This window comes from Lathamus discolor, chromosome 2 (genome assembly GCF_037157495.1).
Source record: "Lathamus discolor isolate bLatDis1 chromosome 2, bLatDis1.hap1, whole genome shotgun sequence".
NCBI lineage: Eukaryota > Metazoa > Chordata > Aves > Psittaciformes > Psittacidae > Lathamus > Lathamus discolor.
The window spans coordinates 76,282,234-76,404,129 of record NC_088885.1 but is presented as its reverse complement, the minus strand read 5'-3'; the positions used below and the strand labels follow the sequence as shown (position 1 = coordinate 76,404,129).

The 121,896-nt window shown below is 40.0% G+C and overlaps 1 protein-coding gene and 1 long non-coding RNA gene across 10 annotated transcripts; both read left to right on the top strand.

Moving 5' to 3' along the window:
• The first annotated feature begins 266 nt into the window (after nucleotides 1-266).
• On the top strand, nucleotides 267-85,990 carry MC4R (melanocortin 4 receptor). 9 transcript variants are annotated; one of them, XM_065667547.1, is made up of 5 exons: nucleotides 267-689; nucleotides 39,391-39,481; nucleotides 76,631-76,749; nucleotides 83,191-83,238; nucleotides 84,466-85,990. In XM_065667547.1, exons 3-5 carry the CDS (start codon nucleotides 76,681-76,683, stop codon nucleotides 85,543-85,545), a joined length of 1,197 nt encoding a protein of 398 aa, XP_065523619.1. In that variant the 5' UTR covers nucleotides 267-689; nucleotides 39,391-39,481; nucleotides 76,631-76,680; the 3' UTR covers nucleotides 85,546-85,990. The 9 variants fall into 9 exon arrangements, 7 of the variants coding, with proteins under 7 accessions (XP_065523619.1, XP_065523618.1, XP_065523615.1 ...); XM_065667546.1 differs by lacking the exon at nucleotides 267-689 and adding an exon at nucleotides 36,683-36,866; XM_065667543.1 differs by lacking the exons at nucleotides 267-689; nucleotides 39,391-39,481 and adding exons at nucleotides 57,402-57,456; nucleotides 61,152-61,192.
• A 27,052-nt stretch (nucleotides 85,991-113,042) lies between these two features.
• LOC136009268 (uncharacterized) lies at nucleotides 113,043-118,504 on the top strand. The gene is made up of 3 exons (XR_010610450.1): nucleotides 113,043-113,086; nucleotides 115,846-115,961; nucleotides 116,969-118,504. It is a non-coding gene; the product is annotated as an uncharacterized LOC136009268 (long non-coding RNA).
• Nucleotides 118,505-121,896: the final 3,392 nt, after the last annotated feature.

The window sequence follows — 121,896 nt, the reverse complement described above, 5'->3', positions numbered from 1 at the left end:
TTACCCGAAAGGGAGTGATTGCTGCTTGGCGTTGGGCTGAGTATCAGTTGGCTAGCGGTGAGTATTGTGTATCGGTTGTGTTTATTGTTTTCTTTTCCTTTTCCCATTTTAGTTTTATATTCTCTCCCCTTGTTATTTCTCTTATCATTATTATTAGTAATAGTAATTTTGTATTATACTTTACTTATTGGACTGTTCTTATCTCAGCCAGTGGGGTTTACATTATTTTGATTCTCCTCCCCATCCTGCCTGGAAGGGAGGTGTATGTGAGTGGTGAGTGAATGGCTGTGTGGTTCTGAGTTACTTGCTGGGCTTAAACCACGGCACCCAGGACCATGTCTAGCCAGCTTTTGAATGTCACCAAGTATGGGGACTCCACCACCCCTGGCAACCTGAGCCAGTGCTTGGTCATCCTCACAACAGAAAAAGTGTTTCCTGATGTTCAGAGGGATCCCCCTGTATTTCAGTATGTAGACATTGCCTCTTGTCCTGTCAAAAACTCCTCTCTGGGGGCTTGGAAGGAGTGCACATAGACTGATACACTGTGTAAAACAACTTGGTCTTTTTTCTTAAAAGGACCTAATATTTATCTGGTGAAAAGCCTGATTCCATGATGTCACCTGCTAAAGGCTCTTCCTAATACTAGACTTTAATGGACTACGCAATGCTTTGTTCAGGGAACATCCCAGGTGAGTCCCCTGTCTTACTCTGCTGACTGATGTCCAGGAGGTGCTCCTAAGTTGTGTATGGAAATGCCAATAATATGGCAGGGGTGGGGTTAATATCTATTTCAAAGCAGACACCTGTACGGATTTGCAAAGGTATATCGCTCTGTCAAGTCTTTACTTACTAGGTTTTATAATCTAGACTTCTTAATTGGGTTTGGAATTTCTTTCATTTCTTGAATATTAAGACTCTTTGCTTTAGACTGATTATTCCTCCTGTTTTCTTACATTGCTCAAGTTTCCTTCTGGATGTGAATGGCAGCATAAAGCATTCAAAGGAGATTATTCTGAGTGAAACTTCAAAATGCTTTTCAATGCATTTTCTCATATAATGTAAACCAGAGATATTTAAAGATCTCAGGAGAAGCCTATTTAGAGAAATTTTATCTTATACTAACCCATCCTGGTCCATCCTGTACTTTGAGAGAAAGAAAAGCCCATAAAAACAGACAAGGAAACTCACCAGGAAAGACGGTAGCACTCATTTTTTTTTTAAATATATGTAAGTACTTGTTCAGACTTCGCTCAGCTGAAATTCCTCAAGAATGGAAAGAACTGTCATGATGTAAAAACATTTTTGCTGGGAAACATCTCTCATGGTGCCTACTTTTTGAGGCAGTTGTCTCCTCATGAGGTAATGGCTTCAGATATGATTTTAGTATTCCAGGTTAAACTACTCCTGCTATCTTCATTCACTTCTCAAGAGGTTGTGATCTTAGTTCTTAAGAAAATTGAATATGCTAGAATAATAGCAGCAAATTGCATTCACATAGGAATGTGAAGAGTGTAGTATCTTGAGACTGCATATAGGAAGTGAATTGCTCTTTAACATTAATTTCATTTTCACTGTTGTTTTGAAATCCATCTGTACTGAATCTCTCCTGTGGAGACAGGTTGAATGAAACTGGCATTTCAGAATACTACATTTATTGTACCATCTTGTTCTCTTCCCTGAAATAAATCATTCTTCAGGATGAAGATTAATCTGCCTTTAATGCTCACTGGTTCTTACTCACTTTCAAGTAAAAGGAATTTAAAACTTTCTTTGCATTCTGATACAAAACAGAAAAGATACAAAAATGCCAGTGTAATCTTTAAACCTTAGAGAGTAGGATTAGACTTTCACAAGAGAAACAGAAATGCAGGCCGGTATTCCTTGTTTGAAGGGACACGGCATCCAGTGAGAGGTTATAGCGATTAAATGTCTGAATGAAAATAAATATTTCTTCAGAAATAGATACAGAAGGGAATGACGTTTTGAAATGTGCTCTATAGAAATAAAGAGGAGTGTACTGCAGAGAAAAAAGGAAAATGCGCTATTGTCCTTTTCCACCCTTTCTTTCCTTTTTTGTAAAAGCTGGTAGTGTATATAAATTGCCAAGCTACTGAAATTAGATTCAACTGTTAACTTTAATTTTTTCCAAGGCATAAATCGACATGGCTCCTGTCCTGGACAAAATAGCTTCATGGATTCTGCTTTCTCTCTATATGGTTATGCATGCAATCTCAAAATGTGGTATGCTTTCTGAGATTTGTGGCAAAATAATGAATAGGAGCACTTCTATCTGAATCAGAATTTACTGCCACATGGATAGAAGTTGATTCTAGGCACAGTGTGACTATCTTCAGATGAAAAGCAGTTAAACATGCTGGATCTGGGAGCTATTTCCCAGGCTAGATACAGCTCGTCATTCTTGAGTGTTAAATCCTCAGGGTAGCCTTGATCTGGATCCTTGCACCTCAAGTGAGGTTGGGAATTTCTGATCTGGGGCTTCTTGTTTCATGAAACTGGAATTCTCGAGAATCAGTTGCACACAAGTAAAACTTCTCTAAGAACACTAAAAATGAAACTAAAGAGGGTGAAAACAAGATCTTCTGTAGTTGATTCAGTCTTTCCATGCCTGAGGAAAGCTGTTAAACAGATTTCCTGCTCAGGCTCAGATCTGCCTGCCTCCCACCTCTCCGGAGGGTTATGATAACTGGCTGCAGTTATCTTTGGTGAACAGGGTTTTCTTCATTACTTTCTGCTTAAGAAGTTTTTCTTCAAAATATATGTCCCCTGTTGCATATCCGTGAAACATCTGTGATAAACATTATCTTGGTTTAAAAACTGAGCAGTAGTGGTTGCTTTTGAAGATAACATTGTGTACATATATATGGAATCTGAACATTTCTGTGAACTCCCTGTTCTTAGTGCAAATATCTTCCTGCCTCAAATCTGTAGAGTTTCCATCTTCACTATGTCTTCTTGATTAAAGTATTAGTGTCTCTTCTTTCATAATTAGGAGAAATGATGGAGTGTGGAAAACTCTGTCTCTACAAACTCAGCCTCTGAACTTGGCTGTGTGGATTTCTAGCATACAGTTAGATACAGCATCACATCACTTCATCTAATTTTATCCTACAACAAGAAGCTACTTCCGCTTTGTAGTGGTTCATCTGAGCTGAAACTCCATGCATTGTACCTTTCTGTTTAAAAGCTTATTTGCAAATTATCATCTCCCTGCTCCTACTTCTAGGAATTTCTTTTTCCTGAGTAACTTAAGGAATTTATTTTTTTCCTGCCATCTCTAATGCTCTCCTTAGAGTGAAGCATATGGTTTGGCAGAATAAAAAAGATTCTGTACTTCAAGCTGCAGCTCAACCTGTGGTTCTTTTCCCCAAGTATATATATTTTTTTACATGTGGACTCTGTGCATGCTTAGATGTCCTTAAGAATGTAAAAAATCAACCCAAACAGTAACATGTGTACCAACTGCAGTATGCATAACTGGAAATAGTAAGCAATGGATAAAAGTGGTGAATTATAAAATTGCTTATATGAAAGTGAAAATGTAACCTCGGTTATCTGTAACCATTACTGTCACTATTGCAGCATAATCATTGTTTTGGTTACTGCACAGAACTTAAATTTCAAATGCAGACAGTATAATGCAGACTGTACATACGCTGAATTTGTGAATTTAATACTTGTCATTAAAAGTGTCCTGTAATTGGGCTCATTTAAGCAATTACTAAGTCGAAATGGATTGTTCGTTCTCTCTTAGGTATAATGATCAATTAATAGTTCTGTTAACATTCATGTTGGAGAACAAGACAGGACTCAAAAGTTAGTTGACTGTTTAGTAGCCTGCTGCATTTGAAAATCTGACATGATCTTTCCTTTACACTTAACGAGCTAGACCTTTTTAAATTGGAAAAATATTTGTTATAGTGCTCCAGCTGTTAACATTATAAACGCCTAGGGACTCCTCTTGTTTAATTTGTTATGCTGTCATTTAAACTTTGCCACAATTAATTTTAAATTGTAACATGAATCAAGGGAAAAATTGATCACCGTTTACAGAAGATTCTTCAAAGACTGAACAAAGCCATGCTGCAAGCCCTGACAAAGCTGCAAGACGAACATTAAGAAGAGGCATTGTTTATGGTGGGTGACAGGCCTCATGTCAGAGACAAACACCAGTTTAGAAAAAGTTATTTATGCTCTACAGAATCCATCTGAGTAGGGGTCTTCTTGCAATAGAGAACATACCTTTGGGATGCTGCATTTTTTATTAGGTCGGAGGGGGCAAGGAAAAAAAAAGTCAATGTATTTTGGTTATAATTCTAAAATGTGTCCTTGCTTCTGTTGCTCTCATGAAATAAAAATATCTGCAAAGTTTCTTTCTTCATTATCTTAACTAGGCAAATGATCAGTCAGGGTTTAAAGCTGAGGGTAGCTAAAATATATGTGAAACAGTGTTGGGAGGAACTGATTGTTACCACTTAATTTCCCCTTCTTTCCATACATTGAGAAATGATGTACAAGCACACCTCAAAGGTTCTATTGCTTAGGAGATGCACCTACGATTGAAAGTTATTTCACATTTTTGGCTCTGCATAAAAAATAGTGGTATAACTAGAGAAATTATCAAAGTTGTCAAAACTCATGTTAATCTCAATTTAAAAATAGAGTATTGTGAATTCTGCTTCATAACTAGAAACTACAGACCAGAATTTCTCAGTATGATCAGGGGATTTTCTTGATCACAAAGAGCATGAAAAATGAATGGTTTTGTCTAAATATTAATGATGTCGTTCAATTCATATGCTTACAGCAGTTGAGAAAACATCTAAATCTTCAAGGTTATGTATCTTGGTTTATGCATACATGTGCTTTTAAGGGAAAGAAAAGCATCCATCATGATGTACATTAAGGAGTGTTTAGTTTCTTAAGTAGAACTCCCAAGACAATTAAGTCCAAGATTGCTACATGAATGTTGATCCTATAACTGAGATATCATAGATCAAGGACTGTCATTGGTTCCAAGATTGTCACAGCCAAGGAACAAAAGTAGTCTTCCATGCTTCTTGTGATGGAGAAAATAGCAGGTTAGTCTACTGCCAGAACAAGTCGAGGCTTCAAAGACAAGCAGGTGATACTACTTCTTTACTACTACTGTGGCAGTGTGACTGTGCTTATTGGCTGCTACAGTTGGAATATAAGGGAACTCCAGGACTGGAGAGAGGGAAAGGGACTGTATTTTCAAGTGTTGGGTAATAAGGGTCCAAGTATGTCAGCCTTACAAATTCCCTTCCCACAGGTCCTTGAGAGAGGCTGGGGACAGGACTGATTGCCTGTGGGTAGGTCAGGGAGGCTGCAAGATACATAAACTGGAGGTACTGAGGGAGAGAAGTCAAGAGTATGAAAACTACAGAAGGGAGCATTGGAGTAAAACATGCTCTTTTGTTCAAAGGAAGTCTGCTGGCAGCTGTGTGTGCAAGGCCAGCACAGAGGTGAAGTTACATAATGTTTTGCTTTAAAGTTGTGCAGTTGCAGAATTAGCATTGTTAGTTGCTTTGGAGGGAGTAGAACTCCAGCCTCCACGTCTGCCTGAAGGTGATTTAATCAAGCGGCACTTCAAATCTCCAGGCAGAAGTGACTCCATTACATGGCCAATGCATTCCCTTGAAATGTACAGGTCATCTTCCATTTGTCATGCAGTACTGTCGCCTGATTTATAGAACCACATATACCCATCAGAAACAAAATTAGCAATAATCCTCAAAGGCAGCTGAGTACCAGCATGAATCTTTTTTTTCTAGAAGACGGCTGCATAGGTTCAAGAGCCTCTTTTAGAAAATAATAAATTTATTGAGCTACTCATTCATAATAGAATCTAATTTTTCGCTCATTGTCCTAGAGAGAAAGAGTGCTGTTGTCTTTACTGGGTCGGATGTCACAAGCATAGAGCAAGAGATTATCATCTACATCGGTACAATTGTTTCATTCAGAAGTAAGAATTTACGTTCTAGTATTTCAGTGTGAAGAGACTGAGAAAGGTCATGTCATTGATTTATTTATTTTTTTTAATGGAGAAGTAATAACTGTAGGTCAATATGTTTGGATAATGGATGCGCTGAGTCTTACTGAAAGAAACTCCTTGGGAATAAAAATCTGAGGCTTACTGAGTTGATGAATCTGCAACCTATTTATTATTCCTGCAGGAGAATGTAGGCTTCCAGCAGCTGCATTGAATGTTCTGTTATGCAGTGATTTGTCAGTGCTGTGACAAGTACTTAGTTGTTTAGGATTATCGAATGCAATACATATTTCATCATTGTATGCAATATACACCAGAAAAGAAAATTGTATTATTACAATGCATAGAGCATGTCCAATTTCAGACAAAATAAATTATTCTGAGCATACTTGCTTCCAGTTGTGATGTATTTTTACAGCTACCTCTGGGAATATACCACTATGTGTCACTAAGAAAAAAGAGAAGAAACTTCAGTTTTAACCAAATTCTCACATTTCAAACTAGCTGTTAACAAGAACAGAGGGAAGGCTTGTGATACATTGTTGAACTGGAAAAAAAAAAAACAACAAAAAAAACCACAACCAAAAAACTCATCTTGCCAAGATTCCTTAAATAAATAATAAATTGTAAATATTTTCTGACATATACTTCTTGGTATAAAATCAAAGAAAACTGCAGCACAGGTAGAAGCCAAAGCTATGAACAGATGCAAACACAGCAGAAATCACAACTGATATCTAAAGTGCAAATTGCCAGCTATAATATTTAGATATGTTAGAGCTTTTTTATAGTCATATGGTATTTGGAGCTGATAGTATCCCTCATTGGTCTCTAAGAATCTGAAATGAAAACAATTGTGCTGCAAGTCCTGTGGCAGTACTGTAAATTCTGCAGATGACATGTTAACAAGAAGATATAACCAGAAGAAATTATTATGATTTTCAAGATGTCATAATGGAGTTTAAAATTCATTGTCTTAAATGGAGATATATCAAGCTTGAAAAGGTAAAAGTGTTTTTGACTGAGAGCTTAACAACTCAGTTACCTAATAGTTTAGAATAGTTAGGGTTGGAAAGGACCTTAGGATCATCTAGTTCCAACCCCCAAATATATATATATTTATATAAATATATATGTGTTTAGTGTTTTCGATATTAAAAGATTGTTGCAGCCTTTTCTAAATGGTTGGCTCTGGACAGCAAGACACAAAAGCTCACCCCAAAAGATCAGTTCCCCAGGTATCTCAAATTTACTGAGACTGTGGATCTTAATTATTGTAATGAGCCTTCTAACTTTCTGCCTGAACTTCTGAGATATGTAGCAGTCTGTCAAATAAATAAACAAATTCTACAATTTGACTTATGTTGTCACCGTGACATTCAAAAGCACTAGGAATTTCTAGAACCTCATGGAACAGAGAAAAATCCTGTGCTAATATCTGATTGACAAAGACTTCCGTCTAATGATCTTTCTGCCTGAGCTGAAACTCCCTCCCTGGAGAGCAAGAGTATGACGGTGTCATACATTTAACACGGAAAGGTCCTTTATCCTGTCCTTTGCATTCACCAGTTTCTGAGCAGAAGTGATAGAAATGAAGCCATACCTGGCTGTTTTATTCTCTCTCACCAAGACCTTCAGAATAAAACCTGTAAGACCAATTATCAACATTTTAAAAGTAAATCTAACTGTTACCATCTTTGATAAGTAATCCTCTTAAAGTGTAGCTGTTAATGCCATACTTTCAGTTTCAGGGTCAAAGCCTGATTGCAGTGGAGTTTTGCGGTGAGGGCAGAGGTTATATTTGGGCACTACAAGGGGTAACCTATTTCTCATACATCCTGACAACCTTCACAAGTAGTATCAATTCCACTTTTGTGTAGGACTGTGAAAGAAGTACACTACTAGAAGACAGTAGTGTTGCTTGTGTTCGTAGTTCTGCACTTTTTGAAAGACAAGGATTTTTCCTGTATGAGGAAGAATCACAAACTTCTGATAAATCAAGGCTTAAAAGCCTATGCTCTTGCACCCTCATGACTAGACTTCTCTCAAACTGATATCTGAGGAAAAGCACCATGATATGATTAAACTATCTGAGGCAAGAATTGCTGTAAAAGGCAGCCTTTGGCAAGTCATCAAAGCTGTTCCTCTGCTTTCTTTGCATTTCTAAGGATATAGCTGTAATGATGAGGAATGGAGATTCTGGAGGCTCACTTTCCCTCTGCATATTTCCCTTGAAGGTCTGAAAGCTGGAAGTAAAATACTCTCTCTTAACATCTCACTCTTCATCAGTTCCACTAATGAACAGACTGTCTACTTCGCAAATAATGGCTACTTAAGAATCAATTGATTGTGCTTCATAGTGAAGCATTGTGCTACTGCAAATTCTACCAGCCAGAAGACTTTTAGCAGCTCTAATCTGCAAATCTAGATATCTTTGTGGGTCTTTCTTGACAGTTGAGCATTTTAGTGAATGGTAACAAGCTCTTAAGTAGTGTTTAAATGTCACACCTCTGTGCAGGAAGATAGAAGCCCAATGAGGCTGATTATAGATCTGTCAGTTTACCATAAGAAATGCCTTCTATTAAGATTTGCCTTTGTTCTTAAGACCCAGCTCAGATATAGATTTCAAACCACAAATTAACATGAGTTCAAATTTGTCTGAATCAGTTTGCTGACACATTTGAATATACCTTTTGTACACCTGTAAGAACCTATTTTCTTGGGTTTAGTAGAATTAAAATGAAGTTGTTTCTTTCTGTGTACAGATTTGCCTTTACAATTGTATGTTGAGCAGATTTTATAAAGCTCCTCTAATATTACTTTGCTGACAAAAGATGGATGCATAATGATCCTAATAAATCAGTAAATGCTTCACGGTTAATGTCCTGTGACTGTGAACCCCCCACATCTCCAGTTCAAAAAGAGTTTGTTAATGAATACAGGAAGCTTAACCCATACTGAGAAGACAATGCAGACTGTTACATTAGTGACCTAACATACCTAACATCAATTAAAGGAACTGTTAGTGTTAATTCTGATGAAAATATATTTTTGACTGTTGAAGGATATGATAACAAGGAAAGTGATGAACCCTCTAGATTAATATTAAACACCACTTTAGTTAGATGTTCAAGTGGTGACAATAATGAAGAAGATAAGAGCCGGCAAAGAAGATGAACAATGGCGTGCAGTGCAAACTAGATTAAAATATATTGAAGATTTGTGGCTTTCATAAAATATTATTTCTCAAGGATAGAGGTTCTCAGTCACATGATAACAAGAGGACAAATGATTTTCAGGACTCTGCTATAGGCCTTGCAGGTGTCAATACTGTTGTGGGTCAACTGCAGCAAGTGACTAAGCGCTGCATCACTGCTTGCTCATTTCTCCCCTGATGGGAGAGGCGAGAGAATTAAGAGGGTAAACATGAGAAAACTCATGGGTTGAGATAAAAGCAATATAATAGGTAAAGCAAAAGCCACTCATGCAAGCAAAGCAAAACAAGGCATTCATTCTCTGCTTCCCATTGACAGGCAGGTGTTCACCCATCTGCAGAAAAGCAGGGCTCCACCATGCCTAACAGTTACTGAGGAAGACATGCCATCAGTTCAAACGTCCTCCCCTTCTTCTTCTCCCAGATTTATATTCTGAGCATGACATTTTATAGTATGGGATACCTGTTTAGCCAGTTGGGGTCAGCTGTCCCAGCTGTGTCCCCTCCAAAGCTCTTGCACATTCCCAGCCTACCCACTAGTAGGGTGGTGTGAGAAGGGTGGTGTGAGAAGCAGAAAAGGCCTTGGCTCTGTGTAAGCACTGCTCAGCAATAACTAAAACATCCCTTTGTTATCAGCACTGTTTTCAGCAAAAGTCAAAAACATAGCCTCATACTAGCTGCTATGAAGAAAATGAACTCTGCCCCAGCACAAACACCCACTGCATAAATACTTTCCCTGCGTTCCTGCACTGGATGTATATCTCTCAGATTAATCCAGGTAATCTGTGTCAAACCCCCACATATTAGTAAATGAGAAAGTTATGATGTTCCTTGTCATTATCAGCTCCTAGCTGTCTGCCTGCTCAGGCTCCAAAGGCATAGACGTACGGATCAGAAAAGTATTCTGTAGGAAACCTAGCTGTTTGATAGCTGAAACTGACTTGAACTAAAATCACTTCTCCAAGTCTCCAAATCATAACCCTTCGGCACTCTAAATTATGTAGTTATAGCCAACAGGTATAACATTTGGACTACTTTATAACTTAAAAAAATCTGTACATTTGCTCTGGCTTATCTATACATCTATGTCCCATGTAAACCTCAGCATTTGACAAGGTTGATCTAAATGATTAATCTCAGCCTATCATCTGGGTTTTTTTGTAGATCTAAAACTTACAGTGCATGTGAATAAATATAGCTTACAACTGTCTGACACAGCTAGTAATGGCAAGTAGTTGGGTTTGAGGTTTGGTTGTTGCTTTTTATTTTTTTAATTTTAAAAGACCTTCCCTTGTTCAAAGAAAACTTTGTATCAATTTTTCAGGAAAAAGAATTTTCATTATTATTCTTTCCTGTATGTTCTTTCTTGTAGAGCTTGATGACTGCTAGCTCAGGGGAGAGGAAAATACTTTCTACTAAAACTTCAAACACCACTCTGACTCCAAAGCTATGAGAATTTTCTTCAAATGTGTACAATATTTGGGCTAGCCAGATGTCTAATATTTTCAAAAGAATTTCCTAGCTATGGCTTGAACATGCTGAGCTGAGATAGGAAGTATCCCATCCCTCTCAGAATGGATAAGGAATGTATTTGGGAATTTTTCAAGCCTGTGAAGCAGATTTTGGCAAAAAAACAGTTTCTTTCACAATGAATAAACATTAAGCTGGATAATCACAGAGCAGTTCTGGAATACAGCTGTATCTGGGAAGGTATAAAACCAGAAAAGCTGTGTTGTGGGTGAAAGGAAATTATGTGCAGTAAAATGGATATAACTTTAAAATTTCGTGATCAAAGGTACAAAGTTGATATTGGTTCTCCAAGTTAGTGCTACATATTTACCTTGAATAGATGCTCTGGGTGAACTTCAGTAAATTTAGCTTAGGAATTAGTCTAAACAGAGAACTGGAAACCCGGACTGTAATTCACCTTTCAGTCTCTGCAGGAGGTGTGTTATCTCTTGGGTACATTACAATGACTTGATAGTAAACATGAAGTTTGTAGGAGCAAAGGCTGCCTTTAGTAACCGTGGATGGTATCAGCTTTATTAATGTTCATTTTCATTGCACTGCAGCATGGGTGATTCCAGCTACTTTCTTTCATTCTGGCAGTCAAAGTGTGACTGTTGCTGACAAACTGTGATGATGGTAACGAACTCTCATTGAGACCAGCATTTGCTGGAGTTCAGTTCCACAGGCTAAATCCTCTTGCCTTCATAATAGTTTGAATCTGTAAGCCTGCTCACATGGCAACATAGGTCAGTTCACAAAAACTAATTATTTCAGGTTCAGTAGCTCCAAGGTGTCAATTGTCATTCAGGGCTATGGATGATTTACTCCTTACCACATAGGTCAAAAGCAGGAGGGGAGATTAAAAGGAATCCTTCTGCAACAGAATTGATATGTTCTTCTGAAGTGTCGCCAAAAAGCTACAACTAAATCTATGAAATTTTAATCTTCCTGTGAGACTCCTGTACTTTGCATGTTCTTCCTGCACCAAGGACATCAATGGAGTTGTGACATCCTTCACACAAGTCACTTGCCCAGTGGCTGCTGAGACTCAGTCCAGGCTACCCAGATCTCTGATGGATTTTGTGGCAACAAGAAGGCCAACAAAGTTTGCAGCTGAAATGCCCGCATTTCCTAAACTGGCTAGCTTAAAATCATCTCAGCAAACAGAAATATAGCCTACTCTTGATAAAAATAATTTTTAAAAAAGGACTTTTTTATGTAGGTTTGTAGTGTGTGGTTTAGGTTTTGGGGTTTTGGTTCATTATTTTCTAACTGCTTATATTAACAGGCTAGTTTTGACAAGAATATGATCTCTGCGTTTTATGTCCATGGAGATCACAGTTGCACTGCTAGCCACAGCCTTAACTGTGAAAAGCTACTACACAGCTTTCTCAAGCCTGTTTTGTTTAAGTTTTCAGTTAAATGTAAATCTCTTCCTCCTTTGTCTCAGTCCCTCTGAGCAGCTGCCATTTCATACTCTAGCTCTATCTGGACTTAAGGCATGGTGTTGCGAATTAGACTACTCTCATTTCTTTTCCCTGTCTGAGCTATACCCTGGGGACTCTCACAGGCACTCACCCATTAGTGACCGAGAGCAGCATGGACATGGCCAAACTTCTCCAGGCGGGGAAGGGCCCTACAGGCTGCAGTGGGCTCTGCCTCCTCTCTATGGCAGGACCTAGGCTGTGGCTGCCAGACAGGAGCCAGCTGAAGAGTAGCCAGGAGAGGCTTTGGTGGGGGACTCACCTCAGGCTTGGGAGTTGCCTTGGCCACTGTCCTCCCTGACTGACCAGCCTGCCCGGGCACCTGCTGTGCCATCACCTCACCTGGATATTGCCAGCCCATGGTCCCCTGTGCCCCTCATGCAGTAAAGGCCAGCATGAGTGTTGTGTGAGTAAAAGGTGTTGAACTGCATCCTGCTGGAAAGGACTTTAAGGAGAAAGCAACTCTGCTTTTGACTGGTGAATGGAGTCTGGTAAATCTTTCTTAAGCAAATCAGCTGTTCTAGCTCACCATCTTTTCTCTTCTCTTGCCTGGGTAATACTCACAAAGTCCACAATACGCAACTCGTTATTCCACTGGGAATACACTCTGGCTGTGGTCAGCTGATGTTTTCCCACTTTCTGACAGCGGGAATGGGTGTGTTTTCTCCTCATATGTCAGAGAGAAACCATCCAGAATCAGGGGGAAAATGCCATCCTAACTTCTTTCCATGCCAGCTTAGGGGGTGTGAGGGACTTGTCTCCAGCACATCTGGGCTGCTGCTCTAGCGTCCGACATAAGAAGTACATGAGTTGCTTGATCTGGAAGAGGTATCTGACACATGATTTTATGACTGTGATTTAAAAATCAGGATGGGAGAACAGGTTCCTGTTGTTTTCTTATCAATGGCTTCAGTGATTGATTGACCATCATTTGTACATGTGAGTTGCCTTTTCAACTGAATTGCAGTCACTGAGCACATGTAAGTAGACAGCAAAAAAAAAAAAGAAAATTGTTTTTTCAACTACTGGCTGAAGAAGAACGGAAATAGTGTGGCTGATGCATGGTGACACAAGCTGAAAAAACAGTTTCCCTGCTGTGGAAGAAAAAGGCCAGTAATTACACTTCCTAAAGGAAGTGCTGTCAGACCACGTTACAGCTTTGCAACTCCTAAGGTTTCAGACTCAAATGTCCAGATACAATTGCCCTTTTGACTCTATGAGTCTGCATTTCAGAATACCCAAACTACTGGAGAGTAATTGTTCTGCTTTTGAACAGTATCACCCCTGAACTGGCTGCAAAGAAAAAAAGCCCACTAATAAAACATTTGCTGCTAGTATTTGGTATCATCAGTCACCTCAAATGAGAAAACAGGCAGAGGATAGCTATTAAACAGCTACTGTTTTGCAGAGCGATACTGAAAAATACTGATATGAAATTCTGTCTTTTTATAGTCCACTATGAGAAAAAAATGCCCTGTTGCCTTCCTCCTCAAAGTTTTGAGATTCTCTTAAAAGACTGATTTCTCAAGCCTAGTGATCAGAAAGTCAAGAATCATTTTCCATAGCAAACAAGTAGAAAACTGATTGACCACATCTCTGATGTTCCAGTAAGCATTCTTCGGAAAACCTTGTGGGTATTTTTTTGTCAAGTCGCCTAAAGGAATTTTGTAAAAGCTTGTTGAAGAGACAGATCTGTTGGAGGTGTTCCTTAAAGGAGTATTGCATACTGAAAGTTGACTTTATTAAATAGAATATAGATGCTTGGAATACCTCAGTCTGGCTGAACAAAACAAACCTCTGCAAAATGATTACAAGCATCCACTGTTATTTTTGTCATGTATAGAATCATCGAATTATAGAATCATAGAATAGTTTGTCGACACATTCCTTTTGCTCTTAAAACTGTAGACATAATTAAGAGAGCTGCACTAGCACAATGACATTGTGTATGAGAAAATCTAGAACTTACAACTCCTATTACTGATAAAGCTCCAAGCTTCTGCTAAGAGACTTTGCTGGTGAAATCTTTGTTAAATTGCATGCTTCTTTTCTTATTCCATCCACTTTGCTTATTACATCAAATTGTTCTGGAAACTACAGTGTATTCTCTTGGGCCTGAAATGTATTTTGGAGTGCTCCTGCTGGGAGAAAGGCTGAGAAGGAGAAAAGAAGGAAGCAAAAGGGGAGAAATTATTTATTTATTTTTTACTTACTGGAATTCATAACTTCACAAAGATTATTTTGCTGCCTTTTATTAAGCACTTTCATACAGCTGACACAGATTTAACTACAATAAATGGATATATCCTTTTTTTACATAAGCATACAATTTTAAGTGACCAAATAAATGGAGAGGCAGGGAGAAGGTTTAACCAAATCTGTAAAAATGAAAAGAGTATGTGTGTAATGCATTTTTGTTCATTTTTAAGTAGTTATCCTTTGATATGGTTATTACAGTTCTAAATTGTACTGGGAAATTCAATTACTTATACCTAAGAACATGAAAATCCATTAGTAATATAATGTACCAAGAGCCTAAAAACTGCTTTTCTGCTTAGCTGTTAAATATGGTTGAAATGAATTACCTTTCACAATTGTAATGCTCAATCTCAGATTACCCAAGAAAGCCATGTAAGGTCAACTGAAGTGAGGGGATGGGAGGAGAATAATTCTTTAAATAAATGGACTTCAACATTTACTTGTGTTCATGTTTGGAAGGCTGTCTTTGGAACCAAAATAGACAAGTGGTTTTCTCTTTCATACTTACATATTGAGAAGTGACAATACTTACATAACATCAAGTGCTTATAAGTTAAGAGTACCAGAAAAAAGAAGATTGTCCATTCTAATCCAATGGATCCTTATATACAGTTATTAAAATAAACTGGTCAAATCCTACTTTCAGTAGGACCACAGGCTTGTTGTGCACCTGTTTAGAATACAAAAAAGGGAGTTACAATAAAAAAGATCTGTCAGTTGCAGTTCACATTTGATGTTTATTTTGAAAACCATCTACAGTAAGGCAAGAAGGAAAAAAGTTTTTTGTTAAAGATACTGCTGAATATCTCTCTGGAGATCCTCATTCTGCTGCAGAGTTCCTATAAAGTGTTGGGAAATTTCCTCAAAAATGTTTTTTGTGAAAATTCCCTATATTCTACATGACTTAATTGATTTAACTACATTGATGCTAACCTGAGATTCTCCAGAATTAGAAAGCTTTTGAATAAACCAAAATCACATTTTACATAATGCAAGTGTTCATTTATGCTAGTGCTGGGAGTGTAGTCCTTTAGAAGGAAAGCAGTTGCAATCAATCATAGGCTCCACCTAGAAGGCCTGTAAAATAAATAAAATGTGCAAAAAACTGAACAGATTAGATTTTTCTAATTTGTTAGACTGACAGTTATAAAACATCTTTAATGATTTTAATAAGTATTATACTATCCAGTTATTTCTGGATGTTCTACATCAACACTGATGCGTGCTCAGAGACCTCGCACAATATTCTGTTTTCAATAGTAAAATCATACAGTTCACTTATTACCAAGGCTATTTAGCAAAGAACTTGTGGAAGTCCTCCCAATAAAAAAGAATTGCCTTGATGTGAGCAATAAGGTGTTGGTTGAAATTTTTTACAAATGCTGATACCAGAATATGCTTTAACATCTGATTGTGCACAGTCTTTCTTTTTTCAAGGCATTATCTACTTATTGTAACTCAACTGATGTCCCTCCACTACTATTAAATGTATGTGGTGCATTAACTGTAAAGTATGATTTAATCTAATTTCACTTTTTGTCTTTAACTTCATATTCATTCGAAAACTGTTTTTCTTAATACTAGTCTCTTTTGTACAGCAGTCTTTTTTAAAAATGCTACTTGAAACAGAAGATAATTAGAAATAGATCAGAAAGTAAAAGTAAGACTTGTATTATGCACTACTAGAATCTCAAATAAGATTCAGTGCAGAAAATTAGCAAATGGAAAGCTAAACTTCTGAGATTAACTTCACCCTTGCTGTAGCTAAGAATACGTTACCATGGAAGCATACCTGAGAGGGAAAACTCAGCTGCAGAGAGGGAATTAACTCCATCAATGTATCTGGAAATAACTTTTACAATTCTGACCTTCTTCTTACATAAAAATCTTTGCAAGACTGTAAATCCAGACCATTAACCATTTCGTGATTATCCCCCGTAGCAGGATAGTGGCAATAATCCACCAGCTGTCTACAGAGTTGATCTCCTTCTATATAATGGAGCCCAGGCACAGGCTCACATTTAGGCCAGATAAGAAAAAAATACTCTAGCAGAAAAGTGCAATGCCAAATAGCATAGAAAAAAGCAACATGAAATGCCAATATAGTTGGCCAAGTATTCAGAGCAGGGGCAGGTGAACAACGTATGTAGAGGAGAAGAAAAGGATGCTTTGCCATTTAATCCTCTCTGTGATTTCAGTCAGTTTTGATCTTGGAAGTATTTATTTCAGTATTGTCATAATGTTCTGGGAACCTAATACTTGAGTTAAATTAAATTTAAGCTGAAAGTGACCGGAGTATTACATAGTTAAATGTGCAGAAGTATGCTTGTCGTATTTTCTTAAAAACCGCAGTAAATGTTAGGCTTCTAGATGCATTGAGATAACTCCAGTCCCAGTTTAAAGAAACTTAAAAAATGATTAAAATACTACTTTGTAAAAATGTTGCTGAAAAGGGCAGTTTTGATTGGTGCTGGTGTATCACATTTCTCATGTGTTTAGAAATCTTACTCACATTTGCTTATCAAGGTGCAGAGTATCTACTTTAGCATTGCTACCTTAGCTGGTAGATCAGACCACTGCTTATCTGTTGACATATAATCCATTCTTCGAGCACTTACTCGTGGGGCTTGAATATTACCCTTACTTACTGGAAATTCTTACGCAGTGTTATCTAATACAGTCATGTTGTTAGGAGGATGCAATGGCAGTCCATTTTTTATTTACTCTTGTATTGGGTTTGCAGGGAAATGTTTTGGTGGTGGTGGGAGCTACAGTTGTGCTTTCTGTGAGAAGCTACTGGAAACTTCACCCATGTCCAATAAAGCCAGTGCCAGTCAGCTCCAAGATGGACTCACTGCTGGCCAAGGCCTATCCTATCGGCAATGGTGGTAGCTCCCCTGGTATAATGTATTTAAGAAGGTGAAAAAGGTACTGCACAGGAGCAATTGCAGGTGGGGAGAGGAGCCAGAATATGTGAGAGAAACTGCTCTGCAGACACAAGGTCAGTGAAGGAGGGGAGAAGCTGCTCCAGGCACCAGAGGAGAGATTCCTCTGCATTCCATGGTGCAGCCCATGGTGAGGCAGGCTGTGCCCTGCAGCCCACGGAGATCCACAGAGGAGCAGATATCCACCTGACACACACGGGGTCACAAGTCATTATATTAAAGGAGCTCAATTCTGTAGACAGCTGGTGGATTATTGCAACTATCCTGCTACGGGGGATAACCCATGCTGGAGCAGTCTGTTCCTGAAGGACTGTACCCCATGGATGGGATCCATGCTGAAGCAGTTCATGAAGAACTGCAGTCTGTGGGAAGGCTCAAGTTAGAGAAGTCCATGGAGGATTGTCTCCTATAGGAGGGATCCCACACTGGAGCAGGAGAAGAGTTTGAGGAGTCCTCCACTTGAGGAGGAAGGAGTGGCAGAGAAGATGTGTGATGAACTGACCACAACTCCCATTCCCTGTTCCCCTCTGCTGCTATGGGGGAGGAGGTAGAGAAAATCATGAGGGAAGTTGAGCCCAGGGAGAAGGGAGGGGTGGGGGAAGGTGTTTTAAGATTTGGGGGCATTTATCATTATCCTACTCCGATTTGATTGATCTTTTCTTTTTTTCCCAAGACAAATCTGTTTTGCCTGTGAAGGTAATAGATAACTATCTCAAAACGTGATCCTTTCTTTATGTTTTGTCTCCTGTATCCAGCTGAGGAGGGGAGGAATAGAGCAGCTTTAGTGTGTACCTGGTGTCCAGCCAGGAGCAACCCACCACAGCTGTGTCTATTAACCTATAGAATGAGTTGAACATGTTCTAATTTGGTTTACTGCTCCAGTGTTGATCTAGCTGCTTCAGTTCTCCTGTTTTGTCCAATTTCTGGCTGTTGGCTGAATTTCCTGTAACATCAGTGAGGTGAAGGTTGTACAGCAGGGCCGAAAGCTGAACAATTTATTGAAAAAGACTGAAGAGTAATACTTGATTTCCATCAAATAATCCAGAACATATGTTGTATTAGCCTGAGGAAATAGAGACAGAGGAAGAAGAAGATTTTCCCCAATAAATCCAGCCTATAAAAAGAGCACGTGTGGCTATTACTGTCCTGATTTCAGCTGGGATAGAGTTGATTTCCTTCCTAGTAGCTGGTGCAGTGCTGTGTTGTGGCTTTAGTCAGAGAACAATGCTGATAACACACAAATGTTTTTAGTTGTTGCTAAATAGCACTTACTCCAATCAAGGACTTTTCAGTCTCGTGCTCTGCCAGTGAGGAGGGGCACGGGAAGCTGTGAGGAAGCAGAGACAGGACACCTGACCCAAGCTAACGAAAGGGGTATTCCATATCACAGCACGTTGTGCCTAGTTTATAAACTCGGGGGGAGTTACCTGGAAGGCCCAGATCACTGCTCTGGTCAGGCTGGGTATCGGTCAGCAGGTGTTGAGCAATTGTATTGTGCATCATTTGTGGGTTTTGATTTTTTTTTTTTTTTTGGTTGAGAGGGATGTATTCTTTCTTGTGGGTTTTTTTTTCTTTTTTTCTCCTCCATTTCCAATTATTATTATTGCTGTTGCTGTTGTTATATTATTATTATATTTTACTTCCTTTTAATTATTAAACTCCTCTCATGTCAACCCATGGGATTTTACGTTTTTTCAATTCTTGTCCCCATTCCACAGGATGCAGCAAGCTGCTGCATTGTATTTTGTTGCTGGCTAGGCTTAAAACATGACAAGTACTTACACTACAGTGTGTTAGCTTGCCTGATGTGAAAACAAAAGAAAGCACAAATCTCTACAAAGAAGTATTTAATCACCCTAATATCTTCATCAAAAGGAACTGTGCGAGGCAGCCTGTTGGCAAAGACAAATCACGAGTCAAAATTTTAAAGAAGTGGAACAAGGAATTAAAAAAAGAAAAAAAGAAAAAGATAAATTTCTCTACCTTTCTATAAGAAACATGAAAGTAAATAGCTGACAAAGTGTTGAGATGTTTGTTAACACCATGAATATTTTTCAACCTTAATTCTCTCTGTTCCGCTGTTTCATTCCATGGACTCTAGAGTCTATCACTAAAGCTAAGCTGGGGGGGGTTTGTGGCTCATAGCATTATCTGCTCCCTAGGAGCTGAAACAAGCTTTCTAGCTGACTGATGGCTGATGCTGGCATAGATTATTCGCATCACAGATCATAAATAGTTGTATTGGATGTCATCTAGAGCAACCTCCTGCTCAAAGCCAGGAACATTGCTGACCTTGGATCAGCTGTGGTTGTTCCTAGCTAGGTCTTCAAAGCTTCCAACAAAGGAGATGCCACAGTGTCTCTGCACAACCTTTTCTTATGCTTCACTATTCTGTTAGTGAAGAAGTTTCTTCCAAACTGAACCTCTGAAGGAACAGTTTGTGACTGATGCTTCCTGTTGTACCATTTGTCACTACCAGGGGGCATTTGGCTCCATAGTCTTGGTACTGCTTTATAAGTAGCTAGCTGTACACATTCCTCAGTCTCCTCTCAACAAATTTAACCAGTTCAGATCACTCCACCTGTCCCTGCAGAGCACCTGCTCACAGCCTCTGTCCATCGTATTTGTTCTCTGTAAGACCTTTTCCCATTTCTCCACATGCCTTTCCAACTGGGAGGCACAGTACTAGGCTTGGTATCTCAGGACAGCCTCACTAGTGCTGAACAGAGTGGGAGTAACACCTTTCCTAAGTATGCTGGCCGTCTTCCTCCTAATGCAGCCCAGTATTTGGTTTGCCTTTTTGAATAGATTCAGAAAAAAATTGGGTATGGATAACAAGAAAAGAACTCTAAGCATCTGAGTGAGCAATAACTGGATGCCAGTTTGGGGACAAAAGATGGTTCTGGCAGGTGTTTTTGGCTAGGTGAAGGAAAAGTGGCATCTGTAATCAGAAGGTTACAGGGACAGGGAAGGCATGAAACAGAAGCGAAAAGACTGAGGAATTCACTAAGATAGGTTATTAGTGCTCTTTCAGTCAAAATTTGCAAAAAGCTGTTATTTAACTTCGAAGACTTCTGTTCGTATAATGAAAGTATGAACAACAGAAACTAGATTAGCCAAAGCATTCTTACATTGAAAAGTCAGTATGGGAGGTTCAGCTTTTTTATCTGAAGACAAATCACTGCAATAAATGACTTTAATATTATGCCCTTCTCTAAGGCCACCAACTGCTGGTAAGCTGTTTTTAGGTAGGCCTTAATTTTGATGCCTTCTACTTCTGAATTTTTTGTGTGAAGTTTATACAAATGATAGCAAATTCAACTTGTGATTGGGTAATGTAAATCTGTAAGAAGAGGGGTATGTCAAAGGCTAAGGTGGTGGTGCAGGAGCATGTGAAGTCATGGCTGTAGTCCTGGTGACATCTCTCCAGATAATCTGTTTCTCGTACCATGGAGTTTCAATATCTGTGTTGAAACATTTAAGATGTAAGACCACGCATCTGAGTCAGAAATCTGTGTTTTTTTCACTTAATACTGAGAGATCCAATTCTCACTGGTAATGACAGCTGAGAAATTACAGTTCTGATAAGGAAACTCTGTTTCTTGCAAGCTGAGGACTGTAAAGCAAGAGTTAGGCATAATGTGTTGCTTTAAGTATGTGGCAGGTTGACCCTGGCTGGACACCAGGTGCCCACCAAAGTTTTTCTATCCCTCCCTTCAGCTGAACAGGAGAGACAAAACATAAAGAGAGGCTCATGGGTTGAGATAAGGTCATAGCGAGATCACTTACCAATTTCTGTCATAGGCAAAGCAGACTCAGCTAAATTAATTTAATTTATTATCAATCAAATCAAAGTAGGATGATGAAATAAACCCAAATCTTAAAACACCTTTCCCACACCCCTCTCTTCTCCTTGGGCTCAACTTCACTCACAGTTTTCTCTGCTTCCTCCCCCACAGTGGCACAGGGGACAGGGAATGAGGCAGATCATCACATGTTGTTTCTGCCGCTCCTTCCTCCTGAGGCAAAGAACTCGTCACACTCTTGCCCTGCTCCAGTGTGGGGCCCCTCTTCAAGGTCTTCCATGAACTACTCCAACATGAGTCCTTCCCATGGGCTGTGTTTCTTCATGAACTGCTCCAGCATGGGTCACTTCCACAGGGTCACAAGTCCTCCCAGCAAACATGTCCTCTCCCTATGTGGCCTTAGGTCCTGCCAGGAGCCTGCTCCAGCATGGTCTTCCAATGGGATCACTTTTGGTGCATCCACCTGCTCCAGCCTGGGTTCTTACGTGGACTGCAGGGACACAGCTGCCTCACTATGGTCTGCACCCAGAGCTGCAGGAGAGTCTCTGCTCTGGCACGTGGAGCACCTTCTCCCCTCCTTCTTTACTGACTGAAGATGAAACGAGCAATGTAGAGACTAATAGCAGTCTGGAAACGGGGAGAAGGACAAATCTGAACCCTTGGGATGACTGCTTATTTATAGATCCTGTTTAGCATTATGCTTAAAGTTTGTTTCAGGCAGAAACCCACTCAGTGTGTTTCTGAGTAACCTGTGTCAGTGCGAGATACAGGTATTGGCAGGATGAGTGTGTTCTGTTTAACTGTACTGAAGGGTCAGGGGTTCTTGTAACAGACAGGTATGGAAGATTTTATCTGGTTTATTGTTCCCCACACCCCCATACTCTTTACAGATCCAAATTTATGGAACTAGTTATTCCATAGAAGAAAAATATTTCAATAAGCAGTCCTTGACACCATGAGTAGCCTGGTTTCACTGGGTGCTGGAACCAGGAAGGGAGGTGATAACACAAAAGCTTTTCCATTTTTGCTCTGTTGTTCCATTTTTGCCTGTTGTTTTTATACTAGTCTCTTAACCCACTTAAAGTCTCCTGAATATTAATCAAGCACTTTTGTTTGATGAATCAGTGTATTGAGCTGTTTGAGCTCGGTATACAGAACATGATTAATCTCTGTTCACATCTAGCCAAGAGCTGCAACTAACAATGAATGTGGCACTGAGCTTATTAATTCATGTTTACAATACGTGAACCAAATAGCCAGATTTGTCTAGCAAATCTCATACTTTGGAGCTAAAGAGTTATCGTATACTGACAGCAGCTAGCATCATTCAAGTAGAGGTGCTTTTATTTTGCCTCCTCTTATTGGGATGTTTTTTTCTTCTTTTGGTACTGTCTACATCTTCATCACAATGCAAAATGTATGCAAAATGCCATCCAAATAAACAAATGCCAGTTGAAAATTCGTGTATAGAGACTAAGACAAGATAATAAACAAACATTTTGAAAAAGGTTACCCAGTAGAAGTGAGATAACAGTAGACAAGGCAACAGCTTCATCCCCACTTGTGTATGGAAGAGCCATTGCTTCCAAGGAGAATGATGACGAAGGATTTGAGCGAAGCCACTGAGGTGGGATCAGAGGCTTAGGGAGCTCCTGCTCCTCTATGGGGCCAGTACAAAGCACCAAGAGATAGACAATTGAAAATGAAGTAAATTTGTTGACAACAGCCTTCTTGGTGGAACAGACTTTGTGATTTTTAATCTTTTTTTCTGTCTAGCATGTCTATATAGCATTGTATCCACTTTAGTGAGCCTGTGTCTTTGGGCTATTATATAAAGTATAACAGTGTGTTTGTCTGAGTCAGACTTTATGAAGTTCAATAGTTCTTTTTCAATAGAAGAACACCACAGAAGTGGATAGTAATGTATTACTGAAAATGACGCAAGAGCAAGGATAAAAATGAACGTATAGAAGTATAGAAGAACAGGAACAGCAAGCAAGTTTCATCTAAATGACACAGACTGAGGGCATGTTCTAATGAGTTGTAATTCAGCAGAGGCTTACTGCAAGTGAAACAGCACTCAGTCCTTTACAGTATCGTACTCTCTTCTATTCCAGAGAGTAATACTGTTCCAGGACAGGATCTCATCTTTAATTTCACAGAGATTATGGCCTGCTTGCAAGAGCATGGAAATACATGCCTGAGCATTGCTGAAAACCACACATTGTAACTAATACTGTAAATGTTGTATAGAGTCCAAATTGATTTTGGTACTTCCAGTTTTCAGGAGTTTGTGCTAACTGAATTGATTTGAAAAGGAAACTCCTTTTTACCCTGATAGAGCTTGTGGAGGAGGCACTGGGGATGAGGTTTGGGTAAAGAAGCAAAGCCTATTAAAGCTCATTAAAAAACCCAGACTTGATGAGGAACACACTGCTTCTGTGAGCTGATGAGAATTCACTGTGTGGGAAGAAGTCTGCAATAAAGCAGTAGATAACATGTTCTTAAACGACAGATCAAGAGTCTGTCTAGCGGAACAATCAGTAAAAATCGGCTATTAAGCTTTGAAACTCGTCTCCCTTGAAGAACAATTTTCCATACGCAAACATGCTCCTCTATATACCCTATCAAGGTAGAAGTTAAACCCTCACTCCCCACTATTACAGGGAACACTGTAAGTTTCTCATCTGGTTTCCTAATAGAGGGTTCAACCTGGGTGAGAATTTACTGGGGAGGAGCACACCTGGGCAAAGGAAATGGCTGTGCTGGGCTGCACAGTAGAACCCTTTTGCATTCTGCTTACTCATCAGAGTGCTCTAACAAAAAAAAGATGTTTCCCTTAGGCTGTATCTGCTTGGGAAGGAAGTCCAGGTTAGTTGAAGACTTAGGATTTGACCATGGCCAGTTCTTGTTGTAGCTATGCCAGCAGAAAGAACTGCTCTCTCTGCTACCTGGCAGCAGCCATTCCCCAAGCTTTGTTGCAGGTACATCATGCCCTGACTTTGCATTGCTGACCTCGACTTTGTCTTGCCCTCTTTATTTCCCACTCTGCCTTGAGAACTCTCTCATGGCTGCAGCTTTACCCAGCAATTGCTGGACTCTGACCAAGCCAGGGTGCCAGCTGGGGTATCAGCCCTCCTTAAGTTTGGCTTTCTGGTGGGTGGTGGAACTGCACCTCATGAAAGAGGAGAGAAGAAGGTATGGTCCTGCTGGCTCGTGAGCACCTGCTGCCCTACCTGGCCTGTGCCCAGTAGCTTGCACTGACCCCTGACACCTACCTGCTAATGCAGTTGTTTGTGTGAGCCTGTCTTAACACACCTAAGCAAAAACTGGCAGGATTGGATCAAATGGGAGGTCTCTGGTGATTTAGTTCTTTCTGACTTGGCTAATTTAGGGAAGTGATGAGCTCATCCTGTGGAGAGCAACTGTCCTTTCAGTGGGGAAACTGGTAGGTGGCTGGCGGCACACAGAGTTGAAGGTGTCTTCACTGGCATAGTCTTGACAGGAAGAGGATGTATCCATGCTCTTGTACCCAAACTGACAGAAAGTGTCTTCTCAACTTCTGCCTACCCAGAGAACCCAAAGCCAGCTGCTTGGCGTTGTTCCCCTGGTAGAGAAGTCCTTATAAGCATGTCCAGAGCTGGCCCACTGAGGGAGGGATTTCCATTCCTAATGCCCCAAAAGTGATCTACAAAAACTGGGTAACTGTGGCTTCATACTTACATTTGGGTATTAAGACAATGCTATTTGTTTGCTGTCACCTTACTATACCAAATAAGACTTGCTCTTCTGTCTTGCAGAACTGAAAGTAGGCTGTGTTTCCTGGTATTGTGAAAGAGCTTCAGAGGCTTTCAAACAGGAACGGACTGAGTGCTTATTCTCACTTGGAAGCAAGGAAACAAGATACGAAGTATGAGAATTGGGTTTATATTCCCAAAGGAGTGTGTGTGAATTGACTTCCTCTACCAACATCCTGCACCAAAGTTTGTGATGTGTCATTTACTGGCACACAGCAAAAATCACTGTTTTCATTTAAGCTTGTTTTCATAATAGAGTTGTAACAGCTGTTCAGTGTATATTCCAAAGGAAACGTGCTAAGAAAATTTTTTTTTTCAGGGGTGAGAATCCTGTGCTACTTTATTTTGAATATCTAATCAAAGTAGCCTGCTCCCACCTTATTCCAGTTTATTTTCTCTCAAACATTTTGCATTATTTCTCATTCTGTCACTGACTTTCCAGCCAAGTTTCAAAATAAAATTCAAGCAGAATGAAATATTTCTCCAGATAAGCAGCAGAATTGAAAACAAGTCTGCTTTGTTGCAAAAGTACTGCACTCCATCATAACATGTTGGAAAAGACCTCAAGGATCTTCTTGTCCAACCTTTCTTAACAAAGCATGCCCTAGATGTCCCAGCACCCTGTTCAGCCAGATCTGAAAAGTGTTCAATGTTGGGGAATCTCCCACTTCCCTGGGGAGGTTATTCCAATGGCTGATTGTTCTCATTGTGAAAAAGTTTCTTCTTGTGTCCAGTCAAGATCTCCCCACAAGTAACTTGCACCCATTACCCCTCATCTTTTCCATGTGACTCCTTGTAAAAAGGGAGTCTCTATCTTCTTCATAGCCACCCTTTAAATACTGGAACATGGTGATAAGGTCTCCCCTAAGCCTTCTTTTCTTGAAGCTGAACAAACCCAGTTCTTGCAGCCTTACCTTATAAGGCAGGCTTCAAGGTCCTTGGATCATCTTTGTAGAAATTCTTTCAACCATCTCCAGACTGTCCACATTGGTTTTGTATAGCAGGAACAAAAACTGAACACAGTATTCCTAATAAGCGCCAAGTAGTAGGATAGTGACATCTTTATCTCTGCTGGTGATGCTCTTTTTGATGTAACCCAACATCCTGTTGGCTTTCTTCACTGCAGCTGCACACTGTTCGCTCATACGGAGCTTGTTGTCCACCAGGACCCTCAGGTCCCTTTTCACAGAGCTGTTCCCCTGCCAGGTAGATCCCATTCTGTGCTTCACTCCTGGATTGGCTTTTCCCAGGTGCAAGACCTTTCTCTTGTCCTTGTAGAACTTCATCAGGTTCTTGTTAACTCACTCTTCTGATTTATACAGGTTATCCTGCAGGGTGGCTCTCCCCTCTGAAGTGTCCAGTTCTCCACTCAGTTTAGTATTGTCAGAGAACTTGGTCAGGGTACAATATGTTGCAGATCACTTATGAAGATACTAAAAGCATTAGGCACAATGTGGATCCCTGGGAGACCTCACTAGTGACAAGTCACCTGTTGGAGTTATTTACCATCACCTCTAAATGCGGCTTGTCAGCCAGTTCCCCAACCACCACACACACCCCACTTGTTTAGACCATAATGCACCAGTTTCTCTAGGAAGTGGCTGTGGCAAACCATATTGAAAGCCTTTGAGAAATCCAAGTGAACAATGTCCACCACTTGTCCCATCTACACTGAGAAACCTTGCAACAATGTCAGCCAGCTTTCTTAACACCCTCAGGTGGATAGTGTCAGGGCCCATCGATATGTAGGGGTCAAGCTCCTGTGGTAGTTTAGATATTCTTCAGTAAGGCAAGAATTCTGAAGGGAGTAAAGCAATTTCCATTACTAATTGTTTTCAACTGTCTGTGGAGCTGCACGAGGGTTTGCAGTTGTCCCATCACTAACGTATAAGTTAGCAGTAGAGCTACCTCTGTGGAGATGAAACGTAAGAAAGCTGTACTGAACAGAAATCAGTCAGGTTTGTGGAAAATATGCACACATATAGTTGGAAGTTTCTGCATTATTAACTCCTACTGTCTTTCATTCTCTGGTGTAACTAAATGCAAACAAATTATTTTTGTTAATAATCATCATGCTCTGTTTTCATCTGCTGTATACAAAAGAACACTACAAACATATCAACCTTCTTCAGCTTTTTCTAAAGTGTCCTTAACTCTTCAGGTAGTAGACAAGATTATTTTCTTTACACTCCAGTGAATGAGATATTGCTTTGTGATGGCTGGCCAATGTACAAGGGAATAAACCACATAACAGAGCTCCCCTTCAGCTCACAAGTGTAAATATTGAGTGCATTGCTATAGCAACAACCCAAAATGAAGAATTCACTAGTTCCTCCCACTGGCACCTCTTAAATTACTCGTTGTTTTGGAGGGGAAGGAGATGGATTTTGTTGTTCTTTTTCAGCACCAGGCTCAAAATAATTAGCCTCTTTGATATGATCCAAGATGGGCTTGGGCATGTGAGTATCACAGGACTTAAAATGCAGACACCTGCAGAAGCAGTTGACAGCCCAGTGGCTGCTGGGCCACCACCTAATCCCAGAGAAACCTAAGGCCTGTTAAAGCCTGTATTCTGTAAATGCACAAATAGATGAGGAAGCCCTGCAGAAAAGGATGTAGCTTCCCCATTAGCACTGCCCAGGGTAGTGATGCATCACAGGAGTTATTTATGCATAAATATGCAAACCCCCACCTAAAACAGCAGTCCTACTGGTTTTGTGAATGCCCCAGATACTTTTATACAGAAGTGTTATGGGAAGTTGACTACTGCTCCCTAGAAATTTCATTTGCCTGGCTCACTGGGAAAATTAAATGTTTGAGGTGGTTTGACCATACTCCTGAACACAGTTTTCTCAGTCTAGCATATTCCCTCAGTGTGATGTTTGAGATCTCCATCAAAATCAGATGTAATTGGAAAACACAAGTGCTTACTGATTAATTAGTCATGCCTTTTTCCTCACTTCTATCTCATATGCCCATCAGCAAGGTGTTTGTGAGAAGGCACCTTATGTGGAAAGTGGAAAGAAGAGGTGTGTGTCAGAATTGTTAATCTAGAAAGAAATGAAAAAGAATTAATATTAAAAGTCAGTACTTTTAATTGACTGACTTGTGTCATACTTCTGTATTTGTATAAGGAGCACAGATGCTAGGCTCTTGAACAAATCTTGACTTTGAAGATGACTTTGGTAGTTGAAGATGTTTCCCTCTTTCACCATCCATGACTTCCAGGTGAAATCTAAATTAATAGAGGTAATAGCTAGACCAGAAATTTTGTGTTTCCATCTGCATCAGAGATTTTTTAGATTCTAAGAAAAAGCTTTTTTAACATTACCTTGTTCAAACTTGGACATCAAGTTTTGAAAGAAATATATTCTTCCAATTTTAATTTAATGTAGAAGCACTGACACCAAAAGCATGATAGCAGCAGGAAAGCAGAAATCTGTGTTTGACTAAACCTTGGAGAGTAGCAGCCTGCTAAGTACAACTGCAAAGAGTTAAATGAACTGTTGCAAGCATATGTAGTGTCAGCAGTTGGTTTATAAGGAGGCTGTGGCAGCAGGAACAAGGTTTTCATTTTGAAAACATGAGGCTCCATACTTCAGGGGACACCAGGGCCAGACTCTATTTCCTCTTCTGTAGTTGCCTAATGTTTAGATCAAATGAGCTATGTGTTATATCTAAGCTTTCTGTATTTTCTCTTGCACTCCTCTGAAATAATAGCAGTTCTTGAGCTGGCAGAGACATTGGTGCTTTGACCTGTGTCAGGATTTTCCACCAGTATAGACATAAGAAATGCTATCAGCACATTCAGTGATGCTGTGATAATGAGGTGGCAACACAGCAGCTAAAGCAAGAGAACAGGAAGTGCTTCATTTGTTGAAATACATTTTGAGAATGGGAAAAGCGGTTTATTTGAGCAGTTCAAAATCTCTAAGACATACTGTTTCTGAGGTACAGCTGAAGGAAGGGACCTCATCTTGAAGTAGCAATTGGTGGAGTATAATTCATAGCAACCCAGTCATTAAGATGGTTCCTACTGAATTCAGTGAAAACCTCAGTCTTTAAATCCTGGTTTTACTTCACTCCTCACCTGGTGCAATTCATGAGGAAAGTTATATGTGAAATCTTGCAGTATGAGCAGCAAATCAAATGACCTTTAATTCATGATAAGATATCCCAAAATAAAACTATTAAACATATCCACATAAACAAAGCTGGAAGAGATACTCAGAAAAAGTATTGTTTTCTATGTAGAATGCTCTTCTCCTCTCACACCATAAATATTCTAAATTGTCTTCTTTCCCACTTCTCAGCTTCTTCACCAGATATGGGCTGGGTTTAATAATAGTTTACCCCTTCAATGAAGCTCCCGTCAGTGTCAGTTTAAAGCAAAAATGGAAACACTTCTTCTAGGATTAATGCGTTAGTGGCTTATTCACTTCAGAGATTAATTTTAATTGCTGAGATTACCAAGGCTTGTGAATACATGAGTGGGAAGATGGATGCTTCCTATTGTCCTCCTCTGCAAACTCACCATAGTTAAAAGAGCTGCCTTGCTTGCTCAGCCTTTAATCCATGATAGAAACAGTTCTGAAACGGATGTGTAGGCCCAACAGCTCCAATTCTGGAATGACTGACTTCTACTTTTTCTGATGTCCTTGGCTTATGCTATCCACCTGGCATTTACATGACTCCTCCTTTCTCCACTGAAATAGTGCAGTTTTATTCTAGATTAAGAACTGTTATGACACCCTGGTTGAGGAGAAAAAAAAAGCTATTTGTTTCAATATAGCATAAATGCTATATGTTTTTCTCTTACCCTAGGCTATCTCCTTGGGTAGCGAAGGGGAAGAAATTCTGGTTTTACTTGGCAGCTTCTGTAGAGTAAGTTTTGTTAGGTTATCACATAGGTCAAGATATTGTAAATTCAACTGTTTAGCTGCAGTGAGGCATAAGGGGAAAAAAATTGATATGCTGTTTATATAGAGAACTTCTCTTGTATTTGTAAGAGCTTTAGAACAAGGACAAACTGATTTTCAGTAGAGTAATTGTAGTAGGGGTAGATATTTTGAAGCTAGCTCTAGTCTTGTTAACATGAGTTAACAGCAAATCTTAACAGTATCTGCTATGCAAATCTGCCAACGACTCTGGAGCACACCTTGCTTCCTGGCTTGTGCAGAGCTCTGTGCCACCACTCTAATACACGAATTTGCTGCATAAAGTAACCACCCAAACTTGCTTGTATGTCTATTTTTGCTCTCAACAGCACCTTTTAACTGAGGTGAAGATGCACTCTAGCTGGGGGTGGGCAAAGTGTGTGAAATAGGGTGCCTTGGTATCTTCATCAGAGTTTTTTCTAACAACTGAATTCCACAAAACCACTTATTGTTTTACAGCCTTTGCAGGTTCATGACTGATGAAGGAATCTCAGTGCATTACAGAAGACTGGAAACAGTATGTCCTAGGTTCACTGTATATTCAAACTATGGTTACCCAGCTGAACCAATGTCAAGCCCATTTCTCTTTTGAGAGAAGAGGCTGATTTTGTTTCAAATTTGTTTGCTTTCTAAAGACTAACATGGATGCATAAATAAGGAATTGGTTTGACATTACTGGTTCACTTCTGAGGTGGGCTACCAGGGCTACAAAAATCACAAATTTATAAGGCTACTAACAGCTGTTGTATCTTTGCTGTGTGGCTAATATTGGTCATCTGCTTTTTCCAGTGGGTGGGGATTTCATTACAGAAACTGTTGCTTCCTCTTCTCTTTGCCAGACATTTTCTCTCGGTGACATTCTGTTTCTCAGTGGAAGCAAAGCAGTTTTTCCAAGTGAGCAAGCATTACAGGAAAAACTCTTGTTGGGCAGTTATTTTTCATTTTGAAGAATCTTTTCTTTATATAAAGCAACTGAAATCTTGATACATTCTGCTGGAATTGGCAGCGTTTGTCACAAACATTAAAACTCTTGTCTGTGCTCTTTTATCATGTCTCAATTACTGCAACACCACCTGATTCAGTGTCAAAACCATAACATCTTTACCAAAAAAAAAAAAAAAAAACACAAACCAAAACCAAAACCAAAACAGTCTTATTTCATGGATTTCTAACTAAAACTTTTGCAAAGTTATTTTTCGGGGCAGTTACTCAGCGCGCTTCCTTCGAGATGTCTGAAATAGTTTCTTCAGAACAATAGGCTATAATTTGACCCTGAACATCCATCATCTGGCTGAAACTATTTGAACTATCACATTCAATAGCTGAAAGCTCCTAAAGATACTGACAAGCTTTCCAAATTGTCTATTTTTCTTAATCTTCTGTTAGCATAGCAGAGTCTGGTGCATATGAAGGGGCTTTTTGGTATTGGTGATTCCATTAACCCTGTAATAATATACCAGGTTTTACTACTACAAGATAGCATTTTTGGCCAAACTTACTTGAATTTTCTTTCAAGTTGCTGTTTTAAATCTAAGCGTTTCAATTTTTGAGGTGTTTGATACTGCCTTTGCTGTTCTTTTAATTTGCTAATTTTAATATCAAGGACCCAGTGGATTGTTTTGTGAATGTTTTCCTTAGAATTAATGGGTTCTATCAAATTCCATCTCATAATGCTTTACTCACCCACAGGGGCTCAAAGACTGGAGTTTGACTATAAAAGAACTTTTCTTTGTATATATTCTTTCTTTGCACATTTCTTGCCCAAGGAAGTTGTGAATGCTCCATCCCTGGCAGTGTTCAAGGCCAGGCTGGACAGAGCCTTGGGTGTGACACAGTTTAGTGTGAGGTGTCCCTGCCCATGGCATAGGGGTTGGAACTTGGTGATCTTAAGTTACTTTCCAACCCTAACTATTCTATGATTCTACCTACATTTTGTAACATCTCCCTCCATGTACCATGAAAATACACTATTCAAAGTAAATAGGTGGACCTAGAACTGTATGAGGAAATGGAAGACTTATGAAGAAGAGACACGTAATACTGAATCTACTGTGCTTATCATTGGTTAATATTGATAAAGCACCAAGCTTTTGTAGATTGTTGTGCTGGAAGGAAAGCTGCAGAGAACCAAAGATTATGTTTGATTTAGCTGTAGAAGAAAAAGGTGATGTTTCACAGACACTGAAGGACAAGGTGTTAGTTAAAAGGGAAAACTAATTTATTGAGATCTTGGCCTAGGGTAACACTCCCAGGAGGAAATAAAATCTTCCAAATAGGGTTATAAGTTACTGCTCAGTATTGATGGGAACTCCGCTAGCAAGGTTTCTTGTAGAAAGAAGATAAGAAGGGGTGCCCTGAGGTACTGTTCTGCTCAATTTTGATAAACCAGGCAGCAGTAGCCATGTCTGACCAACCCAGCACATGCGTAATTCACCACTGTTGCCGTATCTTAACTAGTAAGTGCAAAACACCTCTAATATCATACCTGTATACAAAAGACTGTCCCATGTGACCGTTTCTGCAGGAACAGTTTCTGTTGATGATTTATAAATGTCTTATCTATGTAAAATTTGACTGACATTTCAACAGAGCCATGTAGGAGAGTCTTTGGGAAACTCCACCTGGGTTGTTAACACATTTAAACATACAAACTGGGCTAGGTGCAGCAGGAACTGCTAGGGAGAGCTTCTAGTACTAACTACCTGAAATTTTGAGCTCTGAGGTCCTGTAATGATCGAATACTTGATTGTGAAGGTTCAGTGACCTAGTTTGGAGACAGCTTATTGCCTCAAGTCAGCCCAGTATTGTATCTTTGCAGAGAAGTAGCTGGGGCATCACTAAACCACCCAGGGAATTAAGGGCTGAAGTATATTTGGCCTGCATACAGTCACAGCAACACTGCAGGTATAACTAAGGAGCCAACCACATTTTACTATCTGCTGCACACTTTTAAATTAAATTTCATAGTTTTTTAACACAATTTTTAAAACTGAAAAGCAAAGGATACATCTACTTTGTGATCCCATAAACATGGTTGAAACACACTAGGGTGAGCTGAGACACTATTAAATGTGATGCACCTGCTAGAGCTAATTACCCAGCTACTACCCTGAAGAAGTTTTGTAACCCCTTCTAACCTATGGGCTGTAATAACCAAACTGCTGCTGGAAGAGACAATTGCTGTTAAAGATCCTAGTGAGCATGATAGCAATTGCACAAAACTATTTTGTATGTTAATATTAGACTCTTAAATACCAGACTTTTCCAGAGACACAGCTAAATACTATGGACAGGCCCAGAGGGTCTCTAAGTCATTATATCTGGTCAAAATGTCAAATAAACAATGTTCTTGATTTGGAGGGGGGAGTGTGATAAAGGGAAGGGATCTTCTGTACCTCAGAGATAAAATGTCATTATTTAACCTTCGGAATTACAAGTTTTATGCTCAGAGCATCTCTTAAGTCATTTATTAAGAGAAATATGCTGAGGAGAGAGAAAGACATAAAATTTTTCTGTGTTTCAACTTAGGAGACAGGTAGGTGCTGTTAATAGACAGATTCAATACTCTGGAAAATAAGAAAATGTTAGTGGAGAAAGAACTAAACAACTGAAGAGTGACAAAAGAAGGAATTCAAGAAGTTGTAAATGAGTTACTAGGCCTTTTAACTTCAGGTCAGTGATTATAATCCAGGCTAGCTCTGTATTGATAAGAAAGTAATTACTCTTTGACACATCTGAGGGGTCTAGGGTGATATGAATTAAAGATCTGGGCCAAAACCTGATGAAAAGCTCTACGTGTTACAAAATCCAAATGCAATCAATTTAAACAAAAAGCTGAGAATATCTATTAGAATGTGCAATATTGATTTTATGGAGAGAAAATAACAAATCTGGTACATGTCCTGGGCCTGTCAGGAACCCAAGTGTTAATTCCTGTGACACAGACCCTTAACCAGAAGGACTTGGTTCAATACCTCCAAAAAGGTAACAGGGATGAGAAACAACTTCACAATCACCAATTTTGTTGAGTGAGTCATTTGCCAGATTAGAACGTCCCCCTCGACTTAGCACTTTTAATCACTACAACATTAACAGGGAGCCACAGAAGCATGACTGCTGAATATACCCTCTGCATGCCCCACTCCTTTTGGTTTTCTTCCTCTTAGTCTTCCAAGGTTTTCTTCCAACAGAAGCTCTCCTACCAAACTCTGATTAATAGCACAGAAACTGGAGGAGCTTTGTATATTCTTTGTGCTTTACTTAAAGATATTTCTTCTTCCCCCTGCTTTGATAGAAAAATTGAGAAAACTGATAGCAAGATAAGCCAGAGTTACAGAAATCAATGAGCTGTGAAATAATTGACTGTGTTTTACAACCAGTGATTTAGGCCAGTCAATAAATATTTAATGATATTTTTTTGGTCAAAATACTGTGGCAATGGAGAAGTAAGGAAAACTGATGCTTTTTATATTTGTTATATGCTGTATGATTATGTCTTTATATAAAGTGGAAAGAAATTTTCAAAACGTGTTTCTTTGTCATTTGTCAGGGTAGTAACAACACTTTGAAATATTGTACAAAATTATAAGAAGAATTTTAGGGCTGAATGCACTTGTTCTTAAGGTATGGAGCAGGTTTCTTCCTCTTTGTTAAAAAAGGAAGTATAGCTACCTTCCTAAATTTGAAGGTAAATTGCTATCCTAATTCTTCAATGTAAGTTTGGGTTGCAAGTTAAAGAGATATACTGTGATACAAGAGACAAACACATCTAAGGCAATCCACATTCTGCTCCTGAGTTTATATCGTATTCACTAATCTCATTATACTACAGCTAAAGTCCATTTGTATGTTTTGGCAGAGCAGGTACCTAAGAGCATTCTTTACATCATTTACAACAGTACCAGCAACCCAGCAAGGCTGAATCATGAACCACTGAAATCACTGAGCTGAAGAGTTGCTAAGCTGACTGAAATCACTGAACTAGAAAATCCAGCATCTTGCCTCTCAGAATCTTGTTGGAAAGGTGTTTTGCATTGTTTTGGTTTGTAGATCAATTGTAGAGGGTTTCTTTTGTTTTGGTTTGGTTTCTTTTAATAATTTCAAAATAAATATCTTTTCATGCGAACCATTGAATATGAAACTCTTGCAGTTCAGACCAATTTGAAGAGAGCTATTTCAGTCTTCAAAGGTACAGATACCAGTAAGTAATATGAATCCTAAAGATGTGCCATTAAATCTACGGTACTGATTACATTATGGTAAATATTGTTAGATGAGTGATTGACTAAGAGAAAAATGTAGCTACATAAACTGTAATTGGGGAGGAATCCATCTAATCCTTTGGTAGTTACATTATTGGGCTGTCTCATCTGAGGTGAAAGGAAACAGTTGTTTTCTTGAGCCTGCAGAATTTCGTAGTTTTACACTAAGAGAACTAAATTGGTAGGAAGTACTTGATCTTAGTTAATTGTCCTAAAAGGTACATTCTAGCTGAAAAAAAAAGAAAAAAAAAAAATTAAAAGTATTCCAGTAGGTGGAGAAGAAATGAGGAGGAATGAGGGAGAAAATGAAGGGGGAAATGATTTTTCAAGCACAGCTGCTAAGGAAGAATAGGAAAGCCTGAAAATGCTGACCTAATGAGTGGGACAGGAATAGAAGCCATGAAGATCTTCCCATCAACTCCACTGTCCAATGGGTATGTTTGGGCAATGAGTCCTTAAAAATTAGCTCCTTCCAATAAGGAACTGCCTTCTCCTTACTCTCAGAGCTACTATTTGTCTTTGCAAAAGATGGTGTCAGTTACAAACACACAAATATTTTACAATGAAAGATGGTATCCTAAGCTTCAGTCCCCTTAATTAAATACAATTGCCTAGAGCCCAAACTTAAGTTCTGTGAGAAGAGGAATATAACTGAAAATGCTTATTAGATAGATTAGATATAGATACAGGTATAGATAGATATAGATATGTAAACCCCTCATTAAAGTGCCTTATGTTGTGTATGAGTTCTCCAATGATACCATAGATGTTTCTACAGATGCTTTGCATTTTGTTCTCCTTGCAGATCCCCTCCTTTTCCACTCACAATAAATGCCTGGCATAATCTAGCACAAATAGATCTGGAGCTCTTCACACATTCACAGACCACAGTGGGATTCATAATGGGTCACCTGGTCCACTTTAAGACAAAAAGGAACACTTCAGCAATGTGCTTTTTCCAGAACTGGAAGCACAAAGTAGACACTGTGATTAACCAGCCACATATAGACCACCAGCAGCCAATGCAGAAGGAATCAAAAGAAATTACTATGCCATCAGAAATCATCATTTAGAAAGCCAAAAGAACTCCAACACGTTGCAGGAACTGGATAAATCAAAGGAAAACTGAACAGTAAACAGGGAGAAGAATAACAGGTCCTGGTCTATGAGACAAGCCAATACACTTACCTGACTCCCAAACACCCTGCTTATAGAGCAGAAGAAAATCCTGCAGGTCAACAACATCCTTCAGGTCACTGGACTCCTCCTAATTCATGAAAAGCTTTTCAGGAGTTGCAGCTGTGGAATAGGCCACTGGTTCTTCTTCCTCAAGCTAAATATTTTTTCTGAGATAGCTCAGTCCCCTGTGACAGAATCATCTCTCCTTCTTCAGTTCTGCATTCACCAGACCTGGTATATTTTTTAATGCTTGAGCTCAAGAGAAAGTAGTTTACTAGTTCCAGCTAGGCACAGAAAGAAAATACAGAGAGATCTGTATTTAAGTCTAATTTAAATGAAAGGTTTTGCTCAGCTGTTACAAGTTCAACATGAATATGTCTTTCCTCATGAAATTACCACAGGCTACTGTGTAAAGGATGCACCTTTAGTGGAAAATTATGGCAGGTGAGTAATTTGCTTCTGGTTACCTACTTACAGTATTTCGTAAAATGAATTAAAGTCTTCAGTAAACCAGCTAAGAACAATCTAGCTCTATCAAGACTAATAAAATTACTAGCTAGTTCTCATTTTCCTCTCCCCAGTTTACATTCTACTTTATAATTAATCAATTTCTTGCTTACTTGTATCTGTAATTTAGAAGTGGTGCACTAAACAGAGGAGGTAAGTAAAAGAATAATCATTTCTAATCTAGTCACAGCTGCATTCAAATTAAAGAACAATCATGGATATTAACTCCTCAAGAGACAGATAGGGAGCAATGATTATACTTGAAACTGTACAGTACTGTATTTACAATGAAAGCTCAGAAGCAGCTTAAAACAGGTACAAGATTCAATTTACATAATTTGATTTTTTTTTTTTTAAGGGGTAAGCTTTCTCTGGTACTTTAGTTTATTCTTTCACACTTTTCTTAGCCTAAACATAAAAAGATACTATGCATCATATTCTGAATGATATATACTGATCTGGTTTTAAATGATCACTCAATCCATTTTTTCCCCCAGAGGACAGGGAGAACAGAATCAGTAACTGGAATCTCCTAGGTAGTCCAGGAGATCTTTAAGGTTTCATGAGGGTTTTTTGCTATATCTGTTTTTAGGTGTATAGATGTCTACACAAAGACAAAGGATTCTGAAGAGAAATTAATATGAAAGGTTACTTTGAGCTATTTAAGAAAAAAAAAAAAACAAAAATGCAAAACAAGAAAAGAAACCTGAAGAATCAGATGCCAACTGATCATTTACTACTTGGCATTCTAATTTTCAGTGCTGATAGCTTCCACCAGCAAGCAAATAGGGAAGAGACATTGTATTTTTTATTCTCACATAGAATCACAGAATAGTTAGGGTTGGAAGGGACCTCAAGATCATCTAGTTCCAACCCCCCTGCCATGGGCAGGGACATCTCACACTAAACCATCCCACACAAGGCTTCATCCAACCTGGCCTTGAACACTGCCAGGGATGGAGCATTCGCAACCTCCCTGGGCAACCCATTCCAGTGCCACACCACTTACAAGAAGTAAAGAACTTCTTCCTTATATCCAGTCTAAACTTCCCCTCTTTAAGTTTAACCCATTACCCCTTGTCCTGTTGCTACAGTCCCTAATGAATAGTCCATCCCCAGCATCCCTATAGGCCCCCCTTCAGATACTAGAAAGTTGCTATGGGGTCTCCACTCAGCCTTATCTTCTCCAGGCTGAACAGCCCCAACTTTCTCAGCCTATCTTCATACGTTAGGTGCTCCAGTCCCCTGATCATCCTCGTGGCCCTCCTCTGGACTTGTTCCAACAGTTCCATGTCCTTTTTATGTTGAGGACACCAGAACTGCACACAATACTCCAAGTGAGGTCTCGCAAGAACAGAGTAGAGGGGCAGGATCACCTCCTTGGACCTGCTGGTCACACTCCTTTTGATGCAGCCCAGGATATGGTTGGCTTTCTGGGCTGCAAGCACACACTGAAGCCGGCTCATGTTCATTTTCTCATCGACCAGCACCCCCAAGTCCTTCTCCGCAGGGCTGCTCTGAATCTCTTCTTTGACCAATCTGTAGCTGTGCCTGGGATTGCTCCGACCCAGGTGTAGGACCTTGCACTTGTCATGGTTGAACTTCATAAGGTTGGCATCAGCCCACCTCACAAGCGTGTCAAGGTCGCTCTGGATGGCATTCCTTTCCCTCCCGTGTATCAACCAAACCACACAGCTTGGTGTCATCAGCAAACTTGCTGAGGGTGCACTCAATCCCACTGTCCATGTCACGGACAAAGATTTTGAACAGGATTCCTCCCAACACCAATCCCTGAGGGACGTCACTCGTTACTGGTCTCCATCAGAACACTGAGCCATTGACCACAAGTCTTTGCGTGTGGCGATCCAGTGAATCCTTTATCCACCAAGTGGTACATCTATCAAATTGATGTCTCTCCAATTTAGAGATATATGTCATATGGGACAGTGTCAAATGCTTTGCAAAAATCCAGGTAGATGACGTCAATTGCTCTACCTCTACCCATCAGTTCCGTAGCCCCATCATAGAAGGCCACCAAATTAGTCAGGCAGGATTCCCCCTTAGTGAAGCCATGCTGGCTGTCACCAAGCACCACCTTATTGTTTTTCATGTCCCTTAGCATGCCTTCCAGGAGAATCTGCTCGAAGATTTTGCCAGGCACAGAGGCAAGACTGACTGGTCTATAGTTCCCTGGGTCATCCATTTTCCCCTTCTTGAAAATGGGGGTTATATTTCCCTTTTTCCAGTTATCGGGAACTTCACCTGACTGCCATGATTTTTCAAATATGATGGACAGTGGCTTAGCAACTTAATTCGCCAGCTCCTTCAGGACCCACGGATGAATTTCATCAGGTCCCATGGACCTGTGTACATTCAGGTTTTTAAGATGATCTCGAACCAGATGCTCTCCTACAGTGTGCTTAAGGTCTTCATTCTCACAGTCCCTGCATCTGCCTTGCAGGACTTGGGTGGTCAGAGCATTTGCCAGTGAAGACTGAGGCAAAGAAGTCATTAAGAACAACAGCCTTCTCCAAATACATCCATTGTTAGAGGTACTCTATGTTTCATTTTATCTTCTATAAATGAACTAAGTTTATATTTAAAATGTATTCTCTGTTGTCCTGGGTTCAGCAGCAGCAGCCAATTTTCTCCTTAACAGCTGGTGCAGTGCTGTGGTTTTGACTTTCAGCCTGGGAACAGCGCTGATAACACCCATGTTTTTAGTTGCTACTTAGTAATGTTTAGTCTGACCAAAGATTTTCTGAGTCACATGCTTTGCCAGGGAGGAGGTGAAGCCAGGAGGAAGAAGAGACAGGACACCCAACCCAAACAAAACAAGGAGGTATTCCATACCACAGCGCGTCATGCCCTCTAAATAAGCTGGGGGCAGTTACACGGAAAGGCTAAAACGCTGCTCGGTCTGGCTGGGTATCAGTCAACGAGTGGTATGCGGTATTCTCTTACCTTGTTATTTCCCTTATCATTATTATTATTGGTGGTTGCTGTTCTTATCTCAACCCGTGGTAGTTACATTCCTTCGATACTCCTCCCCATTCCTCCGGGAGCGGAGGGAGGAAGGGGAGTGGTGTCAGTGAGCAGCTGTGTGGTCCTGGGTTGCTGCAGGGTTAAAAACACAAAAGGTGGGCATTCTTTCATCCTGGGTGCATTATTCATTATATGCTCTTGTTCAGAAGACCTCACCATAAGCAGCATAGTAGCAAATGTCAGTTGCTGTACTGATAAGGAATGATGAAAAAATCCTGTATGCTCTCTACATTTCTGTAAAGTTCATGCAGAGCAAATCAAAACCCGCGTCTTTCACCTATGGAATGGCCACACCCAAATACCTGTACGTGGTATAAACACATTTAAAGATGCAGTCTGAACATAGGGATTACTATCCAGACATACCCAGCAGCGGTGCCCAGGGTGTGGCCAAAATGGGCAGGGACATCCCCCTGGGCATCCTCGACAACAAGTATGGGGTGCCACTGGAGAGAGAAGGAAGTAGGGAGAAAAAAATTGGAAGAGAGCCACAATGATCACCAAGCCCAGCCGCTCGACCACTTTGGGGCTGGCCAAAAGTTAAAGTATGTTAGTAAGGATGTTGTCCAAATGCCTCTGAAACACTGATGGGCACAGGGCATTGGCCACCTCTCTGGGAAGCCTCTTCCAATGTTGGGCCACCCTCTAGGTAAAGAAATGCTTCCTAAGATCCACTCTAAACCTCCCCGGGCGCAGCTCTGAACCATTCCCCTTACACCCGATCCCTGGATGCCAGCGAGAAGAAATCAGCACCTCCCTCTCCCTTTCCCCTCCTTGAGAAGAGCTGTAAAGGGCAATGAGGTCACCTCTCAGCCTCCTTTCCTCCAAAGTAGACAAACCCAATGTCCTCAGCCGCTCCTCACAGCACAGGCCTTCCAGACTGCTCATCACCTTTGTTGCCCTCCTCTGGATGCATTTGAGGACCTTTATGTTCTTCTTGAACGGCGGTGATCCCTTCTTTTCCAGTTAATCGCATTCAGTCTATAAACCAGTTACAACCTTCGTGTATTGTATTTATAACTGTGATTCTGTTCTCTGAATGCTTCCTCTTTTGGCTGTCTCTTCTATGATGGGGCCAAGAACTGCACCCAGTACGCAAGGGGAGCCCGCACCAGCACTGATTCCAGCGGGAAAATCACCTCTTCTAAGTGGCAGGTCATGCTGGGTGTGATGCACCCCAGGATGTGGTTTGCCCTCTTGGCTGCAAAGGCGTATTGCTGGCTCACATTGAGGCCGCCGCCAAGCAGCACGCCCAGATCCCTTTCTGCGGGGATGCTCTCCAGCCCACCTCTCTCCCAATGTACACTTTTGTGGCTGGCATTCCTCCTTTCCACGTGCACAATTCAGCATCTGCTCTTGCTCAGCTTCATACCGTTGATGTTTGCCCAATACTCCAGTCTGCCTAGAGGCCTCTGCAAGACCTCTTATCCGCCAAGAGAGCCAACAGCACCTCTGAGCTTAACATCAGCAGCAAACTCGACAATGATGCATTCAAGTCCGGTATCCAGATCATTGATAAGAGGATTGAACAGACTGACTGCGGTGTAAACGCCTTTATTGACGCAGTCCGACCATAGGGATTAATATCCAGGGATACCCAGCAGCGGTGCCCGGTGTGTGGCCGCCATGGGCAGGGACATCCCTGTGGGCATCCTGGGCACAAGGTCTTCCTCCAGGCCAGCGTGCCAAAGGCCTCTCTCCAAGGCAGGCTGGGTGAAGGGGCAAGAGCCACAGCGGCAGCAGGAGTAGGGCTGCGCTGGGCAGGGCTGCGGGGGCCCCGTCACTCGCGCGTCATAGTGCCAGCACGCGCCAATGCAGCATCACAATGCCCCGGGGCAGTATAAAGGCCAGTGGCCTCCACCAGTGCTTTGGAGCTGCAGAGCCAGGCACTGGAAGGGTTCTTGTTCCCAGGGTGGATGAGGCCAGCGGCATTTTGCTGTTGTGGGAAGCCCCTGAGACGGCTCCCGGTGGAGGCAGAAAAGGCAGTTCCAGTGTCCCCTTGGAGGCGTAACCAGCCCGTGGACCAGGAGCAGGTCTTGCTGCCGTGCTCAGGGAGTAGCCGATCGCCAGCCCTGGGGTCAGGAAGGAATTTTCCCCCGGGGCAGATTGGCACCGGTCCCCGGGTTTTTTTGCCTTCCTCTGAGCACTCAGCATGACCACTTGCCAGGGCTCCTGTGCTCCTGGTGCTCTGCGTTATCGCCTGGTGCTCATGCACCACGAAGGTGGCCCTCGTGTCCTGCAGCTGGGGGGGGAAGGCTTTTTTGCCCCCAGGCTGGACTAGCAAGTGTCCCCGGGGTTTTTTGCCTCCTCCGCAGCCGAGCACAGCCCCTTCACGGGGCTCCTTTGGGTCATGGTGGCACAAAGGCAGCGGCTCGTGCTCCACGCAGCTGGCCCTCGTGCCCCGCATCCGGGGGGAGGCAGCCATAGGCACTCCCAGGGTGGCCCCTGCGTGGCCCCGGGACTCCCAGGCTGGCCCCAGCGTGGCCCCGGGACTTGCTGCTGTCCTCTGTAGCATTGAGCACCGCCCCCAGTCAGCTCTTCCCTGGCCCTTTCTCGCTGGGTTCTTCCACAGCTCTCACCCCACCACGGCACCGCTCCTGCCCCAGCTTTCCTCTCTCAGGCTGCGAGGGAGCCCTTTTGCCACAGAAACTGAAGGATGCGTCAGCCTGCTGCTGGCTACGTGTGTGCATCGCGTTAAAGCTTGTGAGCACCAGCTCGGACACATTTAGGGAGAGGAAATAGAATCTAAGCTAAACTAGACTAACATTAAATCAACTCAACTAAACTGAGATGAACCAAACAACTTGATTTATGAATAAATAAAATACTCTTTCCGCCTCTAACCTGATTTCTGTCTGCTTTGTGTCTCTGAAAGCGTTTCTGGTGTTAAAACCCCTCGGCATTTTAGATAAATAACGCTCACATCATCATACGACTTAACAAGAGTGCAGGGAATGGGACGGAATGGAATGAAATAGAATGGAATGCAACGGAACGGAATAGAACAGAACAGCTATGCTATGTGCTCCGTATAGTTCTGCACAACAAGCTCTGACGTAGGCCCGAGGGGATGTCTGCAGCGCAAGTCCCAAAGGGGGGCCAGTCCCAGGCATCGAGGCCTACGAACACCCTCTGGACCCTGACACAAGTAGACCTGCACTCCTCAGCTACTCTCCTTGCAACACGTATGGGGTGCCACTGGAGAGAGAGCACTGGGCCAGATGGCCTCCTGATGGAGCGTTGCTGTTCGCAGGCTCTTGTCTTTTGTCCTGTTTCTCCAAAAGAAACAACTCGGGCATTTTTAAACACCAGGATTTGGTGGAGGAGTGGGGGGAATCACAAGGACAGGAGCAGGTATTGCCTACGTAAACATGATTTGCAACCGTGTAGCTCAGGAGCACATCCTGCTTCAGGCTGAGGGCTTGATCTTTGAGCCTCCCTGGTTTCACTGACGTGGTCTTCTTTGTTAGCAGTCTTTTTTGTCCTTAGTAGCTGGTGCAGTGATGTGGTTTTCGCGTTAACCCCTGGAATAGCACTGATAACACCGATGTTTCCAGTTGTTGCTCAGTAATTTTTACTCTGACCAACGACTTTCTGAGTGTTATGCTCTGCCAGGGAGGAGTGTAAGCTGGGAGGAAGCAGAGACTGGACACCTTACCCAAACTAACCAAAGAGGTATTCCATACCATCAGCACATTATGACCTGTATATAAACCGAGGAAATTCCCCGTAAGGACTAGATCACTGCTCATGTCGCGATGGTTATCTGTCGGCGAGTGGTGAGCAGTTGTATTCTCTTCCCTTGTTATTTCCCTTATCATTATTATTATTATTGGTGGTAGCTGGAGTTGTTTGTGTTATACCTTTGTTACTGGACAGTTCGTAACTCAACCCTTGGGAGTTACATTCTTTCGATTCTCCTCCCCATCTCTCCCGGAGCACGTGGAGGAAGGGGTGAGGGGTGTGAAAGATAGGCTGTGTGATTCTGGGTTGCTAGCTGGGCTTAAACCACGACATCTGTGAAGTCTGATAGATTGTTCAATATATGGAGTTTATTTAATCAATTTTGTATCACTCCAATGATGCTTTCTTAGGTAACCTCTAACTGTCTTTATCTTACTCTCATTTTTCACATCACATTTCAGACTTTATGATGCATATTCTGATCTTGACATTTGGCCTACCAAAGGCATTAGTGATAACAGGAGTTGCATCAAGTTCTCGGAACTGCAAAAACACAGAGGAGCAATTTCTGCGAGGCTTTGTCCTGGGTTTAGCAGTAGCAGTCATTTTTCTCCTTCATATGAGCTGGTACAGTGCTGTGTTTTTGACTTTCAGCCTGGGAACAGTGCTGATAACATCGATGTTTTTAGTTGTTGCTCAGTAATGTTTAGTCTGACCAAGGACTTTCTGAGTCTCATGCTCTGCCAGGGAGGAGGGAAAGCCGGGAGGAAGCAGGGACAGGACACCTGACCCAAACTGACCAAAGAAGTATTCCATAGAACAGCACGTCATGCCCAGGATGTAACTGAGAGTTACCCGGAAGGGCTAGTAGAACTGCAGGGTTGGACGAGGTATTGGTCGGTGCTTGATCAGGCGGGGTGGGGTGAGTTATCGGTCGGCGGGTGGTGAGGTGTTGCATTTTCTTCCCTTGGTATTTCCTTTAGCATTATTATTATTGGTGGTAGCAGTGATTTGTGTTATACCTTAGTTACTAAACTGTTCTTATCTCAACCCGTGGGAGTTGCATTCTTTTCGATTCTCCTCTCCGTCCCTCCGGGAGTAGGGGGAGGGAAAGAGAGGGGACGAGTGAGAGAGAGACTGTGTGGCTGACAGAGTTTAAACCACAACAGGCTTGTTCACCTTGTAGTGCAATGGCATAAGTGCCATCAATGTTCTGCTAAGTGCAGTCACTAACAGCCTTTTTAAACATTTAGTCTTTCTCTCTGTGCTGGTGCTTTATATGTTCATAACATTAAGATTCACGTCTGAGCTTCTTCCACTAAAGATCTTTGAACCACCGCTTACTGGTGTTTTTGTAATAATTGCTTGCAATAATTGCTTCTCAATTCCCTTACAACTTTATTATTTCTTAACTACTGTTATTAATTCCCTTCCTATCACATTGCAAAGTCTGCCTTTATGAGTTTCAGTGATAGAGGAATGCTCTCAACTATTCCCTCACTCTCCAAAAATTGTCCCCATCACGTCTGAATCACTGTAACTTCCATCTTTTTCTTCCATTTTTAGTATTTCCTTTGGAGTACTGAAATCCCTATGAGAACTTGTCTAGTCCTCACTTTGTTTCTGAAATGTCATCCCACTAAACCCCCATGGCACTCTGACACTGAGATAAAAGTGTTAAAAGCCAAGAAGAGGATATTGACTGAAGTTGTCAGCAAGGATTCTCTTTGAAGCTCCCATTTAGTTTGGAATGGAAAGGCAGATGAGAGCAGTGTCTGTGGCTAGGATTTGGGAATTTAACTGTATGGAATAAAACTGACTTGCCAAGCTGTTTTATCTAAGATACTTCAAATATCCTGGAGGATGACTTTGTCCTCTATTGCATCTTTGGAATTCATGGTATTCAGTCCTATTTATTTCTAAATTCCAACAGTAGAAAGCTGCACAAGTGTTATATAATGTTTAAACAGAAACAACAAAATCATCATCTTCTTGTTGAGTAGTATCATCTTCTAGCATAGTTGCAGCTGCAAAGTACATCTGCTTAAGAGTGATTCAGTGTCTTCCATGTTCATATCTGTCTTACTGGACTGTCTCTCACCAGTAGGCTGTTTCTTAAGCTGGCTTCAATTTCTTTACAGATGAAATTGCAAAGCAATGCGCTTTAAAAGCATACAATAAATCCCAACCAGATAGCTCTTGAGAGACCTGTTTTAGTGCTTCTTATACTCATTAAGAGAAGGTTTCTGAACACTATAGTTTTAAAAATATGCCATCATGATGTTTTTCTTTCATGTCTTTCCTCTTAATGAGGAGCTACAACACCACTTTATTACTATAGAAATGGGAAAGCTTGATCATATGTATAATTATATTTATGCCACTAGGACTTAAGGCTTCTGCTAGCTGAAAGGTCATTATGACCATTCCTAGCTGTTGTGTCACAAACTTGCGTCAGCTCAGTTCACCAAATATAGAATATGTTGCTTCATAGTGCAAACAGGTCCTGAAAAGCACTAGGGCCTATGGATTCCCTGGAAGCATTATGTTTTGTTTGATTGTGCTCTAAATTGATTCTTAAAATATTGATGCTGGTCCCTATTTTGGCTTTCAGTTTTCTGTCTTGTTTCTTTGGCATGAATTTCTGTTTTGATTGCTGTACCTCGCTCCTAGTTTTAGATTTTGTACGTAGTCAAGGGGCAAATTACTATATTTTACAAATAATACTGTAAATCCTTCTATCTCTGAGTCAGTTTTGCTTGTTTACTTGTGCATGGACATGTAAAAACAGAATTATACCCACAGCCTACCAGTACACAATTTTCTTACATTATTATGAGCTAATGCTCATAGTACTGTGCTGAAAGCAGCATGCCTCAAGGCCAGACATTGGTATGCTTACCTTCACCAGTATCTGCTGTCCAAGCTGTCACCATACAGACAAGGATGCGTCAGCCTTTGTTCTTGGGAACAAGCTGATCCCTGATCTTCTAGAGTCGCCATCCTGTGCCCCCCCCAACTTGCTTGTTAGTTTTTATATCTTTTCATGTGGGTGTTTCACTTCTGAATCCTTGAGTTACTAACTTGTTACTAATTCAGCACACTCATTCCTGTACTCTGTGTTCTCTTTTCTCATCTTGGCTGATGTAGTAGGCTCTGGACTCCCACACTTACAAACTTGTAGGGGCACCCATAGCTCAACAATATTGTTGTTTTTTTTCATTAAGGCAGGATCAAGGTCACAAAATTGGATCTCACATTATGCATGTTTCAGCACAGGCTGCAATGTGAGATAACAACTAATTACATAACTATTTCCAGTGAAGAACGTAACAAAACATTAAAGAAGACCAGAAATGAGGATCAGGAGATGCTTGATTTCATGGATATTCAGCAGAACCAAGCATCATTTGTGGAAACGCATACTTTGTCCTAAAAATATAAATTAATTTCTTTACATTTTGGAGCAAAGCTACTTTTCTAAGAAGCAACTAATTTCTTCTTCAGTGTAGTAGTCAGTGGCTTTGAACAGTTTTATTCACCTGGCATCACTGCAGTACTACATGCTTTCTGTGATTTGTAGAAAAGCTAAAAATTAAAGCTATGAAGGCCATTAAAACTTTAAAGATGTCCAAATTTCCAATTATTGATTTTTCTTCACTGAAGCCTGTTGGACAAACACTAAGTCATATTCCTACTGTATTATTTCTGAGAATCAGTGCACAATGGTTTCTTATACAACTTTGATGCAACTTTGCTCTTGTTAGATGAATCTTCTTTAATGCACTGTAAAGGGTGAAAATCTAGAATTAGCAGTGCAACAAACATACATATGGCCTCCTAATGCAATTCTTAATAAAGTGCCAGGTTAACAATGGGTTAAAGAAACTGAAGTCACTGTTGGAAGGAATTTTCTGCGTATTGAAACAATAAACTCAACACTTTCTCCCAAATTGAAGGCAATTTTCACAAATTCAGGGGCCTTTTATTGTTTCGAGTATGGTAAAAATATGTGATAAAAGTGAGAAGACAGCTGAGTAAATGGGGAATGTTTCCAAGTCTCAGTACGCTTTTAAATCAAATAAATTAGCAAAAAAGCCAATGTAGTAACATATAATCAAATACTTTTTTTTTCTAGACAGGTTGTCACAGAAACATTGTTGCAAAACACTGAATAATACACAGCAGAAAGTACATTTATGTAAGAATGCATTAATGGTTTTCTATAAAACACCTAAGCAAGAAAGTATATTATGTGCTGCTGTGCCCAAGCTAATATAACTTGAGTAGTGTTCAGAGACACTGTGTTATTATAGGTATAACTTTATATTTATATCTATATAGATATGAACATTATAAATTTGCATATAAACAGCTGTAATTGCTGAATGTGTAATGTGTCAAAATCTACATCTTGATTTCTATTAGGCTGCATATATAAACAATGTGGTCTTGTTTTTACTTTTGTGGAGGTAGATGGCAAAGTTACCAGTAATTCTAAGGATAATTATCAATTTTTCACTGTTCACTGGTTAGGGTAGTGCTTAATAGCACAGAACTTAGGACTTTTAAAACTAATCAATAGAAGAACCCCATGAGTGGGCAGCTGAGTTCCTGATGCCTGTGAAAAGCATTTTCAATTAATTCCCATCTTGTTAAATACTAAGAATTTTTGGAATTATATGTTGAATGCTCTTCCCATGCGTTAAGTAAGTCATCTTTACAGCCCTACCTATAAGAAAAATCCTTGAACATTCATGAGTGCCAGAAAACAAGAAATAGGTTCTCCTATTAAACCATTGTGGTACCGAAACTCATGATTTAACTTTCTCCTGTTGTTCCAAACAGACAGTGTAACTTCACTGGGATGATAAAATGGAATTTAAGTTTAGAACTGCTTGTTTGAATTTTTTCTTTTAAATCATATGCAAGTTCCTTCCTATAAGACTCACCATGGTCAAAGAGCATTCACATATACCACTACACCAACTATCCTCATGTTATTTCATGTTCTTGAATCTGTTGTGTGCTTTTGTTCTTAGACAAGAGTTTCTGCTCAGCCTACTTTGGAGTGTGCTTATTTCACCTTATTTAGAAAGAAAATTTGTAGAAAGTAAGTGTTCATAATTTTTCATATTGGAGCTGCTCAAATAATGCAACAAGAGATAATGGATCATTTACCTAGTACAGATATTTTCATTTGTTTATTTGCAATGCATTATTTGACTGGTTCTTTATTGTAGTTCTTCTTGAATATTCTATTCATTGATTATTTACCTGAGCTCAAGCACTTTAATAAGGAATGAGATTTCTATATTTTTTTTGGGGGGAATACAACTCTCTTTCTGTCATTACAAACAAGACCAAATTATACTTGATGCACAATTTTTTCAAGGAACAGGAATTAAAGTTAATATACTTTGAATCTTCTATGCAATACAGGTCCTATTTTCCATCAAAGAAGAGGCAACTTACTGATAAGAAAGCATGTCACTTGAAATATAGCATGTTTTCCAGTGCAAGAAGATTTCTTGTCTTCTTTTCAGAAGTACAGTCTTCAAAACAGTAAAAACACATACACACAGAGGTAAGATCACCTCTTCCAAAAAATCACTCTTGATGTTTGAAATATGGTTCTAATGAACTTTTCACTGAATCATATAAAATATGGGGTTGGAAGCAAGAAAGAGAGAATGGTCTCATACAATTGAAAGAATAAGAAGAGCACGTTTATCAATTATTTTAGCAAAATGAAAAGTGATTGACAGTGTTCAAATGTAAAACTGTCTGCTGAAACTGAAAAGGAAATGAAAAGCTTTTTTACCTTTTGTAATGGGTTTCTCTATTCTTCATGAGATCAGCAGTATATTTCTGTATTACTGAAAGGCATTCAACAGAGTTTGTTTCTTGAGCTTTGTCAAGGAATCACTTCTATTTTGGTTTTAATTCAAAAACCTGAAATTATGACAGAACGGGTTTTAAACTTTCATCTTCAGAAGCAAAAAAGTAACTAATTTCTTTTTGAAAAGAAACTTCGGAGTTGACTTGTAAAGACCTGTGGTTTATAGCTTTGGGACTAAAGTTTCAACAGAAAGAGGAATGAAGAAGGACACTATACGACTGTGAAAAAAAAACCAGACAGCACCAACACACTTTGGGGGTGGCCAATAATTCTTGAAGGATTCACAATAGGGAAAAAGAAAAAGGAAATAATTAAAATATTTTTGTTTCATGAGGCTACAGTCCAAGATGCCTTCTAGCAAAATAAAAGGACAGCCAAAATCAATAGTAAGTCAAGAAGGGAGATAATGAGTAAACTAAAAAAGCACCCCAATCCCAGATGGCTTTTCAATAATATGTAAGAATAAGTCTTCAAAGTAGATTATAAAGACTAGTACCCAACAGGAAATACTACTTCAAATTTCCACAAAAATTATGTGGTGATGTGCCTTCTGATTTCTCTGGTATTAATAGCAGCGAGATGCCTGAGACTTGAGTTTGCAGGTCAAAGACACTTTTTCAAATGTACTCCCTCCTCCAAACAGGAGTATGTGTGAAACACTGGTTTCATCTATTTTAAGCAGTTACTTTGGTGCTGCTTATTCTCATATGTCCCTTTTTTGAACACACGTAAATATCAGAGAAATACATTTCTTTTCTTATAGAGAACAAGTTTTGCCAACTGGATCTGTTCCGGATCTGTTCCAGACACTGAATGAGGGAAAAGACTTCAATCCTGGGCTTGAAAGTCCGTGTAATAAAGGATTCAAAAGAACTATTTGTGCTACATACATACACATTCTAAACCTATTAAATGGTTCTAATTTCTTGAGTAATTAATTATGGCAGATGCAATCAAATAAATGGGCTGCATAAAATAAATTCCAAAGGGTGTGTTCCAAAACTATGTTTGGTAAAAATGATTAATGATTCACTCTTTGGAACACACCAGCGACTTTCATCTTGTATCTGATTGCTGAAAAAATTGAATTCATTACTTTCATTTTCATACAGCCTTATTCAAAGGAATAGTTAATTCACTGAATACTTAATTCACTGACAAATGCATACAATGAGGTTTTAAAAGAATCTCTGCCTAATTTAAGAAGATTAAGAGGATAATAGTTAAAATCTATTGTAAAAGATAGAACACCTTAGTATGTTACAGAGCAAAATGGTGCTTCAGAGCATTTTATAGTAATGACAACTTGTTTCAGCATTCATACTTTGTCACTTCCAGTAACAGAATCTCACACTGGGAAGTTCTGCCTTACCTATTGCTTCCATTCCAAATTCCAAGCCATCAAAGGCCATTTGTCCTTTGAGCAACATCATAACCAAGTTATCCTTCCGTGATGTAAGATCTGCAGGACTCTTGTGAAAGATGAACATTGCAGAAGAAAGATTTTTAGCTCATATTTTTTATCTCTATTGTCAATTTGAATGAGATGGTTTTATCTAAAATAAAAAATTTCTCTTAGCACACACGGAATGCTTTCATCTTAAAAGAAAGAATTAATAAATTCCTGCTCTTGAAGTGTATAAAGCTGAATTCTCTGAAAGAGGGACTATTTGGAGTAATCCCAACATCTTTGCAGAACAGAAGCAAAGGAAGTTTTTCCTGATTAATTTGTTTATTCCACTTTTGGCTTCATAATTTTAGAACATATCTACACAGACAAAATATGTGCACGTTCTTCACATGTAAAATGATATTTAATACTCTTTAGTAAGGTCACATTTTGAAATGTCATCTATTTTGTGTCCCACTTCCAGATTTATTGTGACACACTGCAGCTGTCTATGTTAACGTTAAATCTGATGTAATCCTGTGCTAGTGAAAAGATAGTAATGTTTAAGCTGGTGCTGTTTTGTAAAATCATATGAAAAGATATCTAATGATGACAATAGGCAGTTCTGGTGGCATATATCCATTAGTCTTTTCTATGAAATGCTAGGTCTGCACTTATGCTCAAACCTACCTTCCTAGTCTCCTTGTAAATGACTGTTTTAGTGTTCTGTAGGGGAAAATTGTGTTAGTTCAGACATCAACTCATTAAAAATATTTTAGAAGATAATTGGAAAGGAATGGCATTTAAAGTTTTGCATGGAAGCACTTTTCCTTGTTTCAGGAAGACTTCTTCTAAGGAATGCCCTGCTGGATGAAAGCAGTAGTTCCTCTAGTGCAGCAGTCTGCCTCAAAGCTCTCCTTTCTCAGTTGCAGCCACCAGTTGTGAATTCTTTATTCTGGGTGTGGATGACATCTCCCAAGATGCACAACCTTACATTATCTACACTGAAGTGATTCTATAGTTTCTTGCCATCTTGTGCCTACTGAGCTCAGTAGGGAAAAGCTTTGCTGTCTCAATGGAGTTACAGTTCCATTTAAAAATTGTAACATGCCAGTGAGTTTGCTTAGCTGTAGAAAATATTCAAAACACTTTCTTAACGGTGTAATTAGCTCAGAAAAAATGTTATCTATGGCCATACAAGAAAAACCCTTGGGACACTACTGGAGAAATCTTGATTTGTTTTTGAAATTAGGGCAAAATTGAAGAAAACCCTTGGTCAGCTCTGGGAAAATACAAAGCCAATTTGTGGCATGTTGATCAATACAGAAAAGCAAACTGCTGGACTTCACAGGCCTTATAAGGTATGTTTTGCATTCTGCATTTAGATTTTTGTAGCTAATACCCAATTTTCTGTATTTAACAAACTTAAAATTGAAGTTAGTAAGTAAGCTGTAGGGACTCAGCTTACACACTCATACTACATATGGAAGCTTACAAATAAGGAAGGGCAAGTCAGGATCTTTGTTTTTACCTTAACAACAGGAAACAGGAGCTGGCAGTTACTGGGTAATTATGGAACTGGCTGTCCAGATCTCATTTGTTTTCTGCTAAATGAGCTCTGTCTTAGCATTCAGGCTGTGATCTGATCCCTCTTGAAACAGAAAGGACCAAATTTAAACTTTCAGCTGGAGCAGTACGTTCATGTGGATTCAAGATAGCAGGTCCCTAATGCCAATGTTACCTTCTATTTACTTTACTTCACATGAATGACTGGAAGTTATGCTCTTAGTTTTTCAGTGAAGCAGCAGTATACATGAACTTTTCACCTGAATGGATAAAATCTGTTTTATTCCCTTGTTTATTTGTACGTATTTCTGTGGTAATCTTAAAGCAGCTAGACCAACATACCCAACAGATAGGCAGCACAGCATGGAACACTAGCACAGTATTTAAGTGTGTGCCCTCAGTTGCGTGCTTTTGAAACCCAGAGTATAGATGTATATATTATGAAACAGTCTAAGCAATGTTTGCCTTGCTAATATCACAAGCAGACAGAATTTTTTGGAAGCCTGTACATACTGCAGCAGTAAACACAGATGCTCTTTTTTTCATTATTATATTATTATTTGATTGAGTAACCCATGTTTTCTTCAAACAAGCTAGTACTCTGCTTTCCTTCTTTAGTGTGAAATCTCCTGGGAAGAAAAATTCTTCCTGTACTGAAGATGATGCAAATATGTTGATGCTAAAAGGAACAGAAAGGGTCAAAGAATTTTGTATGTGGGAGGATGAAATGTGTCCTTGTACACTGAGATCGTATACATTTACGCATAAACATGGTCAAGGCTTCAAAGCACAGCAGGCTTGTCTATGCTGAGGAACCACACTCTGTAGTATTTATTGATCAAGGTGTGGGGTAGCAGGTGAATAAATCAGACCTAAAAGATTACAGTCAAATCAATTACAGCAATCATCTGTGAACTGTAATTTGACACTCCCTGTCTAAAATATTTGTGTACAAGTGTGTGTATGAGTGTAAATAAGCTTCACTAGTTGTGACATGTAAAGTGTTTTCATCTTGGGAAACAGAGTACTCTTTCATTTTAATTTTCACCAGCACTGATTCTTCCTATTTCAGACTTGTTTATTCACTGAATCATATTTGTCAACAGACAGCCTAGTACGTCTTATCATGTGTTTCAAAGTCACAATCACCTGAAATACCCTGGAAACTAAGCAGCCAGAATTAAGGTGGTAAATGTTTCTAAGTAATGAAGAGCTAAATAAAAGATCATGTAACAATAAGACTTTTCTTCAAACAGAATACTCATGACTGGCTCTGTCTGTGTATGAAGTTAGTTGTTTCTTTGATAATTTTACCCTCAAGGATAAAGAAGGTAACTGAGTCTACAAGATAAACTCATTCAAGGGCATGTGAGGAACTGAATCAGAATTAGACACCCTATCCTTTATTTAACATTTGACTGAAATCTAAAGTGCAATATATGCAATGAACAATAGTTATTAAATCATAGAGAAGTCTGGTATGATGCATAATTCATCAAGAGTATTACATCCACTGGGATTTATAAAATGGAGGTATGCCTCATGGGTACTGAAACCGAACCTTTCTCCCTGTATTTCTTTTAGCTGAAAATGTATTTGAATTATGTAGTCAGATCCAGAAAAAAATTGGAAATAAAACAGTGGTAAAGGAACAAGAACAGCCTGTAAGGAGCATTTTACCATAGAGGAGTAGGGGCACCAGTGAAGGTTCTTCTCAGATTTCTGTGCATAATTCCTGGCTGGGCCTTCATGGCTACACTTCTGTTTACTGTTTATGTACAGAGTTCAAGAAATAATTTCATTGTGACTAAGAAATGGTAGTCTTTATTATTTTTTTCTTTTACCCCTTCTGTATCAATTTATGTTGGATGTTAGAGTAATTATGCAGCTGTTTCAGAAGATTAATTATTTGAGATAAGGAATAGTTATGTTATTCTGTGACTTTTTTATAATCTGTTTTGTGAATATTCAGCATATGAAGACAAGGGGCAATCATATTTTGCTACAACATTTTTCATGAAGAGCATCCCTTCCTTTAGCTCAATGGATTAATTCCATTTATTTGGCACAGATTTTTGATACCTATATCCATTACAGTGAGCAGCTCTGCTTCAAGGAGGCTGCTCAGGAAAGAGTTCAAGCAGCCAAGCCATTTATTTCACATCCTCATAGCAGAGAATTAGAAACAAACTCTTCAGGTCTTCCAGGCATGTAGGATCAAATACTGTGATGTTTGTCATCAACACGTCCTCTCTTTGTGCCATGGGCCACCTCCTCTGAGTTTAATACCATACAGACCCAAAGCCATGGTAAAAAGAGGATTCTGGAGTTTCAGGCACCAGGTTTTGGAGGCCAGTGGTACTCTTGGCTCAGATGCCTCCCTAAGCTTCAGTGAGGAGGATGGGAAAGGAAGTGTAGGTGAATGTAGTTGCTGGCATCACAGCAAGATCTGCCTATGTTGAAATAGCATGTGTGAGGAACAGAGCCTTCATGTCAAGTACATGGACCTGTCACATCTCTTGTATTTACCCTTGTTCGAGATTTGAATTCTGCAAACTCTTTCAAATGACACCCTCTGTGTTGGCTAACAGAGCTATGTGATGCATCTGTGGTGATCAATTCACAGTGCTCCGGTTTTGTGTCTACTCTGTGCCTCAGAACTACCATTAAAAATAAACTGCAGCTCCCTCCTGGCAGCAATAGTGTTATAAAGGGATTTGAACTTCCTGTCACAGGTCTAAGGAGGTTTTATGAACTAACAGCATCACTCAGCAGTGACAGCCCTGAACTTCTGTCAAGCCTCAGTGTTACAGCATACTACAGAGCTATCCCAGGAGGACAATCTCATGGTGGGCATTATTTATTTTTCTTTTCTTTGTTTTCAGGGTTGTTTGTTTTTTTTTTCTTAACACAGAGATAAACTGTGATCTTGCTTGCTTTCAAGTGCTTGTTTTCAAATCATTGTTTTGCTTTGTACAAAAGAGAGAGAAAAAAAAGAAAAGAAATAATGAGTCACTTAGCAGTTATGTTTCTTGTCTGCTTTGGAAGTGAAGGCAGAAGAATATACAAGGCCAAACCAGCTAGTTATCTGTTGTTGGCATTTTTGTTTGAATGCTCACGTCTCAATCTGCTACTGGTAGTGATGTAGGAGCAGGGAGGGGAGCATTTTAAAATTACTATTGACAACATGATCCAGACATGATCCAGCTGGGAGAATGACTCAGAAAGCATCATCCTCATTTCCTGATGCTGAAAGTACATTTGCCGTAGGACAAACCCCCACAAAGGAGTTATTATATAAGGTTCAGCATTTTGATAGAATAGATTAGTTCAAAGAGGCAGGCTGAATCTATTTCTTTTGTCTGGGAGAGCAGGAATTTCAGACCACACATTTATCTCCTCAAAGATGGCCATATACAAGCAAACCTCTCTTCTTTCTGAATAGGATAATGCTGGAGGCTGTTACTCTGTCAGGAATTGGCGCACCCTCTCTTTCCTTTGCAAGATTTCATAGATCTGGACTTGTAGGGCTATGGAGAACATGGTGATCCTATGCATAAACAGCAGTATCTCACTGTGTTTTAGGAGATTACAGAGTGTCTAAGCATCCTACAACAAATGGAAACACTGTTATCATCCTTTCTCATGACCCCCAAACTGGCTACTATGATAGAGACTGTAGTTTTATTAACTCAGGAGTTCAGGAAGAGTTGCAAACTACAAAAGCACCTTTCAGTCTTATTTCTGTAGCAGGCACAAAAGAGGTGTTACAGGCAAAACCTTCCTTCAACATGTCCTGGGTGCAGCAGTAGCAGTTTTTCTCCTTCTTAGTAGCTGGTGCAGCGCTGTGTTTTGACTTTCAGCCTGGGAACAGAGCTGATAACACCGGTGATTTTAGTTGTTGCTAAGTAATGTTTACCCTGACTAAGGACTTTGTGAGTCTCATGCTCTGCCAGGGACGAGGGGAGGCTGGGAGGAAACAGAGGCAGGACACCTGACCCAAGCTATCCAAAGAGGTATTCCATACCACAGCACATCATGCTCAGGGAGGTAACGGTGAGTTACCCAGAAGGGCACGGGCTCTCTTCTGGAGGCTTGAACTCGTTCGGTGGTGGTATCGTATTCTCTTCCCTTGTTATATTCTCTTATCAATATTATCATTGGTGGTAGCAGTAGTGATTTGTGTTATCCCTTAGTTACTGGGCTGTTCTTATCTCAACCCCTGGTTGCTCTGATGCTGGGACAATGGGGCCGATGGTCACGAACTAGAAGGTAGTGAAGACAAGCAGCTGGGATCACTTGCTAGAGAAGGGGGAATCGACAAAGCAATTGCAAGAGAGAAAAAGTCCCTCAGTCTTTGCAGGCGGCTCTTGGCAGCTGTGAAAGAAAGGTTTCCATACAAGGACGATGTTATGAGTCGTTCGGCCAAGTGGACTACTTTAGACAAAGGCTTCCAGTCTCTGATGGAATCAGCCATCATAGAGATTATCTATCACATCAAGTCGAATAACGGGGATATACACACAGACCCAGATGAGGTCGAATGTACACGACCCACATGGCAAAAACTAACACGGAATGCACCATCATTGTATGCCCATTCATTGGCAACAGTAACCTGTAATTACACAGTACCACTAACAGTGGATGAAATGATTCATAAACTCTGAGAGTTCAAAGACAACCTCACCCCTTCCATCATCTCAGCTGTGGAAAAACTGTCCCAGGATCTCAAATAATTGCGGGACGATCTGTCTGATTTATCCAGCTCCTCACGTGTACCAACACACGTCTCAGCTATTAACAAAAGGCGTCCTATTCTTCAAGAGAGAAGATACAGGAGGTATATGTCACAGGCCACCCTATGGTTTTACCCGCGGGATCACGGAGAAGATATGACAAAGTGGGATGGAAAACCTACTTCAGCTTTGGAGGAACAGGTGAGTGAATTGAAGACATAAGCAAGGGACAAAACTGATCATCCCATGAGAGCTGCGGCTTCAGTCCCTGGTGAGCAGGTTCCCAGATGGAGTGGAAGAGCTGATTTTACTCCAGCTCCTGTGATAACGAAGAATAATCCCTTTCAGCATGACTTAAGTGTTCAGTGTTGTGATGACTATTAGAAGGGCCCTGTCTCCAGCAGGTGGAGGTAGGGGACAGTCGGATTTACTGAACTGTGTGGATCACATGGCCTGGCACATCATTCCCACAGAAGTATAAGGCTCTAGTAGATACCGGTGCACAGTGTACCCTGATGCCATCAAGCTGACAAGGGATGGAACCTAACATCATGGACTGAATGAACTCGACAGCATTATAGGGATTGGTCCATGCACTAAGAAATGATTTCTTTCTCTCTGTCTGTGTGTGTATGTGGATGCATATATATGTAAGAGAGATGGTATATTAAAAATGTGGGATCTGAGCATGATGTGAATGGTATGGAATCAGAGGTGGATACTGTCCTGGGTTTAGCAGTAGCTTAGTAGCTGGTGTAGCGCTGTGTTTTGACTTTCAGCCTGGGAACAGAGCTGATAACACTGATTGGTTTTAGTTGTTGCTAAGTAATGTTTACCCTGACTAAGGACTTTGTGAGTCTCATGCTCTGCCAGGGACGAGGGGAGGCTGGGAGGAAACAGAGGCAGGACACCTGACCCAAGCTATCCAAAGAGGTATTCCATACCACAGCACATCATGCCCAGGGAGGTAGCGGTGAGTTAGCCGGATGGGCACCGGCTCTCTTCTGGAGGCTTGAACTCATTCGGCAGTGGTATCGTATTCTCTTCCCTTGTTATATTCTCTTATCATTATTATAATTGGTGGTAGCAGTAGTGATTTGTGTTATCCCTTAGTTACTGGGCTGTTAGTATCTCAAACTGTGGAGTTATATTCTCTCGACTCTTCTCCCATCCCTCCAGGAGCGGGGAGGCAGGGAGGGGAAGAAAGAGGGAGAAAGGTGGCGGGAGTGAGTGAACGAGCTGTGTGGCTCGGTTTAAACCATGACACAACATATGTTTCTTTACCATTGATTTTCCCCGCCCAAACACTTCACAAAGATTTGCTGTTTTATGTTTTTACTTATTTATACTGAAACTTGAAATTTGGATTATTCTCTTGTGTATCCTCATGATCAATGAGAGCGTAAATTAGTTATAATATTAAATGAATAAAAAGCACTAATCTACAGGCTAAGAGAAAGACATTTTTACATTTCAAGAACAAAAAAGAATGACACAAAGCCATGCAGGGTTTTGTTATTGCTTTTTATGGCAACTTCAATGAAAATAGAAAATAGTTTGAACTGAAAAAGCACTAAATTGCTATCAGAAAGCTCTGCATTCTTATACATCAAATGATTTCTCTTTTGTTTCATCTATCACAATATGAACTGTATAAAAAGAACAGGCAGTCTTTAAAATTCAGATCTGTTTAGAATGAATTAATCTGTTACTTTTAACAAGGAGGAACTAATTTATTTTGTTACCTTTTGATAATGACTGATTTAGCCTGCTTCTCTGATAAAAAATAAATTTAATGCAGAGTCATGTAGAAAATGAATAATAGAATGCTGGGAATATGCACAAACTGAACAATGCCATCTTTGTAATACTGTTACTTGTAACTCTTCATCTGTGTTTTGATTTGCGTTGGAAATTCCATCATCTTAATTTTTTTGTGATTCTTATCGGGAAGCTAAATAAGAGAAGGAAACTGAAAATCATGTCAAAAACCGTATGTTTCAGAGCTTCATAGAACTGGATAATTTGTTAAAGTTCTCTAGGGTAATCAGTAAAAGATTAGCACCACTTGCCATTTTCTTGGGAACACCTGGTATGAATTGATCTTCACACAATATAAAAGGAACAAAGAGAAACTTAATCCTATAAGATATCAGCCAGTTTATTATCTAAGTTCCAGAAGAGAGGTATAAGAAGATTTTTCAATCACTGCCAATATTTTGCATATCTTTCTCTCATTCTTTGCATTTTTGTTGATTAAAAGATTGACATTTTGGTCACAGATCTTTTCTCCAATGACTCAGCAGCCCTACAAGAATGGGCTATGCTTATTTCTCTTTGGACCCTTCACTAACAACTATCCTGCAAATAAATAAGCTATCACAATCTTCCTGTGTAACCTCTAAAAGTAAGCTAAAGCTCTTTGTATTTTGAAATTTTCGTTCCTTTTTCTTTCCAACAGAACAATTTGAGTTTGTGAAATTTTCCTTTTTTTGGTTCACATTTTATCATTGACTGCTATAAATAGAAGTTTATTAAAGATGCTAATTTACACTTTTTTCACCACCATTTGCAGTCATACTGAAAGCTGGAAATGAGCATGACCCAAACGGATTATGGCTGAATATCATGCACAAAATGTTCTTTCTTACTGATTTCCCTGGAAGCTTTAACGTACTCCAAGCAATTCAGATGCAAGAAAACTACACTGCATTGTCTTCATGAAAGAACTGATTGGAGTGTCTCTGAAATGGCTTAATAAAAATGCAAAACGGAGTTGCCTTGTGCCTGACATAAGTATTCTTAGAATACACTCCTATGTTATGGTTTTGGCTTGTTTTGCTTGCTAAAAGGTTTCAAGACCCCATTACAGGGCATGCTGAGTTCTATTTATATGTTCTTTTGCCAATCTCACTGACCTGCAACTGCAGAAAAGTTGATTTTGGTTACACAGATGAAAGTTTCTTTCATTTTGAGTTGTTAAAAACAGAATAGTCAAGCAACTTTACCTTGAACTGATACATATTTGCCTGTTTGAAGTAAGATGAGTTTAGGGTTCTGAGGAAGGATGAGAATTTTTCAGGCAGGTGATTACTCTGTAAATGGTAAAAGTTAGATTTGTACAAAAGGACCAAGCCAGGGACATAGGTGAAGAAAAATTGTATCAGTTGAAGCAAAAAAATAAAGATTCTGATAATTTTATGGGAAGTACAGCTTTTTGTGGTAACTTCTAGTGCACAACATTCATTCTCTCTTCCAGATTATGTGATAAAAGTATTAGGTTGTGAAGTGGATTTGAAAAATGTGTTCAGAAATACTTCTAGGCGAGACTCTGAAGTCCAGTCTAATGCACAGAAAAACTGCAGATCAATACTACTTACATCTCTTTGAAAGACTGGTTACTGTTGCAGTTGAGAACTTAACGGTATTTACTTTGATTACATCATCTAACCTGTTTATAAACACAAACCTCATGTAATGCAGACAAAGCAGTGGACAATATGGGTAAATTGAGTCAGAAAGAACAAAAACCTTTCCTTAATCGTGGAACAAGAAATAAAAATTGTTCACACACTTCATTTGGCTAATTTCTAAGGCAGTAAAGACTGAACTTATCAGGGAGAGATCAGAAGCAAAGACTAAAACAAAACCCATCAGCTTTGAGATGATTATAAACATCTCTAAACAGTAGCAACAGCATGAAGACAGGCCAGATAAAAATACAATTTTCATAAATGTCATGCTTATCTTGCGACTGAGAAATTTTTTTTTTTTGTTAAAATGCAAATTAACTTTCATGGAAAATAGTACCAAAATAAATCCAGATCTATGTTTTCTTCCAAAGCCGAGGCATCTAAATTCTCTTTTTTTTTTTTTTTTTTTTTTTAATTTTACAGAGAAATAGAAGAGAAAGAGAAGGCCAACAGAAATTGCCCTGGTAACATATTTATTTCCTTGATTTTCCTCAAAAATTAGTTAACTTTTAATTTTATAGGCAATCAGAAAACATAAATCACTGGAATTCATTTCAGTTGGAACTTGAACCCCCACTTTTTTACCGTGAGGGTGACTGAGCACTGGCACAGGTTTCCCAGAGAGAATGTGGGGTCTCCATCCTTGGACATACTCAAAACCCTGACTGGACATGGTCCTGGGCCACTTGGTCTAACTGGCCCTGCTTGAGCAGGGACTTGGACAAGATAACCTCCAAGGGTCCCTTCCCACCTCAACCATGCTGTAATTCTGCACTTGTTGAAAGAAAAAGAAAATTCACATTTCCTGAGATTCTCTTTTCTCTGATTTACTATTTGGGAAGTTAGTTGCTATTGGGAAGTTAGTAATCTCACTAAATGAATACTGAATCTGGTTTACTCCGTGACTTTCACAGTCATGTTTTTTTGGTTTTTTTTTTGTTTTTTTTTTGGGTTTTTTTTTTTTTTATGCTGGAAAATCTATTAGCTTTTGTTCAAAGGTGTCAAGTCTGTTTTGAGGCTTTGAAGGGAAAGAAAAAAAGGAAGAGAGATTTATGACTGATAATCATGATTGATCAAGATGTAAATAGACACTCTTATAGTGCCAAGGAATAATGAAGGAAACATTGTGAGCTAAATGTTTAGCCAAAGCATATGGAAGCCTGGATAAATAAGTATTAGAATTCTTCTAGAAAAAACTGTATTTCAGTTCACCGACTGTTTAGGGAAAGGATATTTTATAGCACTATTTTTAAAATGAGCACTCTTGGAACCTCTATTTCACAAAAATCAAATACTATATGTTCAAAAGAAATATTAAATCATATGGATCTCATTGGTCCTCTATTTTAAAAAGACCTTGGAAATAAAATGAGAAATAGTGTATGTGTCACTGAACTTTTAACGTGATTTTAGTAGAGGCTCTTCCACTAAAGTAAGAAAAACAACATGAGGTTAACTAACCATGAAAATGCTGTCTAAGGCTCTGATAGTTGAACAGGAAGCAAAGGATGCAAACATTAATAAAAATAAATAAATGAATTAATACATTTCCAATGGTAATTTTTCAATATTTTATGTTTCTTATTTGGGTTAATTTTTCTCCTTCCCCGGTGAAATCTGTGCCATGGCCATGATAATTTTACATACTACCCACAGATTTAGAAACCTAAATTGAGAATTATCAAATAACCAGTGACAAGTTCCTTGATAAAAGTATTCATGTATTTTTAGACTTTTCTGAGATATGACTGTATAGGAAAGAATGTTTCTCTCTACTTCAGGCTGCAAGCCTATGCCCTTTTATTCTTAACCATTTTTAAGCAGAGCAAGGTATAGATGATCTTGAGGTCCTTTCCAACCCTAACTATTCTATGATTCTATGATTTTTCACCAGTGATAAACTGAAAGCTTGTCCTTCTAGATGACATTTGAGGATAAAGATTAAACTGTAGTGAAGGTAAATTACCTACTCAGTTTCCACTTTAATTACATTTTGTATTTATAACATTCTGTATTATTCAGGAAAATAACACAGCATGCAGTAAATCAAGTAGTACACTTTGTCTGACTAATTCCAAGTAATGTTCCTGCATAATATTTTTACTTTAAGTCTGATTTACGTAGTTGTGTTTATCATGTCAAGGTCATCTCTGTATGCTATTTTGAATTCTAGATATCTGAAGTATTCTATGATTCTATGAAGTATGGTGGGTTTGCTTGTAGTACTTGGATCTTTTAATTTATATTCATCCTATTTGAAGCCACAGTGAACACTAAGATAGTTTAGCAGATGTTGCCCAGCAACAGCTTAGTGTTCATGAAGGTTGGACTCATATGAATAGGATCCACATGTCAGTGGCTGAAGATATCAAGGATGTTGGAGTACTTTATGAGTTAGATGAATGCTTCCAATGCAAAGCTCCAATTATTTCACAAATGCCTATATGTCTTTGTGGATCATTCTTTTACTTCCTTTGTGTTAAAAATAACTTTGGGGAGCAACTACTGAATCCTCTGGGGATATACAGAGCTATGCAACTGCTTGGCTGAGTGCTGTACACATGCATACATATGGGGAAACATGCAGCATTATTAAAAAAAAAAAAAAAAAGGAAACAGCTTCTTTAGTTGATACAGATGGTATGCTGACATGTATTATTCAGTATGTTCCTGAGCTGCTCAATACTTGTTATCTGCAATAGAAATTCCAAAGTATTGCCAAACTTTTACATGCATAAACACGTTAGTGCTTTCAAAGCCATCCAGTGTGCATTGCTGATAATTCTCCATAAAATTTAGTAGCATGGATACCCCACAGCTAATCATTAAACTTTCAGGCTTTTGAGGCTGGAAAAAAATTGATGTTGATGCTGTAGTCTGACCTCTTGGATATCTTTGTGACAGATACTCCACCCAAAATTTCCTTTTGTGTGACAGATATTTTTATTCATGAAAAAAATAATCTATTTTCAAAAGACACTCACAAGTACTATGAGTCTGTGGTAGATAATTTTCCATATCTTTTTGTCAGGACATGTTATTATCAGTAATATTTTAAGCTAAAAGTAAGAACTTTCTCAGCATCTGGATGTCAGGTCCCAGACACCTGTTACATTGTGTCAGCCCATCTCCTGCATAATCTCGGTGACTTACACCCTTTCTGCACAGTTATATAAACACCCTATTACATGACAGTAGTTATATTCTGTGACTCTGTAACCTCTTAACCTTCCTTACTCATACATGTTGTGATCTCCTTCAGTGTCTCAGTGAAAGAAAAGTCGTTTTTTTTTTTTTTTTTTCCAGAACACAAGTAATTCTTGCATTGTTTTACTGATCCCTCTCTGTTTCTCAGGATTCCCACACCCCAGACGGTGTGACTGGATGCAGTGTGCAGGCAGCTGGTTCATTCTTGTGAAGTGCAGCAGCGGCACCCTGGCCTCATGGGGAGGCTGTGATCTTTACTGCAGTGAGTGAGGAATGAGAGAAGAAAACCCACAACAATGCCCATGGGATGTCTCTGGGAAATACAAAGAAGCTTTCTAAGCCCTTTAATCAGTGTTGCTGGAAGGCTAATATAATGTCCCTGAAAAACAAGCTCAAATTTTGGCTGATGAAATATATGGCATATTGTCCTGGGTTCAGCAGTAGCAGTCATTTTTCTCCTTCTTAGGAGCTAGTGCAGTGCTGTGTTTTGATTTTTGGCATGGGAACAGTGTTGATAACGCCAATGTTTTTAGTTGCTGCTCAAATATTTTAGTCTGACCAAAGACTTTCTGAGCCCCATGCTCTGCCAGGGAGGAGGGGAAGCCGGGAGAAAGCAGAGACAGGACACCTGACCCAAACTGACCAAAGAAGTATTCCATACCACAGTACGGCATGCCCAGGATGTAACTGGGAGTTACCCAGAAGGGCTGGGGACTGCAGGGTTGGACGAGGTATCGGTCAGTGCTTGGCTGGGGGGAGTGGGGCGAGGTACTGGTCAGCTGCTGTTGAGGTGTTGTATTCTTTCTTCTTGTTATTTTTCTTTATCGTTATTATTATTGGTGGTAGCAGCAGTGATTTGTGTTATACCTTAGTTACTAAACTGTTCTTATCTCAACCCATGGGAGTTGCATTCTTTTTGATTCTCCTCTCCGTCCCTCCAGGAATAGAGGGAGGGAAAGAAGTGAGGGGAGTGAGTGAACGAGCTTTTGTGGTTGGGTTTAAACCATGACACATATTAAAAAGTACTGGTGGTACATAGATTCAAATTCTTTTCCTCCCTAGAGCTGCATTGCTGAAAGGTGCTAAGAGGATGCACATACACGATTTCTTCGCAGCATACTTAAATTAGGCAAAGAATAGAAAACAACAAAAAGACTGTTTAAAACCACCACTGAAGCTAGATAAAAGGCAACACGATGCCATTTTATGAATAATACATTATTACTATTAGGCAAACAGATGAGAATTATTAGACCCACTTACAGCAAGGTAGGAATGTGACCTACAAAATTACTGCCCTCAAAATCCTGGCATAGCTGCCACCCAATCCTAAAGGTGCCTTACATCTTAGTCTAAAACCACCACATGCAGCTCAGGACTACGAATACCTGGGAACCACACATTTCATTATGAAAGTTTTAAAGGTTAATATTTCAAAGCTCAACACTATCCCTTAATTCTGTCTTTTTCTCAGGAGCTTAAAGCCAAGCCTATAATGCTGGTAACAGTAATTCTAGTGATGCTGGTGGGACTTTGCTGATTTACAGAAGCTGAGCATCTATTGCAGTATGTTATATAGACAACCATGTTAGAGTACCAAAGCTGTAACTAAAGTTTCTTGGGGGAGCATTACTGGGTTATTATGCAGTAAGACTGGAAAATATACTGATTCTGCAGCATGGAGAGATGGCTTCTTGCATCTCCCTAATGATCTTAATACTCAACTAGAATACTCGCTCAGTTAAACAGTGGTTAAAATATTTGTCCCAGTATTAAGGCTTCATTATAGTTGTTGGTGTTTTGGTTTTTTGGTTTGTTTTGTTTTTTTTTTTTTTTTGTTTGGTTTGTGTTGGTTTTTTTAACAAACAGGAAACTGAGTTAATGTAAGTTTATTTCACATCTTGAACTCACATCTTCATAACTCCACATGCAGCTGCTTCCTGAAATAAAAATAACCCTGCTCTTTAGGAGTTCAAATATTGTAGGGTTTTAAGATTATGTTTTTGTTTATCTTTCTGAATTCTGACTGTAGAAGGAAGAATTAGACCCATTGGGAGGAGCTACACAAGTTTTATAACAAGGGTGCATATTCTTGAATATGTATGTGTTAATACTTGCCAGTAATTTTCTATGTGAACTTTTTTGCACAATGGTGATACATAATATTCATCTTTCCTCTGGAAGGCTCTTATAAGTTAACATAATTTATACTGAAATAAAGTCTTCCCCTTTGACTATTTCTCTGTACTTTAAATGCAGAAACGGTCTGAAAGACATGACAGAGTTGATAGAGAAAATGGAGACAGTTGTTTAACTCTGGAGAAGCTATATTTCTTCAAGGGTTTTTCAATACATTATTTCTGGTGATTCACTGCACTGTATTATAAGCCTCAAGTTCTGAAATAGAACATGCAGCAGGAAGATCCAGCTTTCCTATTTAAATGACTTGTATTTGCTCAACTCTTATCTAATATGTATGCCCCCTTTCATGGTTACATAGTTACACTTATATTCAGGGAGACCAAATTCCACATGCATCCTCAGGTCTAATGTTCTCCCTTGCATGAAGGCTTTGCCTCTCTTTTTCATTTTTCCACCTAGCTAATGGGTAATATTAGACATGAGAACACAAGCAGAATTTAGGCTGTCTTCTTGAGAGCTTTTCTGCACCTAGAGTTTTGGAGTATGCTACTCCAAAAGTTTTGACAAAGGCATATAGAGTTTGACTTGATCTTCAGTGGTTCTAATCTATTACAGTAAAATGAGTGCATTCTCTGTTTTATACTTGCACCTACCCATTCCAAGTAACGCAAAACCTCAGCAAGATCACACAATTTTGTTTGACACAGTACAGAGGTTTTAGGTCTTGCAAGTACATAATAACATAAAACAGGCTCTTAGGTTCCCCTGGAAATTCTCCCTGTTGTAATTTTCTTACTTAGACTGAACAGCTTTATAGCACTAAGTTAATTTCCCCAACTTTTCACTCCTAATTAGAAAATACTCTTCTCTGGTTTTACTCACTTTTGTTCTGGTGATATTGTGCATTACTGAAGAAGATATTTGGAATAAGATTTGAGTTTTTGCAGATCATGAAACCGTTAAGACAGTGGTGCTCATACGTGGATTGTAAATTTTCTTGCTAGAGGTTTGAATAAATGTAGGTAGAAGATTTCTATGGGAAAAATAATCACAAATCCAGGACAGATGTTGATCAGTCAGGCATATTTTATGCACTAATAATACAGAACCATGACATAACTTTGAAATATTTCTACAACGTATTTTGCTTCTGGTTTAGATTCCTGGAAAAATGCAATGGGTGTTCCTTCGCTTTCTCAAGTGTGCATGAGAAAAGCAATCCTCACTAGGAACCAGATATTTTTGTGCTGCATCTAATGTTATGGGCTATGGCTGATATCTCTAGCTGCCAAGATGTAGCTAGAATGAAAACAACATTTCATTAGCACTCCAGTTCTATCCAGAGAATACTTTTGCATATTCACAGGTATTGTTTCAATTGCTGATAGTATGTAGGAGCAAAACTAATAGAAGTTTATGATCCAGTGACTCCTGTGATGACAAACCAATAGGCTTTTGATGGAAACTGAAACATGAGTAGTTCATTTCAGTAGTTACTGGGTGCTGAATCTGTTCAATGTAAAATATTTATGATTCCCTCATGGTGTCTCTTTTATCCACTCCTAACAAGCATTTGAATGAGCTACATTATTCACCCTGTGTTTTAAGATACTTTTTGCTTCTTCCAGGGGCATTATGAAGTTGAGTAAATTGAGTTTTCCAAGCGGCTAACAGGTTCTCCTTCAGCGCAGTCTATTGCCTGAAAGCTACTTCAAGTTTGTATGACCTCTCCACATTACAGGTATCAGTAGCTTTGGCTGTATATCAACATTGCAGTGGAGTTACTTGCACTATAGTATAGTATTCTATATGAAGTACTAATCTGTTTGGAGGTCTTAATCTCCCTGAGTTCAGTGGAAAAATTACTGTATATTCTGTGAGCAAGACAATCAGTGAGACTCATCCAGATCTCAGATATGTGACTCCTATAGCTCAGGGTAAAATTGCCATTGGGAAAAGTCTTTTTTTCTGATATGAAAGCTTCTGATGTAGTAAAGGTGCTGAACTCAACAGTATGCAAATTAATGCTACCAGTGCACCAACAGTTACAGTTTTGCAGTAAACTATTTTAAATTTTTGCTTCTGTGGGACTTGGAAAGAGATGCTTGGGACAATAATTTGAGAATTACTCTGTTTCTGTTGGCATGAAGGAATGCATTATACATGGATGAAACGTACAAAAGTCAGGTCTGTGTTTCTGGTTTCCTGGTTGCCTGAAATGGAAGTGCATAGGAAGTGAATAATTAAACATTTTTGCAAACTTCTGAATTTTGCAGCTGCAAAAAGAGCTATCCAAATGCTTCCTGATTAATTTTTAATGAAATGATTAATTTTTAATTATTGTTTATGATTGTTGTAGATGATTTCTAAACGTTATGCAAAGGATTCACTATACAAACAAAAAAGAAACATAAGCTTCTTAGACAAACCTTTCATATTGTTTTGAATATTGTAATATAGTGTAATAGCATTAGCAAAATAAGCTCAGAGAACTAAGCATCAGTCATGCAACAGCATAAATCCAAATTCCACTAGCCTTGCTGACTCATAGTTCAAAAGAGATGCAGACCAGTTGGAGAAAGTCCAGAGGACAGCAGTGAGAATGACCAGAGTTCCAGAAAACATGACCCATGAGGAAAGATTGAATGAATTAACTAAAGAAGAAAAGCTAATGAGGGATATAAATCCAATAGGTAAATATAAAACATATGAGACAGTTGCACAGGGATTAAACCAGCTGCTTTCAGGTCCAGAGTGAGAAAAAAAACAGTGGTCAGGAATTATAGCAGCAAAGATTTAGGAAAACCATTGTGAGAATAACAACATTCTCACAATAAGAATGTTGCATAAGAACAAGAATCATGCGTAAGAATAGGGAATCAGTCACTGCCAGCCACCTAAACACAGGTTGGAGAGCTGTCTGTCAGGGACAATATAGATGCAGAGAGAGAATTGAAGATGTCTGAGGGCTCCTTCCTACCCCATGACTCCTCAGGGGAGCAGGCTGTGTTTATGTGTCTAACCTTGAATAAACCAGCAAAAGGCATCAACACCTCATATATTACGGTATCAAAATATACACAGAACCTTTAGGTAGCAACTGACATGCACCTTACTAATACCTTAAAAAAATAAAAATAAAAAATTGAAGGAATCTGAAGATCATAAAATATAACTTGCTGGTAAGTCTCCCCCTTTCTCTCAAACCTTGCTGTTAACATGATCTTGGGTCTCAGAAGGTAGAGTCTGCTCTTTTGCTATACTGTTTTTTTCATCAGCCACAACAGTGCTTGTCTTCAGCTTCACACTCTTTACACCACTCTTATATTCCTAAAGGTTTTCCCATCTGGGACAATGTGGAGAGATCATTCATGGGCAAAAGAAAAGTGACGAGCTGCAATGAGCACCACTGCTGATGATCATTACAGAGAACCCTGCATATTTCTTTCTATGTAGAAGTCACCTGTAAACATGCTGAGTAAAGTAATTAAAAGCTATGTATTTGTAGATTGAAGATCAAAATAATCCTGTTGGTTTAAGTACATTCTTCACCCAGATCTATAGCACTGTTAACGTTTGGTCTTTTGCACCTCTATCCCTTACTTCTGGTCATCTGTGTTAAAAAAAAAAATGAAACAGTTTTTATATTTTGTTTCAATAAATAAATTATTAATCTAGGTATCAGTTAATCTGTTCAGTGATTTTTTTAGTTTATTTCAGCTCCAGTCTGTTTCTCTCTGCCATGTACAGACTCCATTACTCTGAACAGTACGATTATCTAGAGCATTTACAAAATCAGCAATCTATCTTCAGTTTACTCAAATCAGTATTTTAATGATCAGCAAACCTTGCAATGTTTAGAGTTTAATTTTAGACGCTTCACTGAACTTTAACTTGAAAATCTTCTCCTTCAATTCTCCACTACTTGGCTTGACTTCCAGAAATGCTACTTGCATATCTGTGCCTGTGGCAGCTACACCCACCCTGACCAAAGCCCTGACAAAGACATGACAAAAGCCCATGAAAGCTTTATATTTATGTGTGGTAGCATTTAGCAGAGAAACACCTTAATTGGGAAAAAAAAACCGATGATTTTGTGCAGGGATGAATTTTGAGACTGAGCAGCTTATTACTTCATCCCTTTTCCTGAGTCACAACCGGCTATTCTGTCTGTCTTTGGAATTCCTGCACTTTAAAAGAGAAAAGGAGAGCATTCAGTACATTCAGAATGTGACTGTACACCAAGACCAAAAAAAAAAAAGGAAAAAAAAAAGAAAACCCTGTGATCTTTCTATTGCTGCATGCACAGCTTCTTGCTTTAGTTGCTGTTATAGATGCCATGCCCTGGTCGATGGGTCTTCTGCCACTATCTAGTGAAGCACAACCACAGCAGATTAGTTTCTGTCCTTTCAGAGATGCTGTCTGCATTAGCTGATATGGGCCACTTCAGAAGTTTTTGCTGAATGCCCTGAATGTATATAAGTTTGCACACTAAAATGTGCAAGTTAAAAAAAATACCAATATGCAGATACATTTTGCTACTTCTCACCCTTTTTCCTGATCAGCTCAGAGTTATGCAGTGAATAATTACAGGGTTTTGACGGTTGTTTTGACTGAACCAGAACTTCAAGGCAGAGAAAAAATATTAGGATTTGCCAAACACTCCAAGTTAAGAAGAATTTTTTTTTGTTTTTTATTTAATTTCCTCTTTAAGAATAAAATTTGCTCAATTTTAGAGTGAAAATTTTGAAATGGGAAATGAAAACATATTTAAATGCAGGTTTTTACTATCAAATGTTTTTGACAGGGAGTATTAATGTTACTTCATTAGTTTTGTAGATAATTTTGGCCAATCTGAGGTAGAATTTTTCAGTGAATAAAATATTTTATGAAGCAATATTCATCTTTCCTCAAAAATTCAATGTACTTTTCCATATTATCTGAATTTACAGTAGAAGAGCTATAAGGAATGATATTAAATCAGTTCAAGACCAAATTAAGAAAACTTTTGCAATGAGAGGCAGAAACTAATTTTAACACAAAGCTTCTGTTTTAAGTGCACAATTCCAGCTTTATGCTAAGAGACTAAATATCATAGAGTCTATTGCTCTGAAATTCTGATTTGAAAGGAATAATTTGTGCATTAGTAGAATTTTGTGTGTTCATCCCAAACCATCAATCACACAGTATTTACATAAAGTTAGGCTTTATCAGGCTTGAACAGTTGCTTGGGACACATAATTTCAGTCCATTTAGCCTGTGTTGCTTTGGAAAGTGCAATACTATATCTGGCAAAAGTTTGTTGTGTTCACTGTAAAGTAATACTTTTAAAAAGAAAGGAATAAAGATACTCTTTTTCACTAAGAATGAATTATTGGTTTCTCAGGTATTGGGAAAAATTAATAGGAACATACACTTCAGAATTTGATCTTTCTTTTTTGTTTCGTATGTCCTCGCTTGAATGAAAGATAACAGTCAAAGGCAGATTTTGGATAATTGATTTGTAATTAAGATAGATTCTAAAGGCAAGATTTTAATGAATTGGTAAAAACTTGACATCAATTTCTGGACAGCTTCCATTGCTGAGTGTCTGAATATATTTGCCATTGAACAGGTGAGCTTTAGCAATATATTCAACAGAAGACATTGCATTTCTAAAAAGTATATAATTAAAAATTTTCAGAGCATTACTACTGGTAAATACAAATAAACTCTTACAGGTTTTTTTTTTTTTTTAACTTGCATTTCTTAGAATAAGCTTGCCAAAAGCTTGAGAAGAACTTAGGGACCTGAATTAGTATTTCAGAAATTGAGCTTATTCAAACAAAGGTTTAAAAGGAAAATTTGTAACAGGTTCCAGAAAGTGTCTCTGTCTGAGAGAAAACCTAGGTAGTGTCAGCCAAAATTATGATCCCTGATGTTTATGAAATAACTTAAAAGGAGATTATATCACTCTGGCATGAATGTAACAACGGGAGAGTGAGAAATGCTGATGTCTCTGTCCAGACATTACCACTTCTGTCTCATTTCAAAGTACCAAAAGAATGAAATTCAGACACACAAATAAAATGTAAAGTGTATTTACTGTCTGAATTCAAAAAAGTAGTCTGCATAGCAACCCCCAGTGAAGGTTACAAACTTTCCATACAAAGGCAGAAAAGGGGATACCCCCTTAGGTTAGAAAGCATGAAAGGAAGTCAATAAAAAGCCCTGAGTTAGACTGGAATATTCATGAGAGTTTGGTAGCTTTCTAAAAGCACATACAGTTTTTCTCAAGAAGCTTGTTGTTTTGAAGTATAGCTTATTAATTCTGTCTGCCATTAACCTTTGCAGTGTTGGCTTGGAAACCCTGTTTCAGATAGAATATGCTGTGTGATGGAGCTACTAAAAGACAACATAAAGTTAGGCCTCCTGTGAAGTTTGACCTTTCCTTTAAATGGCTTGTCTTGTTGAATTTTGATTCAAGTTGGTCTCTAGTCCTGGGAAGTGCTCTAAATTGGTAAGAATAGCGAGAACTGCACCATATTGAGTATTTTGTGAGACTGGGTGCAATAAAAATTTGTAGTTTAGCTGGAGATTGTAGATGCCAGGCAAGGATTACTTTCCTTTTTAAAAAATAATCCACTCTGAGATGCCAATTGTTTTCTGAAGAAGAAAGAGATTGTATTTCGCACAGTGTCTGGGATAGTGGGGTTCCATGTTCATTTGGTTCCTTCACATAAACATATCAGACACTTCATATCAAATTCAGTGATTAAAAGCGACAGTCCGCTAATTCTGCAGATACTTGCTCTGCAGACAGCAATAGACTGTTTGGAAATCATGCACTTTTTTAAAAACATTGCCCTTCATGCCACTGTCTTTCTAAAAGCATTAGAAAGGTTTCCTCTTTCTACTTTCATTAATCCTGTGTTGCTATATGGAAGATTGTCTTTGGGGAGGTAGGGCAAATTTTAAGGAAATAGTATCTTTTTTCAAATGAGGGAAGGATTTCTGCTATTCAACTGAACTAAAACACCAGTGGCCTTTAAATCACTTGCTTGTGTAACACAAAATTCTTAGATATTCTCATATGGAAAGCAATGGGAGCACATTCTCATATCTAATAATTAAAACAGACCTACATAACTTCATCCTTGTTTCTCTTTTCCATCCTTTAAATTAATTGAAATGTAATTACATGTCTTCCATGACCCCAGCACAAAAAAAATATTCTCTACTGACTCCAAGTAATCTGAATCACATTAATGCAGAAAATCTCTTGCTTGAATTTTAATGACCTAGCTAGCTGTCATTTGTGTGGACTTTGTACAAGGTGAGGTGGAAAAGAAGCTGATGGCCCTCACAAGGAGCTTGCTATATTCCTTTCATTGCAGAAAATCTTTTTCATACTCCTTGTTACCCATATAGAGAGTTGCTTATAAGGCTATTTTTAAATAAATGTCTTTCAGGACTTTGCAGCGCTTTCTCTTCCCAGTAGATGAGAGCCACACATCTAACTACACCTAGAGAACTTGAGGGGGAAGGTTGCACCCTTCCCAAAGTAGTTCTCAGCTGAAGCTGGGGCTGCTTTCCTTCCCTGTCTTTCTCCCCTTGCTTCTTAGAGCCCCTGTGTGTTTGAGGTGGGATCTACCAGTCGCAAGAACAGCTCTTTTTAATCTGAAGTAAGCAGAGGTACTCCATGTTGCTGACAAGTTCTCTTAAAGAAACTGTGATTTTGTTTCAGGTGAGTGTTGCACCTTTATCTTTCTCTGTACTTTTGGCCATGATGCAAAGTTGTGATTATAACTGAATTAGTCTATGACTAAGCATATGATAATTCATAATAATTTGGTAACACAAATAAGCTAGTTCCCTCTTGCAGCTGTATTCTACTATTCTCCTTCTGTTTTGATAAGCATTTTCTAAAATTACAAAGGAAACTTTCTAGGCAGAGAAAAAAACTTACTTGATTAATTTCTTTCAAAGAAGCTCTGAATTTCACTTATTAAAGAAATAATGATGAAAGATTTTTTTAGGAAAACGCATAAGATGTGATCTGAGTTTATGTAGGTAGTGTATCTGACTGAGTTTGAAGACAACCTGTAAAACCACTCAGAGTTCTTAAAAAGAAGATGCCAAGGAAGTTCTATTTAATATTAGCAATGGTAATTGTTGTACATGGTTGCTTTTCTCAAAAAGAAATCTAGATAGGACAGTTCTCAGGGTGTAGTTATATACCATGATAATTTTGAGTAAGATTTTAAAACCTTCCCAGGGTGATGAAAAATCATTTTGGCTGTTTGTTGAGTTTTTAATTTTATTTAATTTTTCTTTGATGTTCTTTACTTAATTTCTGAATTATTTTCATTTTTTTTTCTTTTGATACTTTTTTAGTTATTTGCAGCAATGCACAGTATCTTAAGGTGCAGGACACTGGTTTATGAGTATGTTTGTTCAGGCTAGCAGTCCCTGGAGGGAATCTTAGCTTGTTTTCTGTTCTCCTTCACTGAAAAGGAAATGTGACACACATTTAAATTGCCGTTGTTCCACTTGCATCCCATGTTTACAATTCTCTAGCTTGTTCTTGCACATCATTATGTGAGGAAAACTCACCTCTGTTGCTCGCACAGTATTGCAGTAAAATTCACTTGAGTAAAGGGCTAACTGAATAAGCCTGCCTGCAAGTCACTGGACATCCTAGTTTATGTGGCTGCAGAGACTGCCTTATTCATTGTAGAGTCTGCATATGGCATGTCAGGATCTTCTGGTACTCTCTGTTTCTCTGTTCTTCTAGAAAGTATTGGCTCCAGCAAAGGGTGTGGAAATCTTCCTACTATTCTAACCTCTTCTTCCCTGCTTACAGCAGCTGTCTATGGAAAGTGTAAGCAAACTGGGTCTCACAGACAAGCAAAAATATCCCTGTTTTTTTTTTTTGTTTTGTTTTACAGACTTTATTTTTAATTCCCCAATCCCTGCTATATAACTAGAAGGTTGTCTTCACCTGTTTCAAGTAGAAACTCTTGGATAGCCTAAACACATTTGTCTCCCTTCCACCTACAAACTTCAAGATCTCTTTCGATGATTTTTGGGTCCAAGACCAAAATCAAAGAGAAAAACCCTAACAATGCAATGTTTGTTTGGACACAGCATCCACTACCACTACCATGGCTATTCCTGTTCAACAATCAAGAGTTTCAATTAACCCTCTAATCTCTCAATTAAACATTTAGCTTCAACAAAATAGCACAAAGGCAGTACAAAGACAGACATTACTAATATATAAAAGGATTTCATGTCTAACTTGATGCCTCTGGGGATTTTCTTGGTCAGGTCTTGAAGATGATGTACTTTCACTAGCAGTTCTCTAGAAAAAAGATTGCCTTTGAGCCCTTATCAATCTTTAATCCACTTTTAGAAGTTAGACCTCCACCAGTGCTATCTATTCCATTGAAGAAAAAGCATCTTCTAGCCCAGGTTGATATCCCAGCCATCCTGCTCTGCACCATTTCATGACAAGGTGGGTGATTCATGTGGCTGCCTCCTCTCCCTCCTTTTTCTAACAACCTTAGAATATGGAGTTTTGAACACCAAAAAGGCAAGAACTACTCTATTTAATTTCTTGCACTGCTCTTATATAGCCATTCACCCTTTTCTTTCCTTGAAAGCTTGCTATGACAAAAAATTATCAGCCTGTCACAGGCAGCCATAAAATCTGTACCCAAGCAGTAGGGAGGGAAAGGATTCATAGTTCATGCTTCCTCATCCTAAAAAGAAAAGAAAGGAGGCCCTTCCTGAGTTTAATAAAAATGGCCCTTCACTGGAAGTTCTGAGTAATGAACTAGCATAGATCACCTCTGCTATTCAAAAAAGGAACTGATTCATGCCCTTGCATTTTCTAAGATGGCTTTTTCTTAAGAGCTTTGGAAATAAAATGTCTCTGCTTTCCAGTGGGTTAGCTTCATTATCAATACAGTCATTCATTATCTAATTCAGTCATTTTTAAGTATCAGAGGTCTCCAAGAGAGTACCAGGTGATGCAGCAGTTGCCACAAGATGAAATGGGGTAATCTTGTCACCATATGTTAATGACTGAGGTAAAGAGTTTGTCAAGAAACCAGATCACTGCAGACACACTATAGCTCTTCAAAAGTCTAGATATTTTGTATTTTCCTTTTCTGCATGCATTCTTAGAAAAAAAATGACCATTTTGGATTGTATGTCAATGAAGATGCACTTACCTCAAGACAGCGCCCTCGGGCTGCTCCTTTAGTCTAACCTTATCCTAACACCACTGCTGGCTAACTCTTTTGATATGTGACTTGGTGCCTCTATGTCTTATACCACACTATGACTCCAGTATTTCTAATTGTTTTCAAACAATTTAATTCCTATGGAAAAAAAAAAAACAAGTCAAAAGGAGATTAAGCGCTCCCTATAGAACTGGTAGACTCTGCCCAGGATTTGTCCAATACCTCTGCTAAAAAACTGTGTTTTGAGGGGCTACCAAAATGGGTGGAACCCATGAATGTCAACTATGCAGCTACATAACTGGAAACCATTTGTGTTAACAGACCACAAGCTTCTTTGGACTTTCTTGAGAAGAGTAGCTCCTACCTTCTGTATGTGGAATTACATGAGAGAGCACAAGGCAATACAGAATATGACTGCACCGTATGGAGCTGGGATAGAGGTGAGGTTTATGTTCTTATGTATATGTGTGTGTGTATGTGTGTGTGAAGAGCATTCAGGAAGGGTTAAAATAATCTCATTTTCAGTAACTGTATATATGTAAGCCCCTCCAGACATAAAGTACGTATCTTTAACACCAGCTGCTATGCACACAACTCTCTCTAAAGCTACTAAAGTAATGATGTCATGGTAACAGTGGTAGCCTAGTAATTTGTGCAATTGTCATATGCACAAAATGCATAATCAGATAATCAATGTATAAGTGAAACAATACAAGGAATTTGGAATTTGGTATAGAACTAAAGACTGTCATTCTTATAGCCACAGACATTAAACACTAACCAGTTGCATGCAAACATAATCCCCATAACTGTAAACCATTGGGAGTGTAAATTTACAATACTGAATTTTAAATGCTGGGTTACTTGGAGTTTATTTTGGAGCAAATGAACTGTACTTCCTTAATATACTTTTTCTGCATCAAGTTGCTATCAGACTATGATTTCTGTAGGAGTAATATTTCCTCTTCTTTTATCACACATGTTCAGAATTAACTGCATGTCATCACCCCCCACACCTGAATCATCCAAGGATTTCAGCCCAAAAACTCTGTAGGCACAAGCTTTTTACAGCATGTGCCATCCAGCACTATTAGACTGTGCACACACTCACCACAGCTGTTGATATCTTCCCTAACTCAGACAATAAATAATACCAATTTACAGAGGGTCCTTCATAAATGAATTTCAAACCTGCTTGTCTTTCTCCATGTATACACCAATCACTTTACAGTATGAGCTGAGGAAGTGGCCACGTGACTTTTCCATTAGAATAACAATCACCCCCAGAGGTGAACTAGAAGCTAGTTAGTAACTTTCCACCACATGTAAGTTATATCTTCACTGTGAGGACTTTTCTGAAAGACTGAAGTGACTTGGTATCGTCCAAACCAGCTGCTTTTTTTGCCATGACGGCTGGTTTTTTTCCAACCTTGGACTGTCACTAAATGATGATCTGTCAGTTTTTCTGCCTTGGTTCTGTATTCCTTATTCAACTATAATGAGACATACCATTTTTCAAGCTTTCATAGTTAGACAGCTGGACTGACTAGATTATTTTCTCTCCTAGAATAAAATGCCACTGCAACTCTCACACAGAAAAACATGGAATATCATTATGGCAGAAAACTGGATATGATATAGTGGAAAAGTGAAGATCATTCTAAACTACATAACTCCATAATATAAAATGATCTCATGACCAAAAGTGAAAGAATCAAGGGTAGTGCTGAAAAGTAATCTGGGAACATATAGTGAGTGAAGAAAAATGTGTAATTATTAGAAGCATTTCTTCTGCTCTATTAATACATAAAGGTCATGAACAAAAGAAATGCCAGGTTAAGAGCTCTTTTTTCTTTCTTTTTTTTTTTTTTTGGCATAGAAAAACCACAGAAATCGTAAATTCAGGATTACATTTTTTTTCTTGTTTGCTGATCTGGGTGATGACAATGTTTAATTTGTACTTAATCCTGCATGCTGCTGTATGTCTTTGGATAGCTATTTGGAGAGGGATATTAACACTAGGGAGATTGTGGAGTCATTTGGACAAAGTGCTTCAGATGAGTCTGAACAGACAAGGAAGTAAATCTACGAGCAAGTAAAAGAAAATTGACTGGGAGGGAGGGAATGGGGGAGAAAAGACAACAGGTGATTGTTGCATTGACTGTAAATTAATGATCTCCATGATCACAACGGCGATCACCTAAAATAGAAATGTGAATGGATTTAAGCTGTTAAGTGCTTAAACCCTCTGTGCTCCTCATGCCATTTTAATGGAAAACATTCTGGTCCTGCACATTTATAGTATCTTCAAATTAGTGCAACTGTATCATTTGCCAGCAGAATATACATTTCTGTACTTTCAGAGACAGATTGGCTGGAGTCCTCTTGCTCTTTTAACTAACAAACCTGAGGAAAAGAGGCAAGCTACAGAGACTCCTGCTCTCAAAACTGAAGCTCCTTGACTGAAAAACTGTTCTCACCTGAAGTTAGAAAGGTTAAAATCAAGTTACAAAAAGTTACAGGGTAATCAGCTCTCCAAAATAAAAGGCTAGACAAAAATATATTGGGCCAGTTTTCCACTGATCATTGTTTTCATTTGCATGTCACAGGTGAGTTGAAAACTGCTTGGACTGATGTTCTCAAAAGGTAGTGATGGACACTGGGCAACAGTTCAGCTAATAGCTGGTGTCATGGCTTAACCCCAGCTGGCAACTAAACATCACTACTCACTCACTCCCCCCCTGTGAGACAGGGGAGAGAATCGGAAGGGTAAAAGTGAGAAAACTCATCGGTTGAGATAAAGAAAATTTAGTGCATACAACAAAAGCTGCACACACAATCAAAGCAATACAAGGAATTCATTCACCACTTCCCACTTGAAGCAATCTCCAGGAAAGCAGGGCTCCATTGATTGAGGAGAATGTTTACAAACACCATTACACTGAACATCCCCCCTTTCCTTCTTCTCCCCCAGCTTTTAATTGCTGAGCATGGCATCATATGGTCTGGAATATCCAGACTGACTTTGGTCAGTTGGGGTCAGCTGTCCCAGTTGTGTCCCCTCCCAACTTCTTGTGCATCCCTAGCCTACTCACTGTTGTGGCTGGGTGACGGGGAGAAAATGCTTTGACACTGTGAAAGCACTGAACAGCTCTAACTGTACTAACATATAACATCCCTTTGTTATGAACACTGTTTTCAGCACAAATCCAAAACACAGCCTCATACTAGCTACCATGAAGAAAATCCTAACCAAAACCAGCACATCTGGAAATAAATTGAGTACCCTCTGGCCTCTCCTGGGAGTGATTGTTCCATATCTTCATCACTAACAGGGAGGTTGATAAAGAATGTACCATCCACAAATTTGCAGATTGTAGTAAGTTGAGAGGATGAATGTGGACACACTAAACAGCAGAGATTTGATCCAGAGGGATGCTGGGAGCAATGAGTATAGGGCCAACAGAATATTTATGAAGGTGAACAAGAATTACAAAGTTCTTTGCATGTGTGGAACAGCCCCATGCATCACTACACAACAGGCACTGACTGCTTGAGTAGCAGTGTTACTGAGAAGGACAGCAAAGGGGTTACATTGGATGTCAACTTGAGTATAAGAAATAATTTTCCAAATTAGAAAAAGTGCAGCTGACAGATTGAAGTATGTTATATTATCCCCACTACTTGCCATGAACAAGGCTGTACCTGGAACAGTGTTCAACTTTGGGACCCTGCAGTTCAAGAGAGAAGTGGAGAAAGTGAGGATGGTTCATTGAAGGGCTGTCATCATGGGCAGGAGTTTAGGTTGTGTCACCAAGCCACAACCTGTGACTGATGCTTTTTCTTATATTCCCTGGCACTACCAAGAGGAGCTTGGCCCTATAAGTTTTGTACCTTCTTTTCCATTAGCTATTAAATTTGAATAATCTATTGGATCACCCTTTAGCCTTCTCTTCAACAACCTTTACCAGCGCAGCTTCCTCTGCCTCTTCTGTAGGGTGTGTAAAATAGGTTTTTTTGATTCAGATTAGGAAAAGCTTTTTAACTGGGAAAGCAATGCAGAACAGGAACAGGTTATCCAGGGAGGTTGTGGGATCTCCTGTTTTGGAAGTTTTCAAGACTTGGATAGACAAAGCCACAGCTGATCTAATCCAGTATTGGTGGTAATCCAATTCAAAGCAGAGGCTGGATGAGGTGACTTCCAGAAGTCTAATACAACCAACATTTCTGTGACTCTGAGTAGAAGCTTGACTCCACAATTTATTCTTGATTGACTAATAACCCCACCGATTCATTATGTCATCTTAGAACATGTTTGTACAAGCACAAAGAATAGTAATTTGTTTGGTCTCCAATCATATTTTTGCCTGTGAAGTAACATTACACAGAAAGATCTCAAATTCTATACTACAGAACTAGTGACCTTTTCCTGTGTGGATTTTCTTATCTATCTATCTGCAATAGACATTACTTTTTGCTTCACCCAACACTTCACACACACACAACTCTCAGGAATGACTGAATGTTAATAATCTGTTTCTTTGCCACCTCCTTCTACTATGCTTTTCACAACCCCTTCTGTTTTCACTGACAACTGTTGGAGTGGGGAATACCATCTCCCTGCTTGACCAATATAGGCATAGAATTCAAAGAGATCTCAGACTGTGCATTTGAGCCAGGAAGTGCCTGTGTTAACTCCCTCTACTTGTCTTTTTCTTCCATAGTAGACCTATACAGACTGCTTATGACTCTGCCTGTCTTCCTGTATCATTACTGGGACTTTATCTACTTATTATTGATTCCAGTGAATGCATTCTTCTGAGTTTCAAAAGCAACCATCAGAGAATAATTAGGCTCTTTAAATGTTGTGAGGTGTAGATAGCCAAACGCTATTTGGAGGATGGACACCCAGGAGTAGCTGTCGCTGGAAACAGAACATAGGACAAGAGGGAATTGTGTAGGAGGAATTTTTTTAATGGACAATTTTTTATGTTAAAAGGAGAGGCTGGTATAAAATCTTTGTAAATCTTTCATTTCTTCTAAGAGCTGGACCTCATATTTGCATATCATTCTTACCAGTTTATGATTTTCTGCAGCTAGAGCTGGTTTTCCATGGTGCTGAAAAGACTGCCAGCCGCCAGTTGTGAAAGAAATAATAGCTCAGGTTTTGCTTTTAAAATTTAAGAAACAGTTTAGGCAATGTATATTCGGCAATATTCCTGCTATCTATGGCTAAAAAGACTGAAATATTGACATATATTCAGGCATGAGAGAATTAGGATCCTTTAAATGATTTTAACATTATATGGTTTGATTTTTGTTAAGTGAGAGCCAGAGACATGTATCCATTTTCTTCCATAGAAGTATTTAGATGTACATATATCTTCTCTCATTTTAAAAAGTGCTCATATAACTTGTTCTACTTTCTAGTCAGAGAAGGCTAATAGTATACCACCTCTTCAGCTGAGTTGCTAAGCTACCATAAGTCTACTGCTTCCACTCATGTACTGTCATCCCACAAATATGAATGGCTAATACACCAAAACAAATTTGACCCAAGAATGCAGAGCATAAGTAAAATTTTTGAGGTGAGTGATGGCTGTGGGTAAGAAAGAAGTGTCCTTTTCTTTACTTGGTTATAACTGCTATTGCATTTTTATAACCACATCCAGAGAAAAACCAAACACAGAAAAGTATCTGGATAGCTTCTGGGTGAAGAGAAATAGTAAATGGAAAAATGGGGATGAGAACAGGGACAATGTGCAGAGAAAGGGAGAGGCAAAAGAGGGGTAGACAGACAGACAGACATCAGGAGCAAATAGGGCAGTATCCTCTGGAGGTAGTTTCTCTCTATTTCTGCCAGCTTCTCTTACCCTAGCTTCACCGAAGTAGGCAAAAGGGAGAGATCCCTGTGCCATGGCACTTCCAGCATGGAGGGGAGTTATGAAGGAAGGGACGCTGAGTGGCTGTTTCCCTGGCATGACTTGAAGATTGCACATTTCTGGCTGCAGGTGCAGAAAAATACTTTGTCTGGGAAGATGCTGCTTTCCCACATCAGTCTTCATATAAATTTTCTTACTGATCTCACATTATAGCTATGTCCTTAAGGGTTAGGCATGCAAGTCCTGTCTGTGGTAGAAGTTAATGTATATGGGCCCAGGGATCAGTAACTAGATAATAAATCTTTTTGGATCCTGGCTTACATTATGTCTTGATAGAAACGTAAATCTCACACTCTCAGTAGCAAGCTATTCCTTCATTGCAAGGATGCTGCTGGCGAATTATGTTTTCCAAGCTGATAAATATGGTATTTCCTGTGCTACAAGTTGTTTTATTTGCCCTAGATATTTATGTTTCAGCTTGATAAAGCAATCTGTCTGGGGAAAGGTCCAGAAATAATTGGCTGAGGCTTTTCTTCTCATATAGGTCTTTATAACCATAGATCTATAGCAAATCCAAATGTAAAAGGAAAATCACGATTCACCCTGGTACTGGGATGTTGAATATAGATAGCTGTGCTTCCACATACATGCCGTGTTCCTAATTGCTGTTCATCTTAAAATCAGCTAAGGCATAGAAGATTTAGAAAGTCTGAGAAGTTGAAGAAAATAGTCTCTTGCATCAGAAAGAGACTCCTCCACAGCCTTCCTCGTAGTTGACTGGGAGTGTTCATTGAAACAACTTCCTTGCAAACATTACTCTCAGGTGTAATGACTGACTTTCCTATAGCTTCCATACCTTTAAAATGCACTGGTACTTTAGGCTTCGCTCAGTAAATTTGTTTTTCAATCCTCAATTGCAATGTTTGAAGAGGAAACAGTAGAGTAACTTTTGTCCCTGTCTTTTCATATTCATTTGGCATTCTCTTCCTCCTTCTCAAGGGCTTTCCCTGGAATACTGCACACAAGCTGCCTTTCAGCTCATGCCAGGTAAGCACAAGGACATCCCTCTGGGTGGATTTTTTCAGGGGTTTATTGATGCTTTCGTGTCATTTCCATTGGATGAGCCCCATTTCTTACAGAATGTGAGTTTGTCTCCCTTTGCTTTCCTTCATCTGCTCTAAATACTGACTTTTCTTTTTCTGCCCAACATCCTAATTCCTGATGGCAAAAGGGCTTCTGCAATTAGCTGCATCATCTTTTCATTCCTGGAAATAAGACAATGAAGAAGGCTGTTATCTAGGGAAAACTCCTTTCTTAAGACAGTTTATGAAGCCATTTGTGACTTTGGCTCCTTTCTGGTTTTGGTCCTTACATAGTCTCAATTTCTTTAAAATTATAAGAAGCTTAGAGAGTATAATGCAACCTTGTAACAACACATCTTGCAAATGACAACTAAGGCACAGGAAAGTTAGCAATGCAAAGCTGATCTGGGAGAAGGAACTGAGAGGAAATAAGTATTCTCTTGCTTCCTTGTCTTTCAAGGCAGAGCAGCTATGTGCCCCAGAAGGGGCAGGAGTAAATCACAGTCTGAAAAATAAAAAGTCATCAGTTCAGCTGCAGGAATTCAGTAAGATTGCTAGTGCAGTCCTGTATTATTGCTAACTAAAAGTCAGTATTAAAACACTATTCGGATAAGTTAAAGAGAAATTAATCTCCTGCAGCCCCTCTGCTTTCCTGCAGCTGCTGGTAGCTCAAGCTGCATCCAAATCTACTGTGCTGTGTGATGTTTCAGAGGTTCGCAGAATCAGAAGCCCCTCCGCTTTCTGCGGCTCTGGAGCCTGATTGGCTAGAAGGCAAAGCAGAGGCGGGGAGTGGCCCCGACTATTTTTCTCCTCCACACACCATAAAACAGGCAGCTGGCATGCACTGTCTGACAGTGAGACCAGTGCCTGCAGTTTGAAATTAGTTTCTGCTTTGCAGCTGTCACTTGGGCATTTTATGTTTGCCTCTCTTAATGGAAGGGAACAAAAAAGTCTTGCAGCTTACCAGTGAACTAAACGGGATCTAACCATAGGGAAGAATCTGATGCAAAATAACAGACTGTTGGGACTCTGTGACATAGATCACCAAGGTAAATGTGATGATGATTAGAAACTGCATCTGTGAGAGAGTAAATCAGAATTTCTGTTTTTGAAACCTTATTTTGCAACAGCAGTCAAAGTCTTCTGAATTGCTGCCTGCCTCGGTGCTAGCTATTTTCCTTTTCTTCCCAAGCTGAAAAGGCAAAGAAGCTTTTCAGAGGAATGCAAAAGGACCAGGAGTTTTCAAAGCAGGAAGCTGAAAGGAGATCTCCATAAGATGAATTCCACCCAGCACCGTGGGACACTCCAGCCTCTCCATTTCTGGAACCACAGCTATGGACTGCATGGAAGTGCCAGCGAGCTGAATGGAAAGGGCCATTCCTCAGGAGGCTGCTATGAGCAACTCTTTGTATCCCCTGAAGTGTTTGTGACTCTGGGCATCATCAGCTTGCTGGAGAATGTCTTGGTCATTGTCGCGATAGCCAAGAACAAGAACCTCCACTCACCCATGTACTTCTTCATCTGTAGCTTGGCAGTTGCTGATATGCTAGTGAGTGTATCTAATGGATCAGAAACTATTGTCATCACGCTGCTAAACAATACAGACACAGATGCACAGAGCTTTACTATAAACATTGACAATGTTATTGACTCAGTGATTTGCAGTTCCTTGCTTGCATCAATTTGCAGTCTTCTGTCAATAGCAGTGGACAGGTACTTTACTATCTTTTATGCCCTCCAGTACCATAATATCATGACGGTGAAGCGCGTAGGGGTCATCATCACATGCATATGGGCTGCTTGCACAGTCTCAGGCATTTTGTTTATCATTTACTCCGACAGCAGTGTTGTCATCATCTGCCTTATTAGCATGTTCTTCACTATGCTCATTCTCATGGCATCCCTCTATGTCCACATGTTTATGATGGCTCGGACACATATCAAAAAGATTGCTGTTCTTCCAGGGACTGGCCCTATTCGCCAAGGGGCCAACATGAAAGGGGCCATCACTCTCACCATCCTGATTGGAGTTTTTGTTGTGTGCTGGGCTCCATTTTTCCTGCATCTGATTTTCTACATCTCCTGCCCCTACAACCCTTACTGTGTGTGCTTCATGTCCCACTTTAACTTCTACCTCATCCTCATCATGTGCAATTCCATCATCGATCCACTTATCTATGCATTCCGGAGTCAGGAGCTCAGGAAAACATTCAAGGAGATTATATGCTGCTGTAGCCTGAGAGGGCTTTGTGATTTTCCTGGTAAATATTAAACTAGGTGGATATGTTACTGTGTATACAACATGCAGCAAGACTTGCAAGCCTTTGGATCAATTTTGGTTTAAATCTTGAAGAGTGAGCACTACTTTCTGTCCCCCATCCCTCTCATGCTTGTATCCTATGCACGTGTAATTCATATTTCTGTACAATGTTTGTGTTATCTAGAGTTCATGATTTATTTGGCTGGAAAGTAGCACTTCATACAAGTTTGTAAGTAAGCAAATAAATGTAATGATGAATGTGAAATATTAACAAACATGATCATCTGTCTGTTCCAACTGCTGACAAAATAACTAACTTGCCTGACTTACAGTACATATTGACTGATACTGTTCTTATTCTATTGAAGTAATTATAGCTATCCATTACATTATGCACAGCTTAAAATAGAGCATATGCTTCTCTGTTAGTTGATTAGAGGTTCTCTGGAATCAGAAAGCAGATTTTTCATAAAGGTTGTTGCAGCCGATGAGTTGTATTCATTTATTTTGAACTTTTTTCCTCCTACTCCACAAGCAGCAATTCTGTTCTTTGTTACAGTTATTGCCTACAACAACAAGATTTTTCAAACGCCTGCTATACAGACAATTGAATGCTTGAGGTTTGGGTTGTTTTATTTTTTTTCAAGATGATGACTGAGAGTACCTTTTGCAAAGTTGAAATTGCTCCCTGGAGCATCAGTTAGCCATGGATTTATTTTCTAGACTGGCATCGAAGTAGACCAGCACCGAAGTAGACCAGCACCCTCCATTCAGCCTGAAGCAGGTACAGTATTAACATTCACAGTGCCATCATCAATGTAAAGATTCACCAAGAGATTTACCTGATGTAAACGAAGAAGGAATTCAGTTTAAACATTCAGTTCTTTCTTGGTGTTAGATGCTGGGTGCTGTGAGCAAGAAGGGCTCTCTTCTTCAGAAGAAAATATATCTTAATTAGAAACAAACTGTCCTCTGTTCTGAAGTGTGGTGTTAGCTGATGGGATCCACTGCCAGGTTCCTTACAAAGAACTCAGGTCGTGTTAATTTGTCCTAAGCACCTCAGGTGCATATGGGCTGTGCGAGGGCAATGTCATCACATGGAAGGGATGTGGCTGGTGAGTCTGTAAAGCCCTTCTCTGTATCTGGCAGCCCCCTGTGTTACTACTGTTTGAAGTCAATTCACTTTTTCAGGTGTCTAATTTATGTGCTCCATTTCAGTCTGAAATGCTACTCTCTCTTCACAGATTATAACAAGGACCTCAGGTCTCTAATTTTAGCACCTTTGCAGGTGTATAAAAACACTGTGAAAACTGTTAGAAGACCCAGAAAATTCTAATTAAAATGTCAAAATTAAATTTAAAGAATAATTTAGGCTTTAATATTCGATACCTGATTTTGCCAACGTGAGTAGTGAATTAAGTGATTATATTAAATAGAAAGTGAAATATTAATTTTCTTGGAAATGGCTTGTTACCTCAAGCTGCTTGTGCCTTTAAAAAAAGACATACAATGAAGAGCCTGATGTCTGCTTCCTGGTATTCTCCTCCAGATAGAAACTGATCTTTCAATGGTGGTTAACTTTTCAGGCTATCATAAAACTGTGACAACATTTGGTCTTCTGTCAAAGAGTATGTCCTGGGTTCAGCAGTAGCAGTCATTTTTCTCCTTCTTAGTAGCCGGTGCAGTGCTGTGTTTTTGACTTTCAGCCTGGGAACAGAGCTGATAACACCGATGTTCTTAGTTGCTGCTCAGTAATGCTTACTCTTACCAAGGACTTTGTGAGTCTCATGCTCTGCCAGGGAGGACGGGAAGCTGGGAGGAAGCAGGGACAGGACACCTGACCCAAACTAGCCAAAGACGTATTCCATACAACAGCACATCATGCCCAGTATATAAACTGGGGGCAGTTACCCGGAAGGGCTAGATCACTGCTTGGGTCGGGATGGGTATTGGTTAGTGGGTGGTGAGCAGTTGTATTCTCTTCCTTTGTTATTTCCCTTATTTTTATTTCAGCGTTGTTCCCAGGATGAAAGTCAAAACCACAACACTGCACCAGCTACTAAGAAGGAGAAAAACGACTGCTACTGCTGAACCCAGGACAGAGCATGAAGGTGGGTCCTGGTATCTTTAACTCCAATTTACTTACAGGGAGAATAAGAAGGTCATTTGACTTTGTGCATCAAAGTTCCTTGGTAGGCCAGCAGCAGAGACGTCAGGTCTCCTATACCCTTGAGCCACCCCATTCACCACACTTCTTGCAACAAACACTGTTACATTCTCTCAGCTTTAGTAAATGATACTGCCACATCACAGGGTTGCAGTATGGAAGAGGTTGAAACATACCTATTACTTTAACTCCACTTATTTTCTTCTGGAGGAAACTATAAACATTTCAATAACACATTCCTGCCTGGTTCCACTAGGTGAAGAATAAAAAAAGTCAAAGAAGGAGGATTAAAGCTCAAGGGGGGGGGGGGGGGGGGAAATATGTATTTAAATTGATACTCTATCAAAAAATCCAGTGGACGCTATTGAAGGCCTTTCCCTCTCTCACAGAGGGAGATGGGACATGATGCAAAAATACTCTGTCAATAATGCAAGAAATTGCTGATGCCAGTTTGAACAAGACACAAATCTCACTTGGTCTTTGTTTTGCCTCACTTTCTATACCTATTATGTGACTGTAAATTCTGATATTTGGCTCCGATAGTCCCTTTGTAGTCTATGGATGTAGACAGAATCCAGTGGAAAGTGACATAAGAGCAAAATACTACCTTAGGTCCTTTGAACATTATCTTGAAAGTCTCTTTTTCTCCCCTTAAGCTGTATAAGGACCAAACACTTAATTTAAACACATCTGAATTCTGAAGAGGCTGTGTTTCCATAAATTACTTCCTGAACACCCAGTTGATTCTTAAAACTAACAATTTCAATTCTTTTTGCAACCCAAGGGGAAGAGAAATAATAATTAATTTGTTTCAATGGTTTCCATGTAGTTTCCAAAAACGGTGTGTCTGTCTTTTGCATTTATTTGGACAAAGACTAGCCAAGACAGTTGTGACCCCATTAAGCTCTAAATTTAATTTAGAAATCTAATTTTTAAAAATAGCATATTCCAGATTTTTAGCAGCTCTGAGCCTGCTTAGCAGCTCATATGCATTTATTGTATAAAGCTAAATAAAATTGAGTATATACGCATACATTTTAAAATGGAGTTTGTTATTAAAGAGGACTTTTTCATTTCATGGTATTATATTCTACAGCATGATTTATTGAAATTGATGGCAAACCTCCTACATAGATAATTTTCCTGTTCTCAAATACTCTGTTCCTTCTGAGTAACAGGATCAGTTTCTGTTTGCCTATAGCTCTCGCAGCTTTCCAGCAGAGAGCCATAGAAATTGGTACTCTGGGAGACAAATAAGTTCATCTAGCTTGCTGGAGAGTGGGGACATTGGAGCGGTTTTTTCCACACTCAATTTGCTGCAGCTTTGTTCTTCTATTTGAAAATCTAAGAAAATGAGTTTTTCCTTCTTTAAGTATCTGAGATCTAAGCACTTTAGCACTTAGCATTTTAGTCATGCTATGTAACCATGGTGTGTTCCCCTGCATCTGCACTTTACACATGTAAGGATTTACATTTTTGCTTCTGCTGGAGAAAAGGGGCTAATGGCTTTGCTCAGGCTCCTAGAGGCAGTCTTTGCTTGAGCTGGGAATTCATAGTAGAGTTCACTCTTTCCCAACAACTAGCTGTAATATAACACACAAAACTGTTGAAGCAAATGTCTTTCTTCAAGAGGGGCATTTCTTTATCTTTTAACTAGTTTTTGAACAAAGCAAAGGACTCAAAAAAGCACTTAGGAGGCTATAGTTGGTCTCAGTATAATGGATTTTGAATGAAGATCCAAGATCCTTCTTACAACCGAAACACGTCATCTGGAATCAAGGAGAAATGCACTGATAAGACTGTTGAATGCACAGCAACAATGTCTTCAGTTATGCCTTTAATAGATCTGCAGAGTACACTTTCTAAAATGACTGTGTTGTTGTTGTTAAACTGATCCTATTACACAACGTGGTCACTGGGGCTTCTTTATTCTCAAGCTGAATTCTGATGAAGAACTTTGGTCCTAATGTTACTTGTAACGCATTATATTGGCTTACAGGCTTGAATAAAATTGCAGTCTCAATCGCAATGGAAGGAGCTCTCAGAAAACGTACCTTTAGGGATGAAATCTTCATTGTTTGCCCAGAAATTACTTCATATTTAAAATCAATATTCTGATCCCTTCAATTACGTTTCAAGTATCCTATGATTTCTTCTTTGGATGAAATACTTCTTTCATGGACACTTCACATGTCACAGGAACTGTCTACTGTTAATACAGATACTGTCAGGTAAGCCAGGTTACGAATTGACCCGGCTGGGCTTTTTCCTTGTTTCAAATGGTTCTGTTGTCCTATGTGTTTTTCCTGGTTTTGCACATTCTGTTCATAGAAGGAGACATTCTCGGAACTGTGCATTCAAAATCATCTTCGAGTTCATAATGTATTCATCAGTTGCTCTTTTATCTATTTGTTCCTTTGCAAACACTGTTAATTTGTTTCAGTTTTCTCGTTCACACTTGGCGTATTTCTGTATTTCTGTATTTCTAGTCTGCCATGAATCCGAGTTCCCTAAATCATCCCCTGCCTGTGCGATGGGCTTGCCTTTGGCCAACAGCAAAATCCCCACTCAGCTGCTTGCTCATTCCCCACTTCACTGGGATGAGGGGAGGAAATAGGAAGAATAGGTATGAGAAAACTTTGGGGTCTTGATGAAAAGAGGGATACTGCTTACCAGTTACTATCACAGGTGAAACAGACTTGATTTATGGCAAATTAAAATAATTACTGATTCAGCTAGTGAAAAACAAAACCAACCAACTAAAATAACAACTTTCCCCCTGCCCCCTCAGCCCAGTTTCAACTTCACTTTTTCATTCCTGACTCATTTACCTCCTCTCACCCAAGCAGACCAGGAGGATGGGCAATGTGGGGCTGCCACCAACCCACAACAGCTCCTCTTTGCCGCTCCTTCCTCCTCACACTCCTCTGCTTCAGCATGGGGTCCTCTCAGTTGCTGCAGTCCTTCAGGATAAACCTGCTCCAGCGTGGCCTCTCCCTGGGCTACAGCTTCCTCCAGCGCACTTCCACCCTCCCGGTGCCGCAGGGGCATCTCTGCCGGGCGCCCGGAGCCCCTCCTGCCCTGCTCCCGCTCTGCCCTCGGGGCTCGCAGGGCTGTCTCTCACCCGGTTCCCCTCAGCCCTGGCTGCCGGGCACCGTTTGCCCTTCCTTACCCAGGCTTTCCCCGAGGCTCCCGCCCGTGGCTGGGGGACTCAGCTCTGCCCTGCGGTGGGGCCGCTGGAGGCGCCTGGGACCGGCTGTGTCCGGCCCCGGGCGGCGCCGGCCGCTGCGCACAGCAGACAGCATATGAGCACCTGCACCCGGTACAAGAGGGCACGCAACGACATTGTAAGCACCATTTCAGGTGACGTTCCGTTGCTCTATACATTTTAGTTCAATTCCACAGAAAACTCCTCACCTAAATTACTTCCCTTTTTCATGTCCACAGCTTTGAAGTGTCTCCTTTGGATTTTTACCTCCTGTGATGAACTAATCAACCCGAAAATGTTCTCCTCTTTCGCTCTTTCCTGCTGAAGAGCTCTCACTTTAGAGCTTCAAAATCTGTTATTAGCTTCTGAATTAATGACTTTGAACTTCGTACTGTTGAATCCCATCCTATTCCTATTATTTCAATCCTCAGAATGATCCGCTTTCACTAACTGATTTTCAGATAGTTCTTTCTGCAGAAACTGCGGTGAGCTTTTTACCACTGACATCTGATCCCAGCACATCCTTCTTGACACAGCCCTGAGGGACCCACAGACCCTGCAGCCTCTGGTGGCGATGTAAGCAGGGATACATCGTAAATCTTACATATGTTGTGCCATGCATCAATAAAAAGTATTATCTGTAAGTTTCCAGGTGGCAAAAACAAACTTGGAAATCATATAGGTGTGCAATTTGCCATGCTTAACTATTTTTGAAACAAACATATTATGGCTTGTTAGAGCTTTATTCTCTGTAAAGGGCAGTGGGGGAGTAAACCAACGAAGTCCAAATACATCTAGAGCCAGTATCAGCAGAGTGTAAACAAAACGTTTTATTCATGCAATAATCTGCAGCAACCATTTTGAAGAGCAGAGGAATTAAATGATATTATGAAGATAATATTTGCTATAAAAATATCTTCTCTTGAGATAACATCTGTGTGGTTCTGAGATTTCTTCTTATGCTAGCACAGGTCATGCAGAGTTCAACTTACACCTCACAAGTACATAAAAAGATCTAGCACACTTTCTAAAGTTGTATTTAGTACAGCCTGAAAGGTGGTGTATTAAAAAAAAAAACCAACAATCAGACTTGGCTTGCAACTTGAAAGTGGAGAGAAAAGAAGGGGTCTGAAATAATAATAATACAAAATTAAATTGCTGCTACTGGGGTAATTGCTTTCTACACTTTCCCAATTTTGGCTGGGCCAAGGGAGTTTGAAAGCTTTCTGGAAAGCAGGAATCTAGACATAGATTTAACTGCCTCTGCATAAGCATGCTAAGTTATGATTGACTAGTGTGATTTTGCATTAAAGCGTTGAAAGTCATCTTACAGTGTGTGCCATAAATTATCACTGATGCTTCTAATTATCTTGATACACACACAGGAAAACTGAAAAAAAACCCAAAAAAACACACAACTGGCTGAGAATGAAGACAAACACAAATAAGTTGTGTTTGGTAGAAATAAATCTTCATTTATTATCCTGAAGTTTTTACCAGGGGGATGAGGTGGATGTAATTTCTTTCTTATGATTATTGTCTTCAGTTTCACTCATGGAAATGCAATGCTCACAAGTAATACAGGGAGCCTAATTTGCCCCTCTGAGGCAAAGGTGCTGGTTCTCAGTAAGAATTGCCTCCAGATCGAGTTGGATAGTATTCCATGCAGTATCGCAGTATCATATATCACTGTTTATTAGTGAACTGTGTATCAGTGCACACCAGCATTGCTCAATTTGGGACTATTCATCACAAACTGTCCAAGGTAAAGGATTGAGATAATGAATCCTTGAAAGGTCAGCTGAAGCAAGATATGACCTATCTCCATTTCTTTTCAAACAACTCCTCTCACACTTGAAGATCTGCTGGCACATCAGGAATGTAATATACAACAGCCAGGCAATTTACCTATGGATTTGGAATGTAAATTTGGTTCTGGCCTCATGGAGGATCTATCTCTGTGAAGCTTCCATCATTTCTACAGGAAATCACATATTTGTCACTATCTTGCTGGAACCTGGTGACTCAGACTGTTCCCTTCCCTGAAAGCAAAAGAGAGCGCTTGGCTGGCTCAGGAGGATGGGACGCTGACCAAAACTCAGAGGCAAAATCTCAGTAATTTAGTTTGACATGAGTTCAAGTTATATGCTAAAGTTTCATCGTCTTACAGGCCTTCCTATGGGCCATGTTTGAAATATATTTTTATGCCAGTAATATCAGAGCTACTGTCCCAGTAAGAGCTTGGTCAGTAGTAAGATATATGCACTAAAATAAGTAGGTTTTGCACACTGTATGCATATCATAAAAAAAAAAAAAAACAAATTTAGCCAAATTTAACAATTGTAGCCATACTAAAAATTTTTAGCCAAATTTTACTGAAGTTTTTACTTCTGAATATGAGCCAGAGGAAACTTAACATCTCTGATTTTGGATGCTGCAAAGTTAGGCTCCTTTGTGTATCCAAACATTCTGAATACTCAAATGTCCTATGGGTATCCAAATATTGTGTTCACTTTATGAAATCTCAGTTATCTCTGCCACATGTGGTGCCTTAGTTGTCAAATACAGAATTATAAAATGGTGCACCATCTGATACATTCCGAGCTTTGTAGAGTCCCTTCATCACAGCTATTTTAGCTCTGAAAGAAATGTGATTATTGTGTAGAACTGAAATGGCCATGATGCTTTACACCATACAAATTGACTGCATATAGATATTGAAAAACAAGACCATGGACACTAATAGGACTAGGAGTTAATTTTTTCCTTTATATAAATTTATTTTTTTTTTTATTTGTCTGTGGGAGTAAAATCAATGAAGTGAATAAGATGCTGTCTTATTAAATGAAATTTAGTTAGAAAGAGGCATTTTGAGGCAGGGTGTAGGGCTGTTGTTTTAATGAGCCAAATGTTGTTTTCTGAAGAAAAATCAATTTCTCAGACAGAAAATGTTGCAAAGTCATAGAGCAGGGATCTGTTTATACTGTCTTACTATAAAGTTAATAGATATAAGTACCTGCCAAACGTTGTATTTCACACCTGGACTTCTGTTCTTTCATTCTTTTCAACTACTGTGACAATTAACCCTGTCCTTTACAGTTTAAGAGGAATGTCAATAAATAGATGCATGGCAAGGAAGAGATAGATAAGGAACAAACTCTTTCTCTCAGTGGAATCAGTACAGGACAATTCATGGATCTGATTCAAGCAGGATTCAGAAGATATGATGGAAGCTGGCAGTAGACTTGTGAAACTTACTGTCAAAGACAGCTGTGGATGCTGAAAGCAGACATGTTTTCAAGGAAAGACTGCCCCAGCTGTCAGAAGAAAAATCCAGTTATTGTTACTAATGGCAGATATCAACATACTGTAGTTCAGAAATTCTGAGCTGCAAATCACTAGAAATGGGAAAAGTATTATGGAGCAGTGTTATACATACTGCTTTCCCTAGCCATTTAAGGGCATACTCTTCCTGTTGGTTTTCGAGTTAGAAAAGCATTCTTAACTAAATGAAATGTCACTTCCCATCACCTGAAAAAAAAAAAAAAAACTAAAAAGGAAAAAGAAAACAGGAGTGTGGAGCTGTAGCTGAAAAGACACAGGCCTGGGCAAAGCTGAATGATCGCTGGAAATAATAAATAAGGATTGTTGAAAGGGTGAGGACCACCAGATCAAAATTGTAAATTTTATGGGACTAGAAAGAGACAGAAAGCAGAAGTATCCTGACTGTGCCTACCACTTGCCCTTAGGTTGTCTAGTGCAGTTAAGGATGATGCCAAATGATATTTTGGTCACTGATGTGACTGGGGGAGGGAACAGAAACTGGCTGTACCATTATTAGGTCACCCACAACACACTTCTTCCTCTAGTGCTGAGGATAACTAGCATGGTGAGAAGATTGTGAGAATAGGGCCTCTTGAGATTTAGATGGCCACTGCTTTAGATAAGATAGGTTCATGTTAACCCCATGTGGACAATGCTATGGCCTGCTATAGGACAACTATGGCTGTTCTCAGAAGCTGCTTTCCAATAGGAATCCACCTGATGTCCTGATAGGGAGCTGCTTGAGAGATGAGGCCAGTGGCCAGTTTGCTTACACTTCTTAAGATATGCAGGAGCATTTTCTGCAAGCAGCATAAAATGCATAAACCAATGTGCGTGTATGTATGTGCGTGTGTCTCTTTGGTTGGTAACCTCCTCCCCAGCTTCTGCTGGAGGAAGTGCTGCTGCCTGGAAGTAACCAGATGCCCAAAGCATCGCTGTGGCTGCCTCACCCCATTGAGATCCAGACACATTGCCACTTCTGCTCTTCACCCTAGTCTTCACTGCTCTTGAGGAAAGCTCACTTGTGTCCTGGTCTGCCTGATCACCTTCTTTCCTCTTGCTAAGCCTCCCAGACTCTAAGTTTATCTTCTTCTTAACTAGGGTATAAGCACATCTCCTCTCTCAAGTTAACTTCTGATTGATATGAGCTGTCATTTCCCAATAAATGGTTCACAGCTGTGGCAATACATTTTTTACATGCTATAAATATTAAAGCAGTTAGTGACATTTCTTTTACTTGTATTATCAGTGGGCGTTTGAGTTTGCAGCCACAGAGGTACATTGGGAAGAGCTACCACTGCAGATTTGTATAATCAAACACAGCCAGCATTGTCTTTGAATTAATTTGAACCATTTGGTGAATGGTTATTCATGGATCTTGATCTTTAACATGGAAGGATTCTTCATCCATCTTTTACTTCAACCTTGAGACTGCTATGCAAGTGTTGGGATGCTCAAGTGATACAATTTTAGATGCTCAATGGAAAAGTTTAGCTTATCCCAAATTGAGTTTAATTTTTAACTCTCATTTAGAAGTATGGTCTCAGCTCAGGAAATCCCAGGAAGAGCTCCTCAGGGAAATGAGCACTTCCCTATGCATCTGGGTATGCAAAGAAATGTAGAGTTTTGAATTTGTCTCCTGAGGCACAGCCTTTCCCTCCCACGCAGTATTGTGGATACAGCAGTAAGTGTCTTATGAGATGCTGTGAAAACTGATCTTCATAGAGCCTCAGCATTCCTGCAGGCCATGGAAAGAGGAGGTAAAACATATTCACAACCTTTCTTACCTCTCTGTGATGCCCTAAGAAATAAAGAACCAATTTTCTTGTGGAAAAATATAATTTAGTACAAATCATTAAGACTATATTTAAGGCAGAGGAGCTTTGAGCTCTTCTTGGGCTATATATTCTTGGGCTATATATATATTTTCAGTGATATCCAGTGATAGGACAAGGGGCAATGGGTGTAAACTGGAACATAGGAAGTTCCACGTTAACATCAGGAAGAACTTCTTTACTGTAAGAGTGACAGAGCACTGGAACAGGTTGCCCAGGGGGGTTGTGGAGTCTCCTACACTGGAGATATTCAAGGCCCGCCTGGACAAGTTCCTGTGTGATGTACTGTAGGTTACCCTGCTCTTGCAGGGGGGTTGGACTAGATGATCTTTTTAGGTCCCTTCCAACCCTTGGGATTCTGTGATTCTATATTTCTTCTCCTCTGAAATTTAGTTTCTCAACCTGAACATTGTACACATTGTATTTTCTTATTCTAGTTTCCCTAAAGTAGATCAGTTAAACTTCTTGATTTTTTATATTTGGTATCTAATGCAGGAATTAAAAATGCAGACAGAAAGTAAGATCTGTCTTTGACATTGCTCTGTTCTACTGCAGTGCCTTTACTAATGACAGAGAAATCTCAACTGTAAACGTTAATTTTCTAATAATGACAACAGAGACAAGAAAAAACACACTTGTATATGCTTTTTCACTTATTTTCTGATTTATAGGCTTCATGCATCTTCTTGTAACAGAGATTTTCACAGCTTCTTTTTCTAATGAAGGAGCAGCCTCAAAAAGATTAGATGCAATTTGGGGGGTGGAGGGGGAATCAACTAAACCTCAACTCAGCATGATAATATTCCTTATTTAAATCTGGTAGCTACTTAGGCTCAAAGTGAACTGCTAGCTGTACAGTAAGTAGTGACCAGATGTCTCCAACTTCAGCTCATAACCCCATTTTGAGGAGATTCTCTGATACAATTTCCTGAAGGAAAATCTGAAGTTGACACAAGGAGGTAATACTTGACATATCTTTCAAAATAGATGAAATTTGTTTTCCATATTAGGTGCTGGGACTGCAGAATGCAGGTCCTGTCTTTTTTGCATTTGTTTTTTTCTTTTTCCTTTTATTAGCTGAGGCTCTTAAAAGGCTTTAAAGAATCTGGAATCTTCCAGTTAGAAAGGCAAAGGCAGATCTGAGAGGGAAGCATTTTTGTAGGCCAGGTACCTCTACCTTGGAACTCCTGAAGTGTTGAGCAGAAAAATCTTTGTACCTGATAAATCTTACCTAATAATGAACTTCCCTAAATGTTTTACTCTCACTTTCTCAAAATGGCTGCTCCAGAGCATTAATGCAAGTAACAGCAGTCTCAGGGAAAGAAGTGATTTAGAAATGCCAGAAGTTTTTATGATAGATGTTAACTGCAACATATGATGCACCTTCAGGGTAGCTGAATTTGAAGAGCTGTGGTTACTGAAGAGTGGCCAGGGACATAAGTTCAGTGCCTGACAAACAGGAATGAAAGCAGCTCTTTGACAATAGAACTATAAACCTCTGTAACTTGCAAATCTGTCCATCTAACAGACTAACATATTAACAGTTGCTAAAACCCACCAAAACCGAAACCAATCCTATCTGTCACACGTGCATTTATTTGGCAATTATTTTGCGATGCAGTTTCAGCATTTTAGTTGCTAAGAGGTGGTTATGTCAAAGGAAGGCAGGCATTCCTATATTTTGTGCTAGGTGAAGAATTTTATTCTGGTAATACTAAACAGCTGCACTTCTAAAAGATGTCTGTAAAAAAGACAGCGCATCTTTTGCTTACATGCTTAGTTTCATGGGTGACATCATCAGACTGTCCATTCAACTTGTTTTGCCCTCTCAAAGCTCTACATCTATGAGAAAAAGGTGGCCACCTCCCCAACAGGTAACACTAGAAAGACTGTGTGTTTTTTGCTGTATCCTGTCTTACACTAGAAAAGTTCTCAAGCATGACCCTTGATGATTGATGCAGCTTTAGATACTGTTTTGTATGCCACAGACACAGTAGTAGTTTATTGAGTTTGCAATTTAGGTCAGAGGTCAATTCCTCTTTGAACTAAACCTCTGCAATTTAGAAGTAGCAGCATTTTTTAGCAACCAAACTGTTGGATTTGAGGGGGGTTGGGTAGGGGGGCTTCTTTTGCATAGACCAATAACTAGCAATCTTTCCAGAACAGACTGCAGTTCTTTCTGAAAATGTACTCCTTTTGGCAATCTTATCTGATATCTCTACATGTCTTAAAAGAACTGCAGTTTGGAGATCTAGGTAATGAATCATTTTCACAGTTTTCTATCCCATGAACTATAATGCACAGAGCATTTATCTCTGAAATTGGGTAGGTTTATCAGCTCCTGAGGGACTTCTCAGTAATTGTTCCAGGCCATTACTATGCTTCAGAGGTCACATAATGCTTTGACATTACCAGCCCAAATAGCTTAAGACAAGCTTCCATTTATTGTTGGTTTTAATAGGAAACACAAAGAAAATTTAGTTCCAAGGTGACTTCTAAGATTAAATGGCCTGAAGTTAGTAAGAATTTCAAGTTTGAAATCATTGATATATAAATATGTTGAACAATTAAGGCAGTATGAAGAGGGAGACTTTAATGTTTTGTGCCAGCAACAGGAATTCAGTTTAAACGAATTTAAGAAATAAGCAGAAAAGCAGGAACTCTTCTTGTTTAATGATTGCTTTAAAAAAAAAAAAAAAAAGTCATTTGCCCTGCATTTAGTTGTTAATTCACTTATCTATCATTAGCATCCATATTTTCTTTATTACTATATCTGCACCATTTAAGGATAAGAACCTTACATGCATTTTAGGGTAAAACCTTCCCAACATACTTCCAGGTGCTAACCACAAGAACATCAGTAGAGCCAGAAGTAAAAAGTAGGAAATATATTTAAGCTCTTAAGCATATATGTTATGTTTTTTGAATTTTGGCCAGAAAATCAGCACAATTTAGAGCTTTTGCTACAAAATCCCTTTAGAACTGCATTGTTCACTAGAATAAGTCCACAATAGATTGTTTTAAGCATATTGCATGAATCTTGGCTTTTCCCAAAAGCATCATCAATTTAAATATGTTCTCATCCATTTTGGGATATTGAAGTCTTTGACAATTTTCAAGCATGCCTGAGTTTGATTTGGTTTAATGCAAACTTTTCCTCTCTGCCCAGCCCCAGAGGAATGAGAGCTCTGCAAAACTTTCCTAGCGATACAACAAATTCCTTATGATCCCATAGAATCATGATAACCTCTTTCAAGTGGTTTAGCTTTTCTTGTGTCCCATTTTCTTGTCTGTAAAATAAAACTTAAAAAAGGTTAAACGTTTTGCTTCTTTATTGAGAATTTTGTTATTTGACTTCATTTAGAGATGAAATATTTGTTACTTTAGCTCTTAAATCCTTCAACCATATTGGATTCCATTGTGCTAAGTGCTTTACAAGGGTATGATAGACACCATCTCAAAGAGTTTCTATACTAAATAATACCTAGATCATTTGGTGAAAGCTTCTGTATAAATGCAAAGCAGTTATATTACTGAAACAGTGGAAGATGATTTCTTCTGTATGTGATATGCTGTCGCAATAATTTTCCAGGAAATGAATGTAATTTCTCTGAAAGGTATCTCACTATCCCTCTCCCTTCCTGTTTCAGGAATCTCTGGGGCTTTGTGGTAGGGGTGGTTTGTTAAAGCTCTGGTACGGAAACCCTAAGAAGGTGCCCTGGTGCCAGCGAGAAGAAATCAGCACCTCCCTCTCCTTTTCCCCTCTTTGAGAAGAGCTGTAAAGGGCGATGAGGTCACCTCTCAGCCTCCTTTCCTCCAAAGCAGACAAACCCAATGTCCTCAGCCGCTCCTCACAGCACAGGCCTTCCAGCCTGCTCATCACCTTTGTTGCCCTCCTCTGGATGCATTTGAGGACCTTCATGTTCTTCTTGAATGGCGGTGATCCCTTCTTTTCCAGTTAATCGCGTTCAGTCTATAAACCAGTTACAACCTTCCTGTATTGTATCTATAACTGTGATTCTGTTCTCTGAATGCTTCCTCTTTTGGCTGTCTCTTCTATGATGGGGCCAAGAACTGCACCCAGTACGCAAGGGGAGCCCGCACCAGCACTGATTCCAGCGGGAAAATCACCTCTTCTAAGTGGCAGGTCATGCTGGGTGTGATGCACCCCAGGATGTGGTTTGCCCTCTTGGCTGCAAAGGCGTATTGCTGGCTCACATTGAGGCCGCTGCCAAGCAGCACGCCCAGATCCCTTTCTGCGGGGATGCTCTCCAGCCCACCTCTCTCCCAATGTACACTTTTGTGGCTGGCATTCCTCCTTTCCACGTGCACAATTCAGCATCTGCTCTTGCTCAGCTTCATACCATTGATGTTTGCCCAATACTCCAGTCTGCCTAGAGGCCTCTGCAAGACCTCTTATCCGCGAAGAGAGCCAACAGCACCTCTGAGCTTAACATCAGCAGCAAACTCGACAATGATGCATTCAAGTCCGGTATCCAGATCATTGATAAGAGGATTGAACAGACTGACTGCGGTGTAAATGCCTTTATTGACGCAGTCCAACCATAGGGATTAATATCCAGGGATACCCAGCAGCGGTGCCCGGTGTGTGGCCGCCATGGGCAGGGACGTCACCGTGGGCATCCTGGGCACAAGGTCTTCCTCCAGGCCAGCGTGCCAAAGGCCTCTCTCCAAGGCAGGCTGGGTGAAGGGGCAAGAGCCACAGCGGCAGCAGGAGTAGGGCTGCGCTGGGCAGGGCTGCGGGGGCCCCGTCACTCGCGCGTCATAGTGCCAGCACGCGCCAATGCAGCATCACAATGCCCCGGGGCAGTATAAAGGCCAGTGGCCTCCACCAGTGCTTTGGAGCTGCAGAGCCAGGCACTGGAAGGGTTCTTGCTCCCAGGGTGGATGAGGCCAGCGGCATTTTGCTGTTGTGGGAAGCCCCTGAGACGGCTCCCGGTGGAGGCAGAAAAGGCAGGTCCAGTGTCCCCTTGGAGGCGTAACCAGCCCGTGGACCAGGAGCAGGTCTTGCTGCTCTGCTCAGGGAGTAGCCGATCGCCAGCCCTGGGGTCAGGAAGGAATTTTCCCCCGGGGCAGATTGGCACCAGTTCCCGGGGGTTTTTTGCCTTCCTCTGAGCACTCAGCATGACCACTTGCCAGGGCTCCTGTGCTCCTGGTGCTCTGCGTTATCGCCTGGTGCTCATGCACCACGAAGGTGGCCCTCGTGTCCTGCAGCTGGGGGGGGAAGGCTTTTTTGCCCCCAGGCTGGACTAGCAAGTGTCCCCGGGGTTTTTTGCCTCCTCCGCAGCCGAGCACAGCCCCTTCACAGGGCTCCTTTGGGTCATGGTGGCACAAAGGCAGCGGCTCGTGCTCCACGCAGCTGGCCCTCGTGCCCCGCATCCGGGGGGAGGCAGCCATAGGCACTCCCAGGGTGGCCCCTGCGTGGCCCCGGGACTCCCAGGCTGGCCCCAGCGTGGCCCCGGGACTTGCTGCTGTCCTCTGTAGCATTGAGCACCGCCCCCAGTCAGCTCTTCCCTGGCCCTTTCTCGCTGGGTTCTTCCACAGCTCTCGCCCCACCACGGCACCGCTCCTGCCCCAGCTTTCCTCTCTCAGGCTGCGAGGGAGCCCTTTTGCCACAGAAACTGAAGGATGCGTCAGCCTGCTGCTGGCTACGTGTGTGCATCGCGTTAAAGCTTGTGAGCACCAGCTCGGACACATTTAGGGAGAGGAAATAGAATCTAAGCTAAACTAGACTAACATTAAATCAACTAAACTAAACTGAGATGAACCAAACAACTTGATTTATGAATAAATAAAATACTCTTTCCGCCTCTAACCTGATTTCTGTCTGCTTTGTGTCTCTGAAAGCGTTTCTGGTGTTAAAACCCCTCGGCATTTTAGATAAATAACGCTCACATCATCATACGACTTAACAAGAGTGCAGGGAATGGGACGGAACGGAATGGAATAGAATGGAATGCAACGGAACGGAATAGAACAGAACAGCTATGCTATGTGCTCCGTATAGTTCTGCACGACAAGCTCTGACGTAGGCCCGAGGGGATGTCTGCAGCGCAAGTCCCAAAGGGGGGCCAGTCCCAGGCATCGAGGCCTACGAACACCCTCTGGACCCTGACACAAGTAGACCTGCACTCCTCAGCTACTCTCCTTGCAACACGTATGGGGTGCCACTGGAGAGAGAGCACTGGGCCAGATGGCCTCCTGATGGAGCGTTGCTGCTCGCAGGCTCTTGTCTTTTGTCCTGTTTCTCCAAAAGAAGCAACTCGGGCATTTTTAAACACCAGTATTTGGGGGAGGAGTGGGGTTGGGAGTGGGGGGAATCACAAGGACAGGAGCAGGTATTGCCTACGTAAACATGATTTGCAACCGGGTAGCTCAGGAGCACATCCTGCTTCAGGCTGAGGGCTTGATCTTTGAGCCTCCCTGGTGTCACTGACGTGGTCTTCTTTATTAGCAGTCTTTTTTGTCCTTAGTAGCTGGTGCAGTGTTGTGGTTTTCACTTTAACCCCTGGAATAGCACTGATAACACCAATGTTTCCAGTTGTTGCTCAGTAATTTTTACTCTGACCAACGACTTTCTGAGTGTTATGCTCTGCCAGGGAGGAGTGTAAGCTGGGAGGAAGCAGAGACTGGACACCTTACCCAAACTAACCAAAGAGGTATTCCATACCATCAGCACATTATGACCTGTATATAAACCGGGGAAATTCCCCGTAAGGACTAGATCACTGCTCATGTCGCGATGGTTATCTGTCGGCGAGTGGTGAGCGGTTGTATTCTCTTCCCTTGTTATTTCCCTTATCATTATTATTATTATTGGTGGTAGCTGGAGTTGTTTGTGTTATACCTTTGTTACTGGACAGTTCGTAACTCAACCCTTGGGAGTTACATTCTTTCGATTCTCCTCCCCATCTCTCCGGGAGCACGTGGAGGAAGGGGTGAGGGGTGTGAAAGATAGGCTGTGTGATTCTGGGTTGCTAGCTGGGCTTAAACCACGACATCTGCGAAGTCTGATAGATTGTTCAATATATGGAGTTTATTTAATCAATTTTGTATCACTCCAATGATGCTTTATTAGGTAACCTCTAACTGTCTTTATCTTACTCTCATTTTTCACATCACATTTCAGACTTCATGATGCATATTCTGATCTTGACATTTGGCCTACCAAAGGCATTAGTGATAACAGGAGTTGCATCAAGTTCTCGGAACTGCAAAAACACAGAGGAGCAATTTCTGCAAGGCTTTGTCCTGGGTTTAGCAGTAGCAGTCATTTTTCTCCTTCATATGAGCTGGTACAGTGCTGTGTTTTTGACTTTCAGCCTGGGAACAGTGCTGATAACATCGATGTTTTTAGTTGTTGCTCAGTAATGTTTAGTCTGACCAAGGACTTTCTGAGTCTCATGCTCTGCCAGGGAGGAGGGAAAGCCGGGAGGAAGCAGGGACAGGACACCTGACCCAAACTAGCCAAAGCCATATTCCATACCACAGCACATCATGCCTGCTATATAAAGTAGGGGCAATTACCTGGAAAGGCTGGATCACTGCTTGGGTTGGTCTGGGTATTGGTTAGTGGGTGGTGAGCGGTTGTATTCTCTCCCCTTTTTATTTCCCTTATCATTATTATGATTGGTGGTAGCAGCACTGGTTTGTGTTATACCTTAGTTACTGGACTGTTCTTAACCTGTGGGAGTTACATTCTTTCAATTCTCCTCCCCATCCCTCTGGGAACTGGGGGAGGAAGAGGCGGGAGTGAACGAGCAGCTGAGTTGTTCTGATTTACTGGCTGGGCTTAAACCATGACAGAAGGCTTCTTTATTTAACGATAAAAGTCAGAATGCTTCATCTTTATTTCCAAAGCATTTTGGAAACAGATGAGAAAGAATATTGTTCTCTGCTTATCTTTAGTTTTTAAGAACATTTATGAAATACTAGTAGAGGAACAGGAGTAGGAATACCAGTATATATTAGAGATTATAAACTTCCTTAAAAAAGCCTCTGGTCCCTTTGAAGTGGATATGAATTCTGACCTGGCTTCAGTGAAGTTTGGGTTTCACCTCTGACATTTAAATGCCACTGTTGCTCACATACAGTTACTGGGAATATAGAAAGTATATTATGAAATGAAAATAACCTTTGCACCAAGGTTTTTAATCCCAATTGCAACATTATCTTATGACATCCCATCAGTTTTTCTTTTCTTGTTAATGTCAGAGTGACCACTTGAAAGATCCCAAGTGTCCAGGTGCTATTTACCCAAGTTTTGCATGATCTTAAAAATCAGATTCTAAACACTCATCAGAAAGCTCTGTCTTAACCTTCTTTTACCTATTTTCTTCACATGATTTATTCTTCCAATATACGGTTAGGCTGTATATTATTCTTTCGCCAAAAAACCTTTCTGTAAAATTTTCTCCCATTTTCCTGTGCATCCCATCAAGAGGCATCCTTATCTGGGAGCAGCTGAGCGCACATAACCAGAAAGTATGGTGGGACAGGCAGGAGGAAAATAAAGTTTGGGACTGTCACAGGAAAAGGAGGGATTTCATACAGCTCAGGTGTGATAGAAAGAGAGGTGGGTTGTTTTCTGTTTGCTTAATCTCTTTTCTCAAAGGTCCAGAGGGAATAGTGCAAACTGTGTTACAGCCCATGAAGAAAGGTGCTGGTGAGAGCAGTATAGGAAAAGTAGGAAGTACTTTTTTACAAATTCTTTTACTTTAATGCATCTTGTATAGCAGACCTTTATGCCAGAAGTTCATTGTTTGAAAGTGTGATAAAGGGGATGCCATCTGCAGAGACTGAAAACTTCTTTAGTATTTCCAAGAATTTCGCATAGGGAAAGGTACAGATAACATCACTTCAAAGCTCTTGCTAGCTGTTCACCAAAGGCTGCCCACCATGGTCTACTTGCAACTACATAAACACAAGTGTGGGGATAAACTTTCACAGTTACAGCTATCTAATTTTTAATGAACTCTTGCTTTTTACTTAAAAATTAAATTATTTTCTCTGTTAAATTCTGTAAGTACATTAATATTGCTCAACTTTCACTGCCTCTTGTGATCTAAGATGTACCCAAAGATTCTGGAAAAAGGATTTCCAGTTCTTGCAAGACAAAGAAAGTGTATTTTTCAAAGCAGAGTTTCCTGTGAGATAAGAAAATGAAACATTAAACAATGCTTCAGAATTTAAATCTGAATCTTCAGACAGCACCAACGAATATGAAGTACCACAGATACAGGTCCTCTTTGGCCAGCTGGGAGGTGCTTTCACATAGTTTCAGCAGAATTCTTCTTTCAAATAAGTGAATTGTTAAATTTTTAACACAATTTCTATTGAGGGAATCCTGTGTTTCGTGACCTTGTTATATAATTTAGAACCATTTCTAAAAATGTCTGGATTTCTCATGAATGAGCTAAATTACTGCTTGATTTGCAGATGCAGACTTTATTAGGGTTAATTTATCTCAGGATCTCTGTATTGAAAGAAAAGTTGATTTCTTTTTTTTACTTACAATTCTTCTGAGATAACACAAAGTCCATACTGAAGGAAAATAAATGTGATCTAGTAGGTTCCCTATGTTAGATCTCCTACACTGGAGATATTCAAGGCCCGCCTGGACAAGTTCCTGTGTGATGTACTGTAGGTTACCCTGCTCTTGCAGGGGGGTTGGACTAGATGATCTTTTGAGGTCCCTTCCAACCCTTGGGATTCTGTGATTCTGTGTGATTCTGTGATTTGTTTTCAAGTTCACTTTGTAAACTCTCTGACTAAATCATATCCATATTAATATTTGACATTTGCAACTTCAACAAACCATTAGTTTGGGAATCAAGAACATATTGATATAGACCAATAATTTGATATATTCCAGAAACTCCATTAATTAGTCACGCCTGTTGAGGACTCAGACTATATAAACTAGTGTTGCAAACAAACTGATTTACAGCATCCGGTGCCTATTCTGAAAACCTCCTTTCCTACCTCACTCCATTCTCTAACCAAACTAACCTAAACATGCAAAAGACCAAGACATAAGACTTACTCTGAAGCTACATTCAGGTTAGTGGGCAGCCCACCCAAACCCTACACTGAAAATGACAAAAAATCCACTAGCAGCTAAAACCACTATGAATCATATGAATCATTAATGTTACCCAAAGCAAAGTTCACAGACAGTAACCCAGGTCGGAGAACTGGAGAAGACCATGGCTTTACCGTCTGACTACAGAACAGTTATGTAAAATATGTAGTTAAAGAACCCACGAAAACTCACTGAAAGCTGCAATGCAGGTTAGTACTGACTGATCCACTTGGTTATAAACTAAACTTACAGAGAAACACAAATGTGTTTCACCCCCTTCACTGAAGTTCACCCATCAAGATAATAATCTATACCTGCAATTACAGAGAAGTTATCTTGAAAAAAAAACCCCAGCATATGTATTATGTGTTTTTCATGGCGCCTTTTCAAACCTATGCTTCTGTGTTTTGACGCTCTTGTGTCTTGGACACACAAACACAACAATTTTTTGCTGCCTTCATATATTCAGTACTGTTATTTCTTACAAGGGACAAAATTAAACTGTCATTATTTTAATTTGAAAAGTTTTTGTTAGTCCTGTTCATTGTGTTTTATTGCCTGAGGATTGGCGGATGGCAAAGGTCACACCAATCTATAAGAAGGGCAAGAAGGAGGACCCGGGTAATTATAGACCGGTCAGCCTTACCTCCATCCCTGGAAAGGTGATGGAACAACTTATTCTTGACTCCATCACTAGGCATATCAAGGATGAGGGGGTCATTAAGAACAGCCAACATGGTTTTATGAGGGGGAAGTCATGTATGACCAACCTTATAGCCTTCTATGAGGAAGTGACTAGGTGGAGGGATGATGGTAGAGCGGTAGATGTAGTTTTTCTTGATTTAAGTAAGGCATTTGATACTGTCTCCCACAGCATCCTCATAGATAAGCTAAAGAAGTGTGGGCTTGACGATCAAGTAGTGAGGTGGATCGAGAACTGGTTGAAAGGAAGAAGGCAGAGAGTTATGGTCAATGGCGCAGAATCTAGCTGGAGGTCTGTGACTAGTGGAGTTCCCCAGGGGTCGGTGCTGGGACCGGTGCTGTTTAATATTTTCATCAATGACCTGGATGAGGGAACTGAGTGCACCCTCAGCAAGTTTGCTGATGACACAAAACTGGGAGGAGTGGCTGACACACCAGAGAACTGTGCTGCCATTCAGCGAGACCTGGACAGGCTGGAGAGTTGGGCGGGGAGAAACTTGATGAAATTTAACAAGGGCAAGTGTAGAGTCTTGCATCTGGGGAAGAACAACCCCATGTACCAGTACAGGTTGGGGGTTGACCTGCTGGAAAGTAGTGAAGGGGAAAGGGACCTGGGGGTCCTGGTGGATAGGAGGATGACCATGAGCCAGCAATGTGCTCTTGTGGCCAAGAAGGCAAATGGCATCTTAGGGTGCATTAGAAAGGGAGTGGTTAGTAGGTCAAGAGAGGTTCTCCTCCCCCTCTACTCAGCCTTGGTGAGGCCGCATCTGGAATATTGCGTCCAGTTCTGGGCCCCTCTGTTCAAGAAAGACAGGGAATTGCTTGAAGGAGTCCAGCGCAGAGCCACAAAGATGATTAAGGGAGTGGAACATCTCCCTTATGAGGAGAGGCTGAGGGAGCTGGGTCTCTTTAGCTTGGAGAAGAGGAGACTGAGGGGTGACCTCATCAATGTTTACAAATATGTAAAGGGTAGGTGTCAGGATGATGGAGCTAGGCTTTTTTCAGTGATATCCAGTGATAGGACAAGGGGCAATGGGTGTAAACTGGAGCATAGGAAGTTCCACGTTAACATCAGGAAGAACTTCTTTACTGTAAGAGTGACAGAGCACTGGAACAGGTTGCCCAGGGGGGTTGTGGAGTCTCCTACACTGGAGATATTCAAGGCCCGCCTGGACAAGTTCCTGTGTGATGTACTGTAGGTTACCCTGCTCTTGCAGGGGGGTTGGACTAGATGATCTTTTTAGGTCCCTTCCAACCCTTGGGATTCTGTGTGATTCTGTGATTCTGTGATTACTATTACAATATGTAAATAAAGGAAATATTTAGAAGTTTTCTATATTGGGCCAAAGCTTTGCAGAGCAAAAATATAAGTTATTTAAGGCATTGTTCATTGTGTTTAGTACAAAACAATTTTGCTGGAAACGTGATTTGTGAATATGTGCAAGAGCTAATACTATGTGTAAGGTGTCACTGAAGTGCACTACCAGAGAAAGGATTCTCTTCTTTTTCTTATCTTCCCATTAACTGTTTGAACTCACTTGGCTTTGCTATCTAATTAATGATGATTGCAAGACTACATTCTTAGTCTCAGCTGTGGGTAAATGGGAAACAACTGCCTACACAGAGAAGGCATGGCCTGGCAGAAATATACTAAAATGGGCTCTAACATCTACTGCTTTCAAAAGAGATCTATGCTACTACTAAACCTAAGATAAATGTAGACCAGAATGATCCTTTGACAACAATACTAGGGAATGATATACAATTTCTGTTCTAGGCAAGAGTCTATACATATAATTTTTACTTACTGCAAATAGAATAGTCTGAGACTTTTAAACTAAAATCAAAATAAGGATTCAAAAGCTTCAAATTATACCCTGAAAATGGATATAGAATCATAGAATCATAGAATAGGTAAGGCTGGAAAGGACTTCAAGATCATCTAGTTCCAACCCCCCTGCCATGGGCAGGGACACCTCACACTAAACTATCCCACACAAGGCTTCATCCAACCTGGCCTTGAACACCGCCAGGGACGGAGCACTCACAACCCCCCTGGGCAACTGATTCCAGTACCTCCTCACAGGAAAGAATTTCCTCCTTATCTCCAATCTAAACTTCCCCTGTTTAAGTTTTAACCCGTTACCCCTTGTCCTGTTGCTACAGTCCCTAATGAATAGTCCATCCCCAGCGTCCCTATAGGCCCCCCTTCAGATACTAGAAGGTTGCTATGGGGTCTCCACGCAGCCTTCTCTTCTCCAGGCTGAACAGCCCCAACTTCCTCAGCCTGTCTTCATACGGGAGGTGCTCCAGTCCCCTGATCATCCTCGTGGCCCTCCTCTGGACTTGTTCCAGCAGTTCCATGTCCTTTTTATGTTGAGGACACCAGAACTGCACACAATACTCCAGGTGAGGTCTCACAAGAGCAGAGTAGAGGGGCAGGATCACCTCTTTCGATCTGCTGGTCCCGCTCCTTTTGATGCAGCCCAGGATACGGTTGGCTTTCTGGGCTGGGAGTGCACACTGAAGCCGGCTTATGTTCATTTTCTTATCGACCAGCACCCCCAAGTCCTTCTCTGCAGGGCTGCTCTGAATCTCTTCTTTGACCAATCTGTAGCTGTGCCTGGGATTGCTCCGACCCAGGTGTAGGAACTTGCACTTGTCGTGGTTGAACTTCATAAGGTTGGCATCACCCCACCTTACAAGCGTGTCAAGGTCCCGCTGGATGGCATCCCTTCCCTCCAGCATATCAACCGGACCACATGTAAGTGAAATACAGTCCCAAATATTATTTTGACAGTAATAATATTTTTGCTTCAATCTCAGGTAGGAAAGCTCAGGAATGTTACTAGAGCTTAGGACCAGATACCAAAATCTGTGTTCATGTAACTGGGATGTTTCAGACCTGTTTGTTTCAGGTGCTAATTAATCTTCTAGCTTGCTATGTGTTCACTAACTTATTGTAGAGATTGGGCAATAGCTTTATATTTAAATCAAAATTCACAAATATAGAAACTGAGTATCATTCGTATTACTTGCACAAAAGAGGAATCAGGATAGAGTAATGACATTTGAAGTGCTTTTGGGTGATCTTAAGCATGTTGCAGAAGTTTGTTTTAGTCTTCCTAATCCAAACTCAGAATTCCATAAAAGTCCTTTCATTTTTTTTTGGGTTTTTTAATCTTTTTTTAATTTTTGCCTGGCAATTTCATCAGATACTTTTATTCAGAGCTGATCCTATTATTAATAGGATTTCCTATTATTTATTAGTTTCCAGATCCTCCTCTCTGATCAAAACTTTCTTCTCTGTAATTTCCAAATGTCTTTCTATGTTATTTTTCAAGTGATTCTTACTACTGGTTCTCAAATCTGCAGACTGTCTAACAGGACAGCTGCTCTAAGTTTCATGTATGCTTTCTGAAGATTCCCTGTGTATGAAAATGTGATGCTTTGTACTCCAAGGAGCCTGATTATTTAATTTATTTCTGAAAAGAGAACAGTATGCAGCAAAGTGACTGGCAATTTGACAGCTGGAATGTGAAGCAGAGATCTGTTTGGAAGGGCTGGGAGAGGAAGAGATGTTTTTGAAGAGCAAAGTCTGAATCATCTGCTGAATATATTGGAAAGCATTTTAAAGATCAAAATACTACGGAAAACTAGTTAATATTGTGGTGGGTTGACCCTGCCTGGACACCAGGCTGCCATAAGGCTGCTCATCCCTCCCCTCCTCAGCTGAACAGGGAAGATAAAATATACCAAAAAGCTCGTGGGTTGAGATAAGGACATGGAGAGTGATCACTCACCAATTACTGTCATGGGCAAAACAGACCCAACCTGGGGAAAATATATTTAATTTATTACCAATCAAATTGAAGTAGGATCATGCTCAATAAAGCCAAATCTTAAAAATCTTAAAAACACCTTCTCCTCACCCCTCCTTTCTTCCCAGGCTCAACTTTACTCATAATTTTCTCTGCTTCCTCCTCCTTGGCAGCACAAGGCAGCTGGGAATGAGGGTTGTGGTCAGTTCATCACTTGTTGTCTCTGCTGCTCCTTCCTCCTCAGAGGACTCCTCAAACTCTTGCCCTGTTTCAGTGTGGGAACCTTCCAGTGGGACACAGTCCTTCACAAACTTGTCCAACATGACACACGGGCTGTAGTTCTTCATGAGCTGCTCCAGTGTGGATCCTTTACAGGAGTGCAGCTCTTCAGGAACAGACTGCTCCAGTGTGGTTCCCCATGGATCACAAGTCCTGCAGCAAACCTGCTCCAGCATGGTCTCCTCTCTCCGAGGGGACACAGGTCCTTCCAGGACCCTGCTCCAGCCTGGGCTTCCCCACAGGGTCACAGCCTCCTTCAGGCATCCCGCTGCTCCAGCATGGGGTCGTTCATGGGCTGCAGATGATTATGTGCTCCAGCATGGACCTCCATGGTCTGCAGGGTCACAGCCTGCCTCACCATGGGCTGTACCATGGGCTGCAGGGGAATCTCTGTTCTGGCACCTGGAGCACCTCCTGCCCTCCTTCTGCACTGACCTTGGGTCTGAAGAGCTGTTTCTCTCACGTATTCTCACTCCCCTCTCTGGCTGTAGTTGTGCAGCCAAGAGGTGCTACCCTCACTGCTGGACTCAGTCTTGGCCAGGTCTGTCTTGAAGCTGGCTGGCATTGGCTCTATCAGACACAAAGGAAGCATTTGGCAGCTTCTCACAGAAAACACCACTGTAGCCCACCCTGCCACCAAAACCTTCCCTGCAAACCCAGTAGTGTATTTGTATTTATTGGTGAATAATAAATATTCTGTCTTTATACTGGTAGCTAGACAGGCGTTGATAACATGCCAGTGTTTGTCTACTGCAGAGCAGTGCTCACACACCATCCAACATTGCCCCCTTACCTCTAGGCTGGGGGTGGCTAAGATCTTGGGAGGTGTCGTGGTTTAAACCGATCCACACAGCTCGTCCACTCACTGCCCCCCCCCCCCCCCCCCCCCGACCCTCCCCACTCCCGGAGGGATGGGGAGGAGAATCAAGAGAATGTAACTCCCACGGGTTGAGATAAGAACAGCCCAGTAACTAAGGTATAACACAAACCACTGCTGCTACTGCCAATGATAATATTGATAAGAGAAAATAACAAGAGAATACGATACCACCGCCAAACGAGTTCGACCATCCCGAAGAGAGAGTGTGCCCTTCCGGGTAACTCCCAGTTACCTCCCTGGGCATGACGTGCTGTGGTATGGAATACCTCTTTGGCTAGTTTGGGTCAGGTGTCCTGTCTCTGCTTCCTCCCGGCCTCCCCTCGTCCCCAGCAGAGCATGAGACTCACAAAGTCCTTGGCCAGAATAAACATTACTTAACAACAATTAAAAACAATCGGTGTTATCAGCTCTCTGCCCAGGCTAGAAGTCAAAACACAGAGCTTGCACCAGTTACTAAGGAGCAAAATGGCTCCTGATAAACCCAGGACAGGAGGGGACACAGCTAAGACAGCTGACCCAAACTAATAACCTGAAATAAATGGATATTCCATACCATATGATGCCTCCTCAGCAATAAAAACTAAGAGAAAGGAGGAGGAGCTGCAGCATTCATTATTGTGACGTTTATCTTCTAGAGCAACCACTACATGAACTTGAGGCCTTGTTTGCAGGGAAGTGGCTGGATTTTGCCTGCTGGTGGGAAGTAGAGAATAAATCTTGTTTTCCTTTGCTTGCATGTGCAAACATTGCTTCTGCTTTGTTAAACTGACTTTATTTTGATGCATAAGTTTTTCTCCATCTTATTTTCTCCCTACCCTGTCCTGCTGAGTGAGGGATTGACAGATCAGCTTGGTGGGCACCTGACCTCCAGCCAGGGTCAAACCAGCAATACAGATTCCTAGTGAAAGGACTGAGATAGGGGCAAATCTTTTAATAAATATTTGTTTTTCACTATTTTAGTAATTACTGATCTTGAATGTTTCAAACAATGTTTTGCATTAAAAGAAGCATATGAGTCTGCTGACTTTTGGGGTGTCTGCTTGACTATAACTTTTTCTTTTTTAACAAGAAAAATGAAGCCAGAGAGCAGCTGTGCAGTATGTAAAGCTAATGACTAACAGTGGAGAATCAGCTGTCCTAACTTTACACTTTAAAAAGTTAGGTTTGTAGACTGAATTACTCATCTATGATTCCCTCTTCAGGCAGAAGGAAGAGAAAGGTGCCTCTGAAAGGTAACTGATCCCATTTCCAGATAGACCTCTGCAGAGGTTATCTGGAAATCCCAGTCTGACTTCATTACACAGTCTCAGGCTCCCTCTATAGTCAATCTGCCAGAAAGCTGAGAAATTCATTACTTGGTTCCAGTAAACGCAGTAGGTTTTACTGTCAAGAGGGCACAAGCCTTGTGTCACAATGCCCTGGGTTTATCTGAATTCAGAACTGGTGGTCTGAAATGCAGCCATGCCCTAAAAAAAAAAAAAGTCACCCAGATTTGAGGCCTCTGGCTGTATGATGGAACAAAACTGACAAGCCCTGGCAGAGTGTTGGTTGAAGGAGTAAGAATTCAGGTATATACTTACTGCTTGGTCTAGATGAAGTCTACAGGCTGCTCTGCTCAACCTGCAGGTTATTTGGGATGCCTTTTTGCACGGCCTGTGTCTCCCAGTGAGCTGTGTGTATGGAGCTAAAGAATGTGAATAGGTTTGAGATTTTGCAATAGGGGCCAGGTACCTTAAATTAGGGTGATACGGTCCTCTACTGTGTTGATCCCCTAAGGGCCTGCTGGATTCTGAAAGCCAACAAATTTAATTACCTGCTGAGCACAGTCTGAGCTTCATCAGCTTTCAAATGAGCAAAATTTAACTGAGAGTATTCCATATGCAATGAAGGAGCAGAAGAATCGAACTAGAAACTGTGCACAGAAAAACTTCCTAGGTGTGATGAGTGGGAGTGAAATGACTCTGGATGTTTTCTAGGTTTTTTTTTTTTTTTGTTTTGTTTTTTTTTTGTTTGTTTGTTTGTTGTTTTTTTTTTTTGCCATCAGCTTTTGTGTTCAGGCACATATTATGCCAGATGAACCAGAAAGAGAGTCTTTTCTGTTTGTATCAGAAATTGGCCAGCAGGGCTAGGGAAGTGTTTGTTCCCCTGTGCTTGGCACTGGTGAGGCACCTCAAATCCTGCGTTCAGTTCTGGGCCCCTCACTACAAGAAAGACACTGAGGTGCTGGAGTGGGTCCAGAAAAGGAAAATGAAGATGGTGAAGGGTCTGAAGCACAAATCTTATGAGGAATGGCTGAGGGAACTGGAGTTGTTCAGCCTGGAGAAACAGTGGCTTAGGGGGGACCTTGTTCCTCTCTACAACTACATGACAGGAAGTGGTAGCTATGTGGGTATCAGTCTCTTCTCCCAGGTAACAAGCAATAAGACAAGAAGAAATAGCCTCAAGTTGAACTAAGGATGGTTAGATTGGATATTAGGAAAACTTTCTTCACCGGAAGTGTTTTTAAGCACTGGAACAGGCTGCATGGGGAAATGATTGAGTCACTGTGCCTGGAGGCATGTTTAAAAGATGTGTAGATATGGCACTTATGGGCATGGTTTAGTGGTGGACTTGACAGTGGTGGGTTAACAGATGGACTCGATAATCTTAAAGACCTTTTCCAGTCTAAATGGTTCTATGATTCTCTGGTGTCTTTCTGAACATCATAGCCACTTGATAAACAAAAGGTCTGTGTCACTGAAAACTGTAGTCTCTGTTCCAATGGATGAGCTAATGTCGCCCAAAGAATGTGGGGAAAAAAAGGCATACAATAATATTTGTACCATTTCTCATACTTTCTTAGCTTTGTTTAGAAATCAGTTAAACACCAGAGAGGGAGGTGGGTTTAGTTATCCATTAGTAGAACAATAAAAGCACCATTTTTGATATTGTGTAGTTCATACTCATAATTTAGGCCAGAGGGAAAACCATAATAAAGAGAGCAGCAGAAAAGCATGTTAGTGAAATAGTAGAGTATCTCTGTATTCCTGGAATGGGACAGTGATGTTCGAAAAATTCAATTACAACGCACAGGCACGGCAATGTATTTAAGACTACTTCATAGGGAGTTGAAACAGCATACCTTGATAAAGCTCCATTTGGCACAAAATGCAGCATCTGGTTGGTAGTTATAATCAGATCCTATGGGAAAGTTTTGCGCTGGAACCTCTCTGGACACAGAGACACAAGTTATTTGCTGCAAGACCCCCTGCAACTGATATGAACTATCTCAGAAGGCTGTCCTCCAGCTGTAACCAGGACTTTGGGGAACATCAGGTCTTACTGCAATCGCCTGAAGGATACACACAGTGTAGGGGACAGCAGTCTCAGAGGAAGTTTGTCTAGTCTCCAGAGCATCTTTCAGTGAAAGGTTAAGAGTAATCATTGAACTAAGTACTTACAGACCTAAATGTACAATGAAGATAATTTAATTTTCCTGTTTGTTTCTAATACATGAGAAGATATCTATAAATTAATCAAGGTACATTTCCTGCTGACTAGAAAGCAAGTGAAACACCCAGGAGCTATTGCAAGTACAGATTTTTTTATGAACATGAGGGGGTCTGAAATTCAAATGATACAGACCATAGGAGAGAAACAAGGGACAAGCAAATGCCTGCGGAGAGGCTCTGAAGACAAAGACTGAAAATGCTTTATGAAGTCAAATGAGAATCATGAGCATGCTTAACAACTAAATTTTTTATTTTTTTTTTGGGGGGGTGGGGGAGAGGGTTAACTCTCTTTTACTTGAAATCATTATACTGAACTATCCATTTAGTCGCTAGACTTCCAAAATAGTGAATTTCTTGGAGAGTGGGGACAGACAAGAGGTTAACTAGAACTTTGCCTTCAGTTTCCGTATCGATATTTTGTGCGTGCTTGTGCTTCCTGCTTTTCTGGAGTGCTGCAGCTTTTTACTTTAGGCTCACTGATGGTACTTTTGCAACCACAGCACATGTCTCTTCAATGCTGATGGGAAACATTTGACGGCCCTACTCTCACATCTGCTTGCTAACGCAATCACTGTCTCTTCTGCATCATCTGTCTTGAACACACCTTTACTTTTTGGTAAGTGAGATATTCTGATATTGGGTAAGAGAGTTTTTTTTATTCCAGGGCTATTCCTGCGCTCCTTGATAGGGATTTTTCTGTCAGTAGTGCTCCAGGCTTTCGCTCACCCACTGTTATGCCCCTTCCTATATCAGACCAGTAAGTTTGGTGTTCCTCTCTTTCTTTCAGTGAGTGGTTCTCCATTTTTGCTGCTGTGTAAATCAACGTTATGCTAAAATAACACTCCTTGTTTCTTTCAGTATTTTTTCCTTTAAAACTTGTTCTCTTGCATGAATGTGGGTAAGAACGTGTAAGTGTTGAAGAATAAAAAAAGCCGAAAAGAAGTACAGCATGGTGGTTCACAGGAGTATTTTATATACTGTTACAGAATGTGCCAGCTCTCACCTGCAGCCTAAGATGCAAAACTGCCATGGGAGAATGAAACGTCTTGGCAGAGGCCTAGAGCTCTTCTCTCATCTGGAAGGGGAACAGGCACAAGATTGATTCTGATATATATAGTCATTACGATTAATGACTAATATCCTGTGCATTACAGGAGAGCAATTTTGTAGCTGTATATTTAGAAATCAGTTTGGGGATTATTTTGGTCTCTATTTTATCAATAAATCAAGGCTGTGATTCTGTCCCATGCACTTTTTCCTTTCTACTGGTAAAAGGGTGGATAATAAGTGGCCCAGACTGCTTCCCTTGGTATTTCCAAAAGACAGTAGTGACTTTGAGTGCCTGATAAAGGGGGTTTATAGCCAGATTTTACACACACTTAACAGCATTGCACAGGAGCAGAGAGGAGATGTGATTGGGATGCTCAAGGTTAATTCGGACCACAGATCTACTGCTAAGTAGAACTGCAAATTAGAGCCACTGGGAAGCCCAACTAGACAAAAATAACAGGGACACATAGATTTTCCTTGAAGTATCACCCTTCCTGCTGGATCTCTAAAGTAGCTTTTCTATCCAGGCATTCTAGGCTAAAATGGTAAATTTTTCTGCCTCCCTTTTTTCAGACCAGTCCAGCATCAAGAATAGGTCAAGAATGGAAGCTGTGAAAACTATGCCAAGAAGTAGTCAAGGGGAAATGATGACACTTCACAGCCAAAAAAACTGAAAATCATGCATGATGGATTAACCCTCTAGGAGTAAATACTTACTATAGCATTGATACTTTATGTCATTGCCTCTCCCTAACCTTCTAATGCTTCTGAGGTGATAGCAGGAATAATTGGAATGCAGGGTGTTGAGGAAATATCCTACTGTAATCCACTTGTTGTGGAAGAACCACTGGTCCTGTGCAAAAGCAGATGTGACACAGCATAGCAATCTGCCTGGTTTGCTTGGTATAATGAAAGGCTGCTGAATTTCAAAGTGAATGATACCATGAGATTGTTTATAACAGAAAAGCAGAGAGATTACGATTAAGCTGTTTTCTGCTGCTTTTCTCTGACTGAAGCTTTTTATTTTGCTGGTCCTGGGCCCAATAAAAACAGAAAAATCCTTTCCTCCCTCTAGAGCTTCCAATTCTACTGCATTATATGTCTGAGTATATTGTGTTCTTCTATTTTATTTTTTTTTTTAGAGGAAATTGCAGAGCTGTTGCTTTCAAAATCTCCATTTCCAGCTGAACTCTCTCATTTCTTGCTATGTGCTGTCCCAGGGCACTGGAGCTCTGACCCTTCATCCTCACACCAAGGGCATCTGTATGCCTTCTGACTGCAAATCACTGCTCTGTACTCTGCCTGTAATTCCAGGGCCTCAGCGTGTCTCAGCTTTGCCTACCTACAGAGCTCTCCTCACCATGAGATGTGCAGTTTAGTTTTCCTTTTTTCAGACCCTATGGCAAGTGTGAAGTGTGGTATCAGGTATAGGTGCTCATAAAGGATAAAGTGGGAACCCACAATGCAGCCAGGTATTCCAATGCTGTGACCTCTGGCTGTCCTTGGATGTGTACATCCTAGCTAGATGAGCTTTTGAATCATATATATCCTTTATCCCTTTGCAGCAGCTAATCATCTCAGTGTGACAGGGGTATTTGAAGTGGCATGTTTGTTGATATGCATGGCTTATCATCAGTACGTAGGTAAACTCCAAGCTTTCTTTTGTCTTCATCTCTGGCTAGTAGCTAAAATCACAGACAGACTTTTGTCTAAGGCTACCCTTGATCTATTATGAAGGTCTTTTTTGACATTTATTTTACTTATTCTTTTAAATAGGAGGAAATGAATCCCTACCAGGAGCATAATGGACAATTGAAAGAACGAAAATGAGGGATATAGAGATATTACATAGCTTCTTAAATATAAACGAAAACTGGTGTCTTCACACCTGACATATTAATCAGATTTGCTCCTTATTAAAGTCAATGCAATCTGAGAGATTTCAAAAGCCATCAGAATATTAGACATGTTTTATGATTGTTAAGCTTACTGTAACCCTACAGGCATAATTCGACTTATCTTGCTGTTACTTCAATTAATGTGGCCAGATAATGTTATACTATTAGATTTCACAAGACTGTGCAATAAAAGGTGACTCAAAACCAGAAAGTTTCCTGACATCAGTTTTTCTGCTTCTCGGTTAAAAACATAGCAATTTATCACTTACATCTAAATTTCTGTTTTTCCATAAAAAGTATGTGCTTGGATTCATGAAGTCTGTTGGTGGAAAGTGCAGTTATGAAGGATCATTAAGGTTGATTAAGTGTACAGACTCCAGACAGAGATAGCAGAACACTCTGACCTAAAATAAATTCTCTAAATATTCTAGCGTGAAAGAATGTTAGGCTTTGATAAAATCATTGCTATTTTGAATTATTTATTTAACATTGAAACATTGAATAGTTAGGGTTGGAAAGGACCTCAAGATCATCTAGTTCCAACCCCCCTGCCATGTCAGGGACGCCTCACACTAGACCATTTGTTATTTCAAATACAATTTTTTAAAATGTGAAAATGGAACATATTATGTTTCATGAGAAATTAAAAAGTTAAATGCATGCTTAAATAAAGTATGTATTCTTTGTAAACATATAGGACTATCTGTGAGTTAAGCATAAGCTTCAGTACTTTGCACTAGCAGATTGAAAAAAATAAAGACACATAAATTCAGTCTGTCATAGTAACCTCTATAAGTTCAGCTTGGCCTGCCAAACTGAAAAGCAGTAGAGAAATCTTTTTCTTTAAGTTTTACACCAAACAGGACTTTTCTTTTTCATTGTAATGAGAACTCAAAACAAAATATATTTACAAAGTATTTATCTTTAAATGTTTTCTTTTTCAATTTAAAGAGAAAATGAGGTTTGTAACATCTTCAAAGTCCCAAAAATCATCTGCAGACCAGTGCAGGCAAGTAACTAAGGTTTTGGGTTTCCTCTCATGCAGCACGCTGCTTGCAGCCTTGCAGGAGCCAGCAGGTCAGGCTGGCTGGCCACTTTCACCACCAGGTACTTTCTACATTCAGCCTAGCTGGCCCTTCGGCTGTGGGTGGATTACTGGGTGCTAGCATCTCTTTTTTGAACAGACTGAACTTTCTGTGTTGTTTCATCTGATTGTCATATGGTCCCTTCAGCACAGAACCACATACTGGCTTGTCTTAGTGGAAGGTCAGGATCTAATAGCAATTTCTGGGAAATGTTTTTGTCTGTGACTCTAAGAGCACTGTTTGTTTCTCTCTTTTTACTCCAATGAAATAGAGTTTAATACCATCTCATCTGTGGTCCTCCAGTGCACTTATGTTGCTTCCATAGGCTTTTGTTTCCTATGATACAAACCCAATTTTTATTGATTGGATTTGATGTTGAGGAAAAATTACTCACAGTGTGTCTTTGTTGCTATTTTATCATAGTCTCCTATAATTTACTTTGAAATAAACAGCGGTAAATAGTGGTGTTCTCTCCATTTATTAACAAGCTTACACAGGTATTAAATATACACATATAAAAACCTTTTAACGGCATCTTTTATTCTCCATCATGCCCATTTGATAAGCCTATGACATCTCATCCTGTCATCAGTAAATAGGATGAACCCATCTGCTTAATATGCGAAATGATGGACCAGTTCTTTCCCCTGAGCAGCATAAACAAAAGCAAACAAATGTTTTATATTGTGGGCAGTCTTTTTTAAATTTCCTTTTAGGAGACATTGTGAAGTGGGGTTTCACACAAAGACAAGGGAAGAAGAAACCAGAGCAGGACTCAGTAAGACATCTATTCAGCTTGCTGCTGTGCAAACTTCTGCTTGTCTTTTGTTGCTCCAATGATCCTTAGCCCATGTGGGACATACTATTAAGAACAGGGAGAGTGCTCTTGGGAAGGGCATATGTGATAAATGGACCAAACTGAGAGAAATAATGGGTATGCTATGAAGAAGAAAGTTCAAGTATTTTCCTCTTTTTGGTTAAGCCACTGTGACATTTAATTTGTGACAGGAAAGAAGAAATTAATCTGTGTGTCAGACAAGCTGGTGGAACCTTTGAAAGTCTTTTTGGAGAAATTTATCATTGCAAAGTCAAGCTGTCATTGGCTTAAGTGGGAGATGCAATTGTGAGATCATGTAACTGAAGGAGAAAAAAAGAACAATTTAAGAAGTTTGCTATCTACTACCCAAATTTATGTTTTAAAATAGGTAATTGAAAGGTCAAGCTAGCAGTAAATTAATGTTACAAAACAAACGGCATCTATGAATGTTCTTCATGTATATTATTATTGCTAAGGCAGAGACCAGCTCTAGTGGGAGTTGTGCTGAAGTAACAAGCTGTTCTGCAATTGCTCAGTCTGGGCTGCTTCCTGCCTCAGCTGTATGTGACTGCGATGGTGAACTTGTGAGCCACTGAACAATGCAGCAGTGGGCTTTGAAGGTACAGTGACCTCCAAATTTCTTCCAACAACTAATAGTCAGTACAAAATAGAGTTTCTTAAGGTACATAAAACCATAATAATAATCAGCTGGTAACCTCATGACCTGGGGCTTTTCTTTGCCAATACATCCTGGTTGCGTTGTTATTCTCAAGCCTTGATGGGCAAAATGGTTGACTCACTTCTTATTGCCTTCACCTGTTCTTGAACTTTGAGAAGATGATGTCTTATTCTTTCATAATATGTGTCTGCTTGGCTTAAAAAATACTTCCTGTGATGCACAACAAAGTGATTTAGTATGTATTTTGTCTCATTTTAATTTTGTGGGTTTTTTTATTATTTATTTACTTATATTACTCAGTTCAGGATCCCCCCCTCCGACTTTCCACCCCACACAGACTTGATAGTGTTGTTAGTTAGAAAATACTCAAATCACATTCTACTTTGATTGCTTCTGATTTTCAGATTTCTTCTTTTAAAATTTTACTTTTCCTCCTTTATTTGAATGTTCCAAAAATTTTAGTGTCGCCATGCACAATTTTATGATGAACAATGTGTTTAACTGAACTACATCACAGTTCCTAGCACTCTTTTTGTCATTCTGGAGCTCTGTAATGAAATAGAGAATCTGAACTCTGACATTTTTTCAGCCCTCATCTGTGCTGCTGGAACTACCAGAAGAGTTTCTGTCACTTACAAAAGCTTGGCATAGCAATTTCATGTCACTCTCAGTACTTCAGCAAATTTCTGTCAGAGATAGGTTTTGCATAAAATCAAGTGGTCCCATCACTTTCGGTCCACTCATTTCCTTCAGCTAGACACATATCTTGCTCCGCAGTCTTGATATCTAACAAGAAATTGTGATTCAGCTTGTGAACTTGTGACACTGTGCATATCTTAGAATCATTGTAGCTTGGTTAGTTTTCACTTCTAACTGAACCAATTTTACTTTGGTTCATGTTAACTGAAACTCCACACAGAGTGTGCACTCTTCTAACATTTCCACTTTCATCCTAGATGCCTTGATTTAATCATCAATTCCTAGCAGATTTTTTTAACTCATCTTTCATCTGAGCCTGCTAA

Excerpts from the sequence above, each read along its gene's own strand:
- MC4R (XM_065667543.1), top strand. The coding sequence starts at position 57,425 with ATGGAAAACCTACTTCAGCTTTGGAGGAACAG. Across the intron at positions 61,193-76,630 it reads GGCCAACAGAAATTGCCCTG|ACCACAAGCTTCTTTGGACT; the intron begins GTAACATATTTA and ends TTGTGTTAACAG. Across the intron at positions 76,750-83,190 it reads CGTATGGAGCTGGGATAGAG|GGCTTTCCCTGGAATACTGC; the intron begins GTGAGGTTTATG and ends CTCCTTCTCAAG.